Source organism: Trachemys scripta, chromosome 8, assembly GCF_013100865.1.
Source record: "Trachemys scripta elegans isolate TJP31775 chromosome 8, CAS_Tse_1.0, whole genome shotgun sequence".
Classification (NCBI taxonomy): domain Eukaryota; kingdom Metazoa; phylum Chordata; order Testudines; family Emydidae; genus Trachemys; species Trachemys scripta.
The window spans coordinates 40,402,088-40,546,266 of NC_048305.1; the positions used below are offsets into that span (position 1 = coordinate 40,402,088).

Here is a 144,179-nt window from a genome sequence, read left to right on the forward strand (position 1 = left end):
CCCCTCAGACTACTATGAAAGACTAATGAAAGCTGCTAGGTTGTTTGGGGGTCTAGATCCTGAGGCAGAAGCAAACGTGCCAGTGATAAGAGGATTGTTTAAAGACCAGGCTGCGGAGGATATAAGGAGGAGATTAAATGATGTGGAAGGATTTGCAGGGATGCCTCTCTCTCATGTCTACACTACGAAATTAGGTCGAATTAATAGAAGCCGGTTTTATAGAAATTGGTTGTATACAGCCGATTTTGTGTGTCCCCACATAAAATGCTCTAAGTGCTCTAGTTGGCGGACCGCGTCCACAGTACCGAGGCTAGCGTCGACTTCCGGAGCATTGCACTATGGGTAGCTATCCCACAGTTCCCGCAGTCTCCGCCGCCCATTGGAATTCTGGGTTGAGATCCCAATGCCCGAATGATGCAAAACAGTGTCGCGGGAGGTTCTGGGTACATGTCATCAGGCCCCTCCCCCTCTGTCAGAGCAACGGCAGACAATAGATTCGCGCCTTTTTACCTGGGTTACCTGTGCAGACAACATACCACGCCAAGTATGGAGCCCGCTCAGCTCAGCTCACCGTCGCCATATGTCCTCTGGGTGCCGGCAGACGTGGGACTGCATTGCTACACAGCAGGAGCAGCTAACTGCCTTTTGGCGGTAGACGGTGCAGCATGACTGGTAGCCTTCATCGGCGATCTGGGTGCTGGCAGCTGTGGGGCTGGCAGCAGTAGGGCTGCATTGCACCAGCCCCTTGCCTTTTGCCTTTTGGCAGTAGATGGTGTATTACGACTGGTAACCGTCCTATTACAAGTTAGATCATCGCACATTAGCAGAGTCTTCCCTGAGCAGCAGATCGTGCAATAGGCCTGAAGGCCATCATCATCATACACGAAAAATGTGGCTATCAGTCTTAGTACACTAACTGCCAAGCGCCCAGTATTTGCTGCCAAGCACCCAGAAGATGCCGAGAGCTAGCAGTCATGCTGCACCATCGTCTTAAGATGTAAAAAATAGATTTGTTCTGTATTCATTTGCTTCCCCCTCCCTCCGTCAAATCAACGGCCTGCTAAACCCAGGGTTTTCAGTTTAATCTTTGGGGGGGACCATTCTGTGTGACCGTTGTTTGTGTTTCTCCCTGATGCACAGCCACCTTTCTTGATTTTAATTCCCTGTACCTGTACGTCATGTTGTCACTCAGCCCGCCCTCCCTCCTTCCCCTGGTCCGTCAAATACTAGTTTCGCGCCTTTTTTCAGACCAGGCGCCATAGCTAGCACTGGGATCATGGAGCCCGCTCAGATCACCGCGGCAATTATGAGCACTATGAACACCACGCGCATTGTCCTGGAGTATATGCAGAGCCAGGACATGCCAAGGTGAAACCCGGACCAGCTGAGGAGGCAATTGCAGCACGGCGAAGAGAGTGATGAGGAAATTGACATGGACATAGACCTCTCACAAGGCACAGGCCCCAGCAATGTGGAAATCATGGTGTTACTGGGGCAGGTTCATGCCGTGGAACGGCGATTCTGGGCACGGGAAACAAGCACAGACTGGTGGGACCGCATCGTGCTGCGGGTATGGGACGATTCCCAGTGGCTGCAAAACTTTCGCATGCGTAAGGGCACTTTCATGGAACTTTGTGACTTGCTTTCCCCTGCCCTGAAGCGCCAGAATACCAGGATGAGAGCAGCCCTCACAGTTGAGAAGCGAGTGGCGATAGCCCTGTGGAAGCTTGCAATGCCAGACAACTACCGGTCAGTCGGGAATCAATTTGGAGTGGGCAAATCTACTGTGGGGGCTGCTGTGATCCAAGTAGCCAGGGCAATGAAAGACCTGGTGATATCAAGGGTAGTGACTCTGGGCAACGTGCAGGCAATAGTGGATGGTTTTGCTGAAATGGGATTCCCAAACTGTGGTGGGGCCATAGACGGAACCCATATCCCTATCTTGGCACCGGAGCACCAAGCCACCGAGTACATAAACCGCAAGGGGTACTTTTCAATGCTGCTGCAAGCCCTGGTGGATCACAAGGGACGTTTCACCAACATCAACGTGGGATGGCCAGGAAAGGTACATGATGCTCGCGTCTTCAGGCACTCTGGTCTGTTTCGAAAGCTGGAGGAAGGGACTTTCTTCCCGGACCAGAAAGTAACCGTTGGGGATGTTAAAATGCCTATCGTGATCCCTGGGGACCCAGCCTACCCCTTAATGCCATGGCTCATGAAGCCGTACACAGGCAGCCTGGACAGTAGTCAGGACCTGTTCAACTACAGGCTGAGCAAGTGCCGAATGGTGGTGGAATGTGCATTTGGACGTTTAAAAGCGCGCTGGCGCAGCTTACTGACTCGCTCAGACCTCAGCGAAAAGAATATCCCCATTGTTATTGCTGCTTGCTGTGCGCGCCACAATATCTGTGAGAGTAAGGGGGAGACATTTATGGCGGGGTGGGAGGTTGAGGCAACTCGCCTGTCCGCTGATTACGCGCAGCCAGACACCAGGGCGGTTAGAGGAGCACAGCAGGGCGTGGTGCGCATCAGAGAAGCTTTGAAAACGAGTTTTGTGACTGGCCAGGCTACGGTGTGAAACTTTTGTTTGTTTCTCCTTGATGAACCCTCCGCCCCCCCCACCCGGTTCACTCTACTTCCCTGTAAACCAACCACCCTCCCCTCCCCTCCCCACTTCGAGCACCGCTTGCAGAGGCAATAAAGTCATTGTTATTTCACATTCATGCATTCTTTATTAATTCCTCACACAAGTAGGGGGATAATTGCCAAGGTAGCCTGGGATGGGTGGGGGAGGAGGGATGGAAAAGGACACACTGCATTTTAAAACTTTAACACTTATTGAAGGCCAGCCTTCTGATGCTTGGGCAATCATCTGGGGTGGAGTGACTGGGTGGACGGAGGCCCCCCCCCACCGTGTTCTTGGGCGTCTGGTTGAGGAGGCTATGGAACTTGGGGAGGAGGGCTGTTGGTTACACAGGGGCTGTAGTAGCGGTCTCTGCTCCTGCTGCCTTTCCTGCAGCTCAACCATACGCTGGAGCATATCAGTTTGATGCTCCAGCAGACGGAGCATTGACTCTTGCCTTCTGTCTGCAAGCTGACGCCACCTATCATCTTCAGCCCGCCACTTGCTCTTTTCATCCCGCGATTTAGCCCACCACCTCTCCTCTCGTTCATATTGTGCTTTTCTCATGTCTGACATTGACTGCCTCCACGCATTCTGCTGTGCTCTATCAGCGTGGGAGGACATCTGGAGCTCCGTGAACATATCGTCCCGCGTCCTCCGTTTTCTCTTTCTAATGTTCACTAACCTCTGTGAAGGAGAAACATTTGCAGCTGGTGGAGGAGAAGGGAGAGGTGGTTAAAAAAGACACATTTTAGAGAACAATGGGTACACTCTTTCATTACAAGGTCGCATTTTTCCTCTTATAGTGAGGGCCTGCCGGTTTGGTATGAGAGATCACTCACGCAGTGCCAGGCAACAGATTTCGGCTTGCAGGCAGCCATGGTAACATGTGGGAATGGTTTCAAACAGCAGCACCCTCATTTCCCATATCAAGGATGAATTGGGTTGGCCATTTAAAATGGGTTTTCAGTGTAAAAGGAGGGGCTGTGGTTTCCGGGTTAACATGCAGCACAAACCCAACTAAACCACCTCCCCCCCACACACACACCCAATTCTCTGGGATGATCACTTCACCCCTCCCCCCACCGCATGGCTAACAGCGGGGAACATTTCTGTTCAGAAGAGCAGGAACGGGCACCTCTGAATGTCCCCTTAATAAAATCACCCCATTTCAACCAGGTGACCGTGAATGATATCACTCTCCTGAGGATAACAAAGAGAGATAAGGAATGGATGTTGTTTGCATGCCAGCAAACGCCGGGTCCATACGCTGCCATGCTTTGTTATGCAATGATTCCAGACTACGTGCTACTGGCCTGGCGTGGTAAAGTGTCCTACCATGGCGGATGGGATAAGGCAGCCCTTCCCAGAAACTTTTTGCAAAGGCTTTGGGAGTACATCAAGGAGAGCTTTCTGGAGATGTCCCTGGAGGATTTCCACTCCATCCCCATACACGTTAACAGACTTTTCCAGTAGCTGTACTGGCCGTGATTGCCAGGGCAAATTAATCATTAATCATTAAACATGCTTGCTTTTAAACCATGTGTAATATTTACAAAGATACACTCACCAGAGGTCCCCTGTGTGCCCTCAGGGTCTTGGGTGAGTTCGGGGGTTACTGGTTCCAGGTCCAGGGTGACAAACATATCCTGGCTGTTGGGGAAACCGGTTTCTCCGCTTCCTTGCTGCTGTGAGCTACCTACATTACCTCCATCCTCATCTTCCTCGTTCCCCGAACCCTCTTCCCTGTGGGTGTTTCTCCATTGACAGAGTCATAGCACACGGTTGGGGTAGTGGTGGCTGCATCCCCTAGAATGGCATGCAGCTCCGCGTAGAAGCGGCAAGTTTGCGGCTCTGCCCCGGACCTTCCATTTGCTTCTCTGGCTTTGTGGTAGGCTTGCCGTAGCTCCTTAATTTTCACGCGGCACTGCTGTGTGTCCCTGTTATGGCCTCGGTCCTTCATCGCCTTGGAGACCTTTTTTAATACTTTGCCATTTCTTTTACTGCTACGGAGTTCAGCTAGCACTGATTCATCTCCCCATATGGCAAGCAGATCCCGTACCTCCCGTTCGGTCCATGCTGGAGCTCTTTTGCGATCCTGGGACTCCATCACGGTTACCTGTGCTGATGAGCTCTGCATGGTTACCTGTGCTCTCCACGCTGGGCAAACAGGAAATGAAATTCAAATGTTCGCGGGTCTTTTCCTGTCTACCTGGTCAGTGCATCTGAGTTGAGAGTGCTGTCCAGAGCGGTCACAATGAAGCACTGTGGGATAGCTCCCGGAGGCCAATAACGTCGAATTCCGTCCACAGTACCCCAATTCCGACCTGCAAAGGCCGATTTTATCGCTAATCCCCTCGTCAAAGGTGGTTTAAAGGGCCCTTTAAGTCGAAAGAAAGGGCTTCGTCGTGTGAACGTGTCCAGGCTTAAGTCGATTTAATGCTGCTAAAGTCGACCTAAACCCGTAGTGTAGACCAGGCCTCAGATAGTGGCTATTGCCACCAGAGTGTTTAATGGGCGAGAAGTCCAATGAAAGACTGAGACGGTGAAGGAAGAAAAAGGGAATATAAGAATGTTGGCGGCTGTATTGAAGGGAGCAGAACCTGGCGTCGCCAGAGGCCAAGGAAGAGGACAAGGGTTTGTTGGTAGAGCAGGACCCAGTAAAGGGGGGTCCAGAGGACCTTTAATTTGTTATTACTGTCATCAAGAAGGGCACATGAAGAGAGATTGTAGACTGAGAGCCCAGGGACAATCTAAACCTCCTCAAGATGTCAATAAGGGCCAAGGTCCTGTTTGGACACCACCCAATCAACCCTTCCAGGGGGTGATGCAGGATGGGGGACTTTATGACTGACGGGATGAAGGGGGTTCCACGTTGTTATGTTGCCCAGTATTTTCCTTATCCCTTAATGATCCCCTAGTTCCTTTGATGACTGGAGGAAAACAGTATGATTGCTTATTAGATACAGGAGCCACCCTCTCCACACTTACTGATTTGGATCTTCCTAAGAGTGTCAAAATTGAACGTGTTATGGGAATTGAAGGAAATCCTTTTCGTTGTCAGATTTCCAAACCTTTAAACAGACACATAGGGCCCCTGTCTGAGGAACATGCCTTCCTACTTATCTAAGGACCAACCAGTTTATTGGGACATGATTTGCTGTGCAAACTCCTGGCTACTATTCACTGCTCTGACCAAGGCATTCTTCTGAGCCTGCCAAATGACTCTGTCATCCCCTTGATGGCTCTAATGAATCCCGAAACTCCTACAAATTTAGCAATGCTCACCAGGGAGTTGGAAAATGCTGTTCCACCTTGGGTATGGGGAACAAAAAACACTGATGTGGGATTACTAAGGTCAGCTGAGCCAGTTCGGATACGTGTTAGGACAGACATGGACCCCCCTCGCATTCCCCAATTCCCTCTCCCACGAGAGGCAATAGAGGGACTGATTCCCTTAATTGAGTCATTTTTAGAAAAGGACATTTTACTTCCCTGCCACTCACCCTGTAACACACCCATCTTGCCAGTAAAAAAGCCTAAACCTGATGCCCAAGGGAACACTCTTTGGAGATTTGTACAGGACCTCAGAGCTATAAACTTTTTTTATTATGCTCAGAAACACAAGAGACTAATAAGCAGGACTCGATAGAGCTTTTATGTGCCTTAGCACAATGAAAGGACACAAGGTGTCACCCTCAAAGATTCAATATTGCTCACAGGAGGTGAAATGTTTAGGGCACATACTAAAACCAGGGAAGAGAAGCCTTGCTTAGGAAAGAATAAGTGTCATTTTAAATGTACCCAAGATAAAGAGACAGTTAAGGGGGTTCCTCGGCATGACAGGATTCTGTAGGTCCTGGATTCCTGTGTATGGGGAAATGTCAAAACCATTAGTGTAGATGACCACCAATGATGAACCTGACCCAGTGAAATGGACTAAAGATGCTACCAAATCCTTTGAGAGCATCAAGACAGCCCTTGCATCGGCACCTGCCTTGGGACTCCCGGATTATACCTTTTACCTTATTTGTTCATGAAAGGGCGGGGGGTGGTCTCTGGTATTCTTACACAAGCTTTAGTATCACAGCGACAGCCTGTGACCTATTTTTCAGCACTACTGGATCCTGTTGCAAGAGGAGCAGTAGGGTGTCTTAAAGCCCGGCTGCTGCAGCTTTGTTAGTTGAGAAAGCTCAAGAGTTGGTACAAGGACACCACCTAGTGGTAAAAGTTCCACATGCTGTTACTCTCCTTCTAAATTAACGAAATACCCAACATTTCACTAATGAAAGATTGACTAGAGGATCAGTGGATGGTGCAGACCTTGCCTGCACTGAAACTTAGATTCACTCGAAAGGGAACCCCTGGATAAGGTCCCCAACGAGGGAGCAATGCTTGTTGGCCGACTGGCAAGGCCAACCCGAAGTAGATGACTACAGGGCAGCCAAGGCCCTAAATGACTGATATCAGAGTTTTCGATGGATATAGAAGATTGGACTGTATTATTTGGATTAGCATTTATTGCTCTTTTTTCTTTTATTTGTTGGTATTTTAACCTATTGTGAAAATGTTTCCTCTGTTAATTTTGTTGTTTTCCCCTTCCCTTTCTTATGAACATAATAATTTCATTAGATTTAGTCATGTAGTGAGGAATAGAATCCCAGAATGGAGGAATGACTCATGCTGGGTGTGCACCTTGGTGCCTCCCGATGCGGAACGAGGACTTTCTTTCCTTTCTATCCCTTTGACGGCTGCAAATATTACTCATTCAAAGGTATATATTACTCCCCATCGGCTACGACTCATACTTGGCAACATACTTTGCGACAAGAAGGTGTAAGCCCTAACTCCGGGTATTTGTTAACCTTCAAGGCGCAGGGTGAGTGGTGTCTCTTGTTTTTAGGTAGGGTTACCATACGTCCAGTTTTTCCCGGACATGTCCGGCTTTTCGGCAATCAAACCCCCGTCTGGGGGGAATTGCCAAAAAGCCGAACATGTCCGGGAAAATGCTGGCCGGGCACTTCCCCTCCCGCGGCGGCTCTGCTCCTCCCCTGACTCTTCGGCTCTGTTAAAGAGCCAAGCGCTACGGGCTTTGGGCAGCCCCCATGCCTCCGGACCCTGCGCCGCTGGAGCCTGGGAGGGGAAGTGCCTGGCTGGCGGCTGGGGTCCGGAGGCAAGGGGGCTGCCTGAAGCCCATAGCGCTCGGGCAGCTCGGCTCTTAAACAGAGCCGAAGAGTCAGGGGAGGAGCAGAGCAGCCGCGGGAGGGGAAGTGCCCGGCCGGCATTTTCCCGGACATGTTCGGCTTTTTGGCAATTCCCCCCGGCCGGGAGTTTGATTGCCGAAAAGCTGGACATGTCCGGGAAAAACCGGACGTATGGTAACCCTAAGGTTATAGGACTCCAGGGTATTTTAAAAATTATGGCTAATGAAACTGCTGCCATAGTTACAAATCAAGCCACTGAGCTTAAGCAGCTTAGACAGTTAGCTTTACAAAATCGTATGGCTTTAGATATTCTTTTAGCAGCTCAAGGAGGAACTTGTGCCCTCATAGGCCAAGAGTGTTGTGTATTTGTGAATGACACCTATAAAGATACCTTTGACAGAGCAGCCCACTTAAGAGACATCACCCGAGACTGGTCTGATGAAGGTAGCTGGACACATGAATGGTTTGATGGTTTATTTTCCTGGTTCCCTTCCCTAACAGGCTGGCTAAAGGGACTCCTGAAAGGAGGTGTTATGATTTTACTGATGATTGTGTTTATTTTTTGTGTGTGTTTAAACTGTCCATGTGTATAATGTCTAAATGTGCTAGGGCAACTAGCAAACCAAAGGGAATATTTCTCTCTTTACAAGAAAGACGGGTTTTGGCAAAGGCGAGAACCATGCCAGATGCCGATATTCTGACCCCTACATATTTGCTGTACGCTCCTACTGCTGTGAAAAGTATGAACATGAGCCCATTATATGGGTCATGATCAAAGGGGGGAAATTGAAATAAAATTATTCTACTTAACTGCCAGTGGGCAAATTAGTAGAAGGGAGATATGCAGCGTCAGCTATGGATAGTCTTAGCTCAGAAAGTTCCTTTGAGAGGAAATGTAACCAATCTCCAACCCTGCAGACAATGGAACTTTCTGTGTCTGCATCCTGTAGATAACTAACTACTTGGTTTGCAAAATAACGCAAGGGGGGGCCAAGTAGATGAACAATAAGGGGTCATAAGAGGGGCAGATACATGTAGCTTGCTAATTATGTATGGTAATGATAGCAAATGTTGGCCAATCATAGAGCGATAGATGATCATAGTCAACTGCATATAATACTTTGGTGTAAATGTTTTCAGGGATCTAGCTGAGTTATGAGCTCGAACCCAATTGCAATTGAAATAAATGGATCGCCCCTCTCAGGGCTCCTTGCTTGATTAGCTGTGTCCGTCTCTCCTTATTCCTCAGCTGGAACGGACAGGAATTTCTACGACACTGAGAACCTGTTTTCTCACTGTTCATGCACCTGCAGGAAGGCTGGGAACTGACTGAAAAGCAATGAAGCCGCTGCCCTCGTTCTGTCTCCAGCTCTGGTCAGAGATCTGGTTTCCCCTTGGTTTGTCTGGAGGCGTCAGGAAGGGAAGGGATGAAAAATAAGGCCAGGAATGGAGGGAGAGGAAAGAGAATGTGAAATGGGGTAGATTGAACTGTCTCTGTGCACTCAAGGAATTCCAGGGGAAGGAGAGAAGGGCGGGGGCTCAGGGGAGGACTGGGTTGTGTGCAGACAATCTCTGATTTTGCCACTTCCCTCACAAATATTGATGTAATTCTCTCAAACTCCTTCTTTTCTCTGTAATTATCAAGTATGGATGTAAAATCCATGTAGACTCTTGGCTCTCAACTTATTGACCCTTTACGTACTCTCAGATTTTGCCCCATTGTTTCTCTGAATCTCAAATATTACTTTAAAAACTCCTCGAATCTGCGGCATCTGCCCACCTCTTTTATGTGCAGCAAATTGCCCACGTTTAGGTGGGGAATTGACACCCTGAGTCATTTGCCAAATGGGAAGAGGGTTAGCAAGCAGAGCTGTGGAGAGAACTGAGATGCGGCTGCCTCTGGGGTGGGACAGATGACCCTTGTGGTCCCTTCTCACCCCATGGTTCTATGACATTCACATGGCATGGAAGGGGAAGGGAGTCCAAAGTTACCCTGTCTCAGCAACTTCTCCCTCCTCTACAATAGTGCCCCAGCCATCAGCTCCCAGGCACAGTTCCCAGATCCCAGCGCCACTTCCTCCCCAAAGCCAGCAATTCTTCTGCCTCCATCCCCCTCATCTCTTCCTCTGTAAAAGCAGCACTGCCCGTCTGAGTATCAGGCAGGAGGGACTCATTATTTTCCATTGTTTATTGACTATTGCTGCATAATCCCCTCAAACTTTCCCCCTTTCCCCCTAGAATTACTGAATATCCCTCTAAAATCCCTCCAATGTTCTTTTTCTTTTACATTAGCAGCTATTTAATTTTTGCCCCATTTTATCCTCAATTCTAAAATATATTTCTTGAAAATGTTGCCTCATTTTCTCTTTAATTATCCACTCTTAATTTTGTTAGCCCCGTCATTTTCCTGTCTAATCATATGCTATTACCATCAAATCTCCTCAAATGTTGCCCTTTGATCAAATTCTTGAAAAATTGATAGCTATAAAATCCTTGCAAATCTTGCCCCCTTTTCTCTTTAATCACCAAAATGTATACGAAATCCACTCAGGTTTTTAACCTTTACCTCATATCAACTATTGGTATAAAATTACTCATACATATCCATTTTCCTCTAATTTGTGACAGTGGATCTCAAATTGGTCATATTTGCATCCTTTTCTTTTTAACTATTAAACGCAGCTATAAAATTTCAGATTTTTCCATTTCCTGTATAATTATGAAATATTGATTTTTAAAAAATCCTTTGAGATTTCAAGGTGTTTCCCATGTTTTTTAGTTGCAACCCTTCTTTTCTGGAGGGAGTTCACACTGATTAGGCCTCAGCTGGAGTATTATGTCCAGTTCTGGGCGCCACATTTCAGGAAAGATTGGAGAACAAATTTGAGAATGTTCAGAGAAGAGCAACAGAAATGATTAAAGGTCTAAAAAACATGAGTTATAAGGGAAGATTGAAAAAATTGGGTGTGATTAGTATGGAGAAGAGAAGACTGAGAGGGGACATGATAACAGTTTTCAAGTACATAAATCTCTCCCTCTGTGCCTCTCTTTTTCCTCACTAGTTTCTCTTCTGCCCCAAATTGGTGTCTTTGTCTGTGAGCCCGGCTAGCTCAGTTGGTAGAACTGTAGGCTTTTAAGCTGAGTGTCCAGGATTTAAGTCCCTGGTCAGGCAGGGAGTCTATCCCTATAGTACATGTTCCAGGACCTTCAAAAGACATCTCTTCAGAATCCTCCTTGCTATTACTCTTTCTCTTCAGTAGGTGGCCTTTCTGAGGAAGGGTCCTTTAGTGCTTGGCACTGTAGGCACAGTTTCCTGACACCCCACTGGCCTTGCAATCCAGAGGGAAAAGGGCCTTGTGCTCTTATGAAAAGCACCGAGGGGGTTGTCTCTCTTGGATAGCTGCCTTCACTGTTGATGGTGGTGTGAGCTGTGTCTCTGCCTCCATCTTTAAGTGAATTTGCTGACTTGGATTTCCTTTCTGAGGCAGGGTGTATAGAATGTTTGGCACTTTTGCTCCTTGAGTGCTCTCTCTATAGAGAGCATGAAAGAAATCCACCTTCAGTTTTTGGTGCTCACACAGGGCCTGACTTTTCTTGTAGGGAGCAGCTTTTAGGCTTAGGTTCAGACCCCACCCCCAATTCTGGTTACTGCCTCAGCTGTTAGGGCTAGTTCCTGTAGCTGGAGGCATGTGAGAGGTGTGCTACTGTAACCCGAGCATTTCCTGGGTGTGGTGTTCTGTCCCAGCTAGTGGCACCGAGACCACTTAGAGGGAGATTAATGAGTCTGCTCTACAGCGGTAGCTATGAGCCACATGACTTTTAGCTCATGCAGCAGAGACTCATACATTTAGCTTCAGAGGTCCGAGGTTCGCTCCTGCCCGCTGATGTCTGGGGTCTGTTGGTGTTACACTACTGGTGTAGAGGTTTCAGAGTAACAGCCGTGTTAGTCTGTATCCACAAAAAGAAGAACAGGAGTACTTGTGGCACCTTAGTTGAAGAAGCTTGTGTCTGCAGTGCCTGGGGGTACTCCATGCCTTTCCTAGACTGAAGGTATTGTGTGTTGCCAGTTCCTGGGAAGCTCGGGTGAAGCTCAGTGTTTGAGCCTGAATTCTCAGGCCACCAAGAGGAGGAGCTTTCCCCCTTCTGTTTAGATCCCTTCAAACCAGATTCACAACCTCAGCTGGCCATGACCAGGGTGAGCCAGATGAGGGCGCTGGCTATGCCTGGAAAGGACAGTAAATGCCTACCAAGATCCACCCACTCATACAATGATCCCTCCCATAGCCACACACCCATGACCCTCACACCCACTCCTAAAAAGCCTTAATGGGAGAGTTTATTTTACTTTGTACTGCCTTGAGTGCTACAGGATTCAGCTGGCCCTTAAATTGCTGCCCACCTCAACTGCTCCCCTGTGAGAACTGGAGGTTAAATTGAGAGGGAGCCGATGGGACTCTGCGGTGGAGAGGCTGATCTCCACCCAGATTTGCTACAGTTCCAGATCATGGTGCTCAGTGAAAGAATTTTGACTCTATATCCCTTTTGTACAGTTTATTAAAATGAACCAATACAATCACAAATACAGCTCATTAAGGCAAAACTACTATGAACACCACTCAGCAAACTAAGGGTGAAAAAATAGTGTTATCACACAATAGGATCAAATCAATGAGTTAACAATGATATTACATTGGAACCAGGTCACCAGCTTAAGCAAATCATCAGATTAATACAGCAGAAAATCCACCCTTATAAATCCTAAAACAGAGAACTGAAACCAACCAGTGCAATCCAGACTGAGCTAATTGAATATTTCAATACTGAAAACAAATTACTGCTTACTTTTTAGCCACAACCTCAGAGCCAATTAAAGCCGCCTCCTCAGTGCAACACAGACATAGACCTTATTGAGACTGTTATAAGCAAAAGCTTAAAAGGTCTCAATGAATCAATTATATCCAACATCTTAGTTTCTTTGAACCCTTTCACAGATGAGGGACATGCAATTAATGACATAATAGAGCAGCAATTTAGGGATATTTAGATTTGGGGAACTACTCTTTCTAGTATCTTCCTCATGTCTTTCTCTCTCTTACATGCGCATGAGCACACACACACACACACACTCACCCCCAATATACTAGAAAGTCTGTGCTGTTAATGAAGACAAAAAAATAGAAAAAAGAACCTTAATTTTCTAAATTGACAAGGGATTGGAATTCTGCAGCCCTCTCTGTGACATTATTGACATGAACTGTGATCATATAGATCATTGTGGCAACCAAGATTCTACAGTTGCACCAAATCTTGTACAAAGGAGAATAAGTAAGGTATCTATGGAAAGGTTGTAATTTGCTGCTTATGATTATGCTGTTTGTATGTGTGTATCATTTTTGTATTTGAAGTTATCAATATTGGCTATGTACTTGTATCTCAGTGTGTTTGATTCTAAGTAGCATCAGTGAAGGATTTGGTCAGCTTCTTGAGAAAGGACTATTCTGAGTAAGTGCCCAATCAAGAAACACTTTACTGACAATGGACTTTGGGAGACACCAATCCACATCTGAGCTTTCCTGGGAATGTTCAAACTAATATGTAAACAATGGCATCAGCCTGCAAAAAGCTCGAATCATTCATGGACATGTGACTTGCCTAGTGGCTACAAACTCCATCTTGTTGTGATTTTGCACAGAAGAACAAAGAGGTTTCCACCCACAAGATAGAGAATATAAAAGGCCTTGGAAGCATCTCCATTTTGTCTTCTCCATTTTGGCTCAAGAGATGGCCTCTCCACCTCAAAGAGATGCCTGAAATAAACTGGAACAAAAGACTGTAACTATGGGGGAAGGGGGTATTCTGCCAGAAAAATGAATTTGCAATTCAAAATTGAGAAAAACATTTATTGACGTGAGAGTAAATTAAATACAATTTTAGTCAAAAATCTATATTTTGATTTAAAGTGAAAAATATTTTGGCAAAAAATGAATTTTTAATTAAAATTGTTTTGTCAGAAAAAATATTGATTTTACAAATAAAAATATTTTAAAAATTGATTTTCCATTTGAAAAAATCAAATAATATGTTCATCCAAAAAGACTGATCAAAGACAAAAAAAATGGAAAACATTTCAATTTTTCATAAAAAAATCAATTAAATATTCTCCTGCCAAAATACTGATTTTGAAAAAAAATAATTAATATTTCATCAAATTACAGATTAATATTTATTGTGCCCAAAATGCAGTTCAATATTGAGAAAAGCATTTACTTTTCATTTTTAAAAAATCAAATATTTCTAGGTACAAAAATTAATTACTTTGATTGAAAATATAAAAAAAATTATCAAAAACATTCATTTTTCATCTAATAGCAATTAAATATTTTTCTGAAAAAATATAAATGTTGCAATTTAAAATCTTGAAAAAAAAATTTGTTGAAAAACTAATTTTTTTAGGCAAAGTATATATATTTTGAATGAAAAATATTTTTTTGACAAACGAATTTTTCATGAAAAAATTATTAATTTTTTTCTCCCCAAAAACTGAATTTGGAATTAAAAATTGAGGAAAAAATTGATTTTTCAATGAAAAAATTAAATAGAAATCTTAAGCAAAAAAATTTAATCTATTTTGATCAACAAATTTTGATCAATTTGTTAGTATATAGGTCTGTTTCTTAGCCTGGGATAGAATTTTAGGTTTGATTTTTTGATAGTCTTATACTAAAATGTGTAAACAAGGGACAAAGACACTGTGATGTTGCTTCTGCCTAGTCAGCTGGATTTGTTAGAACAATGGGAACAGATAAGAGCAGTTAGAGTGTTACTTGAGAGCACACTTTAAGATTGCTTCAAGCCCTATTGCTAGAATACCACAATCAAAACAATTTCCAAACCTTCCCACACCACATGGATTTTAGCTAGTGGTACAAAGAATCTGCTTTCGCCCTGCTGCACAATCTCTGCCTTTTGGCCAGGTAACATACTGGCCTTTGGGACCACACTCTGCTTAACCAGAAAGATTTGGGTCCCTGTGTCCCTCTGCCCCAAGCATTCCCTACCATTAATTTGGACAACCTTAACATGCTCCATATCCGGTTCTGCAGAGGCTAATCTCACAAAACCAATATGATAGGTTCCAATTGTCTGGGGGGTGTTTGTGTTGAGGACAGCAAAACTAACATGAGCTATTGATTGCCTGTTTCCTCTTAGCACTGGGCATTTATTCCTCATATGATCAGTGGAATTACACTGATATCACCTTTTGAGCTCTTCTGCTTTTACAGGAGACTTCGGATGAGGGTTAGAGGAATGGTTTTGGGGAGGTGAGTACCCAGCCTCCCACCCTCTTTCTAGAGATAAAATGGGATCTTCCTTTTCCACCAGCTTTAAACACCTCTTTCAGTGGTTTGTTTTCAATAGATGCCTGAGTCTGTTCAAAGGCATCAGCTAAAAAAGCCATCTCATCCTCAGTCTTTACATTTTCATCCCATAGACACTGCTTTACTTCGGCCTTACATATGCTCAAGAGATCAAGCATCCCGTCAAAACTTGCCACCTCCTTATCCCTCACCCATTTTCCCAACAAATCTTTCATTTTGTTTACATATTCTCCATTACTCATCCCAATATCCCTTTTAAGATTCCTAAATTTAATTGTATATGTTTTGGGGGTAATCTGAAAACTTTGCAAAACAGTATTTTTAAATCTACAATAGTCTAAAGCATCTTCAATAGGCATTCCATTGAATACATTTCGAGCTTTACTAATTAATTTTGCAGTCAGGGTAGTAATTCTCTTATCATCAGGGACTTCATGTATTACCCACAGCCTTTCAAAGGTAGTCAGATATTCAGCAATATCATCCTCCTCACTGTATGCAGGACATAAGTGTTCCCATTTGTGAATTTTTGGAGTGATGGGAGTCGTTGGGGTTGAGGACCTCTAGTTCTGCTTCTCTAGCAGGTACAGCTGGTGTTTTCTCTCTCTTATCTCGCTCTCTCTTTTTCTTCCATAGCCATAGCCGGCTCTAGGATTTTTGCTGACCAAAGCAAAAAAAATTTTGGCTGCCCCCCCACCAGCCCTGGGCTCTCTCCCCCCCCCGCCCACAACTGCACCCTCCAGCTGCCCCAGCCCTGGGTCACTGGTAACTTGCTCCCAGGGCAGATCATTCAGCAGGAATTTTGGATGTGCACAGAACACAGACAGGATTGGTTCCCATATGGTTACAGAACTGCAATAAAGTGGAACAATTTTCAGCTTGTGTGATTGAAGGATATCTGGATGCATATTATAAGACTGTCCTACATAAATGAGGAAAGGTTGAGGTGCCTTTATTATTCTTTTGTTCCATTCTTTGTTTCTATGGGGAATTTGCCAATGCAATATCACTGTCTTCCTTTTAAACAAATAAAACTAAAACTTAAAAAAAAAAAGCAATAGCTGTTGAAAATAACAATTCCAGTCCTAATAACCACTGGGAAGCATTTCTTGCTCAATTTATTCTACTTTTTCTACAGCAAGTTACAGTGGATCAGTATATTTAATTTGGGAGAAATGAAGTAACAGCTGCCCAAATTGAGCTTGAGCACTCCTGAATTTTGAGGGTGTTCAAATCTGGAAGGCAGGTGCTAGATTCCCTTTCTGAATATTAGCTAAATCTGGAAAAGAAAAGTCAATTTCTGCTTCCATGGCTCAGAAGTGGAAATCCTTCTACATGCCTGGTACTGTATCTAAAGCTGCTCAGGTCCTAGTAGAGCCTCCCCTCCCTTACTTTTCATTTTAAATTCTAGTGGGATCCACGTACCTCCCTTGTTAGGCTTCAGATAGAGAGGTGCACTGTCCATTTAGTCCACCCAATTCTTTCTTTGGGGGAGAGCCCAGGGCTGGGGGGGGAGGGGGAGCCCAGGGCTGGGGCGGCAGGAGGTGCAGGTGGGGGCCAGAGCTGGGGCAGCAGGGGATGTGGGTGTGGGGGGGGCGAGAAGAGCCCAGGGCTGGGATGGCAGGAGATGTGGGTGGTGGGAGAGCCCAAGGCTGGGGCAGCAGGGGGGTGCAAGTGGGGGCCAGAGCTGGGGCAGCAGGGGAGAGTCCAGGGCTGGGGCAACATGGGGGTACAGGGGGAGCCCAGGGCTGGGGTGGGGGCAGTAAAAAACCTAGAGCTGGCTTTGTCCCTACCATTCACAGCAAGCTGCAGCATGAGGGTTCAATTCCACACTCCTTCCCCCTCCCTTTCCTGTTAATTGCGGCCGAGGGAATGCTGGGAAATGTAGTTCTTTCCCTGCTCCAGGGCTGGCTCTGTAGGCAGGAGCTAACCAAGAAACTACAGCTCCCAGGGCCCCCTGTTGGTTCTCAGCTCCCATGCTGGATTCTTTTGCCCCTGCAAATTTGCCGCCCCAAGCAACTGCTTGCTTTGCTGGTGCCTAGAGCTGGCCCTGTCCATAGCCCTTCTGTGTGCAGCTTCCTCTCTGGCTGCCTCTGCCTCCATAGTTTCCCTGGCCGCAGCTGCTTCTTTGAGCCTCATTTCTGCCTGACACATTTGAAACTTGTGGTCTTTTGCCTTCTCTGCCACTTCCAGTCTGGCCAGCTCTAGTTTTGTAGCTGCCTCATCGGTAGTTATTTTCCTGCTTTCTTGTGCTTATTTCCCTCACCTGAAATAAACAAAGAAAAAATAACAAAACTGTGACCTCCTCCTGACTGTTCTTAGCCACTGCACTTAAGACTCACTTAAAATCACAAATATCAGTGATTAAAGTGTGAACTCCACTTTGAGTAACAAGCTGTACATAGACCCTACTCGCTGCACCATGGTGACATTCCCCTGGTGTTATCTGGGCCAGTGATCTTCTAGGTCACTCCAATCCTTGACTCTGGAAGCCAACCTTACCCTGCTCTGCTGTGAGAACCCCCCACTCCCGGGCTGTTCACGCACAGCCTCTAGCATGTAAGCTGCTCCCAGCTATGTGAGTGAGCACTTTTTGCCAGCTGCTGCTTGGATTGTGCAACCAAATGATACTAGCTAATATCTCCGGTCCCAGATACAACCCTAGGGACCTCCATCTTGCAGTGTCCCGTTATGCCTGCTGGACACTGCAAGCTTATATGAGTTTGTCAATTTAACAAAGAAATTGATATGTTTCTTTTCTAGGCTTGTTATCCCAAGGAGAGTCTTTGAAATGCTTCAAACCATGCACTGCTTCAGGCAGAATAAACAAACAAATTTATTAACTACAAAAGATAGATTTTAAGTGATTATAAGTCAAAGCAGAACAAGTCAGATTTGGTCAAATGAAATAAAAGCAAAATACATTCTAAACTGATCTTAACACTTTCAGTGCCCTTACAAACTTAGATGCTTCTCACCACAGGCTGGCTGGTTTCCCTTCAGCCAGGCTCTCCCCTTTGATCCCTTTGATCAGCACTTCAGTCGCTTGGTGGTGGTGTCTGTAGATGGAGGTGGAAGAGAGAGAGCATGGCAAGCGTCTCTCCCTTTTATCATGTTCTTTCTTCCCCCTTGGCTCTGCTCCCCCCCCTTCACAGTCAGGTGAGCATTACCTCATTGTAGTCCCAAACTAACCAAGGGAAGGAGGGTGACTCACTTGAGAGTCCAACAGATCCTTTGTTGTTGCCTAGGCCAGTATCCTTTGTTCCTGTGAGGCTGGGCTGGAGTTGTCCCATACATAACCTGATGAGGTGTGAACTGCCCCTCTGCTCCTGGAGAGTTTTGCCTGGGCTTGTTTTAAGCCATGAGGACACATTTTCAGCCTCATAACTATATACATGAAATTACAACCTATAACAACACTGCTCAGTGCATCATGAGCCTTCCGAAGACACCTGACATGACAAACTTTGTATTGGATACCACACAATCATATTATAAGGATGAACATAGGGGTCCAGGGTGTTCCCCCAAGGTAGAGAGTGTCAAACCAATTTCAAGGCAAAGTCAAGCAACCAGTTGGGAAGGGGGAGGAGGTATAAAACACTAAAAGAGCAAAGAAATGCCCGTCTCTGATTGGAGCACAACCTCACTCCTCACCCCTCCCATGGGATACAAAAGGGGTGGGATAAGACCCCAGACCCAAAATGGAACATGACCCTAAGTTGTAAGGGGTGGGACTGTGGGTGTGCAATGCAGGTATATTTGGGCCTACTAAGAAGGAGGAGGTGGGAATAGGGAAAACGGAAAATGGGAAATGAGAATGGTGAATGAGAATGAGGAACGGGGACACAGGCAAGGGTCTGCAGCGTCAGAGCTGGGAATGGAACACCGGGAAACAGGATCTGCTGGTGTGTAGAGCTATGGACATGTTTGCTTGGAACTAACCCCAATAAACGTTGTATTGCCTGTACTTTGGAGTTCTGGTCTTCTGCTTTCTGTCTGCATGGCAAGAACCAGGCGAGGGGGTGAAGGGAAAGCCCTCTAACACAATTTATAGCAAAATGTTTTGGCAAAAAAAAAAAAAATCAATGTTCATAAAAAAAACAATAGTTTTTGCCAAAAATAGATTTAGCAAGTAAATTAAGGTTAAAATAATTGTCAAAAAAGTATTTTTCACCAAAAATTCAGAAAAAAAATTCTGTGAAAAATTATTTTTTAAGACAAAAACTTGAAAAAATTGATTTTTAATTGGAAAAAAATTAAATAATTTTAGGCAAAATGCATTTTTTAAAATCAAAAACCGAAAACATATTTCGTAAAAAAATAATTTTTCATTAAAAAAGGATTAAACTATTTTCTGCCAAAACAGTGAATTTTCAATTAAAATTTGAGAAAAATGATTTTTCATTGGAAAAAATCAAATAAAATCTTTAGCCAAAAAATCTATAATTTTGATTAATATATTTTGATTAAACCCATTAAAAATGATGATTTTTTTCTGAAAAAATGATTTTTCATTGAAATAAATTATATATTTTAGCCAAAATTCTATTTTTGATCAAAAATGGCAAAGAAATGGCAAAAATATAGATTTTCACCAAAATATTAAAAAAAAGTCTGTGAAAAAATTATTTTGAAGAAAAAAATCTTGAAAAAAAATTGATTTTTCATTAGCAAAAATAAAATATTTTTTTAGGCAAAAATATTGATCGAAACCAAAACTGAAAACTGAAAACCAAAAATTTTTTGGCTAGAAAAGACTTTTTTTTTTTAATCAAAAAACAGATTACAATTTTTCTTCCAAAAGTTGAATTTGGAATTAAAAATTGGTTTAAATCTATTTTAAAAAAATATCCCAAAAGTCTATGTTTTGATCAAAAATGTAAAAAAAAAATTGACCAAAAAAATCAATTTTTCTTCAAAAAAATCTATTAACTTTTTTCTGCAAAAATTGCCTTTTGAATTAAAAGTCTTCTTATTATTGTAAAAGTAAATTATTTTATTATTTTTCATTGGAAAAATCAAATAAAACTTTTAGCCAAAAGATCTATTTTTTAAATTAAAAATGTAAAAAAAATAAATGAGCTACTGAGATGGGACCCAGATCCCCTCAGCACAGGAAGGAGATTGGTTAACATGTGTTGAGTGACCAGCCATCATTAAGAAGAGTCTGAGGCAGAGACTGCTACCCAGGCCCCACTGAAATTTGAGTCTGTGACTCCTGCATTCTGATTCTGCTGTTCTAACCCCCTCAGCTACAGAGCAGGTGCCCTCAGCCCAGGAAGGAGAGAAGGTATGTTGGGCTCAGTGGGTAGTGATCAATGGCTCAATGTCTATTTGGCAGCTGGTATCAAGTGGAGTGCACCAGGGGTCAGTCCTGGGGCTGGTTTTGTTCAACATCTTTATTAAAGATCTGAATGATGAGATGAATTGCACCATCAGCAAATTTGCAGATGACACAAAGCCAGGGGGAGAGGTAGATATGCTGGAGGGTAGGGATAGGGACCAGAGTGATCTAGACAAATTGGAGGATTGGGCCAAATGAAATCTGATTGGGTTCAACAAGGACAAGTGCAGAGTCCTGCATTTAGGAAGGAAAAATCCCATGCACCGCTACAGGCTGGGGACCGACTGGCTAAGCAGCAGTTCTGCAGAAAAGGACCTGGGGATTACAGTGGATGAGAAGCTGGTTATGAGTCAGCAATGTGCCCTTATTCCCAAGAAGGCCAACAGCATATTGGGCTGTATTAGTAAGAGCATTGCTAGCAGATTGAGGGAAGTGATTATTCCCCTCTATTTGTCACTGGTGAGACCACACCTGGAGTATTGTGTCCAGTTTTGGTCACCCCACTACAGAAGGGATGTGGACAGATTGGAGATAGTCCAGCGGAGGGCAAGGAAAATGATTAGGGGGCTGGGGCACATGACTTACGAGGAGAGGCTGAGGGAACTGGGGTTATTAAGTCTTCAGAAGAGACAAGTGAGGGGGGATTTGATAGCAGCATTCAACTACCTGAAGGGGGGTTCCAAAGAGGATGGAGCTAGGCTGTTCTCAGTGGTGGTAGATGACAGAACAAGGAGCAATGGTCTCAAGTTGCAGTGGGGGAGGCCTAGGTTGGATATTAGGAAACACTATTTCACTAGAAGGGTGGTGAAGCACTGGAATGGATTACCTAGGGAGGTGGTGAAATCTCCATCCTTAGAGGTTTTTAAGGCCTGGCTTGACAAAGCCCTGGCTGGGATGATTTAGTTGGTGTTGGTCCTGCATTGAGAAGGGGATTGGACTAGATGACCTCCTGAGGTCTCTTCCAACCCTAATCTTCTATGATTCTAAGGAGATTGCTTGAGGTTGAAGAGCAACAAGCTACCAGTAAGGAGAATCCAAGGCTGGCCTCAGAGAGTTTTGAACCTATGATCCCTGCATTCTGAGACCACTCGCTAATCCCCTGAGGTAGGAGCCAGGCCCTGAGTCCCCTCAGTGCAGGGAAAATGTTGGATAAGGCTGAGGAGTGACACCAGGTGAGATCCACAAAGGGACTCAAGTGCCTAATTGTCACTGTAGCCCTAAAGCCAACATTTAGGCACCAATGAGATACTCAGACCCTGCTCAGCTGCCACCCACCTTTGGAGGCACATAATAACGTGGCACCTAATTTTCTGCCCATGGCATGCAGAATATCACTGAGTCCTGAGGTAGGGTGACCAGATGTCCCGGTTTTATAGGGACAGTCCCAATTTTGGGGGCTTTTTCTTATATAGGCACCTATTATCCCCCCACCTCCTGTCCCAATTTTTCACACTTGCTGTCTGGTCATCGTATCCTGAGGCTGCCATACAGCTCAGTGTCCTGGCTCCTCCCAAAGCCCTAGCAGAAATCTCAAGCAAGACATCAGCTGCCTTTCTCACCTGCAGGCCCCAGATGGGTGTACTTGGAGTGTGCTGCTGGATCAGGCCCCACACAGATAACATTTGGGGTGAGTAGAGTAAGAATTTGGGGGGGGCAGGCTGCTGTGTGCATCAAATAGCTAGGGCAGTCCCCTGGGAGTGGGAGACCCAGGTTAAACTACCTCCTCTGCCTAATCTAGATCAGAGACTTGACCCCAGATCTTCCTCCTCTCAGGTGAGTGCCCCAAGCACTAGTCTATAGGAATATTTTGGGATGGGTCTCTCTCAGACTCTCCTAGCTGCCTACCTATGCTACAATCACACCTTTGTTTGCAGTGGATGTACCCTTACTCTGCTTTTGGCTGCTAGCTCAAAGAGGGCTGCTAGCCCTCTGCTGTTTCATAACTTCTCTCCACACAGATATTTATGGACCGTGATCTAGTCACCTCTTAACCTTCTTTTGGTTACATGAAGGCATCCTGGCACTACCCCAGTGGGATGGCGTACACCTTATGCAATCAGTTGCAATAATTAATAATCACCGTGTGAAATGCATATTGGTCCAGATCTCTGTGGCCAGATGTCACTGCTGCCATTAGGGTGAACTGGCTCCAGCATTCACAGTCAAGGCAGAGGGGTAACAGAGTGGGCATGCCAGAAGCCTATCTTCCCTCTCTCCTGGTGCAGTGGGCTAGGTACATGGGGAGGGGCTGTGTGGGGATTTTGCACTGTGTTGCCAACATGTAACTCTGAAGCGAATGAACCCTGAACTGCTGTCTGTGGGGATAGCCTTTCTCTGATACCTTTCACCAACAGGAGCCTAGAGGATAGCACTAAGAGTTGTCAGGGAGAGGCGAGGGCAGTGTGCAGAGCTCTCTACCCTCCCACCCCAGGTACTGCAGGGATGTTGTGCCCGCCGCTTCTGGGAGTGGCACAGTGTGGCGTGGGACCAGAGCAGGCCGGGAGCCTGTCTTAGCCCTGCTGCGCACCGCTGCCACCCCAGAGACGCTCCAGGTAAGTGGTGCCAGGCCGGACCTGGCACCCCGAATCCCTCCTGCGCCTTGCACCCCAACCCCCTGCCGCACCCCTCCTACACCCCAATCCCCTGCCCTGAGCCCCTTTGTACACCCTGCACCCGTCCTGCGCTCCCACCCCTTGCCCTGAGCTCCTTCCAGCACACCGCACCCCCCCACACACCCTGCACTCCCTCCTGTATCCCAAACCCCTGCCCCAGCCCTACATTCATGGCCCTGCATGCAATTTCCCCACCCAGATGTGGACCTCGGGCCAAAAAGTTTGCCCACCCCCTGGTCTAGCGTCTGCTGAGCCCTGACTGCTCCGCAGCTGAGATTACTCTGTGTGTGTGATTGGAGTGTCTGGCTCAGCTCCAGGACAGAGAGAACCTTGATATATGCTGGAGAGCAGAAAGCTGCATCACAGAGAGAGCTGGAGCCGCCTTGTCCTGCCTTCTCCCACGGTCTGCTCAAAGCTGAGGAAATAACAGCTCGACAACATGTGCAAAGGATTAGCAGCCTTGCCACACACATGTCTGGAGAGGTGAGAACAATGAGTGTTTGTGCAGAAGACAAGATGGTTGTTGATTTACACGCAAGATTGCTTCAATTTCTTAAATTAGATGGGGGCATTTAAACATGCAAATACTTAGCCCGGTGTTGTGTTGGAGGGCAAGGCGTGAGGCAAGGTCCTGCATGCTGCCCTGTCCAATACAAAGGACAGTTACAGCATGTAAGAGAAAAGTAGGTATCAGTATTGTTCCAAAGAGCAGCGGGAGGGTGTCTTTCCCTGTATGTTGCTCTGACTGTTATCTGGGCCGCAGGGGCCAGGTGCAGGGCAGCGGCAGCCCGGACCCCGACCCCGGACACCCGCCGCGCGGGGCGGGGCGGCTGCTCTCCCCGGACAACGCGGGGCCGGGCGGCTGCCTCGGACCGGAGCCGGCCGGCCCCCCCCTGCCCCGTGAGCTCGCGGTGCGGGGCCGGGCGGCTGCCCCGGACTCCGGAGTTCGCGGGGCCGCCAGCTTCCCCGGACCTCGGAGTTCATGGAGCCTGCGGGTGCCGGCTGCCCCGGACACGGCCCTGGGAGCACGCGTAGCCGCGGTGGGGGGAGGGGGGGAGCGGTCCCGGTCCTGGACCTCGCGGGGAGTCTATGGGATCCGGGCTGTACTGCCGTTTGGCTTGATCCTGAGCTGGCTGATGCCCACACTGAGCGAGGAGTGGTGTCAGTGAGAGACCCCACAGGTAACCCTGAAGGCTTGTGCTTCAAGAAACACTACACTTAAAATGCGCTGCTGTAGTGCTGCAGTGAAGATACTACCTATGCAGACAGGAGGACTTCTCCCATCAGCTTAGGTGCCCCTCCTCCCCTAGAAGCGGGTGCTAGGCACTGTCTATAAGGGGGCTAGGTCAGTTTAACTGCCTCACTCAGAGATGTGGATTTTCACACCCCTGAGCTATGGAATTATACCGTCCTCATTCCCTAGTGTAGACCTGAGTATAGTCACAATTCCTTCCTGCTTCCTCCTTGCTGTAGGGGGGAATTCACTTGTGCTGGCCAAGGCTACCAACAAATGACCCTAGTCTCCATACATGTGCAGGGAGCAGACCTATCTCATTGAGCAGAAGGCAACAAAAGTTCAACCCATTCCCTGACCCTACCCACACAACTTCTGTGGGAAGTGGGGGGTCAGCAGGTGTGTGGCTGACTCTGACAGGACAAGGCTGGGCAACTTGTGCAAGGGTACCAGACTAGTGCTCACTCCTTCTTCCTCCCGCTCCCTTGCACAGACCTCTCATACAGCTTGCAATCTAGCCCTGAATACAGAGCGCTAACCCTGCATCTGGAACAACCTGAGAAAGCAACAGTTACACTAGTGAACTGGCCAGCTACAGATTCCCTGGTCAAACACATGAATCTTTACAAAGGGTTTCTGTTCACAATCCCTAACTGCAGATCTGGAGCTGGGCTATTTAGATCGGGGAGGATTGGGTCTATCGTCTAAATAGCTGGAGATACTGAATGAATTGGTGGATCTATATGTGCTAAGTCTACTGTTTCCCCTGTAGATTATAGATTTGTGACCCATTATACAGGACTAGAAGCAGAAGGAGAGAAAGATATATATGCTTTCTGTGAAGCCAGGCGTAGTGCTTAGTGCAATGATCTCATGAGATGAGAATGTGATTTGTGGCTGTTAAGAAATAGCCTTGCTCTAAATGTTTCAAAGTCCTCTCCTGTTTCCTGGATTTCTCTGTGCATTATCCAAATCCACAGTCCCCAGCCCCTCTGACAAGGCACAGTTCTTATTCAGCTATTTCACAATTTTTCTTGTTGTTGTTGTTTTTATTAATAGCCACTTTTTTGAGATTTCTCATTCTATCCTACTTGAGGTACTTCACACTTGCTATGAGAACTTCTAGGGGCCACATTAGAATTTTCCAGGTTGCTCCCTGAGGTCAGAGAGAAAACACTTTTACAGAGAAAGAATGGGGCTGGATTTGCAGGTCCCTGGCTGGAAAATGCCTGTCTTAGCTGTGTCAGCTGGGAATTTCAGAAGCTCCTAAGGGATGTCGGAGCACAAGTCACAGGGACCCCTGCACCAAGAGTCACTTTGTGTTTGGAAAATCCCTCACCCCCCCATTACTAGTTCTTCTAAGAACCTCCAGGGCAAAGCTGTTGCAAATGGCTGACTTGCTCCATTTCCTTCTAAGATGTTTGTGATTAATGAAGAAACAACTGTACTAATAGGTGTTCCACATGTATGTATGCATACATATAAACAAAGATTGTAGCACTAATATTGGCAATATGTAATAGGAAGTCCTTCTCTCTCTTCATATGGCACTGGTCAGACACTCTAGACTCTCTATACTTGTGTGTAATTTCCTCCCCATACTGGGAGGGGTCAGTTACACTGTAACTTTAAAATACCTTTGATGATTTGTGCAAGTATCTATAGTTTAAGAAACTGTGCTCTCAGTGTATTCTGTATGAAGGAGCGCTGACCCTGGGCTCACCATGCTCTGGGACACTCTTTAAAACTAACAGTTAACAAATATACTCTTCTAGGGACTCCTCCACTTACCAAATAATTAACACAAATCTGATGCAAATTTGCTGTCCATTTTGTTTTTGCTAGGAGATTTTGCATGAATGTGGCTGCAGCTTAAATCTATCCATCCCCCTTTACACAAGTGTAAATGACAACATAGGGACAAATTCTCATATACAAACAAGTTCTTTTTTTCACAACTCTGGCAGTGTCAAGGGGCCTTAAACAGGGCTGGCCTTACCATGAGGCAAACTGAGGCAGCCACCTCAGATGCCAGACTGGTGGGGGGAAGGGGGGTGCCACTAGGACTCAGAGTGTAGAAAATTGTGTCTGCTGCTGGTGCATATGTATTCTCTCTGCTCTAGATGCACAGAGATGGTGGAGTGCTGTGCTGGAGGAAGGAGGGCACAAGAGACATAACAGGCAGGCTGGAGAAAAGGTGAGAGGGAATAACAGAAAGCAGCAGGAGCTGCAGGGAGAGAGAGGAGGAGGAGGAGCCTCTTATGTACCTCTCTAGCATCCCCAGGAGTCTGGACTGATTAACACCAGCTTCGCAGGGAGCTTCCTGTTTCCTGCTGCTTCCCTGAACCCACTTGAGGAGAACAGGCAGTCAACTGAAGTAGTAGGAGCCAGTTAGACCCTTAAGATGCTGATATCTTCCCTTACTCAGGCCCTGCTACCAGCCTGCTTATTTGTCCCCTTCAACTGAGTGTTGAGAGCCACTATAGCTGGCACAGAACAGCAGTCATGAGTGAAAGAAGGAAACGCCCCTGTGGGGCAGCGTTCAGAAAAAGCAAGCAGCAAAGGAAGCTTTCCTAGCTAAGCAGGAAGGAGCTCTCCTGAGATACATAGACACAAATGTTCATGGTGAGCCTTCCGGCCCCAGTGAGGATTTGAGTGGTGAGGAGATGCCTGATCTTCCAGTTAGTCAGAGTGCAGGTGACCTGGCAGCTACTGCAGCATCCATATCTCCATCTCAAATGGATGTAGGGTGACCAGACAGCAAATGTGAAAAATCGGGATGGGGGTAGGAGGGGGGGTAATAGGAGCCTATATAAGAAAAAGACCCAAGAATCTGGACTCTCTCTATAAAATCAGGACATCTGGTCACCCTAAATGGATGTAACCATGCACATTCCTGTAGAAAAGTATAGATCAGAGAAGAATGTGGTGGAGGCGCAAGAAACAGCTGCTGATGAGTTTAGTTCCTTAAGTCTAGGTGATCCAGGACTGTGGACCCACTTGAGCAGTAGCCTGAGGAACTTCCTTGTACTGCGTGGGCCACAGCAAGTGAAAAACTTCATGTTGCCCAAAGACAATGAAAACAGAAGTTTCCATCCAACACATTACTGGCATGAAATCCCCAATGGTGACAAAGTGGAGAGACCATGGTTTATGTACTCAAAATCCCAGAGTGCTGCATGCTGTTTTTAGTGCAAACTCTTCCAGTCTAATGTTCCAACCACATTGGGTTCTACAGGAACAAAGGACTGGAAAAATCTGGCTAGAAATCTTGCATGCCATGAGAAGGCAGCAAATCACCAGAGAGCATTCCATACGTGGAAAGAGCTTGAGATGAGACTAAGGTTAAAGGCTATCATAGATGATCAGCATCAAGAGAAGATTGCATCAGAGTCTCTTTACTGGCAAAATGTTCTGAAAAAGCTCATTGCCATTGTGAGAATGCTTGCTACCCAAAACCCAGCACTGCATGGTGGCACTTCAAATCAGCTGTATGTGCCAAATAATAGAAACTTCCTTAAAATTGTGGAGCTGATGGCTGAGTTTGATGCTGTACTCCAGAAGCATCTAAGAAGAGCCACCACCCAAGAAATATACACACACCACTACCTTGGAAAAACAATTCAAAATGAGATCATACAGTTACTGGCAACAAAAGTCAATTGTGGTAGATCTGAAATCAGCAAGATATTACTCTGTTATTCTGGACTGCACACCTGACATCAGCCATACGGAATAAATGACTTTAATGGTATGTTTTGTAACAACAACAGAACCTAGTGAAAATGTCCCTGCAATGGTGACTGTCAGAAAGCATTGTCTAGAATTTATTGACATTGATGATACTACAGGAGCTGGTATGACAAATGTGCTTCTTAAAAAGTTGGAAGATATGGGAATTGCGATAGCTGACATGAGAGGTCAGGGCTACGATAATGGTGCCAACATGAGAGGAAAGAACAGAGGAGTGCAGACCCGGATCCAAGAGTTAAAAACCCTCGAGCTTTTTTTGTCCCATGCAGTTCTCATTCATTGAACTTGGTGGTCAAAGTGATGCAGCATCAGCTTTGTGAGGCTGCTGAATTTTTTAATGTAATTCAAAGCATCTATGTATTTTTCTCTGCATCAACTCATCCATGGCAAATTTTGAAGCAACATCTGGGAACATCCTCTCTGACACTGAAACCACTGAGTGCCTCACAATGGGAAAGTCGAGTGGAGGTGATAAAGCCTATTAAACACCAAATTGGGAAGATAGTTGATGCCATAGTTGCCATTATGGAGGATAATGCTATGGCAGGAACTGTTCGTGGGAGAACAGTGGCAGAGGGAAATGGAATCACCATTTCCACATAACTTCAAATTTCTGTATGGCTTTGTGTTGTGGCATGACATACTGTTTGAAATAAGTGTTGTAAGCAAGAGACTCCAAGATGTTGACCTTGATATATCTTGAGCAATGGAACAACTGGACAAAGAAAAGTCTTGCCTACAGTCTTATCTGTCAGATGAGGGATTTCAAAACGTTCTGAAGAGTGCATAGAAGTTGGCAGAGGAATTTCACACTGAAGCTATTTCCCCACCCATTCAAGAATACAGGAGTCACCGAAGAAGAAGACAGTTTGATTACGAGGCACAGGATAATCCCATAAGAGACTCCAAACAACAATTCAAAGTTGAATTATTTAACCAGGTGTTAGATTACGCAATACAGTCAGTTGAAGAATGTTTCATGCAGATCAAGGTACACAGCAGTCAATTTGGGCTGTTGTATGATATTCCAAAACTCCTCACTATACCTGAAGAAGACCTACACCAGCAATGCAGGGCACTAGAGACCGTGTTGACACATGATAACATGCATGATATTGATGCGAGTGATTTAGGTGATGAACTGAAAGCCCTTTCGAGATACATTTCAGCAGGATCAACTCCAAGGCTGTTCTGGAATATATGTGCACAAATAAGATGACCACCCTCTGTCCAAATGCTTTTGTTGCTCTGTGCATACTTCTAACACTTCCTGTAACAGTTGCCAGTGGAGAACACCGCTTCTCCAAGCTGAAGTTAATAAAAACACATCTACGCTCCACAATGACACAGGAGAGGCTAGGTGGCCTTGCAATCATCTCAATAGAGCATGAGCTGGTCCAGACTGTGGACCTTCAGAAAGCAGTTCAAATCTTTGCAACCAAGAAGGCACGGAAAGCACCACTTTGATTATTCAAACAGATAAAAATGCCAATGTTTACTATGCAGAGAAGAAAAGTTACATTTGCTGTTCAGGCATTTGAAAGTTAAGTGTTACTTAAAATTTTTGAACAAGGCATTTTAAGTTGTTAGTTCTCCTTTATTGGGCTAGGTAAAAGAGCAGTACTCATGAGAGGAGTAGAACAGGAAGAAGGCAGAATTGAGACCTTTCAAAGTTTTGGCCCAAGCGAGGAGGTATGGGGGCATCATTTGAGCTCCTTGCCTCAGGTGCCAAAATGTTGTGGGCCTTAAAGAGTATAAATGTAACTTAGTCCACCTTTCTGCAGTCAGAGCAGGACACAGGGGCCTCAGTGTAAATGAGACTTGGGAGCATGCTGTGTAAGTCAGTGGAGAATTGGGACCTTGGCCTCTGCCTGATGAGGGTGTTCTGGGGACAGTTGAAGGGAAAATGATTTTACCATTTTTGAGTATGAATAGAGTGTAAACAATTCTTGTGACTTCTTTTTGAGCAGTGCCACAACCAGCCCAGCGAGAGGCTAGCAGGTTACAGGTGGCATAGAGACAGCACTCATTCAACATCAGCACCCTACCTTGGGTCAAAGGAAGCATTTGCACTGTCTGAGCTGTGAACCTCTGAAAACTGTGTAATGAGTATGCATAGTAGGATATGGGGAGTGTGGCAGGGTGGACACCCACTCCTGCCCTGAGGGGCTTAAAAAAGACCTAGGAAAGGGCTGTGGCAGGAGAAAGCAGCCACTCGGCTGATTGGGGCAAGCAGGCAGAGCTGCGGCCATGCCCCAAACAGAGCCCAGCTGGCCCCTATAAAATGTTTGAGCCAGGAGTAAAGGCACATAGTCTCCTCTAGCTATAGAGAGAGATGGGCATGGCTGCAGGGAGCTAGAGATAAGGTACTGGGCGTGGAGCAGGGCTGGGGAAAGGCCAAGGGAGCCAGGGAGCTCTGGCTTGGAAACCCCCCAGACTGCGGCCTAGTATAAGGCCAAACAGGTACTGGGGTTGTAGTAGACAGCCCAAGGCTAGACAGAGGCAGCAGGCCCAACCCCCCCCCCCCTTGCCAGTGATGAGTGGCATACACTGCAGTCTGCCCCAGGGAACGGAGGCTAGTTGGTGACTGGCAGTAGCCTTACACTGAGGCAAGGTGGGGCTAGGGGGTGGGGGTTCCCCTGGGCGGGGAGACCCTGAGACTGAGGGGTTACTGCCAGAGGGGCAGCACCCCAGAGAAAGGGACACTGGGGTCCTGGGAGGGACATGGGGGCCAGCGGTAAGGTGGATTACCGGCCTGCAGAGGGCACTCCGGAAGCTGGATGAGCTAATTCCCAACAGAGACCAGCGGGAGGCGCTGCAGGGGTGAGTCCTGGATCACTAGAGGGAGCATTTTCAAAGTGCCTACATGATTTAGAAGCCTAAGTCCCATTTTCAAAGGTGATTCAGGCACTTAAGGGCTCCAACCCAACTGACTTTCAATGGGATGGTAGAGCTTTTGAAATATTCCCCATTTATCAGTATGCTTGCCAAGAATAGGCCTAAGGCAGGGGTTTGTCTACATGGGGACCAATTCACTAATTAAAGTGAATTAGTCAAACTGCATTAAAATCCCTAAGTGGGCCCTCTCATTCAGAATCAAAGTGGCCTGATGAATCATTAATCCTGCCTGCAGTGCCAATTTTGGAGACTCAGAGGTAGTGCTGTGATGCGGAAGGAATCCCAGGGGCTCCTTGGGATCTTATCAGTTCAAAGGGGCTTTAAGGTTTGCTGGGGCTTGGAAAGGGGCTGTGTGCAATTCTGGAGCTGCTAAGGGGTCATGAAGTTAGGCATAGAGGGGTGCAGGGGTTATGATTAGGTTTCTAAATGGAGAAAAAAAATCCAGTCTCCAAAACTCATCCCACAGACCAAGCTCCACCCATTTGAGGCAGATGCCTACATGAGAGAGCATTTGCTTTCCCTTGTGCTTAGGATGGGGCTTCAATGCTCCAGGGCTCACAGTGGGTTTTGCATGCAATTGTGGATCCTCAGACAAGCAAAGATGTAGCTCACACAGCTGGGTGACCTTGTCATGACTCTACACTATTGTGACATTCTGTACCTTGGGGAGCACCCTGTAACCATCATGCCATGAGAAAGATTATGATCTGCTGAAAGCCATTGTTCCATCTAAATAGGTGTATAATTAATGCATATAAAATTATAAAGAATTGTGTTGTATGGTTTTCACTAAAATATGCTGTGGGTTTGGGAAGCACCCAGATTCTAGCTCTCCAGAGACAATGACAAGGGAAGAGATAACCAATGTCCAGGTGGGTGCTGAACAGACATCACCAGCCATTGTACAGCTGAGGAGTTACAATTCAACGACTCACTTACAGGAGACACACTGGGGTATTGCTTCACCTTGGTGGGCACTGCTGAGTCTCAGACATGCCTGGACTTGTGTTCTCCAAGCGCATGGACTAAGAGTATAAAACAGAACGCTGGGGCCTCAGACTATCTGATCATAATGGTCCCTTCTGACCTTGTAATCTAGAACTCTCACTGCCTCTCTCAGTAAGCATGTCAACCAGGCCACAGCAAGGATGGAGGCTTCAGGCAGGGGACTCTTGACCTGACTCCTTCCTCTAGTGCTCACTGACCCCAACTCTTGGGACAATACAACCCAGCTTTGTAGAATTTAACAACAGGCTTCGAGCTGTATCTTCAATGGGGATGTGTGGGGCAGGGTGTTATATGGGGGGAATTCTCCTCAAGGGAAGGATGTGTGTTAGGGGAATGATCCTCCTCAGGGGCAGGGTGTGTAATAGAGGGGTGTATTCTCCTTGGGACAGGGTGCACAGTAGAAGGGTGTATTTGCCTCAGGGGCAGGGTCTGTTATAGAACAGTGAATTCTCCTGAGGACAGGGTGTATTATAGCGCCAGGATTCTCCTCAGGAGGCAGGGTGTATTATATATGAGTGGATTTGCCTCTCTCCCTCTCCTTTTTTATTTTTTAAAACTACCTGGTGGGATTAAGAGCTGCTGTATTTTTTGAAGTTTGCCCTTGGAATATCTGTCTTGTTTTGCTTTAAAGAACTGTCTACACGGCCTAGACTTGGGTTTTGGCTGCTTCTTTATTTTTATTAACTAAAATAAAAAAAAAAATACATGGTGCTTTGAGGGGTCTGAGCTTTCCAGAGTTTGATTTTTCAAATAAAAAATTGCAAAAAATTTGAATGCCAGGAAAAATACTTGGAAGCATTTTTTGACATTTTTGCAAAATTTCTCCAGCAAGTGCAATCTCCACATTAAGTGAATGCACTGCTGCAGAGTGTCAGCCATGTTCCCTGGCAGTTGCAATGGCTATATGCTGTCAATGCACTGGGAGAGCCAAATTACTGGGCATCTGTAATTGCCATTACTGATTCCTACTGGAGTGGAAGGAGGATCTGGCCAACCCTGAGAGCGGGCTTTCACGTGCAATTCCTACAGCTTCCCTCATCCTCTTAGGGCAGAGATGCCACCCAAACAGCCTCTCTCATCTCTGCATCCCTGCTGTGGGCCTTGATGACACCCCACAATGGTAAAAGCAGTGCAAAATTTAAAAAAAGGAAAGAGAAGAATGAATAAGGACAAAAGAAAGGAAATTTGACCACACTGCACAGTATCTGAGAGTTAGGCTGGGGACTCCTGTTCTAGCTAAACCAGCTCTACTCATCCTGCCATGTATCCAGGGCCCCGCTGAGTCTGCCATCAGAAATGCCAGTGAGTGACAATTATTATGGTTAATTATGTGTGATGGGGAAGCTAAACTGAAACCCCACAACTCATCTCCTCTAGATTCATGAATAGCTGTCAGAGTGGGAGGACTATCAGGTACTATTTTCCATAGATGGATTTTTTGGGGAGGGGTCATGGGATGGCATTCCCCCCCTCAATCTACGTGCAATGTTGTAATCAGTTCTGCAGAGGAAACAGGAGATGTGCTGCTCCCAGCTTGTGCCCCCGAGGCAGGGAGTCAGAATTTTGTTTATAAACAGAGTGATTAACAGGTGATTAAGATAAGAAAGGGCTGTTCAGATGTTAAATGATCTGTTCCAAGCCTGGTGAACTGCAAAAAGTAATGACAGGTTTCAGAGTAGCAGCCGTGTTAGTCTGTATCCGCAAAAAGAAGAACAGGAGTACTTGTGGCACCTTAGAGACTAACAAATTTATTAGAGCATAAGCTTTCGTGGACTACAGCCCACTTCTTCAGATGCATATAGAATGGAACATATATTGAGGAGATATATATACACACACACACATACAGAGAGCATAAACAGGTGGGAGTTGTCTTACCAACTCTGAGAGGCCAATTAATTAAGAGAAAAAAAAACTTTTGAAGTGATAATCAAGCTAGCCCAGTACAGACAGTTAAGAAGTGTGAGAATACTTACAAGGGGAGATAGATTCAATGTTTGTAATGGCTCAGCCATTCCCAGTCCTTATTCAAACTGGAGTTGATTGTGTCTAGTTTGCATATCAATTCTAGCTCTAATAAATTTGTTAGTCTCTAAGGTGCCACAAGTACTCCTGTTCTTCTTTTTGCGGATACAGACTAACACGGCTGCTACTCTGAAACCTGTCATTATGCAAGGCACTGCATTTAGCCGTATGGAATGGAAATCCATCAACCTCATGAAAAAACTCGTACAGATACAGACAGACATCATCTTCCTTTCCAAATGCAAGCAGATGGACATCATACCAAAAGGACTAAAGGTAAAAAATCCATTACAATCTACATATCACACAGACTATGCTGAGAGACTGTGTCACACACTCTCAAAGAAACTGCGAAACCACCTGATCAGCATCCTATACAGCAAACAGGGAAAGATTAAGAATGAGCTCTCAGAACTGGATACTCTCATAAGAAACCAACCTTCCACACAAACTTCCTCATGGATAGACTTTACAAAAACTAGACAAGCCATTTACAAGACAAACTTTGCCTCTCTACAAAGGAAAAAGGACACTAAACTATCTAAACTGCTACATGCCACAAGCAGCCACAACAGTAGTTCCCTTAACCCACCCAGCAATATTGTTAATCTTTCCAGCTATACTCTTAGCCCAGCAGAAGAGTCTGTCCTATCTCGGGGCCTCTCCTTTTGCCCCTCCAGACCCATGAATATGATTCAGTTCTGTGGTGACCTAGAATCCTACTTTCGACGTCTCCGACTCAAAGAATATTTCCAACATACCTCTGAACAGCATACTAACCCACAGAATCCCCCCTACCAGCACTACAAAAAAAAAGGATTCTGCGTGGACTCCTCCGGACGGTCGAAACAACAGACTGGATTTCTACATTCCCCATGCAGCAGCAGCCAGAGCTTGTGGGCAGGAAGCTGCTTCAGGCCCTGGGCCTCCCCCCCGAGCTGGGCATCCCAGCCCCAACGTGCTCCCACGTGTGAGGCTGCATCCCAGCCATGGGCTCCCTCTCTGGCTGGGCTGGAGCAGAGAAGTGCTGCATGTGGGGCCCAGGCCTTACCCCTGGGCTCAGGGGGGCCTCCACCCCATTCCCAGCCAGACCTGGTGAGACTGCGGCAGCTCAGGCTGGGTAGCTGCAGGAGGCGCTGCAGTGCGGGCCCTTCCTGGGGTCAGGGTGGGGGGGAAGCTCGGGCTCCCAGGAGCTGCCAACCATGCGCCGAGGAACTTTCCCCTGTGCCAGGACCCTCTCCCCATCCAGCAGCTCTGTGAGCGTGCAGGGGGAGGCAGCCCCAGCTGCACGGAGCACTGGTGGGGTGGAGGGGGTGCTTCTTGCACAGCTGGGATGGAGAGGGGAGACTGAGGCTCTGCCAGAGCTGCAGGGGATGCTGGGAGAAGCGGCCATGGGTCTCCCCCACCTGCAGCTGGCTGCAGAGACACCACTGCTCCTAGCTGTGGGGTTGCAGCAGCACTGGGGGAAGGAGTGGTGGTTGCAATCCACAGGCTGCAGTGAGCTGACATCCCAAGAGGAGATGGGGGTAGTGGGTAGGGTTATCATATGTCCATATTTTCCAGATGTTTTTAAAAAATCCTCTCAGATGGAAAACAACTAAAAAGCCGGACATGTCTGGGAAAATACAGACATATTGTAACCCTAGTGAGGTTCTGTGGCCTGCAACGTGCAGGAGGTCAGACTAGATGATCACAATGCCTTTAGTAAGAGTATCGGAGTAAGACTATACATTACAATTTTAATTGTAACTAGTGTCCCTTAGGTGACTTCCCACAAGAAGTCAGAACATGTTAGTATTAGAGCTGAGTGGGTCTAATATTTAATTTTCTTTCTTGAGATAGACAGTCATAATAATTTCTAAACTAATTCCTATCTGAGAAAAAAAAAAAACCATAGACTTTCAGTTGCCTGAGTAGGCCCTGGAAGCATGGTTAAAGTTGGCCCCCTCCTGAAAAATCTGAAATGATGCCCCTAGTGGCAGACATAGAAGTTGCCCCCCCCATCCCTTTGCCCTGAGTGGAGCCGCTCCCCCCCCCCACATATAGAAGTCAAACTACACCTATGCTATTATCCCATGTCAGATTGCTAAAGAGAAAGCTCAGTGTCTAGTCTCAGACCCTGGGCCCTGCACCAGCCAGTGCTCAGAAAATTTTGCTACTTTAAAATTTGTTATTGCAAGACCAAAAGCAAAGAAGAGGGAATAATTAACCTATTTGCCCTTGATTTGTTAGAAGACTAGCAACGTGCTTCCCACAGTGACCCAAGTGCATTCTCCTCATCATGACTTCTCTGTAGGTTAAGTGACTAGACTTCATTGTAGCAGGGCTCTAGTCTCTGCACTCCAGAACATTCTTCTTCTGCAAATGAGAGGCTCTCAGGGGCAGAATTCAGCTTTTCTGCTCCATTTCTTTTAAAGGTGCTTCCTCACATCAAGTACAGGCTTCTCCCATAGGGCAGCTGAGCTCTCTACTGTGTGGGGTGTCAGAAGCCACAGGATTGTGGGAAAACAAATTCATTTGCCTAACACAGCTGTTCTGTAGTTCTTCTCATGAAGCTTCTGTCCTTCTGTGTCTAAGAGCAATAAGCTGTGCTCATTATCCTGCTCAACTACACCACTGTGATGAGTTGCCCCCCTTCAAGATGCTAACTGATGTGCTGAGATACTCCGAGTCCGCCTGTTCTGCCAGCATGTGCTCCCTTCAATCTGTCTTGCTGAGCCAGGCTATTAAAGCCTCCTCTAGCACACAGACAAATGAGCTGCAGATCAACTCTGGGAAGACTCAGTTTAAGGAACTTGCCCCAGCACTCAATTGTCCATCTCCCTTGGAGTGCAGACCAAAAGGTATGTTGTCTTGCGCTGTAGAGAAATCTATACAAAGTAAACTCATAAATTCACCCCCTTCCTCAATGTGGAGGAAGATATGCACAACTTCTTGCCCTCCCTACCCCCACTTAGAAATTCCAGAAACTGGATTTAATAATAAAATCTGTTTTGTTTATTAACTATAAAAGGCAGATTAAGTGGTTAAAGAGATAGCAAACAGAACAAAGCAGCTTACTAAATAAAACAAAACATGCAGATTAAGCTTGATTCACTAAAGAAACAGGTTACAAAATGTAATTCTCACCCTAAATGTTGAATTTAGGCAGGATGCAGAATTTCTGTAGCTCAGAGTTCCAATTATTTCTTACTAACTGGACCCCTGCGTCAGTCTTGATTTTCCCCTGCGTTTCCCTTCAGGTTCTTTCAGCAGTCCTTCTTAGGTATGCAAAGGAGGAGAGTCCCATTTGCCTTCCTCCCCATCCTTAAAAGATCCCTTCCTTGTGTAAATCTTATTTGTTTCCCCAAACTTGCCTCCCCTTTCCTTTTAGTGGAAAGGGACAAGAATTCCAAGATAATGTTTCATACCAGGTGACAAGACCACCTGACCTAGTATTGTCACAGCTACATCCCAGGATGCCTCCCAGGAAGCAGAGAGAGATTAGTATTTTCACAGTCTGTTTCTTCTCAACAGTCCACCAAATTTGATGGCCTGTTATCTGGTGCATATCTCCTAAATACACACCCAGTTGTAGTGGTTACATAATCCCTATTCCTAACTATAGATACAGAAATGATACATGCATACAAATTGGATAATCACAGCCTTTCCACTGATATCTTACATAAAAGATCTTGCATAACACATTAGTTATGTCAACTATGTAAGCATATTTTCATAAAGAATATGGAGTGTAACATCACACATTCCTCCTGAAATTACTGCCAGAGGATTGATCACTGACCAATGGGAAGGCAGTGTACCTAAGATTCTCTTTTGGCTTTGGTTATACAACCTCCAAGTGTTACAAACACTGATGTTATTCATGGGTGTGTCTAAGTTTTGGGTTTCTGTTCCCAGGTTGCCTGAAAACATTTTAGTGGGTAGTATTGTTAACATAATGCAGATATTAATACTCTGCAAAGTATAGAGGTCTTGGCATTTAGCCACCAATGCCATGAGGCAGTGTGCCTCAGTTTCCCCTTCCCCACAGCAGTCTAAATTGGTTATGCTTTTTCCTTCTGTGCAAAGCTTTAAGCCTGGTTAGAGGTACTAGCTGAGAAGCTGTATTCTCATAGGACTTTGTTACCGCTCCTAGTCTGTACCAAAGATTTTTTCCAAAAATCATCCATGTTACATATTTTTAAAGTATTTATCACCAAAATTTTGTCTTACTACACACTGTGGGTTAAGAGACCCAAAGTTACCATGAGATTCATGACAGGGAGGCACGTCTAAGTATGATTATCATACCATGCCTCCTCTTGAGCAAACTGATCTGGTTAAGCATTTATTATATTCTTCATCCCCTCAGTAAAGGTTTTTACTTTAGGTATGGCTGTGGGGTTTTGGCAAGGAAAGGGTGTATAGGGACCTTATATGTTATTAATCCACCCCCTGTGGATTTGCATTTCCTCTCCAGGGTTGTGAAGAATCTATGGTCCCCCCTCCAGGCTTCAGGGCCAGATTAACTTTGTGGGCCCCCTGGGGAATGATTGTAAAAAAGGGGCTGGGGTAAAAAGCACACTGGGGCAGGAGCTAGGGTTGGTCTCTGGAGCAAGGGAGGGGGTAAACAGGATCTGCCCCTGCCCACAGAGTGGGTACCTACCTACCTGGTTCTAGCCCATTCTCTTGGTCTCTCTGTGCACTGAGCTGCCCCTCCTCCTGCAGCAGCAGGACAGGTTCTCTTCCAGCCCTCTTGGGGGGTGGGGATGGTATTGGGAATGGGAGGAGAGGAGGCTAATATAGTTACTCCTATAACTGGACATTTAGTTTCCGGTCAGCACTGCTAACCGGACACTCAGGTCCCATTTTCTACTGGAGTTTCCAGTCTCAAACTGGATACCTGGCAACAGGGCTGCCAGAAAAGCCGGAGGCGGGGGGGAAGAAAAGAGGGGCAAGCAGTCATTTTTAAAATTAAGAGGGCTAAGCCTTAAGGGGGGGGCAAGTGGTGGGTGGCCTAGGGAGTGGAGGGAAGCCAGTGGGCAGGGCCATGTCTGCTGTACTGCCCAGATAGGTTGGAGACTGTGGGGGGGAGGGGAGAAGAGAGAGAAGAAAGATCAGCTGACACAGTATCCAGGGCCAGTGCAAGGATATTTTGCACCTAGGCAAAACTTCTACCTTGTGCCCCTGCCTCAGAGCATTGCTCATTATAAATTTTCAAAAATGAATACAGTGGGGTCACATCTTATGCAGGGATTAGGTTCTAAGGTCAACGCATAAGAGGAAAATTGCATATAGTGAAAATTACCATAAACTACTGTATACCTAGAACAGGGGTCCTCAACCTACAGCACACATGCCAGAAGTGTTACACTAGCTGATTTTTTTTTTAATGGCAAGCTGTGGGTCCCAGACACTGCTGAGCCTGCTGCTGGCCTGGGGTTCCGTTCACTCAGCTGCCAGCTGGGGGCCCAGCCGGTGACTCCGCTCAGCCTCCTGCCGTTCACCCAGGCCAGCAGGAGACTGAGTGGGGCCAGTGGCCGAGATCCTGGCTAGCAAGGGGCTGGCAGCCGGAACCCCACATCAGTGGGCTGACGGCCGGGACCCCTTGCTAGCCAGGATAAATAAAAAAATAAAAATTTGCTTGCGTGCCACCTCTGGCACATGTGCTGTAGGTTAAGGACCCCTGTTCTTGTGTATACTGTACTTTATGGTAATTTTCACTATGATTTTCCTCTTACATGGGGGTTAGGTTCTAAAGTCAGCATGCAAGTCGTGACTCCACTGTAGTGGAATTTTTGGGGGCACTGCTTTTTGGCACCCCCAAATCTTGGTGCCCTAGGCGGTTGCCTAGTGGTTACACTGGCCCTGACAGTATCCCCAGCCCAGGTGATGTAACAGCCACTGGTAGATTTAGAGTCAGCTGCCTTGTGCTCAGGTTCATTTTTGGGGGCCCTCCTTGGGACCCAGCCAAGAAAAAGAAACTCATCTCCCCCTGCCCCCATTTTCATTCTTCCCCCCCCCCCCTTCATCCTCCAAGTAATAGCAAGTAAATGAAAATAAAGTGAGGTACCTTGATTGTTCTTTTAGTCTAACTTATTTTTCCAAAGGCCTCTTGAAGAAAAAAAAAAAAAAAAGGGGTCTTGACAGACCACTTCTTTCCAAATATTGTAGTAAAAAAACCCATCATTTTCAGGGGTGGGTTCTGGCCAGGAGCTAGGGCAAGGGAGGGGGCTTAGGGTTGGGGCAGGAGATTGGAGTATGGAGCGCTTACATGGGGAAGCTCCTGTTTGGTTCTCAGGATGGGGGTGGGGGATGCAGGGGTTAGGACAGGGGTGTGCGTGCACCCATGTGTGCATGCACAGTAGTCAGGGCAGGGGGCTCAGGGTATGTGGGGGGGGTGCAGAAGGATTTTGTGACCCCTTACTAACAAAAGCTCTGCCAGCTGTCCTGGCAGTAGGACTCTCCTGAAGCAGGATTCTCCGGACCACAGAAATTTCTGCACCAGTATCTCTGTGCAGGGAGAACCTTGCCATTTATTCTGACTGCCATTGCACAGCCAGGCAGTAAACACAAAAAGGCAATCTTTACAAACCCTATGATAAATGGCAACTGCCTGAGGTCCCTCTGTGTAGCAGTATTTCCATTAGTTGCCTGCTGCATGTTCTCATTGAGTAGAGGGCATTTATTCCTCAGGTGCTCAGTAGAATTACAATAGCCCAGATCTCCTGTAAAAGCAGAAGAGCCCAGGAGGTACTGAGGACTAGAGGAGAGAAGTTGGGGAGGTGATTGTCCAATCTCTCATCCACCTGCCTTCTTCCCAGGGGTAAGGCAATGACCTTGCTTCCCACCAAACTAACTCCTCTGCCTGTGATTTACTCCTACTAGGTACTTGGGATTGCTCAAATTCATCTTCAAAAGCTGCAAATCCAGTGACTGTTTCCACTTTATCCCATAAGTGTTTATCATTAGACATGTTCAGGAACAGTTCCTGAACAACCAAATCATATTCCTTCAAAGCTTGTAATACCTTTTCCCCTCTCCCACTTATCCAGTGAACCAAATGAGAGCTATACATAAGCCACATTACTTAATCCAGCTTCTAACTTTAATCAAAAATGGAAGACATGTACAACTTCTCTGCCCCACCTGCAGTTGGAAGTTAATAGAATGTTTTATTATTAAACCTGATTTATGCAACTAAAAAGGTAGATTAAGTAGTTAGAGATAGCACAAAGCAGATTACTGTTTGCTAAACAAATGGAACATGCAGACTAAGCTTGATTCACTAAACAAACAAGTTACAAAAGGTCATTTCTCACCCTAAATGTTGAATTTAGACAGGATGCAGAGTTTCTGTAGCTCAGAGTTCCAGTTATTATTCTTACAGACTGAACCACTGTTGCAGTCTGGACTCTCTCCCACTTTTCCTTCAGGTTAGTTCCTTTGTCCCTTCAGGTTCTTTCAGCAGTCCCCCTTCTTGGGTAGGCAGTGGAGGAGAGAGATTAGGAAGAAACAGAGACTGAAGATACTAACAGCCCATCAAATTTGGGGCCCTGTTTTCTGGTGCACATCTTACCAATACACACCCACTTGTAATTGTTACACATTTCTGTACCTAAAGTTAGAAATATGGACTGATACATACAAATTGGATAATTGCATTCAGTAAATCATAACCTTTCCAATGATATCTTACATGAGCTATCTTGCATGAAACATCTTATTTTATATCACAAGCATGTTTTCATAAAGAATATAGAGTAATGTCACATGCACATCCCCATGTGGCAAGAGAAGCCCAGACAGTGCTGTGTCTAAGCCATCCCCACCATTGCCACAATCTGAGGGCACCTCACAATCCTGTGAGGCAGGAACTGTGTTTCAGAGACAGTGCCTAGCCCAAGGCTAGACAGAGGGTCTGTGGCATAGCCAGGAATTAAAACCAGGTCTCAAGTCCAGAGTGTTGGAATTATTATTTATGATATGGTAAAGTAATGTCGCATGGTACCCTAAATTCCTTTATTAAATCCAAAGGCCAAATCATATACTATTGCTTTAAATGTGTACATCCAATACATTAACATCCAGAAGCATGTGATTAGTTCTACTCCAGATGGACCAGACAATAGTCTGCTCATCTTGGTTTGCCCCAGCATGATTGGGCTGTATCTGATAAAGAAGCTTCACGTTCCTGGCTCTTTATTCTCTTCAGCTAACATGCTGGGGAAAAAAAACAAAACAGAAACAAACCAGTTTGAAGCCGTGTGTCTTTATTAGTTTTCCTCCTCCATGGCCTTCCTTTGTCTCCTCTCCCATCTTTGCTTACCAGATGGACAGTGGGAATGTTTGTGTTTTTTTTTTTTTTTTAAATGTTTTTCCTTTGTCTTGTTTCAGAGTGGTAGCCATGTTAGTCTGTATCAGCAAAAACAATGAGGAGTACTTGTGATACCCAAATAAATTTGTTAGTCTCTAAGGTATAACCCACTTCATCAGATGCAGGGAGTGGAAAATACAGTAGGAAGATTTACACACAGTACATGAAAAGATGGGGTTGCCTTACCAATTCTAATGGGACAATTCAATTAAAGTGGGTTATTATCAACAGGAGGAAGAATCACTTCCAGTCTTTGTTCAGGCCTAATTTGATGGTGTCCAGTTTGCAAATTAATTCTAGTTCTGCAGTTTCTTGTTGGGGTCTGTTTTGTTGTTGAAGAATTGTCACTTTTAGGCCTGTTATTGAGTGCCCAGGGAGGTTGAAGTGTTCTGACTGGTTTTTGAATGTTATAATTCTTGATGTCTGATTTGTGTCCATTTATTCTTTTGCATAGAGACTGTCCAGTTTGCCATGTACATGGCAGAGGGGCATTACTACACACCACAAACAAAAAACAAAAACCACACACCACTGTTGCAGGGATAGGTTGCTGGATTAAATGCTGTTGCCAACTCTGTGCACATATCTATTCAAGGGACATCATAGGACCTAACCACATCAGCCACACCATCAGGGGCTTGTTCACCTGCACATCTACCAATGTGTTATATGCCATCATGTGCCAGCAGTGCCTCTCTGCCATGTACATTGGCCAAACTGGACAGTCTACACAAAAGAATAAATGGACACAAATCAGACATCAAGAATTATAACATTCAAAAACCAGTCAGAGAACACTTCAACCTCCCTGGGCACTCAATAACAGACCTAAAAGTGACAATTCTTGGAATTACTTTGCAAACCGGACATCAAATTAGGCCTGAACAAAGACTGGGAATGGATGGGTCATTACAAGAACTAAAAACTAGTTTCTCCATGCTAATTTTCCCCCTACTGTTACTCTCACCTTCTTGCCAACTGTTTGAAATAGGCCACCCTGATCATCACTACAAAAGTGATTCTTCCTCCTGTTAATAGCACACTTTTATTGAATTGTCTCAGAATTGGTAAGGCACTCTTCCTACTGTATTTTCTACTCCATGCATCTGAAGTGGGGTCTAGCCCATGAAAGCTTATGCCCAAATACATTTGTTAGTCTCTAAGGGTATGTCTACACTACGAAATTAGTTCGAATTTATAGAAGCCGGTTTTATTGAAATCGGTTGTATACAGCCGATTGTGTATGTCCACACAATAAAATGCTCTAGGTGCTCTAGTCGGCAGACCTCGTCCACAGTACGAGGCTAGCGTCGACTTCCGGAGCATTGCACTATGGGTAGCTATCCCACAGCTATCCCACAGTTCCCGCAGTCTCTGCCGCCCCTTGGAATTCTGGGTTGAGATCCCAATGCCCGGATGATGCAAAACAGTGTCGCGGGCGGTTCTGGGTACATGTCGTCAGGCCCCTCCCTCCCCCGTCACAGCAACGGCAGACAATAGATTCGCGCCTTTTTATCTGGGTTACCTGGGTTACCTGTGCAGACAACATGGAGCCCGCTCAGCACAGCTGAGCTCACCATCACCATATGTCCTCTGGGTGCCGGCAGACGTGGGACTGCATTGCTACACAGCAGCAGCTGCTAACTGCCTTTTGGCGGTAGACGGTGCAGTAGACTGGTAGCCTTCATCGGCGATCTGGGTGCTGGCAGCCGTGGGGCTTGCCTTTTGGCAGTAAATGGTGTATTATGACTGTTAGCCGGCCTATTACAAGTCGGGTCATCGCACGTTAGCAGAGTCTTCCCTGAGCAGCAGCTCGTGCAATAGGCCTGAAGACCATCGTCATACACCGCCCAGTATTTGCTGCCAAGCACCCAGAAAGATGCCGAGGGCTATCAGTCACGCTGCACCGTCGTCTTAAGATGTAAAAAATAGATTTTCTCTGTATTCATTTGCTTCCCCCTCCCTCCGTCAACAGGGTTTTCAGTTTAATCTTTGGGGGGGACCAGTCTGTGACAGTTGTTTGTGTCTCTCCCTGATGCACAGCCACCGTTCTTTATTTTAATTCCCTGTGCCTGTACGCCATGTCGTCACTCGGCCCCCCTCCCTCCTTCCCCTAGGCCGTCAGATACTACGTTTGCGCCACAGCTCGAGCCGAGAAGCGGTTCGCGCCTTTTCTTTGAATTCTGGGTTGAGATCCCAATGCCCGGATGATGCAAAACAGTGTCGCGGGCGGTTCTGGGTACATGTCGTCAGGCCCCTCCCCCCTCGTCACAGCAACGGCAGACAATAGATTCGCGCCTTTTTACCTGGGTTACCTGTGCAGACAACATACCACGGCAAGCATGGAGCCCGCTCAGCTCAGCTGAGCTCACCGTCACCATATGTCCTCTGGGTGCCGGCAGACGTGGGACTGCATTGCTACACAGCAGCAGCTGCTAACTGCCTTTTGGCGGTAGACGGTGTAGCATGAGTGATAGCCGTGGGGCTGGCAGCCGTAGTGCTGCATTGCACCAGCCCCTTGCAGGCGATGGTATATTATGACTGGTACCCGTCGTCGTCGTACTGGTATGGCTGTCAATCATGGCCACCTGGGCAGACATGCTACTGTTTCGATGATGACGGTTACCAGTCATAATATACTATTTTCTGCCAATTGCCCAATATTGTCTGCTAAGCACCCAGAAGAGGCCGAGGGCGATGCTGGGTGCTGGCGGACGTGGGGCTGGCAGACGTGGGGCTGCATTGCTACACAGCAGCAGCCCCTTGCCTTTTGGCAGATGATGGCATATTATGATTGGTATCCGTCATCGTCATACTGGTATGGCTGTCACTCATGCTGCAGCGTCGGCTGCCACCTTAAGATGTAAAAAATAGATTTGTTCTGTGTTCATTTGCTTCCCCTTCCTCCGTGAAATCAACGGCCTGCTAAGCCCAGGGTTTCCAGTTTAATCTTTGGGGGGGACCATTCTGTGTGACAGTTGTTTGTGTTTCTCCCTGTTCCTGTACCTGTACGCCATGTCATCACTCGGCCCTCCCTCCCTCCCGCCCTCCTTCTCCTGGTCCATCAGATACTACTTTCGCGCCTTTTTTCTGACCAGGCGCCATAGCTAGCACTGGGATCATGGAGCCCGCTCAGATCACCGCGGCAATTATGAGCACTATGAACACCACGCGCATTGTCCTGGAGTACATGCAGAGCCAGAACATGCCAAGGCGAAACCCGGACCAGGCGAGGAGGCGATTGCAGCGCGGCGACGAGAGTGATGAGGAAATTGACATGGCCATAGACCTCTCACAAGGCACAGGCCCCAGCAATGTGGAAATCATGGTGTTACTGGGGCAGGTTGATACCGTGGAACGCCGATTCTGGGCCCGGGAAACAAGCACAGACTGGTGGGACCGCATCGTGCTGCAGGTATGGGACGATTCCCAGTGGCTGCGAAACTTTCGCATGCGTAAGGGCACTTTCATGGAACTTTGTGACTTGCTTTCCCCTGCCCTGAAACGCCAGGATACCAAGATGAGAGCAGCCCTCACAGTTGAGAAGCGAGTGGCAATAGCCCTGTGGAAGCTTGCAACGCCAGACAGCTACCGGTCAGTCGGGAATCAATTTGGAGTGGGCAAATCTACTGTGGGGGCTGCTGTGATCCAATTTGCCAGGGCAATGAAAGACCTGGTGATAGCAAGGGTAGTGACTCTGGGCAACGTGCAGTCAATAGTGGATGGTTTTGCTGAAATGGGATTCCCAAACTGTGGCGGGGCCATAGACGGAACCCATATCCCTATCTTGTCACCGGAGCACCAAGCCACCGACTACATAAACCGCAAGGGGTACTTTTCAATGCTGCTGCAAGCCCTGGTGGATCACAAGGGACGTTTCACCAACATCAACGTGGGATGGCCGGGAAAGGTACATGATGCTCGCGTCTTCAGGAACTCTGCTCTGTTTCAAAAGCTGGAGGAAGGGACTTTCTTCCCGGACCAGAAAGTGACCATTGGGGATGTTGAAATGCCTATCGTGATCCTTGGGGACCCAGCCTACCCCTTAATGCCATGGCTCATGAAGCCGTACACAGGCAGCCTGGACAGGAGTCAGGACCTGTTCAACTACAGGCTGAGCAAGTGCCGAATGGTGGTGGAATGTGCATTTGAACGTTTAAAAGCGCGCTGGCGCAGCTTACTGACTCGCTCAGACCTCAGCGAAAAGAATATCCCCATTGTTATTGCTGCTTGCTGTGCGCTCCACAATATCTGTGAGAGTAAGGGGGAGACATTTATGGCGGGGTGGGAGGTTGAGGCAACTCGCCTGGCCGCTGATTACGCGCAGCCAGACACCAGGGCGGTTAGAGGAGCACAGCAGGGCGCGGTGCGCATCAGAGAAGCTTTGAAAACGAGTTTTGTGACTGGCCAGGCTACTGTGTGAAACTTCTGTTTGTTTCTCCTTGATGAACCCTCCAACCCCCCCCCCCGACCCGGTTCACTCTACTTCCCTGTAAACCAACCACCCCACCCCACCCTCCCCTCCCCTCCCGCTTGCAGAGGCAATAAAGTCATTGTTTTTTCACATTCATGCATTCTTTATTAGTTCCTTACAGAGGTAGGGGGATAATTGCCAAGGTAGCAGGGATGGGTGGGGGAGGAGGGATGGAAAAGGACACACTGCATTTTAAAACTTTAACTCTTATTGAAGCCCAGCCTTCTGATGCTTGGGCGATCATCTGGGGTGGAGTGACTGGGTGGACGGAGGCCCCCCCACCGTGTTCTTGGGCGTCTGGGTGACGAGGCTATGGAACTTGGGGAGGAGGGCTGTTGGTTACACAGGGGCTGTAGCGGCGGTCTCTGCTCCTGCTGCCTTTCCTGCAACTCAACCATACGCTCGAGCATATCACTTTGATGCTCCAGCAGACGGAGCATTGCCTCTTGCCGTCTGTCTGCAAGCTGACGCCACCTATCGTCTTCAGCCCGCCACCTCTCCTCTCGTTCATGTTGGACTTTTCTCATCTCCGACATTGACTGCCTCCACGCATTCTGCTGTGCTCTATCAGCGTGGGAGGACATCTGCAGCTCCGTGAACATCTCGTCCCTCGTCTTACGTTTTCTCTTTCTAATGTTCACGAGCCTCTGCGAAGGAGAAACATTTGCAGCTGGTGGAGGAGAAGGGAGAGGTGGTTAAAAAAGACACATTTTAGGGAACAATGGGTACACTCTTTCATTACAAGGTCGCATATTTCGGCTTGCAGGCAGCCATCGTAGGCCACAGTGTTTTGGCTTATTTAACCTTCTTAACATGCGGGAAAGGTTGCAAACAGCAGCGCATTTCCCATCTCAAGGATGAATTGGGTTGTCCATTTAAAATGGGGTTTCAATGTAAAAGGAGGGGGCTGCAGTTTCCCGGTTAACATGCGGCACAAACACAAGTAAACCACCCCCCCCCCACACACACACGATTCTCTGGGATGATCACTTCACCCCTCCCCTCCACCGCATGGTTAACAGCGGGGAACATTTCTGTTCAGAAGAGCAGGAACGGGCGCCTCTGAATGTCCCCTTAATAAAATCACCCCATTTCAACCAGGTGACCGTGAATGATATCACTCTCCTGAGGATAACAAAGAGAGACAAGGAATGGATATTGTCTGCATGCCAGCAAACACCGGGACCATACGCTGCCATGCTTTGTTATGCAATGATTCCAGACTACGTGCTACTGGCCTGGCGTGGTAAAGTGTCCTACCATGGCGGACGGGATAAGGCAGCCCTCCCCAGAAACCTTTTGCAAAGGCTTTGGGAGTACATGAAGGAGAGCTTTCTGGAGATGTCCCTGGAGGATTTCCGCTCCATCCCCATACACGTTAACAGACTTTTCCAGTAGATGTACTGGCCGCGATTGCCAGGGCAAATTAATCATTAAACACGCTTGCTTTTAAACCATGTGTAATGTTTACAAATATTTACAAAGGTACACTCACCAGAGGTCTCCTGTGTGCCCTGAGGGTCTTGGGTGAGTTCGGAGGTTACTGGTTCCAGGTCCAGGGTAACAAACAGATCCTGGCTGTTGGGGAAACCGGTTTCTCCGCTTCCTTGCTGCTGTGAGCTACCTACAGTACCTCCATCGTCATCTTCCTCGTTCCCCGAACCGTCTTCCCTGTGTGTTTCTCCAGTGAGAGAGTCATAGCACACGGTTGGGGTAGTGGTGGCTGCACCCCCTAGGATCGAATGCAGCTCCGCGTAGTAGCGGCAAGTTTGCGGCTCTGCCCCGGACCTTCCGTTTGCTTCTCTGGCTTTGTGGTAGGCTTGCCTTAGCTCCTTAATTTTCACGCGGCACTGCTGTGTGTCCCTGTTATGGCCTCGGTCCTTCATGGCCTTGGAGATCTTTTCTAATACTTTTCCATTTCTTTTACTGCTACGGAGTTCAGCTATCACTGCTTCATCTCCCCATATGGCGAGCAGATCTCGTACCTCCCGTTCGGTCCATGCTGGAGCTCTTTTGCGATCCTGGGAGGACTCCATGACGGTTACCTGTGCTGATGAGCTCTGCGTGGTCACCTGTGCTCTCCACGCTGGGCAAACAGGAAATGAAATTCAAACCTTCGCGGGTCTTTTCCTGTCTACCTGGTCAGTGCATCTGAGTTGAGAGCGCTGTCCAGAGCGGTCACAATGAAGCACTGTGGGATAGCTCCCGGAGGCCAATAACATCGAATTCCGTCCACACTACCCCAATTCCGACCCGCAAAGGCCGGTTTTATCGCTAATCCCCTCGTCGGAGGTGGTGTAAAGAAACCGGTTTAAAGGGCCCTTTAAGTCGAAAGAAAGGGCCTCGTTGTGTGGACGTGTCCAGGCTTAATTCGGTTTAACGCTGCTAAAGTCGACCTAAACCCGTAGTGTAGACCAGGCCCAAGGTGCCACAAGTACTCTTTTCTTTGTCTTGTTACTGCAGCTCCTTATTTTATTGGTTAGTCAATTGGTTCAAAAAGTCTCACCACAGGATTCCATTCCATTCCAAAGGACAAAAAAGGAGGGGGGAGGAAGGGTGCCCAGGCCACCCTGGAGTTTGGGTGCACTAGCAGAGTTGGGGCTGCAGCATCATTGGAGGGAACAGTTGGGGCTCACTGGCAGAGCTGTGGGGTTGTTATGCAGGAAGTTTGGCATGCACTGGCAGAGCTGTGAAGTGCACAGGCATTGGTGTATATGGCTGGGGTGCACTGACAGCAGTGGGGTGGAAATAGGTTGGGGTGCATTGTCAGAGCTGAGGATGCAAGGTGGCTGGGGTGCAGTAAGGTTAGGGCATCTTAGGTGGTTGGGTTGCACTGGCAGAGCTGGGCATGAAGGGGTTCAGGTGGGTTGCAGGCACATTGGGGTGTAGTGGTAGAGCTGAAGGGTACAGGCAGGTTGGAGTATAGGGGTGTTGGAATGCACTGGCAGAGCTGGGGGTGCCATGCATCCCTCACAGAGGCCCCCCTGCCTCCATCATCTCTACCTACCCAACCATCTATTCTCATTTATTCCTGTCCCCACAACCCTCTGCCCCTTGCTGCAGTCCCAAATCCTTCTCCCACTATTCCCTCACTCCTCCAACCCCTAATAGCCCTCTTCTCTCAGGAAGCAGCCACATGTCTATTCTCCCCCCATACTTTGATTACATTTCCCCCACCCCTGCCAATAAAACTGCCACCCATGACTCAAACTCTAGCACCCTGCCAGCCATTTAGTCCAAAACTTCTTTTGTCGTAGGTGGGGGTTGAGATTCACTCTGCCTTAGTTATGTTAATGGAAGGGGGAGTTCACAGCCTTCCAGGGGTCTGTGATTATACCAGTCATTAGTGCCTCTCAGAGTGACCAGATAGTAAGTGTGAAAAATCAGGACACTTTTTGGGGAGGGGGGGGCCAGAGGGAAGGGAGGGTATAGTTGCATATACAAGACAAACCCCCTGAAATTGGTATGTCTGGTGGTCCCCCTACTCTCAGTTTAACAGTACAAGGCAGTAGAAGGAAACCATTTGGGGCAGGGGGCTGTAACTCAGGAACCCCTTATTCAAATTACCCCAACTTTGGAACTCTAGTGCTTCTCTGTCCCCTAATAAGACCACATTTCAAAGCAATGTGATTAACCATTAGTTTTAAAAGCACTTACAAGCATTGATCTTTAAACCATAAAATGGTGGGACTAAAAACCCTCTAGCTGTTTCTGTATTAGTGCAGGTGTGGTGTAAAAAATTATTTTTCCTAGATACCTGTTCTCAGATTGGGTCCCCAGATGTTTCAAGGGTACCATGCACTACCTGGGATAAAATGCAACAGATTATTGATGTGATGTGGGTCAACATGGTCTCAGTTTGTTCTCTAGCTCTGGGGAAAATAAACCTAGAAATTTTAAAAATTGCTATTTTGGGGGCTTGTATCTCTGGAATCCCTGGCTCAAGTGGTTCCAAATTTGGAATACTAACGCTGTCTTATATCCTCTTGAATCACCAAATTTCAAAGGAATCAGCCTAGGCATGTCATTTTTAGAGGACTTAAAATGTCCCCTTTAAACGTGTCACAATGCAACTTTAACTTTCCATGTTATGATAATGTTACAAATACTGAAATTCTGGCTACAGAACTGTTAACTACACCACAGGGATGTCATGGGAATGTCCCAGGTGGTTTAATGTTGTGCAGAGTTCTGCCTAGCAGAACATTTAGTAATGTTGTCTTTCCCAAGGGGGCAGGGTAGTATCACTCAGGGTACATCTACACTACAGCGGGGAGTCGATTTAAGATACGCAAATTCAGCTACGTGAATAGCGTAGCTGAATTCGACGTATTACAGCCGACTTACCCCGTTGTGAGGACGGCGGCAAAATCGACTTCTGCCGCTTTTTGTCGGCGGCGCTTACTACCACCTCCGCTGGTGGAGTTAGAGCGCCGATTCGGGGATCGATTGTCGCGTCCCGACGGGACGCGATAAATCGATCCCCGAGAGGTCGATTTCTACCCGCCGATTCAGGCGGGTAGTATAGACCAGGCCTCAGGTACAGGGCATCTGGCACAGCCAAATGTCTGTGTGCTTGTCTCCACTACAGATGCTACAGCTATGGAACTGCAGCCAGAGAGCAAGTGTGAAAAATCAGGTTCTGTGTGTGGGGTAACAGTGCGTGCATGGTAATAGGTACTATGCTAGACAAAATGCATAATAATCAAGATGGTCCCAATCAAATTGGGACATCTGGTCACCCTACTGTAGCATACAGTGTAGATACTTGCTACAGCTGTAGAAGGGGGTTTTCTGTCATTGTATGTAGTAAACCTACCCCTCCAGAGGATTGATCTAAGTTTCAGGTCTAGACTAGGCCAGTGTTAATGGTCTGCAGCCTCTGTCAGGCACACAGAGACATCTTCATACCCACTACAGCTGAGCAGACAGGCATATGCATCTGAAGAAGTGGGCTGTAGTCCACGAAAGCTTATGCTCTAATAAATTTGTTAGTCTCTAAGGTGCCACAAGTACTCCTGTTCTTCTTCTATACCTTGCAGATCAACTGCAGCCCCCAGCACCTGCACACTAAACTCAATAACCCAAATAAAACCAACATCTTACAGCCTACAAGAGACTAGACTATTATGTGCCACAGGCAGAGAATAGGATGGGCTGAAGTGCCCTACTGCCTTAGGCACCCACAATGGCAGGGAAATGATTAAGTGAGATAGATCCAGATAATCCTGGCAAGTGACCCTCCCCCCCCTCCCCACACACACACTGCAGAGGAAAGTGAAAAATCCCCAAGGTCACTGCCAGTCTGACCTAGGGGAAACTTCCTTCCAGACCCCACACACAATGATCAGGTAGACCCTGAGCATGCAAGCAAGAACCAGCCAAACACACTTGAGAGAGAGACTGCTTGGCACCACCTCAGAGCCCTGGCCCTGCCCATCCAATGTCCAATCTCCAGCCATGATCATCCCTGATGCTTCAAAGGAAAGAGATTTAAATTAAAAAACAAAACAAACACACATTGTAGAGGTGCAGACTCACCATTGCGGCACCTCCTGCTGGTCGTCCAGGGAATTAGCTCACTAGCCTCTGGAGCACCATCTGCAGGCCAGTGATCTGCCTTGTCCTCTGCACTGGCCCCTGTGTCCCTTGCTCTGGGTGCTGCCTCCTGGCAATACCCACACATGCTGGGTCTCCCCTCCCAGGGGAACCCCCACCCACTAACCCCACCTCACAGAATCAGGCCACTGCCAGTCACCAACTAGCCCCCACTCTCTGAGGCAGACTGCATTATAGGCCACTCATCGGCAAGGTTGGGTTTGGACCTGCTGCCTTGGCCTAGCCCTGGGCTGCCCTCTACAACCCCCAGTACCCCTTAGCCTTCTCCTAGAAGACAGCCTGGGGTTTCCAGGCTGGAGCTCCCCAGCCTTTCCCCAGCCCTGCTCCACTCAGGTACCCTGTCTCTGCTCCCCTGCAGCCAGGGGCTCCTCTCTCTGAAGAGAGAGAGAGACTGTTTGGCCTCTGGCTCCCAGTTAGGCCACCTGTGGCCTGATTGGGGTGTGGCCCAGCTGCAGCCACTTCCCCAATCAGCCCAGCTTTTAGAGCCGCAGATCTCTGCAGGGCTGCTTTCAAGCCCTGCCAGGCAGGAGTGGGTGCCCACTCCACTACACACATGCACAGCATAGAATACACAGAGGGAAAATAAATCCCTTCCTGACCCCTGCAGGTGGCCAACTGAATCACTGAAGAATGAATGCCACAGGGTACACAATTTTACCACTTTGGCACCTTCTCATGGTGTATCTGGAGATTAGCTTGCCACATAATCTGACACTCCTTCCTGCAGTTGCTCAGCCTGTTGTCCCAATCACTCCGTGACCCCTCTCGTGCTCACAAAGCTGCAGCACTTTCCTCTTCATAGTTTAGTCCTCCAGCTAAGTCACACTGAAGGTCCTCCCTTCTGCGGTATTATCAAAGTCTCCTTCCAGACTGTCCCCAGCAGCCCCTAAAGAGGCTGCCCCAGCACACTGCTCCCACAGTGGCTTGTAGTGGAACCTAGGCTCACCTCTACACAGGGTTCCAATCCAGGGACAAGCAATTTAGCATCTCAGGTTTTTGTTCTCCCAGCCCTCAGTACTCCTCCCCTGAGCTGCTTCCTACATTGCCTATATCTCTATTGCCAGATCCCTGGCTTTATAAAAGCCCTGCCTGTTTTTGCCCAGGTGAGCTTCATTCCCAAGTAAGCCTCATAGCAGCCTAGCTCCCCTCCAGGTGCAGCCCATGGCTAATTGGTCTTACTTGCACATTTTAACCCCACCAGGGCTAGTGTGGGGTGAATGCCCCAACACAATGAGCTTTAGGAACATAAAGCATAACCCAGGAGTGAACCCCAGGCCTATTGAGTTTTGCACCTCCTATCACAAGCAACCTCATCATACAATTGTACTCATAAATTTGCACTTATAATTAAGTTGTTTGCCCTCACAACCCCTATTGGGAGGCTCTGCCACCCCTCTGTCTTCTAATTTCTGGCCTGAATTTGTTCATGGCTAGTTTATATTCATTTGTTCTTGTGCCAACATTGTCTTTTAGTTTAAATAGCTCTTGTCCCTCTCTGGTGTTTATCTGTCTGATGTATTTATAGAGAACAATCAGATCCCTGCTCAGCCTGCATTTTGCTAGACTAAACAAGCCAAGCTCTTCCAGTCTCCACTCATAAAATAGGTCCTCTAGTCCCCTCATCATCTTAGTAGCTCTTCTCTGTGTCTGTTCCAGTTTGAATTCATCTTTCGTGAATATGGGTGACCAGAATTGTACACAGTATTCCAGATGGGGTCTTTACCAGTGCCTGGTACATTAATATTAATACTGCCCTATCTCATGGCCAGGGTGGCATGAGTGACACTGGTAGTGGCATGGGGACCCTTCAAGACAGGTAGGGGCAGAAGCATGGGCCCCCTTTCCCCCTCAGAAGTGACTGTGTGGCCCTTGGGAGCAGCTGGGTGCAAGGAGGGCTCCCCCATACTTACTCCAGCTGCTGGGTATCTCTGTGGGGTTGAAGCCTGGGCCCACTATGCTCCACGCCTCCCCACAGAGTCCCCTGCTGGTGGGGTCCCTGGAGCCCTTCCCCAGAGTGGGGCTGGTGGGGTCCCTGAAGCAGTGGGACTGGGAGATAACACCCAACTGAGAAACATGGGATGTTCTTTCTCAGAGTGATGAGCTCAAGCTCTCTGCAGATACAGGAAGTGTCACTGTGTCAGTCACACACTCAGGACAGTTCCCCCTTTCAGAGCAATGAGCTCAGGCTCTCTGCAAATTCAGGCAGTGTTGCTGCATCAGTTACACTTGGGGCAGTCACCCCCCCCACTCAGAGTGACAGGCTCAAGCTCTCTGCAGACAGGCACATGCAGGGCAGTTCCCCCCTCTCAGAGCTATGAGCTCAGGCTCTCTGCAAATTCAGGCAGGTTGCTGCAACAGTTACACTTGGGGCAGTCACTCCCCCCCCCACTCAGAGTGACAGGCTTAAGCTCTCTGCAGACAGGCACATGAAGGACAGTTCCCTCCACTCAGAGCTATGGGCTTAGGCTCTTGGCAGACTAAGGTAGCTTCACTGCATCAGTTACACACAAATCACCTTTTCCAGCTTTTTATTAATTTGAAACCACGACGGCTAAAAATTTACTTAAAAATACTTTTTCCCTCTTTAAATGAAACCTGAGATTCTGCTGTAACCAAGTGACCATAGCAACCATGGCCCTATGCACAGTCCTGTGGTGTGTATACCATAATCTAGCTCTGGCTTCAGACCAGAGTCTATGGACACTGGGGTGGTGTTCAGTCTAAAAGGGTGTTGTCTTATCAGATGAATTTTTAGGAACCTAGGACATCTGCTGTAAGATATGGGGTTCTAGCTGGCAGTGGGTGAGGATAAGAAAGCACCAAGCAAGCCTGGCTTTTTTAGGATTACCCTGGGCTACCCTGTGCTCTGCTACGTTGTGCTCTGCTGGCCCCTAGTAGCCAAACCCTGTAGCTACAGAGCGGGTTTTCACCTATGTCCCACTGGGGGATGCACAAATGTGAATAAAATGGATCTGGTTTCCATAGCCCATATGAGGCATGGAGGTGTATCCACAGGTCCCGCATGCACAGCTTCATCTTTTCCTAGGTACCGTTCCCCTGTCGACTCCACATGCTGCACTCTCTGTTATTAAAACAGGGGCAGGCTTGGGCCACTCCATAGAGCTTTGTGGGCTGCCCTGCTCCTATGGGCACTTCCTGGGCCCACACTGCAGAGGAGGTGATTGCTAAAGTGCTTCTTCGAGAGTAACTATCAGGAGCCAGAGAACAGCCCACATAACCAAGGTGCAGCTGCCACTTGGGGCACGAGCCTCTCCTGGGTGCTCAGGATGACTATGACAGTATCTCAACACAGGAGATACCCCGGGCAGTGGGATCATGGGGCTGCTCACCCTTCACTGAAGAACATGGCTTTTCCAGGTCACGTTTATAGATTTCTTGGAAGCGCACATGATGGAAACTCTCTTTGCATCTGCTGAGAACCCAGGCTTGCTTGGTGCTTCCCATCCCCACCATTTCCTGAAAAGTCAAGGACAGAAGGGTCACTTTTGGAAATCCTGGGATTTCCTGTGTACATACCAGAGAGAGTGAGAGCAATGTGGGATTGATGACTAGAATGATTAGAAACTAGACTGAGATGACCAGACCCCGCGACCCTGTGAGCCACCTCTCCCTCACTGGAAGGCATTCAAATAGGGCTAAAGAACTTTTAAAATGAACCCAAATAATTTTTCCAGTGATGGCCTATGGGGGAGGAGAGCAGCTGGCTCTGCGAAGCTATTCTAACACAATGGAACTGGCATTAGCGTACATGCCTTGGCCATAGAATGTGACCTCATAGGGTACATTTTGAAGTTCCTCTTTGCTGTAACTCCACTGCCTCTGTGGTCTTGTCTAGGTTAGTTTACACTCCTCCTTAGCCACCTTTCCTGCTACACAGCTTCCAGCAACCCCTCACTGGGACAGCTTTTACTATTCACTGAATGCCAAGACTTGGTACCTCTCACACCTTTCCTTCCAATTTACAGCCAATAGGCAACGCACAGGACTGTTCATGTCATCACTGAACCTGGCCCCTATAGCCAGTTCCAGAAACCTGCATACACAGACATGGACAGGTACTGGTACAATCATACTTACAGCAAGCATGTGTACACACACACACACACACATCCCAAAGACATAGTAAATAGACTTATGGTCCAGTGAGAACTCACTGTCTGTGGGCCAGGAAGTGAGGCCACCAGGGCCAACACATACCTAATGCTCAGTAAGGTGAGGGCTGCACTGTACTGGGCTGGCAGGGTCACACTGACTTCACCACACTTATTAGAATCAACAAACCAAATGGTGAGAGAACAAAGGGACCACACTGTACCTGAGGATGGTGACCTAACACTTAACAGGGAAAAGCAGGATCTTAACAAAATACATAGTGAGACACTGGAAAGTGTTCTCTTTTGTTTAAAGTAGTGTCCACACAAACCAGGACACACAGCTAGTAAATTGCTCTCTGGGACGATTACAAAGTTGAAGCAAACCACAGGGCTCCCTATATTGGGTGTCATTATCTCAGATCCAGATATGGGTGGCGGGTGGCGGGTGGCGCCCTCCCTCCCCCCATCCCCGTTTGGGGAGGCTAGCTCTGTGGCTAGCTTCTGGACGAGGCCCGACTCCCATGGCAGAAGCCCTGACCCCCCCCCCCCCCCCCCCCCCCCTGGGCTGGAGGAGCTCCAGGCCCGCAAAACCCCCGGCTGCCCCCCCTCTGCCACCGGCTGGCCCCAGCTGTGCTGGTCGGCCGACCTGAGCCCAAGGCCAGTCCCAGCTGTGCTGGCCAGCTGACCGACCCCAATCCCGGGCCAGCCCTAGCTGCCCCAGCTGGCCTACCAACCCGAGCCCGGGGCCAGCCGACCTGAGCCCCAGGCCTGTCCTAGCCCCAGGCCGGAGAATGGGAAAGGCAATGCGCCTCACCTCCCGAGACCCTCAGACCCCCAGAAGAAGAACGCTGAGCTTTTTATATGCGCCATGCAGATTCTGGGGCGGCTGAGGAGACAGTATCTGCTACTCAGCTTCCCGGGTTCATCAGTAATCTCTCTGGAGTCCAGGGAGATTACCGATGAACCCAGGAAGCTGAATAGCAGATCCCACCACCTCAACTGCCCTGGAACCTGCATAGCACATAATAATAAGCAAAAACCCACAAAGTGTCCCGCAGCAGCGGCTCTGCCAGGGGAGGATGAGCCTTCCCTGGCCTATTATACCCGCCACCCATGGATCCAGCTAAATAAATGAGTCTTGCTTCTTTCTACACAAACCCTGCATGCAGTGCACTGGGCAACATGGGGCTCATGCATGAGACACTAAACAACTTTGCCCCTGCACTCCCAGTTGTTCTGAGGATAGCCAGGATGGGATGGCACAGGGGATCAGTGTTGGACAACAGCAAAACCTGAGAAATGGAAACTTGGGGTTGGCTAAATTCTGGGGGAGAAAGGAGCACAGTGGTTTCCCTATGGATTTGGTGGAGGGGGGGTCTTCCCCAGGCCAGCCCATCACTGGACAAGCAGAGGCTCAGAGCCCTCGATACCATGTAATATGTAAGGCCAGCTGCATGGAGACCTGCCCTGTGCCCTATGTTGGCCCCTTCCAGAAAGAAGGCAGTGCTCACAAAGAACCCACCCCAGGCTGCAACTGGGCCCCTCTGAGTGGGGGTCACCCAGACAGCACGTGCTTTAAGGGGAGAGCAGTATAGTCTTAAAGTGTCTGGCCAATTCCCAGTGGCCTCCATGCAGTTTGAATCTGTTCCCTGCTGACTTCCACTCCCTGCAGGTCAGGCCACTCCCCATTCCTCTTGTGCAGAACCTTGATTCCATGTAAAACATCCCTGAGAGGTCCAAGGAGGAGCAGGGGAGCAGCCCTCTCCTTCACTGGGCTGACTTCTTCCCCACTGGCAGAAATGCCCCTATTTGGAGTAGCGCAGAATAGTGGCCTGTGACTGCCTCAGCCATTGCTCTCTCATGTTGAATGGACCTTCCCTGAGGATTTTGGGAATCTGTGTGTGCAAGCTATGAATTCTATGTGAGATGGTTAACTCTCTGTGTATATCATTGCCAAGCTGCAACCTGCATTTGCCTTCTCTATTGTTTGTTTGCCTCCATGTTGGACTGGAATTCCAAAGGAGGGTGGCAAAACAATAAAGAAATAGGGTTATTGATGTTCAAGTGCTTGACCATTGAAATGGAATCACTCTAAACAATAGACTGTCTTCCAGTCATGAGAACTGGTTTATCATGGGAGAGGTCATGTAGCAATGAAGTCTCCTGGTAGGACTCTGTAGTCACCTATTGAGACTGACCACGGAGTTATGGAACAGAAGAGATTGGAAGGTTACAGAGGGCAAAAGTTGCTCTCAATTCTGCCATATTTCACAAGCTTAATATGAGGGAAATTGCTGCAGGAGCTGGGTGAGGCAGGGGGCCCCTGCTTTCCTGAATTCACATAGTCCCCCAAGGACTCACCAGGAAAGGATGAGCTAGAGAGCGGATAAACATGTTGTATGGATCTGTGTAGATCTTCGGTGATTCAGTAAAATGCAATAACGTGTTAAACTCTGTGCAAGTGTCTCTGTGTGTTGTATGCTACACCTATCATGTGCTTGTCAGGGTTCCTTCCCCACTCTGAACTCTGGGGTACAGATGTTGGGACCCGCATGAAAGACCCCCTAAGCTTATTTCTACCAGCTTAGGTTAAAAACTTCCCCAAGGAAGTTGGACGGTATTGCTGCCACCACCAAGTGATTTAGACAACGATTCAGGAAAAGGACCACTTGGAGTCCCTGTTTCCTCAAAATATTCCCCCAAGCCCCTTCACCCCCTTTCTTGGGGAGGCTTGAGAATAATATACCAATCAATTGCCTTTAATAAAACTACAGACCAGACCCTTTATTTTTAGGACACTAAAATCAATCAGGTTCTTAAAAGAAGAATTTTATTATAAAGAAACAAGTAAAAGAAGCACCTCTGTAAAATCAGGATGGAAGATCATTTTACAGGGTGATAAAAAGATTTAAAACACAGAGGATTCCCCTCTAGGCTCAACTTCAAAGTTACAAAAACAGGAATAAACCTCCCTCTTAGCATAGGGAAAATTCACAAGCTAAAACAAAAGATAATCTAACACATTTCCTTGCCTTTACTTACAATTTCTATAATTTTAGATGTATCATTTCAAGGTATCTTTTCAAGAGATGGTTTACCTGCTTGGTCTCTCTCTCTTTATCCAGAAGGAACAAACAAAGAGAGCACAAACAAAAACCTCTCCTCCGCCCACAGATTTGAAAGTATCTTCTTTTCCCATTGGTCCTTCTGGTCAGGTGCCAACTAGGTTAATTTGAACTGATTAACCCCTTACAGGTAAAATGAGTCTGTACCTCTGTCTGTGTCAAGGTTCCTTCCCCACTCTGAACTTTAGGGTATAGATGTGGGGACCTGCATGAGAAGCTCTAAGCTTAACTACCAGCTTAGATCTGGTTTTGCTGCCACCACTCCCAAGTGCTAACTCCCTTCCCTGGGTAGCCTTGAGAGACTTCTCCACCAATTTCTTGGTGAACACCGATCCAAACCCTTGGATCTTAAATAAGGAGAAATTAATCATTCCCCCTCCTTTCCTCCCACCAATCCTGGTGAGTCCAGATCCAACCCCCTTGGATCTTAAAACAAGGAAAAATCAATCAGGTTCTTAAAAAGAAGGCTTTTAATTAAAGAAAGAAAGGTAAAAATCATCTTTGTAAAATCAGGATGGAAAATAACTTTACAGGATAATCAGATTCAAAGAGCCCAGAGGAACCCCCTCTAGCCTTAAGTTCAAAGTTACAGCAAACAGAAGTAAATACTCTAGCAAAAGGTACATTTACAAGTTGAGAAAACAAAGATAAACCTAACATGCCTTGCCTGGCTGTTACTTACAAGTTTGAAATATGAGAGACTTGTTCAGAAAGATTTGGAGAGCATGGATTGATGTTTGGTCCCTCTTAGTCCCAAGAGCGAACCACCCCCAAAACAAAGAGCACAAACAAAAGCCTTCCCCCCACCAAGATTTGAAAGTATCTTGTCCCCTTATTGGTCCTTTGGGTCAGGTGTTAGCCAGGTTACCTGAGCTTCTTAACCCTTTACAGGTAAAAGGATTTTGGAGTCTCTGGCCAGGAGGGATTTTATAGTATTGTACACAGGAGGGCTGTTACCCTTCCCTTTATAGTTACGACAGTCTGTACCTCTGATCAGGAGGGATTTTATGTTACTGCACACATAAAGGTTGTTACCCTTCCCTTTATATTTATGACAGTGCCCCGGAGAAAGTTAAACTAACTTAGAAGGCTAACACCCTCAGGGAGTGGTTAAGCTACAGGGGGACTCTGTAACAGTCAACACTGGTTCCACGGACTGAGCAGGAGACTGCGTGGTCTCCGCTCCCAGGAAGGGGTGCTAGACAGAAGGTCTTCACCTCATGAGTGTGTCTAGGGACCTGAAGACTGGGGCTGCCTGGGCTGTGTTCAGACTCCAGAGGCTTAAAACATCTGGGGATCCAGCGGCTAGATTCCCCTTGAGCCATCTATTGGGCTGCCATCATGGAGAGCCTGATCAGACCAGTGACAGCATTATGCTCACTCCCAGCTCCCTCTAGGTTCTACCTCTGATATAGGAGTTTCTAACTGCTTCCAGCTCTTTACTGCTGGCATGCAAGGAAGCCTTGAGTGCCTGCAGTGAATACTCCTAGCACAGTTTCTGTTACATGTTACATGCTACATCACAAGGCTGTTACTTAGGTTGCAAGGCCAAGCTCTCAGGGCTTAGGAAACATCAGTTCTGCTGCTTGTGCAATTCAGTCCCTTGTGCACATGCCTGGTCAGGTGAGATTTCCAGAGCAGATAAAGGAGTTAGGCATCAAGGTCAGTGGGATTTGGGTACCTAACTGCCTCAGCTCCTTTCAGAACCCCAGCTTCAACCTTTGCAATGTGTACTGAGTGGGGGAGATCTTAGGGTGATGTTTATGAAATTTGATGTGCCTGTTTGTCAGTTTGCTATGGTGCTGGGGACTGTGGGCTCACCAGGGGTAATGTCCAGCAGATGCTGATAGGCCTGTGGACAGGAAATGCAGACCAATGCTCTTCAGGGCCCTGCAATCACAGGTAATTAAAGGCCAGAGTAGAAAGCCCACAGCTTTGACATCCAACCCTGTCCCACCATCCCTGGTGAAGATGCATAAACTGGTTTGGACCTGGCTCAGAGTCTCAGGGCAGAGAAAAGAATTTTGAAGGCTGTACTTGAAGCCTGTACTTTCACTAGGGAGCAGAGGGACAAGGAACTGTGAGGAGCCTGAGATAGTGCCTGGCTAGTTAGAATTGCATCACTCATATGTTTTTCACATGGCCTGTTTTCGTACTCATGTAACTAAATTAAGTGGACATGTTTAGTCTGGAGAAGTGAAGACTAAGTGGAGACTGATAATAATTATAAAGAAGACAGTGATCAATTGTTCTCCATGTCCACTGAAGGTAGGACAAGAAGTAATGAGTTTAATTTGCTGGAAGGGAGATTTAGGTTAGATTCTAACTCTAAGGTTAGTTAAGCTCTGGAATAGGCTCCAAGGAAGGTTGTGGAATCCTCATAATTGGAGGTTTTTATGAGCAGGTTGGACAAACACTGGTCAGGGATTGTCTAGGTTTACTTGGTTCTGCTTCCGTACGGAGGGAGGGACTAGATGACCTACCGAGGTCCCTTCCAGCCTGACATTTCTATGCTTTTCCATCATCATCATCTGCTGCATCCCCTCCTGGCCATGTGCCCCATGCAAGCTGTTCCCTTACACCCCAGGGCTGGAGCTCACTCCTGCCCAGAGTGCCAAGCCCTGCACAATATATCTGCCCATTTGCCATCAAGGCTGCTTTTGGACAGAAAATTGGCGGTTTCAGCTAAATGAAATTTTCACTAAAAGTGTCTGCTTTCCACTAAAAAGCTGAATGCCCAACAACTGACTGGGGGTGTGGTCCAGCCAGGGACCCCAGCCACAGGGAGAAGGGTGGCATGAAGCACCTGAACTACAATTCCCAGGAAGCTCTAAGGTGCCATTTCCAAATTGAAAAATGTCAGTTTCAGCCAATAGCTTTTCAGTTTTCAATTTTTTCACTGAAAAGTCAGTTTTCTTGGAAATAGAACCTCATTTCCAACATGACCTGTGGCACGGCTCTTCATGGCAGAGCATCCAAAGCCAAGCAAGGGTGCTGTTTGGTGAAGCATCTCTTGCTGAGCCAGAGCCTGGTGTGTCAGAGCTGCTATACCTCCATACACAAAGGGCAGGCACATGCTTTCAGACAGATTGACCTATGCTTAGAGCCAAGGAACAAATAAATAAGGAACATCAACTGTTGGGTGTCCATGAGAGAGTACCCACAGTCTGTCTTCTGCACGTTCAGTTCACAATGGTTGTCTGTCTCCAGCCCATGAACAGAGACCTTAGAGGCAGACAAGAAACAAGAATAACAACTACATACTATACAGACACCACATAAATGACTGTCTCTCATAGCAGGGCTTGTGCCTCCTTCCCAGGCAAGTACACTCAGTAGAAACATGATGTTAGAATTCTCTCCGAGACCTTTTCCATTCAACTTATCCAGAATACCTTGTCCAGTTCTGGGAGAACATTTCATCCAGTTCTCTGGGATCCAAAACACTCAGTTTGACTCTGGATTTCATCAGTTTATTTGGGATACAGTGAAGCTACACTGAGTTGATCAGACTCAACCATAGGGTGTGGGTATAGGGTGTACCCACATCCAAAGTTGCACAGACAACCTCTTCCTTTATACACATTTACACATTACATTGCATTTGCTATCCATTACATCGCAAATTTTTGGCTTGGCTTGGTTACTTTGCAGGAACCAATCCTCTATACAGCATGCTCTGTCCATGTGCTGTTCATGTGGAACCCGATCTTTACATTCCAGGTTTATCTTGTCCATAGTCCTTAGCATGAAGGTGTTGCTGCTTATCTTAGCTAGCACTGATATCCTGACTCCGGCATACTGTTTGTCAAGCCCACTCAATGTGCAGCAGCAGTCAAAAAATCGAACAGAATGCTGGAAATAATTAAGAAAGGGGTAGATAATGGGATAGAAAATATCATGTTGCCTCTATATAAATCCACGGTACACCCACATCTTGAATACTGTGTGCAGATGTGGTCGCCCCATCTCAAAAAAGATATATTGGAATTGGAAAAGGTTCAGAAAAGGGCAATAAAAATGATTAGGGGTATGGAACGGCTTCCATCTGAGGAGAGATTAATAAGACTGGGACTTTTCAGCTTGGAAAAGAGACAGCTAAGGGGAGATATGATTGAGGTCTATAAAATCATGACTGGTGTAGAGAAAGTAAATAAGGAAGTGTTTTTTACTACTTCTCATAACACAAGAACTGAGGGTCACCAAATGAAATGAATAGGCAGCAGGTTTAAAACAAATAAAAAGGAAGTATTTCTTCACTCAATGCACAGTCAACCTGTGGAACTCCTTGCCAGAGGATGTTGTGAAGGCCAAGACCATAACAGGGCTCAAAAAAGAACTAGATACATTCATGGAGGATACATCCATCAATGGCTATTAGCCAGGATGGGCAGGAATGGTGTCCCTAGCCTCTGTTTGCCAGAACCTGGGAATGAGCGACAGGGGGGATCACTTGTCCTGTTCATTCCCTCTGGGGCACCTGGCACTGGCCACTGTTGGAAGATGGGCTACTGGGCTAGATGGACCTTTGGTCTGACCCAGTAGGGCCATTCTTATGTTCTTATTTGCAATTTAACCTTCCATTCACCTTCTCAGTTATGCCCACAGAGAAATGAGGCAAGTTACCTATGTCAAGCCAGGACTATACATGATCATAGTAATCATTGCCAAGAGACACTTAAATGTACTCTGAAGATTCTCTCTCCACCTTCTCTTCACTCTTGCTTTCTGTCCCTCTGCAGAGCAAAGGAGATCAAGACCAAGTTAGGCACGCTTCTCCAGAAGCCTGACTCGGCTATTGACCTGATCATCCCATACCCAGAGAAGCCGGAGAAGCCAGCCAAGGCCCAAAAGTGAGTACTTCCCCATTTATCAATGCTGCTTTGTCAGACACTGGAGAAATGGGTAATTAGAACTGAGTGGAATGACCAACTAGGGGCAGAGCTTTTCTTGACCTGCTGCTCACAAACAGGGAAGAATTAGTAGGGGAAGCAAAAGTGGATGGGAACCTGGAAGGCAGTGACCATGAGATGGTCGAGTTCAGGATTCTGACACAAGGAAGAAAGGAGAGCAGCAGAATACGGACCCTGGACTTCAGAAAAGCAGACTCTGACTCCCTCAGGGAACAGATGGGCAGGATCCCCTGGGAGAATAACATGAAGGTCAAAGGGGTCCAGGAGAGCTGGCTGTATTTTAAAGAATCCTTATTGCAGTTGCAGGAACAAACCATCCCGATGTGTAGAAAGAATAGTAAATATGGCAGGCGACCAGCTTGGCTAAAGAGTGAAATCCTTGCTGATCTTAAACACAAAATAGAAGCTTACAAGAAGTGGAAGATTGGACAAATGACCCAGAAGGAGTATAAAAATATTGCTCAGGCATGCAGGAGTGAAATCAGGAAGGCCAAATCACACTTGGAGTTGCAGCTAGCAAGATATGTTAAGAGTAACAAGAAGGGATTCTTCAGGTATGCTAGCAACAAGAAGAAAGTCAAGAAAAGTGTGGGTCCCTTACTGAATGAGGGAGGCAACCTAGTGACCGAGGATGTGGAAAAAGCTAATGTACTCAATGCTTTTTTTGCCTCTGTCTTCACGACCAAGGTCAGCTCCCAGACTGCTGCACTGGGCAGCACAATATGGGGAGAAGGTGACCAGCCCTCTGTGGAGAAAGAAGTGGTTCGGGACTATTTAGAAAAACTGGACGTGCCCAAGTCCATGGGGCCGGATGCACTGCATCTGAGGGTGCTAAAGGAGTTGGCGGATGAGATTGCAGAGCCATTAGCCATTATTTTTGAAAACTCATGGTGATCGGGGGAGGTCCCAGATGACTGGAAAAAGGCTAATGTAGTGCCCATCTTTAAAAAAGGGAAGAAGGAGGATCCGGGGAACTACAGGCCAGTCAGCCTCACCTCAGTCCCTGGAAAAATCATGGAGCAGGTCCTCAAGGAATCAATTATGAAACACTTAGAGGAGAGGAAAGTGATCAGGAACAGTCAGCATGGATTCACCAAGGGGAAATCGTGCCTGACTAACCTAATTGCCTTCTATGATGAGATAACTGGGTCTGTGGATGAGGGGAAAGCAGTGGATGTGTTATTCCTTGACTTTAGCAAAGCTTTTGATACGGTCTCCCACAGTATTCTTGCCGCCAAGTTAAAGAAGTATGGGCTGGATGAATGGACTATAAGGTGGATAGAAAGCTGGCTAGATCGTCGGGCTCAATGGGTAGTGATCAATGGCTCCATGTCTAGTTGGCAGCCGGTTTCAAGCGGAGTGCCCCAAGGGTCGGTCCTGGGGCTGGTTTTGTTTAATATCTTTATTAATGATCTGGAGGATAGTGTGGACTGCACTCTCAGCAAATTTGCAGATGACACTAAACTAGGAGGCATGGTAGATACACTAGAGGGTAGGGATCCGATACAGAGGGACCCGGACAAATTAGAGGATTGGGCCAAAAAAAAACCTGATGAGGTTCAACAAGGACAAGTGCAGAGTCCTGCACTTAGGACGGAAGAATCCCATGCACTGCTACAGACTAGGGACTGAATGGCTAGGTAGCAGTTCTGCAGAAAAGGACCTAGGGGTCACAGTGGACGAGAAGCTGGATATGAGTCAACAGTGTGCTCTTGTTGCCAAGAAGGCTAACGGCATTTTGGGCTGTATAAGTAGGGGCATTGCCAGCAGATCGAGGAACGTGATCCTTCCCCTTTATTCGACATTGGTGAGGCCTCATCTGGCATACTGTGTCCAGTTTTGGGCCCCACACTACAAGAAGGATGTGGAAAAATTGGAAAGAGTCCAGCGGAGGGCAACAAAAAGGATTAGGGGTCTGGAGCACATGACTTATGAGGAGAGGCTGAGGGAACTGGGATTGTTTAATCTCCAGAAGAGAAGAATGAGGGGGGATTTGATAGCAGCCTTCAACTACCTGAAGGGGGGTTCCAAAGAAAATGGAGCTTGGCTGTTCTCAATGGTGGCAGATGACAGAACAAGGAGCAATGGTCTCAAGTTGCAGTGGGGGAGGTCTTGGTTAGATATTAGGAAACGCTATTTCACTAGGAGGGTGGTGAAGCACTGGAATGCGTTACCTAGGAAGGTGGTGGAGTCTCCTTCCTTGGAGGTTTTTAAGGCCCGGCTTGACAAAGCCCTGGCTGGGATGATTTAGTTGGGAATTGGTCCTGCGTTGAGCAGGGGATTGGACTAAGCCAGGACTTAAAAACCTCTAAGGATGGAGATTTCACCACCTCCCTAGGTAACCCATTCCAGTGCTTCACCACCCTCCTAGTGAAATAGCGTTTCCTAATATCTAACCAAGACCTCCCCCACTGCAACTTGAGACCATTGCTCCTTGTTCTGTCATCTGCCACCATTGAGAACAGCCAAGCTCCATTTTCTTTGGAACCCCCCTTCAGGTAATTGAAGGCTGCTATCAAATCCCCCCTCACTTTTCTCTTCTACAAACTAAACAATCCCAGTTCCCTCAGCCTCTCCTCATAAGTCATGTGTCCCAGCCCACTGATAATTTTCGTTGCCCTCTGCTGGACTCTCTTCAATTTGTCCACATCTTTTCTGTAGTGGGGGCCCCAAAACTGGATGCAATACTCCAGATGTGGGCTCACCAGTGCCGAATAGAGGAGAATAATCACTTCCCTCGATCTGCTGGCAATGCTCCTACCAATTCAGCCCAATATACCATTAACATTCTTGGCAACAAGGACACACTGCTGACTCATATCCAGCTTCTCATCCACTGTAATCCCCAGGTCCTTTTCTGCAGAACTGCTGCNATGGTGGCAGATGACAGAACAAGGAGCAATGGTCTCAAGTTGCAGTGGGGGAGGTCTTGGTTAGATATTAGGAAACGCTATTTCACTAGGAGGGTGGTGAAGCACTGGAATGCGTTACCTAGGAAGGTGGTGGAGTCTCCTTCCTTGGAGGTTTTTAAGGCCCGGCTTGACAAAGCCCTGGCTGGGATGATTTAGTTGGGAATTGGTCCTGCGTTGAGCAGGGGATTGGACTAAGCCAGGACTTAAAAACCTCTAAGGATGGAGATTTCACCACCTCCCTAGGTAACCCATTCCAGTGCTTCACCACCCTCCTAGTGAAATAGCGTTTCCTAATATCTAACCAAGACCTCCCCCACTGCAACTTGAGACCATTGCTCCTTGTTCTGTCATCTGCCACCATTGAGAACAGCCAAGCTCCATTTTCTTTGGAACCCCCCTTCAGGTAATTGAAGGCTGCTATCAAATCCCCCCTCACTTTTCTCTTCTACAAACTAAACAATCCCAGTTCCCTCAGCCTCTCCTCATAAGTCATGTGTCCCAGCCCACTGATAATTTTCGTTGCCCTCTGCTGGACTCTCTTCAATTTGTCCACATCTTTTCTGTAGTGGGGGCCCCAAAACTGGATGCAATACTCCAGATGTGGGCTCACCAGTGCCGAATAGAGGAGAATAATCACTTCCCTCGATCTGCTGGCAATGCTCCTACCAATTCAGCCCAATATACCATTAACATTCTTGGCAACAAGGACACACTGCTGACTCATATCCAGCTTCTCATCCACTGTAATCCCCAGGTCCTTTTCTGCAGAACTGCTGCTTAGCCTGTCGGTCCCCAGCCTGTAGCGGTGCATGGGATTTTTCTGTCCTAAGTGTAGGACTCTGCACTTGTCCTTGTTGAACCTCATCAGACTTCTTTTGGCCCAGTCCTCCAATTTGTCTAGGTCACTCTGGACCCTATCCCTACCCTCCAGCGTATCTACTTCTCCCCGCAGCTTAGTGTCATCTGCGAACTTTCTGAGGGTGCAATCCATCTCATCATCCAGATCATTAATGAAGATGTTGAACAAAACCAGACCCAGGATCGATCCCTGCAGTACTCCGCTTGATACCGGCTGCCAACTAGACATTGAGCCTTTGATCACTACCCGGTGAGCCTGACAATCTAGCCAGCTTTCTATCCACCTTATAGTCCATTCATCCAGACCATACTTTTTTAACTTGCTGGCAAGAATACTGTGGGAGACCATATCAAAAGCTTTGCTAAAGTCAAGATATATCATGTCCACTGCTTTCTCCATATCCACAGAGCAAGTTATCTCATCATAGAAGGCGATCAGGTTGGTCAGGCATGACTTTCCTGTGGTGAATCCATGTTGACTGTTCCTGATCACCTTCCTCTCCTCAAAGTGCTTCAGAATGGATTCCCTGAGGACCTGCTCCATGGTTTTTCCAGGGACTGAGCTGAGGCTGACCCGTCTGCAGTTCCCCGGGTTCTCCTTCTTCCCTTTTTAAAAGATGGGCACTATATTTGCCTTTTTCCAACCATCTGGGACCTCCCCCAATTGCCACAAGTTTTCAAAGATAATGGCCAGTGGCTCTGCAATCACATCAGCCAATTCTCTCAGCACCCTCAGATGCATTAGATCTGTACCCATGGACTTGTGCATGTCCAGCTTTTCTAAATAGTCCTTAACCTGTTCTTTCACCCCTTCGGGCTGCTCACCTCCTCCCCATACTGTGTTGGCCAGGACAGCAGTGTGGGAGCTGACCTTGTCTGTGAAGACCGAGGCAACAAAAGCTTTGAGTACGTCAGCTTTTTCCACATCATCTGTCACTAGGTTGCTTCCCCTATTCATTAAAGGTTCCACACTTTCCCTGATCTTTTTCTTGTTGCTAACATATCTGTAGAAGCCCTTCTTGTTACCCTTCACATCCCTTGCTAGCTGCAACTCCAGTTGCATTTTGGCCTTCCTGATTACACCCCTGCATGCTCGAGCAATATTTTTATTCTCCTCCCTAGTCATCTGTCCAAGTTTGCACTTCTTGTAAGCTTCCTTTTTGTGTTTAAGCTCACCGAAGATTTCACTGTTAAGCCAAGCTGGTCACCTGCCATATTTGCTATTCTTTCTGCACATTGGGATGGTTTGTTCCTGTGCCCTCAATAAGGCTTCTTTAAAATACAGCCAGCTTTCCTGGACTCCTTCCCCCCTCATATTAGTCTCCCAGGAGATCCTGTCCATCAGTTCCCTAAGGGAGTCAAAGTATGCTTTTCTGAAGTCCAGGGTCCGTATTTTGCTACTCTCATTTCTTCCTTTTGTCAGGATCCTGAACTCAATCATCTCATGGTCACTGCTGCCCAGGTTGCCACCCACTTCTACTTCCCCTACCAATTGTTCCCTGACTGTAAGCAGCAGGTCAAGAGGAGAATGGTCCCTGGTTGGTTCCTCCAGTAGTTGCACCAGGAAGTTGTCCCCAACATTCTTCAAAAACTTCCTGGATTGTCTGTGCACTGCTGTATTGCTCTCCCAGCAGATGTCAGGGTGATTGACATCCGCCATGAGAAACCGGGCCTGTGTTCTGGAAACTTCAGTTAATTGTCCGAAGAAAGCCTCGTCTAGCTCATCATCCTGGTCCGATGGTCTATAGCACATGCCCACCACGACTTCTCGAGTTTCCCGGTCTGGACAACAGATGGATGACTCCGTCCCCCTTAGGAGGGAGTCCCCAACCACCACTACCCGTCTCCTCCTCTTGGGAGTGGTGGTCATGGAACCCCCATCCCTAGGACAATGCACCCCATGCCTTCCGGTTGATGGGGTCTCCTTCTGATCCTTTCCCTCATCCCTTCCAAACCATTGTCCGCCGTAGCACCTGTGCTGAGAGCCTGAAAATGGTTTCTTACCTCTATCTGCATTGGGAGTACATGGGTTCTCCTCTTTATTCTTCTGGAGGTCACAGAGGGGGGGAGGGATAGCTCAGTGGTTTGAGCATTGGCCTGCTAAACCCAGGGTTGTGAGTTCAATCCTTGAGGGGGCCACTTGGGGATCTAGGGCAAAATCAGTACTTGGTCCTGCTAGTGAAGGCAGGGGGCTGGACTCAATGACCTTTCAAGGTCCCTTCCAGTTCTAGGAGATGGGATAGCTCCATTAATTATAATTAACATGCTGCCTATTTTCTTCCCTGTTTTGATTCTGATTCTTCAGCCTGCAGTACCAAACACTGACTTCTATCCAGAAAATCTTCATTTTCTCTGATGCAGTGCAGGGTTGATACTTGGGTCTCTAGTCCTTTAACCTTCTCTTCCAATATGGAGACCAGCTTGCACTTCGTACAGACGAAGTCGCTTCTATCCTTTGGGAGAAAGACAAACATGGAACATCCTGTGCAGGTCACAACAGCTGATTGCTCACTATCCATATTGTCTTCCTCCTAAGAGCCTCTTCAGAAGTTGTATTTCTGTTCACAGAAGCCTGAAAGGCAAATCTCTGTGGGAACTCCCCCCAGGCAAACTCCCTCTGTTGGCTTCTCCTCTGTTCGCTGCTCCACAGAGTTCTACAGAGAGATTTGGATCTCTTGATAAGGTGGGGTCATTGGAACAACATATGTTTCATTATGGCCAAATGCAAGGTCAAACATCCAAGGAACAGAGAATGCAGGTCACATTTACAGGCCTTGGAAAACAGTGACTCTGAAAAGGCCTTATGGGTTCATGGTGGAAACCAAGTGAGCTCCTAGTGCAATGCTGTGGCTTAAGAGGATCAATGTGATCTTTGGATATATGAACAAGGGTCTATTGAGTAGAAGCAGGGAGGCAGTGTTACCTCTGTGTACAGTATTGGCAAGACCATTACTGAATACTGTGTCCAGTTCTGGTGTCCATGTTTGAAATTATGTTGGCAAACTGGAAAGGAGTGAAAAAAGAGCTACAAGAACAATTTGAGGTCTGGAAAACCTGCGTCACTGTGAGAGACTGAAGAACCTTATCCAAGAGAAGATTAAGAGGTGATAACTTTATAAATACCAAGAGTTCTAGCAGCCTGCACACAGTCCAGTGAATGATGGGGGCATATTCAAAGTTGATTTTCCCCAAAACACCAAAAGACAATCTCTGCTCCTTCAATATTCTTATCTTGCCAAATTTCATCTTTTGACTTCCCATATACTCCAGAATTCCTGCTGTTTACAAAAATCACAACTTTTTTTAAAATAGGGATTTTCCCTACTACTCTCATAATTTTGGACCAGAACTTGAAAATTTTAGCCCCAAATATGAATATTTAAGAAAATAAAGTAACTAAAAACAGAAGCTTAAAATAGAAACATTCAGGCTCCTTCACCATAGCTGTCATTGCAGTGTTGCTTTAATAACAGTCTGCAAAGTGCTTTGGGATCCTCCAAGATGTGCATGATGTAAATGTAATGCATTGTTATTGTTATTATCCATTGTTATTTTTATTACCCATTCATAATAGTCTGAGAGAAGGCAATTAAAAGAATGAAAGCTATTATCTACACTCACTCACTGCTGCCAGATGGCAGGGATTTTATTTGAATTTTATACCCACAAAAACCTAATATATAATCATTATTCTTCTTGAATGTAACTTATATCTCCTCCTACTCTCCCATTAGCTGTTCATCCTGCAATACTTCTCTGCGCAGCCCCTGTTGTAGAGCCCTGAAGACTGAGTGGGTCCCATTCAGAGATGCAGTAGAAGGGGCTGTTGGTTTTAGGGTGGTGGCTGGGTGGGAGTCCAGCAAAGTCCAGAACAGTGTACCCTATATGCTGAGGAGTGGCCCAACCTTGGGGGATGGGGGGGGTGTCTGCTGTGTTGTCTTCTTTTTTTTCACAGAGCAGGAGGCTGGGGCTGTCACTGAATTCAGACCATGGGAGCGTGTGACATGCTGCATCTGTCAGATGTTGCAGTCACGAGGCAGGGAGTGCTGTGTGAGCACCATTTGCTGTACACCATGTGCAGCTGCTGAGCTCTGGGAGCCCTGGCAAGGGACTTACTGTTAGGAAACTGTCAGAAGTCCCTGTCTGTTAGGGCATTATATAGCTGTCCATCACTGTAGCATCTGGGTGAACAATTGCACATGCCTGTGTGGGGAGCTTAGGCAAGGTTACTTTCATGCTGAGGAGTGTTAGGTGAACTAGAATGGGGCTGGAGGTGACTGGGAGGCAAAAGAGTTTTTAAAAGACATTAATAATAAAGTGCATAGCTAGGAGCGAGGTGTGTAGGAATAAAGACAAAAGCTAAAAGCTGGGACTCACAAAGGACAAGCTGGGAAACAAGGGAAACAGGTAACTATTAATACAGCATTATCCACCTTGCATTTACCTTTGAGCCTGGCACAAGCTCTAGTGGATGCCAGTGCCTGAAAATCTACAATATGAATCAGCACCAGCCTTATCTCTGAAGAACAGACTGCCATCTGTACCAGAGGCACATCAGATTTAGGAATCAGAACACAACAAACCCATTAGCATCTGATTCTCTAAGGAAAACTGATGGCCTCTTTCAGGGGGAGATAAATCAAGGCTATGTACCCTTGAATCAATCTGGTTAAATTAAAACCTGGCAGACACTGCAGATGTGCCTTCAGAGATTTAATCTGGGTCATGATGTTCTGCTGTTATTGACCATTAGCCTCATTTTAACAAGCTGTTAGGAACAAATTGGGCATTGTGTTTCTGGAGTGCCTGGGGGCTCCAGAGTCAGCATCCTTTACTTACACATTGTTGCATGAGGATAAAGGTACAAAGAAGGGATCTCAACACAAATGGCTCTGTGCTTGGCAGACCTGTCTGGAGCCCCTTTTCTGTGCAGGGAGATAACTGTTTTATTTCCCATCTCTGCATCTACTCCTGCCCGATGCTGGGGTGTGACTGTTTATATAGGTCTTTACCTTGTGATGATGAAAGAATCCCTTACACTGTTGTGTGAGTCCTTGAGGCCTCACCAGATTCTCACTGGGGTAATCACATTGTACTGCCATGAATGTTCATTGCCATGCGTATGGTTTTTGACACTGGCAGACCAGGTGCCCCTAAATCTCAACTGAACACTGACAAATACACAGCTGGAACCAGTCTGGCTCACCTGTGTTTCAGTACTGTTGAACTAGGTAGTACAGTTATAAAAATGTGCTTAGTGTTTAGACTTTATGGAATGCTTGTAAATTGCTGTATGTATTAATCTCACATAACATCTGTATCGCCTGCTATAAGGTAAAATTTAAGTTTACTCTGTAACTGTAAATCACTAGACATGAGAGAGGAATTAACAAGTGTGAAATACTAGTTTGCCAAAGGAGCTGTTATCTTCTGCCCAACAAAAGAAGGCCCACCAACACCAGACGAACCATTGTGGAACATCAGATGCCAAAAGACTGTGTTGATTGCTCCCCACCATTGTCCCCCAACCTATGGAAAGGAGAGATGCAACTGAATTCCTCCCAACAGCTGAACTTGCAGCTCGAAGCAGAAGGGGGAAAGAGATAAGAAGCCCTAATGAGGAGGAACTGTAGCTTTTATGCTGCTTGGCCTCAGAGGGGTAAGGATTACTGAAGCCTGGTCTACACTACAAAGTTAGGTTTGACGCAAGGCAGCTTATGTCAACTTAGTTGTGCATGTCTCTCCCACCAATATAAGTGCCCTGTTAAACCGACATGGGAACACTACCTCTCCGAGCCTAAGAGCCAGCTAAGAGCCACAGTCGATATACTTAGGTTGATGCAGTGCAAGGGTAGACATTACTTATGTCAACCTTAACTGTCCTCCAGCTGCTGTCCCACAGTGTTGCATTGTGACCGAATATATCCTTGTTTTCACACCATACTCACTATTGTGATAATTTTGTACAAGCCATGTTTTGTAAGGTATCATCTGAAAACGTGTGAGAAATTTTGCTTGAATCTGATATAATTCGTTAAATTAGGTAACAGAAAAGTCTTATCTTTATTTTTCTTGTAACCATTTCTGACTTTTATGCCTCATAACTTGTACTCAAAATCTCTCTTTGTAGATAATAAACATGTTTTACTGTTCTATCTAATACAGTGTGTTTAAACTGAAGTGTCTGAATAACTATTTGAGATAATAAGGTGATATATTATTACCTTTAAGGAATAACAGACTTAAAATATTTTGTATTGTCCAGGAGAGGGCTGAGCTTACACTTCTGTCATTAGTCTGGATTGTACAATGACCACTCTGGTCTTCATTGTGAACTCCACTGACCAAGGGTCATGTAGACCAGAAGTCCCCTCCCCTTTAAAGCCTACACATTTATGAATTCCTTTTCCTGATTGCCTGCTTTGGCCAGCACACTTAGCAGCTCTTCATTGTTGAGTGCAACTGGCCAGCTGACCATGCCACGTACACACTCCAGTTACGCTTCTGCCTGGAGTAGACAGGAGATACTGAACCTCCTGGGATTGTGAGGAGAAGAGGCTATGCAGTCACAGCTCTGAACCAGCCAACAGAAATGTTGACATTTATGAGCAAATTGCCTGGGGGATGCAGGAAAAGGGATATGACAGGGACCAACAGCAGTGCTGAGTGAAAACCAAGGAGCTGCGGGGGGCAAACCAGAAGCCCGGGAGGCCAACAATTGATCTGGTGCTAAGCCGCAGACCTGACATTTTAATAAATGAGCTGCATGCCATACTCAGCACTGACCCTTCCAGCCCTCTACACCATGGTGGATACCTCCGAGGACCCTGAATCACAGACCCCTCCATGAACAGCAAGGAGAAGGAGGTGGACAAGGAAGATGAGGAAGGGTATGGGGGACATGCAAGCAGGTGATCCAGCTATGCAGTGAGCCAGAATCTATTTTTGACCCCACCACAGTCTAGCCAGTCCTGCCAGTTGAGCACAGGCGAGCCCAATGCAGGGGAAGGAACCTCGGGTAAGTGTGCAGATAAATTTTCCATTACAGCACCCAAAAAATAGCAGGACACAGCTTCTGACTTTTCATTAATTTACTCATGCTAGAAGAGGTAGCGGTACAACCAAGAGAGATACAGTTGCTATCTGCATTTCCTGTCCCTCTAGAATTGGGGTGGGGAGGGCATGCTGAGCAGTTTGTTCATGTATACAGGGATGTCCCTTGAATTCTGAGAGAGCTCAATGACATTTCCATGGAAATTCTCTGCAATCCTCTCTGGAAGGTTTCTAGGGCTGGCAGCCTTATTTCTTATTTCAAAGTAGGACAGTTTCTCAGTGAGCATCATTGCAGTACAGAGGCTAGCAGCATACAAGCCTGAGCAGCTTCAGGATGCTGTGCTCTTGCTGCCTTTGCTACCCTCAGCAGATAGCACCATTGCTTGTGGGAAATGGTGCCAGTATTCAGTGCCATTGCCCTGGACTACTGGATTCATGTAACTGAGCAATTCCCTCCTCATTTCCCCACCCCCCAGCAGCTATACTCACCATGGCTGGTACTGTGACTGGTGCTGTGTGCATGCAATCCCAAGCAGGAGTTAGTATGTAGTGCTTAAAATGTTAGGGGAGCAAGGAGAGTGAGTTCTGCATCTTAAATTTTGCTTTTCGTAGTGAACAGACTGACAATGGTATCTCTGCATGTTTTATCTGCAGCTGCAGCCTTCAGGGTCTCCCCCTCCTTACCTGTGGAATGCCTGAGCCAGATAAGGAAGAGAAAGAAGAGGACTTAGGATGACATGTTCAATGAGATCCTGAAAGCCAGTGCTACATTGGACCATGAGCACAGGGCCTGGAGGATGAACATTGTGGACAGCCTGGAGAAGGATAAGGTGGAGAGGAAAAAGACCCGGGAGTCCCAACAGGAAAAGCCGCACCAGGACAAAATGAGGCGTCTCGGGCAGCAAACACAGATGCTGCAGATGGAGTGGGCCTTGCCTTTCTCTGCAGCCCATTGAGAACTTAATCAGGACCACCATATGCCCCCCTCAACATTCCACATGGCATCAGGGGTCACTGCACTACCCCTAACACTCCATCCAGAGGGACATCACAGTTTCATGTATATTAACCTCTGAAAACCACCGTTGATATATGTGTAGCTGAAATGGACACGGATGTTCCTTCCTCCTCATCAATTTTGTTCTCTGAATTTGTTAAATTTTATTAAGTTCTCAGTGTATTTGTTTTAAAATTTCAGTTTCATTTTTTGACAGAATTCTTTTACAAAATAAATTTCTATTGTTTAAACAAATATTGGTTATTTTTATTAGTTTGCCACATCTGCTCCTAAGTACTTGGCAGGTCTGAAGCAACCAATTACTTGTTACTGACAATGTGACACAACTGTTAGGATAAGCCCAAACAAACTTAATAAATGTATTGACAATGTTATATTCCTACATATACAGCAATCACCACACAATTCCTACCAGGCAACAAAAGAGCAGGGCCAGGTAAAGCACACTGCAACAAAACACATTACTGTGGCTCTGTGATAACTGAAGGGAGTGGGAGGGGGAAGCTCCCTTATGAACACCCAGCCAGCCAGTTAGCTGTAAAATCCTTCTTGGTGTTTGTTCTCTGCTTGCTTTACCTGTAAAGGATTAACAAGCCCACAGGTAAAAGAAAAGGAGTGGGCACCTGACCAAAAGAGCCAGTGGGAAGGTAGAATTTTTTAAAATTGGGAAAGAAACTTTCCCTTTGTCTGTTGTTCTCTGGAGAAGGAGACATGGAGCAGTAATGCGATGTAAGGCTTGAACTAGGTATGAAAATTCATCTTCCATACCTAGAAGAAATTACTTGAATAGGGAATGTTTAGTTTGACAGAATCAGGTTTATTTTTATTTTGGCTTGTGGATCTCCTCTGTGCTAACCCCTGATGCTTTTGTTTGCTTGAAACCTTTAAGCTGAACTCCCAAGAAAGCTAGTTTGGGTGCTTGATTTTTGGAATATCTCGTTTAAAATCTAGGAAAAGCCTAAGTTCCAGATGTATTTTTTTCCTTGTTGTTTTTAATAAAATTTACCATTTTTAAGAACAGGATTGGATTTTTGGTGTCCTAAGAGGTTTGTGCATATGCTGTTTGATTAGCTGGTGGCAACAGCTAATTTCCTTTGTTTTCTTTCTTGGCTCTTCCCCGGAGGCGGGGGCGGGCAGGGAGTGAAAGGACTTGAGCATACTCCACAGGGAGGAATTCCCAAGTACTCCTTCCTGGGTTCAAAGGAGTTTTTTTGCATTTGGGTGGTGGCAGCGTTTATCAAGCCAAGGTCAGAGAGAAGCTGTAATCTTGGGAGTATAATACAAGCCTGGAGTGGCAAGTATTATTTTTAAAATCCTTGTGGGCCCACACTTCCTGCACTTGAGGTGCCAGAGTGGGGATTCAGCCTCAACAGGCTCACTGTTAAAATGGTCTTTCAAAGCCTCCCTGAGCCATATAGCTCTACTTTGAGCTCTTCTAATAGACCTTGTGTCTGGCTGTTCAAACTCAGCAGACAGCCACTGCACCTCCGCCCCCCACCCTCAAGGAAACTTTGCCCCCTTTGCTTCATAGGTATTATGTAGGACAAAGCAGACAGCTGAGAGATTGGGATATTTTTCTAATTGAGGTCCAGACTTGTGAGTAAACAATGCTTCTTCACTGTCAATGCAGCTCTCATTTTGATGTCCCTGCATGGGAGGCCTGGGACAAGCTTGGTGCACAGATCCAGGAACGTGGCCCTGCTCATCCAAAAGTTCTGCAACCACTGCTCATCATCCCAAAACTGCATTATGATGCAATCCCAGCAGTCAGTGCTTGTTTCTTGGTTCTCGACCATCTGCAGCTGCATTGTAAACACCACCAATAAACTTGAATTGATTCTCACTATGTCCCACAGCAACCTGTCCTCCAAGAAATTGTCATGTTCCCCACTGATTCAGTTCTTCTTGTGGCTCTGCAAATGCTGTAGGATTGTGTGCTCTCTGCTTGCAATGCTCATGACAACACTGAAGAGCTGTACAGGTTCCATGCTTCTGTCAGAGATGGCGGACAGCGAGGAGGGCCATGTGAGTTTGTGGGGTGTGAAAATTGTGGGATACAGATAACATGATGGCATGAGGTCAGTTGCAAACTGGGAAGTTGACCCCATGCTCCCAGTCACTCCTGCGCAACTCATTTTGGCCCCATCATATACTAACAAAACTTCCCAAAAGACATTGTGCTGGATGGTGGCAAGTTGCACGCTGAGATACCTACCCATGGTGCACCTCTCTGTGCATTGACACAAGTGCTCATGGTGAGTACGTGGACTGCCAACATAAGGAGCCAAGTATGCAGATGTACATATATGTATTCACTGTGGCGGCTTTATGCCGACATAACTTGTGTCAACCTAAGTTTGTAGTGTAGATATGGCCTAAACATAAGCAAAAGATCCCCAATGCTTGGCCTCTGTTAGCCCTAAAGGACATATAGAGCTTGCTTTTTATAGAAGCTTCTATGACCTTTTGAAACCTAAGACTGAAATTAATTTGGATGTATTTATGTTTACTCACTTTAATCTTGTAGATAATGCTTATTTCCTTTTCCTAGTTAATATATCTTTAGTTAGTTTAATATAGGATTGGCTACAAGCATTGTCTTTGATGAAAGATATAAGGTACAATTGACCTGAGGTAAGTGACTGGTCTTTTGGGAATTTGAGTAACTTGACTATTGCTGCGACCTTCAGTGTAAGGGACCATTTATCATAAAGGTAAGCCTACCTGAGTGGCAAGATAGACTGGAGTGCCCAAGGGGACTGTGACTGTGTTAAGGCTGGTATAGTACTTCAGGAGTTCACACTTGATAATTGATTGGTGAAATCTAAGTACAGAACTCACAGCCAGTTTGGGGTTTGTGCCCTGCTTTTTAACAGTCTGCCCTGAAGTTGGTACCCATGCTCTTGAGCCACTGCAGGACAGCTTGACACTGGTATTCTTCACTTCCTGGCCTAAACTGCTGTGGAGTATGGCTGCTCTGATGGTTGCATCATAGGGAATCTCTACACAGGCCCCCCAGTGAAGACTACAATGGTGTGAACTGCAGCCCATGCCAAAGTGTTGTGTTGTAACTTTCCTGTGTGGATGCTGCAGGTGCAAACTCTAAGGGCCCTAGTTCACATTAATTTAGGTACTTTACTGGGAGCCAAAAAAATCTTACTGCGTTATAGGTGAAAGCGCGTTATATCAAACTTGCTTTGATCTGCCAGAGCACACAGCCCCGCACCCCCGGAGCGCTGCTTTACCGCGTTATATCCAAATTCATGTTATATCGGGCCACGTTATTTCGGGGTAGAGGTGTATTTATTAGCTTCTTGGTTGTTCCAGGTGCTTACGAACATGAGACACAGTACTTAGGGTTGCCAACCCTCCAGGATTGTCCTGGCATCTCCAGGAATTAAAGATGAATCTTTAATTAAAGATTATGTCATGTGATGAAACCTCCAGGAATACGTCCAACCAAAACTGGCAACCCTAATGGCACTGCTCCTGACACAGTCTACGTCCACTGGAGGTGGAGGTTTGAGTCCCAGCTCGAGGAGACGTACCCACGCTAGCTATGATCAAGCTAATACACTAAAAACAGCAGTGTAGCCATAGTGGTGCAAAGGGTGGAAGGAGCTAGTTATGTACCTAGGGTTTAGGACAGCTGGCTCCTCCCACTGCTCCCACCGCTGTGGCTGCCATGCTATTTTTAGAGCACTAGCTTGATCCTGTCCAGCTCCAGTGTAGATGTACCCACAAACACAAACCAACAGACAGGTTGGAAAAATGGGAATGGCAAAGAACTAAGGGATAACCTGGCCCACTGGAAATCATCCATATCTATCAAATGCAATGCTGTAATGAGTGCATAAATGTAGGTTGATTCACACACACACAGAGGCTGTCAGTTCCTACACACACACACACACATCAAAATCTGAGCACCTTGAACATCGAGGAAGTTGGAATTTCGATCCAGATATTTGCTCCCCCAACCCTCCCCCACTCCAGTTGAAAGATTCTGTTTGGATTCAGGCATTTTGTTCAATTCTCTAGGAAGTTTGGCTGCACATCATGACTTCAGATCTAGGGCTTTGTTCTAGCCCATCTCCCAGCCAATGGATCTGTGATTCAATGTGATGCACAGAGAAGTTCCCTAACACCGCAGTCTCTTTCCCTACCTGCTGGAGGAGCCTAACAGGAAGGTCACTCCAGGAATGCGGAGGAAGCACACTGAGGCCATGGGTAGGACAGTTTATGCTGCCACTCTCGAGCAGCAGAACAGTCCCCACCCCCTGCCATTTCAGTACTTTTCACAGGCAGGATCTCATTAGTCTTTTACTTCCCAGAAGGCTTAAAAACTGAACTGTGGTGTTCATGTTCACTTGAGAAAGAGAGAGAGAGAGAGTGAGTCATCCCCTGTGTCCTGCACTGCAGCAGGGCATGGGAACTGGACAGGCAGGCTGTGGGAGTTCAAGATAGCAGCCCCACACCACAGAGGAGAGAATTGAAAACTGAAATGATTCGTCTCACCCCCCTACACACTCCCCCTTTCTGATTCAGAGGGGGGTTGAGGACATGGGATTCTCTGATAAATCAGATGAATGCATGAGGAACTGAGGAGGGGCCATCCCACTGCTCATACATCAGCCCCAGCTTCCGGTCACAGTGGAAACTTCATCTTTATTCCCAGATGAAAACTATGATAAATGGGAGCTCTGGGTGAGAGTGCACTTTGGTAATTCAGGGAAAACACATTCCAGCATTGTTGTGATTATCCCAAACCCAAACATTAGAAACCCAGGAAATTCAGTGTTAAGGTTAAACATAAAAAAATTCATAGATTCCATGGCCAGAAAGGACCATTGTGATCATCTAGTCTGATCTCCTGTATATCACAGGCCAGAGAACTGCCCCAAATAATTCCTACAGTAGATCTATTAGGAAAACATCCAGTCTTGATTTAAAAAATGTCAGTGATGGAGAATCCCCTACAACCTTTGGCAAATTGTTCCAGTGGTTAATTATCCTCACTGTTAAAAATGTATGCATTATTGCCAGTATGAATTTTTCTACATTCAACTTCCAGCCATTGGATCGTGTTAGACCTTCCTCTGCTAGATTGAAGAGCCCATTATTAAATATTTGTCTCCCAAGTAGGTACTTACAGACTGTGATCAAGTTACCTCTTAACATTGTCTTTGTTAAATTAAATTGAGCTCCTTGAATCTATCACTGTAATACAGGTTTTCTAATCCTTTAGACATTCTTGTAGCTCTTCTTTGAACCCTCTCCAATTTATCAACCAGTGGATACCAGATGTGACACAACATTCCAGGAACATCCACACCAGTGCCAAATACAGAGGTAAAATAACCTCTCTGCTCCTAGTTTAGATTCTCCTGTTTATGCACCCAAAGATTTCATTAGCTCTTTTGGCTATAGCATACACTGGGAGTTCATGTGCAGCTGATTATCAGCCACACATCCCAAATCTATTTCAGAGTCACTGCTTCACAGGATAGAGACCCCCATTCTGTAAGTGTGGCCGACATTCTTTGTTCTTAGATGTATACATTTCCTTTAGTCATGTTAAAACATATATTTGCTTGTGTCCAGCTTACCAAGTGATCCAGATTGCTCTGTATCAGTGACCTGTCATCTTTATTATTTACTACTCCCCCAATTTGTGTGTCATCTGCAAACTTTATCAGTGAGGATTTTATGTTTTCTTCCAGTTCTTTAATATAAATGTTAAACAGTGTAGGGCAGTGGTCCCCAAACTTTTTCAATCGTGCCCCTCCCTTACCTGGTACCCCCCAGGGAGCTGGGGCAAGAGGTGTGGGGTGTGAGTGCAGCAGGATGGCAGAGGGGGAGCCATGCTTAGGGAGCGAGGGAGGTGAGTTGGATTGGGCGAGGGAGGGGAAGCTGTGCTCAGGGCAGGACAGGGGAGCAGTCCCTGAGTGCTCTTCCAGGCTCCAGCAGCAACTGCTCTTCCCGCCCTCTGGTGGCAGAGGCCAGTTACTACAGATAACTGGACTTTTAGTGTCCGGGTGTCTGGGACTGGGGCCAGGGCCGGAGTGAAACTGGGGGCAGAACAGGGCTGGGTAGTGCTCCCTTGCTGACCCTCAGGGGGCTGTCCTGGACCTGCTGTGACCCCCAGACATTCCTCTGTGCTTCTCTAGGGAGGCGCGCCCCACAGGTTGAGGACCGTTGGCAAAACCAATCCCTGCAGGACCCCACTAGAACACACCCATTTGATGATGATTCTCCATTTACCATTATATTTTGAGCCATTTATCAGTTAGCCAGCTTTGTATCCATTTATGTGGGCCAGGTTAATTTTATATCATTCTAATTTTTTAATCAAAATAGCATGCAATGCCAAATCAAATACTTTATAGAAGTCTAAGTATATTACATCAACACTATTACCTTTATCAATGTTAAACAAATGTCAAAGTCTGCAAATCTTGAATTAATGCACCCATAAAGCTTAACGCTTCCCTTTTGTTATACCATTTGATAACAAAGTTGTTATAGATTCATACATTTTTAAGGCCAGAAGGGACCATAAAACCATTTATTTGGACCTCCTGTATAGCACAGGCCAGAAAATTTCACCCAGTTACCTTTGTGTTGAGCCCAGATAACTTGTGTTTGATTAAAGCCTCTTCCAGAGAGCAACAGAGGGTCCTGTGGCACCTTTAAGACTAACAGAGGTATTGGAGCATAAACTTTCAGGGAGGGTGAGGTGCTCTGCTAGCAGTTGAGGTGTGAATCTTGCGTAGTAGATTGGTCCAGGCTGAGGTTGATGGTGGGGTGGAAGCTGTTTCAACCTCAGCCTGGACCAATCTACACGGGAGGTCCACTTCCTAGACACCACAGTACAAATAAGCGATGGCCACATTAACACCACCCTATACCGAAAACCCACCGACTGCTACGCCTAGCTTCATGCCTCCAGCTTCCACCCCGGACACACCACATGATCCATCGTCTACAGCCAAGCGCTGAGGTACAACCGCATCTGCTCCAACCCCTCAGACAGAGACCAACACCTACAAGATCTTCACCAAGCATTCTCAAAACTACGATACCCACACAAGGAAATAAAGAAACAAATCAACAGAGCCAGACGTGTACCCAGAAGCCTCCTACTACAAGACAGGCCCAAAAAAGAAACCAACAGAACTCCACTGGCCATCACCTACAGTCCTCAGCTTAAACCTCTCCAATGCATCATCAGTGATCTACAACCCATCCTGGACAATGATCCCTCACTTTCACAGACCTTGGGAAGCAGGCCTGTCCTCGCCCACAGACAACCCACCAACCTTAAGCATATTCTCACCAGCAACCACATATCGCACCATAACAACTCTAACTCAGGAACCAACCCATGCAACAAACCTCGATGCCAACTCTGCCCACATATCTACACCAGCAACACCATCACAGGACCTAACCAGATCAGCTACAACATCACCGGCTCTTCACCTGCACGTCCACCAATGTTATATATGCCATCATGTGCCAGCAATGCCCCTCTGCTATGTACATTGGCCAAACTGGACAGTCACTACGCAAGAGGATAAATGGATACAAGTCAGATATCAGGAATGGCAATACACAAAAACCTGTAGGAGAACACTTCAACCTCCCTGGCCACACAATAGCAGATGTTAAGGTAGCCATCTTACAGCAAAAAAACTTCAGGACCAGACTCCAAAGAGAAACTGCTGAGCTCCAGTTCATTTGCAAATTTGACACCATCAGATCAGGATTAAACAAAGACTGTGAATGGCTATCCAACTACAGAAGCAGTTTCTCCTCCCTTGGTGTTCACACCTCAACTGCTAGCAGAGCACCTCACCCTCCCTGATTGAACTAACCTCGTTATCTCCATACTGATTTATACCTGCCTCTGGACATTTCCATTACTTGCATCTGATGAAGTGGGCATTCACCCACGAAAGCTTATGCTCCAATACCTCTGTTAGTCTTAAAGGTGCCACAGGACCCTTTGTTGCTTTTTACAGATTCAGACTAACACGGCTACCCCTCTGATACTCTTCCAGAGAGGAATCCAGTCTGGATTTGAAGCCATCAAGAGATGGAGAACCCACCACCTTCCTTGATAGTTTGTTCCAGTGGTTAATCACCCTCACTATTAAAAATGTGTTCCTTACTTCTCATTTGAATTTGTCTGGCTTTAACTTCCAGCCATTGGTTCTTGTTCTGCTTTTCTCCACTCCATTATAGAGTCCATTAGGACCTGGTATTTTCTCCACATTATAATACATATACACTGTAATAAAGTAACCTTGACATCTTTTTTTCGATAAGCTAAACAGATTGCATGTCTCACAATCAGGCATTTTCTGCAGCCAGTGAATCATTTTGTGGCTCCTTTCTGCACTCTCTCCAATTCTTCATCATCCTTTTTAAAATGTGGACACCAGAACTGGATGCAGTATTCCAGTATCACTCATCAATGCCGCATACAAAGAGAAAATCATCTCCCTGCTTCTGCTCACTACTCTCCTGTTTATACATCCAAGGATCGCATTAGCCCTTTTTGTCACAGCATCGTGCTGGGAGCTCATGTTGAGTTACTTGTCTACTATGAAACCTAAATGCTCTTCAGAGTCACTGCTCTTCCCAGACACAATCCCCCATTCTGTAGATATGGCCTGCAGTCCTTAATCCTAGATGTATGACCTTACATTTGGCTGTGTTACAACACATATGAATACATTTGGAGGGGCCCAGCTTACCAAGAGATCCAGATCACCCTGTACGGTTTCCCTATCTCATCATTATTTACCATTCCTCTAATCCTTGTGTCATCCGCAAACATCAGTAGTGATTTTACATTTACTTTCAGATCACTGACAAAAATGTTCAATAGTGCCATGCCTAGAATTGATCCATGTGGAAACCCACTAGAAATTCCCCCACACAATGATGATTCCCATAGAATCATAGAAATGTAGGGCTGGAAGGGACCTCGAGAGGTCATCAAATTCAGCCCCCTTCACTGAAGTAAACCTAGACCATCCTTGACAGGTGTTTGTTCATTCTGTTCATAAAAACTTCTAATGATGGGGATTCCACAGCCTCCCTTGGAGCCTGTTCCAGAGCTTAACTACCCTTAACTACCCTGAGCTAGAAAGATTTTTCTAATATCTAATGTAAATAACCTTCCTGCAGATAAAACCTATTACTTCTTGTCCTACCTTTAGTGGACATGGAGAATAATTGATCACAATCCCCTTTATAACAGCCCTTAACATATTTGAAGACTTTTATCAAGTCCCCCCATAGTCTTCTTTTCTCAAGACTAAACATGCCCAGGTTTTCTAACCTTTCCTCATAGGCCAGGCTTTCTAAACATTTTATCATCTTTGTTCCTGTCCTCTGGACTGTCTCCAATTTGTCCCCATGTGACGGGGCAGCCCCGCCCAGCACTAGCCCAGGCAGCGTCAGACCAGTAGCTCTGGCAGCGGAAGTCCCACCCCGCTCGTACTGGGCATGCTGGGAGTATAAAAGGAGGGAACTCAGCTCAGTCTGGGTTGGCGACTGCAGGGGAAGGACCTAACTGGGAAGCTCCTGTGGAGGACCAGCCACCACTCCTGACGTTGCTGGGAACTGAAGCCTCTCCTGGCCGGCACGACGCCCTGCTGCGGGAGGAGCTCGAGGAGGCGACTGGACCCGGAGACCCACGGAGAACCTAGAGACTTGTGGGAGACCCCAACTCTCATGCTGGTAGGAAGCGACCTGGGGTGTGTGTGACAGACTGGTACCTTGCCTCTGGTAAGCCTCAGCGTGTTTCAGTAGGACCCCGCCCCCCGCTGAGCCCATGGCAAGGTCCTCCAGCACAGTAAGGGGCAATTCTATGGACTCTGGCCACTGGGCCGTGCTATCCCGTAACCAGGAGCAATTCTATGGACTCTGGCCACTAGGCCGTGCTACCCTGCAACCAGGGGTGTGAACCCTCACACCCCATCTTTCCTGAAATGTGGTGCCCAGAACTGGACGCAGTACTCCAGCTGAGTCCTCACCAGTGCCAAGTAGAGCAGGACAATTAGCTACAGAATTTTGCATATTGCAATCCTATTAATACACCCCAGTATCATATTAGCATTTTTTTTGCAACTTTTTTGACTCCTATTCAATTTGTGATCCAGTATCACCCACAGATCTTTTTCAGCACCTAGCCAGTTATTCCCCATTTTGTTGTTATGCATTTTATTTTTATTTCCTAAGTAAAGTACTTTGCAGTTGGCTTTATTGAATTTCACATTGTTGAATTCAGACCAGTTCTCCAATTTATCAAGGTCATTTTGAATTCTAATCCTGTTCTCCAAAGTGCTTGCACTCCTTCCCAGCATTATGCCATCTGCAAATTTTATAAGCATATTCTCCATTCCATTCCTGAAGTCATTAATGAAAATACTGAATAGTAAAGGACCAAAGAGTGATCCCTGTGGAACTCCACTAGATACATTTTCCCAGTTTGACAGTGAAACATTGATAATTGCTCTTTGAATATGGTCTTTCAATCAGCTGTGCACCCACCTGATAGTAATTTCATCTAGACCACAGTTCCCTAGTTTGCTTATGAGACTCTCATGTGAGACTGTGTTAAAAGACTTACTAAGATCAAGATATATCATGTCTACTGCTTCCCCCCTATCCCAATAGGCCAGTAACTCTGCTCCATCCTACCCAGTTCTCACCCCGCTACAGCCCTGTCAGACTGCATACCCCTCTCCTCCTAACTGCCTGGGTGCCATTGAGGGAGGGCATTGGGAGCACAGGCAAGATAGTGCCCAGCACCACACTGCACTCCAGCAACTGGGAGTAGCAACTGCAGAGATAAGTCTTTGGAGGATGGTGCTTGTGCAGTCCAGTCACATGTTGGATTCATAAGGGGATAAAGCATGCTCAGTGCAGATGGAATCTTTGGAGAATTTAGCTGCCAAAACTCTAACCAGTATCTACTAAGTATTTGCAAATGTCATTTTCTAAAAGCTTATAACTACAGCAAAATTGTGCAGATTTTCATGGAGACAACCAAAGCCATCTCCCTGACACCAGGGTGATCCCTAGCTAAATTTCACATCACTGCTCCAAAGCACAAAGGCACTAGAGCTGCTCAAAAAACAGTTGTGACAACTTTAGCATGTTTTCCCTAATATTAATAGAATCATAGAATATCAGGGTTGGAAGGGACCTCAGGAGGTCATCTAGTCCAACCCCCTGCTCAAAGCACGACCAATCCCCAACTAAATCATCCCAGCCAGAGCTTTGTCAAGCCTGACCTTAAAAACCTCTAAGGAAGGAGATTCCACCACCTCCCTAGGTAACCCATTCCAGTGCTTCACCACCTTCCTAGTGAAAAAGTTTTTCCTAATATCCAACCTAAACCTCCCCCACTGCAACTTGAGACAGAACTCCTGGTTCTGTCATTCTCAGAAACTATTGAAATTTCCCAAAAGTATGCAGCCTAAGGCAGACAATTGGCATTGAAAATTTCAGCCCAAATGGTTAAAGTTTAACAAAGCTATAAGCAACAGAAGACAGTCTTATAATGGGAAGTGTTGGGTAACCTTAACCACAGGCAGCACTTCCAGCCCTGCCTGTAAGGTAATGAGCAAGAAGTCAGTGGGTAATATTAGATGATTTATTCCAGTAAACTCGCACACTGGCCCCATTGCATTGTTTGCAGTCCCTGCTCCTGAGCCCCTTCCTCCCGTTTCCCTTCTGTGCTTGCCCGTGTGGCCTGAATATCTGCTGCATTTTCTAATCTGCTGGATTAGGTGAGCCTGATTGCAGTCAGGACCATGGCTGGGCTGAGTCCATTCCAGTGTAAAGAGTACACAACACACAATCTCAGGAAACGCCCCCAGCATAGATTACCTTCTCAGCAGGAATAGGTGCAGGAGAAGAGGCCATGCAGGCTCCGCACCCTTCCCCCAGTGCAGCGGTGGTGCTAGGTCATTTTCATAGACTCAGACTTTAAGGCCTGAAGGGACCATCATGATCATCTAGCCTGACCTCCTGCACATTGCAGGCCACAGAACCTCACCCACTCATGAAATAGAGCCTAACCTCTGGCTGAGCTACTGAAGACCTCAAATTATGATTTAAAGACTTCAAGTTACAGAGAATCCACCATGTACACTAGTTTAAACATGCAAGTGACCCATGACCCATGCTGCAGAGGAAGGTGATAACCCCCAGGGTCTCTGCCAATCTGATCCATGGTAAAATTCCTTCATGACCCCAAATCTTGTGGTCTTTTGGACCCTGAGCACGTCGGCAAGACCCACCAACCAGACACCTGGGAAGGAATTCTCTGAAGTAACTCAGAGCCCTCCCCATCTAGTATCCCATCACCAGCCATTGGATATATTTGCTACGAACAATTGCAGAGGGGCCACTTGCCATTGTAGCCAGTTTCATCATATCATCCCCTCCATAAACTCATCAAGCTCAATCTTTAAGCCAGTTAGGGTTTTCAGCTCCCCCTTCCCCTGCTCTCCTTGGAAGGCTGTTCCAGAACTTCACTCCTCTGATGGTTAGAAAACCATCTAATTTCAAGCCTAAACTTGTTGATGGCCAATTTATATCCATTTATTCTTGTGTCAATGTAACACTGCCAGACCCCGGTCATTGGTGGGCCAAATCAAACCTGGAATCTCTGGAGCTTAGTGCATGAGCTAAGGATTGGTCCTGCTTTGAGCAGGGGGTTGGACTAGATGACCTCTTAAGGTCCCTTCCAAACCCTGATATTCTAGGATTCTCTGAAAAGCCAACTGGCTGTTAGCTAAGGCTGTAAAGCAGATTCATTAATTGCTCTCTAAGTGGTCTCAGTGCCACTAGATGGGACAGAGCACCACACCCATAAGGTTTGTGGGTTACATACTTCCCCTAGCTGAGGAAGTGCGTACAGAGCTTCAGAGTCTTCCCAGTTGGAATCCCGGATGAGCCCCCACTCGGTGCCACTAGATAGGACAGAACACCACCCGCATGAGGTGTGTGGGTTTCATCAACATTAGCGCTTAATTTGACTCTTAACTCTTCTCCTTCCCTGGTGTTTATTCCTCTGACATATTTTTAGAGAAAAATCACATTTTCCCTCAGCCTTCATTTGGTTAGGCTAAACAAGCCAAGCTCTTTGAGTCTCTTCTTGTAAAGCAGGTTTTCTATTCCTCTGATCATCCTCATAGCCCTTCTCTGCACCTGTCCCAGTTTGAATTAATCTTTCTTAAACATGGGAGACCAGAACTTAGACAGTATTTCAGATGAGGTCTCACCAGTGCCTGGTACAACGATACTAACACTTAATTATCTCTACCGGAACTACCTCACCTGATGCATCTTAGGACTGCATTAGCCTTTTTCATAGCTACATCACAATGATGGCTCATAGTCATCCTGTGATCAACCAATACACCTAGTCTTTCTCCTCCTCTGTCACTTCCACTCCAACATCCCCAGCTTATAGCAAAAATTCTTTTTGTTAGTCCCTAACTTTACATTATGAAATTTCATCCCATTTCTATTATTCCAGTTTTCAAGGTCATGCAGATCTTCTTGTATGATATACTCGTCCTTCTCCATATTGGCAATACCTCCCAACTTTGTGTCATCCACAAATTTTATTAGCACACTGCCACCATTTGTGCCAAGGTAAGTAATAAAAATATTAAATAAGATTGGTCCCAAGACAAATCCCTGAGGAACTCCACTAATAACCTCCCTCCAGCCTGACAGTTCTCCTTTCAGTATGGCCCGTTGTAGTCTCCCTTTTAACCAGTTCCTTATCCACGTTTCAATTCTCATATTAATCTCCTTCTCCAATTTAACTAATAATTTCCTATGTGGAATTGTATCAAATGCCATACTGAAATCCAGGTAGATTAGATCTACTGCATTTCCTATAACTGATTTTTTTAGACATCTTCTCTTTTAAAATTTGTTCTAAGATCTTGCATACAACCGAGGTCAAACTAACAGGCCTATAGTTTCTCAGATCATCTTTTCCCTTTCTTAAATATAGGAACTATATTAGCAATTCTCCGGTCAGATGGTACCACTCTCAAGGTTACAGATTCATTAAAAATTCTTGCTATTGGGCTTGTGATTTTTATGTGCCAGTTCCTTTAATACTCTTGGATCGAGATTATCCGAGGCCCCTGATTTAGATGTTTGAGTTTGACTTCCACCTCTGATGTGGTAATTTCTATTTCCATATCCTCATTTCCATTAGCCACCCTGCCAATATGCCTAATCTCCTCGTTAACCATATTAAAACTAAAGCAAAGCATTTGTTTAGATGTTTGGACATACCTAGATTATCTTTGATCTCCTTGTAGGCTTTCTGCTTTCTATTAATCACCTGTCTAAGATGTTTGTTCATCCAGCTTGGTATGCAGCCCTTCCCTATGATTTTTTCCCCTCCTTGCTTGGGATGCAGGCTTCAGAAAGCTTTTGCAACTTTGATGAAGTAATTTCAAGCCTCCTCCACATTCAGATCCTTAAGTTCTTCAGCCCAGTCCACTGCCCCAATTCCCTTAATTTTTTAGTTTGCCCTGTTGAAATCAAGGATCTATTTTTTTTTGTTCCATTTTGTTTAGCTCATGATCACTCAAGGTTATCCCCTACACCAGTTCTTCTATAAAGTCCTCACTACTCACCAACAGCAAATCTAAAATGGCATCACCACTTGTAGGTTCAGTGACTATTTGGTGAAGACATCTGTCAGCTATCACATCCAGGAAAATCTGGGCCCTATTATTTATTATAGACTCATACACTTTAAGATCAGAAGGAACCATCGTCATAATTTAGTCTGGCCTCTTGTACATTGCAGGCCACACCCACCCACTCCTGTAATAGACCCCTAACCTCTGGCTGAGTTACTGAAGTCATCAAATCATGGTTTAAAGACTTCAAGTTACAGAGAATCACCATTTACATTGGTTTAAACCTGCAAGTGACCCATGCCCCATGCTGCAGAGGAAGGTGAGAACCCTCCAGATCTGCCAATCTGATTCAGGGGAAAGTTCCTTCACAACCCCAAATATGGCAATCAGTTAGACCAGTGGTCCCCAAACTGTGGGGTGTGCCTTTCTTGGGGTGTGTGGAAGAACATTTGGGTGGGTGCAGCAGGGCTCAGGCCAGCCCCCACAGGGAGAGAGTCACCTAGTCCCACTCTGCCCCCCAGTTCCACTCTGTCCCCACCCCAGCTCAAGCCCTGTCCTCGGTCCCCAGCTCCTGCCCCAACTGTGGCTCCACTCCTGGCTCTGACCTTGGCCCCAGATCCCAGCTTCACCCTCAGCTCTGCCTGTCTTCCCCCCCACCCCCTCGGTTCCAAGCCTGGCCTCGGGCCTCAGCCCCTGGCTCCTGAATGTGGCCTGGCTCCACTCCTGACCTCGTCTCTGGCTTCAGTCTTGGCCATGGCTCCACTCCCAGCCATGGCCCCAGCCATAGCTCCGGCCCCGACTGTGGCTCTGGCTCCTGACAGCGGCTCCCAGGAGTGTGAGAAAATTACATTAAGGGTGACGGGGGCAGAACTTAAAGTTTGGGGACCACTTAATTAGACCCAGAGCATATGGGCAAGATCTACCATGCAGACACCTGGGAAAAAATTCTCTGTAGTAACTCTGAGCCCTCCCAATTTAGTGTCCTATCACTAACCATTGGAGATATTTGCAGATTGGCTACATACCATTATAGACCATCCCATCATACCATCCCCTCCATAAATTTATCAAGCTCAGTCTTGAATCCAGTTAGGTTTCCACTGGAACCTAGCCCCAATGCTCCCCTTGGAAGGCTGTTCAAGAACTTCACTCCTTCGATGGGTAGAAACCTTCATTTAATTTCAAGCCTTAATTTGTTGCTGGCCAGTTTATATCTATCTATTAGTAGCATTTGTTCTCCAATCGATATCTGGGAAATTAGTCTCCCATAATCACAAAATTCCCAGTAGTGTTTATTTAATTAAAAACATTAAAGAGGTCTCTATTCATATTCAAGTCAGATCCTAGCGGGCGGGGGTGTGGGGGGGGTGTCTGTTGCATATCCCAAGCACTATCCCAGGGGAGTCTCTGGTAGCTTTCTTCCCCAAAGTGCTCTTGACCCACACAGATTCTGTTTTATCCATTCTATCACTTCTAATTTCTTTAGTCTACCACATCATTAATATACAATGCTGCTCCACCATCTTTACCATTTTTTCTGTCTTTCCTGAACAGCACATACCCTTCAATTCCTGTACTCCAGTCATGACTACTATTCCATCATGTTTCTGTTATCCCTATAGTATCTGGTTTCACCCTCAGTAGTTCTAGTTCCCCCATTTTGTTCCCCAGGCTCCTTGCATTGGTTTACAGACATCTTAGTTGCTGGACCCCACTCCCTTGTGAAGTTTCACCCATGCAGAGACTTTTCCCCTCCTCTCTTGGAGAGAGTTTTATCCCTTAAAAGCGTTGCAAGAACAACATCTTTCAATGGAGTGCCTTGGTTTGGTAAAACCCCACTTTCTGTTCCCAACAGGATGGACTCCCCCATCCTGGAGATCTGATCCCCAGTTTTCCCTTAAAACCTGATCCACAGGAGAGAGGTCTGGCATTTTAAATGCAGACTTTTCACCCTCCTCCTGGGAAAGATCCTCCCTACAAAAGGTGGGCGGACTCTCTAGCTCCCCCTCACCTTCTGTCTGGGCTTCCCTCTGGGTCAGACACTCCTGTGTCCCCCAAAAGGAAAGGTGACCCTGGTCTAGCTGTGGGCTCACAGCTACCAGCTATGGCAGACCCTTCACTAGCCAGCAAAATTCCCCCCTTTTCACTCAGGTTGGGCTTGTTTCCAGCTACAGAAATCTTGGGGTCTGTTCCCACCACAGTGGTCCCCAGGACCCCAACTTCCACCTTTGGGACACACACCTCTGTGCACTCCAGGGCAGGCCTTGCCCAGTGCTGACCTTCAACTTCCTGGCAGTCAGCAGCTGGAGTGGCCCCCCGTTACAAAGTGATACATTCCCGTCCCCCGGGGAGATGATTACAGGACAGGAGCTGGCTTTGTCCAGCCCCTCCCTCTGGGACTTGCCTGGAGTCCCGGGGCTACAGGAACTGGTCACAACCATCCCTGCCCCCAAATCTGCATTCTTTACTGCTACAGAGGAATCTAAGAGACACCCTCCTATTCCCCCAGCAGTCCATTTTACTTCAGCCCCACAGGAGCTTTTAGCACAAGATTCCTTCTCACTGCTAACCAATCCTGGGACAGATTCTGCCACATTAAAGAAATCATTCCCCAGTAGAAATGGTGCAAAATTGTGTGCCACCGTTGCAACTGTCAGTTCAGCCTCTAAACCACCAGTTTGCATGTGTACTTTAGCTAAAAGTGCAAGGACTTTGTAACCTCCCACCAGTTCTAATTCTGCCATTTTGCCTGGCAACAAATCCTTCTCCTGGATCAGGTGCCTCCTGACCACAGAAATCTCAGCACCTGTGTCTCTCAATCCAAGAAGCACTTTACCATTGATTTTAACAGCATGCATATGCTCATTGCTTGGTTGTGTGGAAGCAAGCTTTACAAATCCTGTGTGGAAAGAGGCAGCAGCTGGGCTCTGAGAAGTAGCAGTTTTTTGTGTTACTTGCTGCTTGTTCCCACTCAGCAAAGGACACTTATTCCTCAGGTGCTCAGTGGACTTACAATGATAGCACCTCTTGGGCTCCTCTGCTTGTACAGGAAATTTGGGACAAGTAACAGGGGAATGGGGAGGTGAACGCCCAGCCTCCTTTTTCCCCAGGGGTAAAACAGTGATTGTGCTTTCTACCAACCCTGTACCCCTCTGCCAGTGGTTTATGTTTAATTGCAGCGTGTGACTGCTCGAAAGAGTCTGCAAACTCAGCCAATCCATCCACTGTATCCACCTTTTTGTCCCACAAATACTGTTTTACATCATCACTGCACATATTCAGGAATTGTTCCTGAGTAACCAAATCACACATTTCTTCCAAGCTTGTAATGCCTTTTCCCCTCACCCACTTATCTACCAAATCTCTCATTTCATTTACATAAGCCACATTGCTCAATCCAGATCCCCTCTTAAGACTCCTGAATTTAACCCTGTAGGTTTCAGGTGTAACCCGAAACTGTTTCAAAACCAGTTCCTTAAATTTCCCATAGTTTGAGGCATCATCAACAGGCATCTTATTGATTATGTCCAGAGCTCTGCCAGTCAATTTTGCTATCAATGTGGTCATCTTTTGATCTTCAGGGATGGCATGGAGGGTGCACAGTCTCTTAAAGGTGATGAAATATTCAGCAATATCACTGGATTCCTAATACTGTAGACACAGTTGCTCCAATTTGTGGATTTTTTGGGGAAATGGAACCAGCAGGTGGAGGGTTTTGTCTCTTCAACTTCATAACAGCTAGTTCATGCTTCTGGGCCTCCCTAACTCTCTTGTGGGCAGCTTCCTCTGCCTCCATCAGTCTTTTATGTTCATTTTCTTTCTCCTTTGCTTCCACTCTAGCCAGCTCTAGTTTAGTTGCTGCTTCACTGGTAGTCATTTTCCTGCTTTCTTGTGCTGGGCTACACCCCCTCTGCAGTTCACTGAAACTGGGATGCACTCAGCTCAGGGGATTCTTAATCAACAGAGACTTTCCCAGAGCCCAGTGTTCAGGCTTTATTTTGCTTCCTTTTCTGTCCCTACTTCCCTTGCCTGAAATAAGCAAACCAGTAACCACTTTGTCTGTTCTCCAGCCACCACACTTAAAACTCACTTAAAATCACTACCAGTATCTCAAAGCAATCAGCTGTGCACAGATCCTGCTGACTACACCACTGTGACAGGTTGGATCATAGAAACCCCCTGATGTGCCAAGACTACTTCTGCCCTGCTTTCCCTGCCAGTTCGGGACCCCAGCACCCTGTTATGCTGAGCCAGACACGCTCGTCTGCTCCAACAAATTACTTGCCCTAAAGCTGTAGACTTAACTGAAGGCAGCTTACAGAAGTGTTCTTGTCTCTAACACTCAGATGCACCACTTCCAATGGGGTCTAAAGCCAAATAAATCCATTTTACCCTGTATAAAGCTTATACAGGGTAAACTCCTAAATTGTTTGCCCTCTATAACACAGAGAGAGATGCACAGCTGTTTTCCTTCCCACCCACGGTATCAATACATATTGAGTTAATTAATAAGTAAAAAGTGATTTTATTAAATACAGAAAGTAGGATTTAAGTGGTTCCAAGTAGTAATAGAACAAAGTGAACTACCAAGTAAAATAAAATAGAACACACACAAGTCTGTCTAATACAGTAAGGAACTGAGTACAGATAAGATCCTCACTGGTTCCAGAATGCTCCCTTTTACAGACTAATCTCCTTTTAGTCTGGGTCCAGCAATCACTCCCACCCCCTTGCAGTCACTGTCCTTTGTTCCAGTTTCTTTCAGGAATCTTTGGGGGGGTGGAGAGGCCCTCTCTTTAGCCAGCTGAAGACAAAATGGAGGAGTTTCCCACAGTCTTAAATAGACTTTCTCTTGTGGGTGGAGACCCCCTCCTCTCTCCTATGCAAAGTCCAGCTTCAAATGGAGTTTTGGAGTCACCTGGGTAAATCACATGTCCATGCACGACTGAGTTCCTTACCAGCCAACCACATTCCCGGGAAAGCCCAGATGTGGATTGGTGTCTCCAAGTTCATTGTTGGCTTAAGTGTTTCTTGACTGGGCACTTACTGAAAATAGTCTTTTCTCAGGAAGCTGACCAACTGCTTCACTACAGCCTAATTAGAATCAAACAAGTATGCAGCCAATATTCATAACTTTGAATACAAAAATGATACATGCCTACAAATGGGATTAATAGATTCTGTAGATCATAACCTTTATAGAGATCTGTTACATGGTATATGTAGCATACAACACATTCTAGTTATATAACATATTTCCATAAAGCCTTATGGGGGGCACCGATCGTCTCAGCCCTTCTTATAGCACCACCGCCTGAGCCATCTGTTGATCATCATAATCTTGTCTTGCCTTTGTCCTCTAGGGACAGGTAGAATCCCACTGAAGATCACCTAAGCCTCCATTTCTTTATGCGTCTTCCCCAGCCTTCCTTGTTGCACACTGCGCCCTACCAGCCTCTGCAAACTGAAGGGGAAACCCCCCACAAAACCCACACAACACACAGAACCCCCTGTGAAAGGTCAGGAGTAGAAAGGGGCATGAAAGGGCCCTAGGTTCTGCCCAGCTATTTTGTGGCACTGCTACAGACCATGTGGGCCATATCAATTAGTCAGCGCAGCCCTCAGGGTGGCTGCAATCTGCACCATGGGTTTGGAAGCTCCAGGATGTGGGAGGAGCACATGCCCCCATCTCAGTCCTTGCACTGGGCTCTGCCCTGTCAGGGATGACTGACCCTCAGTGTCAGACTCACTCCACCATTTTAATGCTGATAAACAGATTGAGGGTGTTGCTGCTATTTATATCTGAGGAACAGCTCTCCTTGGAGCAGCTCCTATGCTACAAGGTGCATCCAGGTCCAGCTATTCCCTGCACCCTCACAACACCCTGGTTCCCAGCAGCAATCCGTGCCAGGACCAGGCACAGTCCCAGACTGCAACTGGGCAGATGAGCAGGGGGAGAGGGCAATGGATGCACCCAGTTTCTGCAGGCAATTTTCTGCTCTGTGCCATGTATTTCCTGAACAGATTTACCACACACCTGCTGGTTTGGATTTTCCTTTTTGTCAGTGTGTGTGGGGAAAAAGACACCTCTATCTCCCAATACAAACCCCAGCTGGCTCTCAAGGAGACTGTTTGGTTATATTTGTATGCATCTCCAGGAGGAGAGTCATATGGTTAGTGGCTAATGCCTTGTCAGGACTTCTAGGTTCTGTTCCTGTCTCTGTCACTGACTTGCAGTGTGCCCTTGGACAGATCACTTCATTGTTCTATGCTTCGATTTCCCCTCTGTAAAAGGGGGTGATAAGGCTTGTGAAGTGTTCTCAGCTTTCCTACATTTTCATTGATGATGTGCTGTCATAATTTCAGTCTGTGGTTTTCTCTCCCTCTAGGACCTCGCCAGATGAGGCTTTGCAGTGGCGTGAGTCCCTGGAGAAACTCCTGCAAAATGCTTGTAAGTTCCCTGTGTCCCTGCAGTGAGAACGGAGATACCCTGAGTGTGAAATGTTCTCACTGGCATAAAGCAGTGACCCCTCCCTCGTGATTCCCTTTAACACCAGCCTGTTGGGGGCTTGATAGGTCCGGGGTAGGGTACAGGAGAGGACCCTGCCAATGCTTAGGGCTAGCATTTCTGCTGATGCCAAAAGGGAGTGGGACTGTCAACAAGCTGGGAAAGGTCCCCATTCCTCCCTGAATGCCCTGCTCTCAGCCTTGCATGAGCTTTCAGCCAGGGAATAGAGACAACTTAGCAGCAGCTATGTAAAGCTGGACAAACTCCCCAAAGTGGATTGCTTCTGTAACTTTGTGCTGTGTGTGTGATGGGTGTGAGAGGAGGTATTCTGTTGCCAGAGAAGTGTGCTGTGGCACAGCAGAGCTGGGGCTAATGTGTGGGGAAGCAAATGGGCCTTGACACGGACGTTTAATTACAGGTGGCTATTCATGCAGTGATGTCAGCATGTTCAGTACTCCGTGCAGTTCTGGTGGGGCTCACTGAACCCCCCTGCAGTGATGTAAGTGGTGAGGGATCTGGGGATACAAACAGAGTCTGATGGCTCTTATGACCTGCTACTAGAGCAGCAGCAGTAGGGATGGGGAACCTTGGATTTCCCTTTTCCCCCATCTCCAGGCTCACCCACATGGGGTTTCATAGTTCAGAGTCTCAGTGAGTTCTCTTGCCCTGAAGTTGTGCTGGGTTGTCCATGGACAACTCTCCCCATGCCCAGATATCTTGTCCCCAGCAGGCCCCCTTGACCAGGCCTGGCAATTCTTTCCTTGCCCTTTTCTTTGCTGAACAAGGAGCCCATTTCCCTCCCACTCCTCAGTGTCAGATGCAGCCCCAGCACACACCCCTGCTCCCTGCCCGAAAAGGTAACATCACTGGCTCCTTCCCACAGATCCCATCACCCTAAGCAGTCTGGATCCTCTGCCTCTGGGGCAGCAGCTCCTTGGTCTTGTTTGAGCCAATCCCCTTCCCCTCCTGCTTCCCCTCGCGTTCTACTCCCAGGTACAGCTAAGAATAGTGAGCAGAGGCCTCTGTCATACCCCTCTGCTGAGTGAAAGGGGCACTGTGACTGTCCCTCATATCTCCGCGAGAGTGCAGTGTGCTGTGCTCTGCAATCCCACCTCACCTCTGCTGGGCACAGGTGAGTTAATGATTGGATGAGGTAGGTGCATTCTTCCTGATGGTTACTGAGTCAGACATTCCTAGATTCCACAACCAGAAGGGATCACAGTGGTCACTGCCTCTGAACCCCTGGTTACAGCATGTTGTGGCATTGTTTGGACTGGACAACATTATTTTCATGAACAGTTTCTGCTTTCTGCATGAAATTTTAACTTTTTGTCAAAAGAGAAAATGTGGAGGTTTGGGCCAAAATATTTCAATTTTCAGTGTTCAATGAAAATGGGGCGGGGGGGGGGGAATTCAGCAATTTTTTGTCAGCATTTTCCTTTAGGAAGATGGAATTCCAACCATCTGTAAATGACAGCTGAATAGCTGCTCTTTGGAAAAATTGCCTTCTTTAGTAATAAATGGAATGCATTTCTAGAAGCTCATAAGTTCTCAGCCCTCTTGGCTATGCACCATGCAATTCTGCTCTTTCCTGTGTCCATTTGTTCCAGCACCCCCATTCTGTCAGTGCATTCTCTGTCTTTGTTACCTGGGGAGAACAAGTCTGGGACTGGTCACCTAGCAGTTTCTGTGGTAAAGTCTGATGCCCAGATTCAGTGCCATTAACCTCCTGGCTTGTTTCTTTAATTCCCTGGCAGCCGACTGAACTAAATGCCTCTCTCACAAGCTCACTACTTCTGAGAGACTTAAAGGATTTTTTAAGGCTTTAGGCTACTGATTTTAATATATATTTGAAGACCACCTAATCAAAGACTCAAAGTAATAACAAACAATTTTTTTAATACATCAGAAGCAGGAAGCCTGCTAAACAACCAGTGGGGTCACTGGATGATTGAGATGCTAAAGGAGCACTCAAGGATGATAAGGCCATTGTGGAGAAACTAAATGAATTCTTTGCATCGATCATCACAGCTGAGGAAGTGAGGGAGATTCCGAAACCTGAGCCATTCTTCTTAGGTGACAAATCTGAAGAACTATCCCAGATTGAGGTATAATTAGAGGAGGTTTTGGAACAAATTGATAAACTAAACAGTAATAAGTCACTAGGACCAGCTGGCATTCACCAAGAGTTCTGAAGGAATTCAAATATGAAATTGCAGAACTACTAACTGTGGTATGTGCCCTATCATTTAAATCCACTTCTGTACCAGATGACTGGAGGATAGCTAATGTGACACACATTTTTTAAAAAGGCTCCAGAGGTGATGCTAGCAATTACAGGCTGGTAAACCTAACTTCAGTAGCTGTCAGACTGGTTGAAACTATACTAAAGAACAGAATAATAAGACCCATAGATGAACATAATTTGTTGGAAAAGAGTTACATGGTTTTTGTAAAGGGAAATCATGCCTCACCAATCTACTAGATTTACTAATACTTCTTTAGGGGGGTCAACAAGCATGTGGACAAGGGTAATCCAGTGGATATAGCGTATTTAGATTTTCAGAAAGCCTTTGACAAGGTCCCTCACCAAAGGCTCATAAGCAAAGTAAGCTGTCATGGGATAAGAGGGAAGGTCCTCTCATGGATCAGTAACTGGTTAAAAGATAGGAAACAAAAGGTAGGAATAAATGGTCAGTTTTCAGAATGAAGAGAGGTAAATAGTGGTGTCCCCCAGGGATCTGTACTGGGACCAGTACTGTTCAACATATTCATACATGATCTGGAAAGAGGGTTAAACAGTGAGGTAGTAAAATTTGTAGATACAGAATTACTCAAGATAGTTAAGTCCAAAACAGACTGCAAAGAGTTACAAAGGGATCTCACAAATCTGGGCGACAGAATGGTAGACAGAATGGTCTCCCCCAGGCCCAAATAAATCTGTTAGTCTTTAAGGTGCCACCAGACTCCTTGCTGTTTTTGTAGATACAGACTAACATGGCTACCCCCTGATACTTGACAGAATGGTAGATGAAATTCAGTGTTGATAAATGCAAAGTAATGCACATTGAAAAACATAATTAAAACTATACATATAAAAGGATGAAGTCTAAATTAGTTGTTACCACTCAAGAAAGAGATCTTGGAATAATCCTAAATAGTTCTCTGAAAATATCTGCTCAATGTGCAGTGGCAGCAAAAAAGCTAACCGAATGTTGGGAATCATTAGGAAGGGGATAGATAATAAGTCAGAAAATATCATATTGCCTCTATATAAACCATGGTATGTTCACATCTTGAATACTGCATGCAGATATGGTCGCCCCATCTCAAAAAAGATATATTGGAATGGGAAAAGATACAAAAAAGGTAACAAAAATGTTTAGGGGTATGGAACAGCTTCCACATGAGGAGAGAATAAGACTGGGACTTTTCAGCTTGGAAAAGAGATGATTAAGGGAGGATATGATAGAGGTCTATAAAATCATGACCAGTGAGGAGAAAGTAAATAAGGAAGTGTTATTTACTCCTTCTCATAACACAAAAACTAGGGCTCACCCAGTGAAATTAATAGGCAGCAGGTTTAAAACAAAACTAAAGGAAGTATTTCTTCACACAATGCAGTTAACCTGGGGGACTCTTTGCCAGAGGATGTTATGAAATCCAAGACTATAATAGGGTTCAAAAGAGAACTAGATATGTTCATGGAGGATAGGTCCATCGATGGCTATTAGCCAGGATGGGCAGGGATGATGTCCCTAACCTATGTTTGCCAGAAGCTGAGAATGGGCAAGATGGGTAATGGCAAGATTACCTGTTCTGTTCATTTCCTCTGAAGCATCTGGCATGGCCATTGTTAGAAGACAAGATACTGAGCTAGATGGACCATTAGTGTGATTCAATATGGCCGTTCTTGTGTACTGGTTCTTTACTCTTCCATTCTCCCAGTACCCTGGTCAGTGATGCTGGTTTAGATGACAGGCTTTCTATACAAGCTTGTGGAATGCAATAGAAATTCATTAGTGGGTGAGCTTCATGGCCCTGTCTACAGATCCAGAGAAAATGATCCACGCTGGGTGGATCCATTGAAGTCAGTGACAAAGTTCTCCTGGACTAACAAATAGCATAAGGGAATATCTGGGCTGAACTGAAACAGTTTGTCTACACTTGAAACACTACAGTGGCACATTATATCACTTCAGTGTAGAGACTACCTACGCCAATGGGAGGGGTTCTCCCATTGGCATAGGTAATCCACTGCCCTGAGAGGCAGTAGCTAGAACAATGTAAGAATTCTTCCATCGACCTAGCGCTGTCTACATGGGGACTTAGGGTGTGGACTGTTCACATTCTTGAGCGACATCTTAGGGGCGTGAACAATTGTGGCTGAGGGGGAGTGAGCCGATGGGGTGGGGGAGAGGCAGGGCAATGTCGAGGAAGCATGTGTGGAGCTGGGGGCCTGGAAGAGCTCGCAGTAATCTGCAGAAGGAAAGTGTAGGTGGGTGTCAAGGAGACCTGGGCTCCTTGGGGCCTCCTACTGGCACTTTGGAGACCAGCTTTGGACAAGTTAAGCCGATCTAATTTTCTAGAATAGACTAAATCTCAGCCCATTATCTGGCTGCAGGACAGGAAGCTTTCTGAGTTACTGGTCATTCTGTTGCTTAATGAAGCTCTGCTTCTCTTTCTCCAGGCTTGGTGCTGGAATGGGTGAGTTCAGTAGTCTGGGATTTGGGGTTATGTCAGACACATGTGCCCTGGTTTGTAACACTCATCTCTTGCTGTTTCATTCTTTCTCCAGACAATTCCCAGAGTTCACTTTCTTGGGACTGCTCTCTGGCTAACCCTGCCTTGTGCTCACTAATTAGCATGTGCTTTACTGGTGTCAGGGCAGAGGCTGTCTGGGAGCCAGAAGCCCCTGCTAACTGTTCTCAGGGCTCTGTCAGACTTTGCTGGCTGCTGAGCCCTGCAAAAAGCTCTGAAGGTCTGGGACCTGAGGACACTGAGGGTCTGTCTACACAGCAAAGAAAAACCCATGGCTAACCCAAACCAGCCAACTCTGGGCTGCAGGGCTCAGGCTGTGGGGCTATTTCATTGTTATGTAGACTTCCAGGATTGGAAGGGACCCACCTTGCAGGGTCCTAGAGCCCAGGCATCAGCCTGAGCCCAGACACCTACACAGCAATGAAACAGCCCTGCAGCCAGAACCCAAGTCAGCTGTCAGGGGCCAGCCACGGGTGTCTAGTTGCTGTGTAGACAGACCCTCTGTCACTGCACAGCCTCTTTTATTCTTCTTGACTTCACAATGCATTTGCAACTGCTGGAAGCTGCTGACTTTGCAGCCCTCTCGTGAGATGCTTGCCTGTCCTGGCAGGCCTTTCTCCCCAGCCAAGAGGGGAGCTTTGCTGCTGAGATGGCCTGTGGCTCTCAGCACAATACTGCACCTAGGACTCTAACTTGGCCCTGGGGTTCTGCAGGCAGAACCTGTCCAGGGAAGGCAGAGGGGAGCTTTCATCTGGCCACAGTGGCAGTAGCAGAGGTGGCTCTGTACAGATCTCACACTGCTGTTCTGCCATTATTTATGTACCGATTTTGGTGCCTGCTAACAAATCACTTGTACATACCCCCTTCATAGACACACTGACACTCACACACTTGAGCCTCCCCCATCTGTGCTTTCCTTGTTGTTTTGTGCCAAGTGAAGCCCAAATGACTCGGTGCATTCACACTAGCTACCAGAATCCTTGTGTGCTGTGTCTGCCTGGACAGTGGCCCCAGAGAGATCGTGGCTGAGGGGGAGCAAGTGAGTAGGGTGGGAGACAGCAGGGCAAAGCTGAGGAAGCACATGGGGAGCTGGGGGTTTAGAGGCACTCACAGTAATCTGTAGAAGGAGAGCGTAGGTGGGTGTCAAGGAGACCTGGGCTCCTTGGGTCTCCCACAGGCATTCTTCAAGTGCCTGAATAGGGGCTCTGGTTTGGGAAAGATGTAGCCAGTGCCCCCTTGTGGCCTGAAAAGCTTGAACTGTATGAAAGCTGGGAGCCAGGCTGGCAGACCCAGTGCAGGGGGCAGGAATGGAACACAGGGCACATGGGTTGGGGGGAAGCAGGGGAAGGCTGGTTCCCCCAGTCAGTCTTGTCCAGAGCTATGATTTTTACAGTGATGTGGGGTATTTTCCATTTTAAATAATTTAATAGCTATGCAGGATTTTCTGTGCAGTAGCTAAATAGAACAATGGCAGCAATAGGGTCAAGAGGGGGCACAAAACAATCAGAGAAAGCACCAGCCCTTGGCCAGGAGGGAGTGACACCTGCCCATTACAGCCCCTTCCTCTGCCACGCACAGACATTGCACTTTACTTCCTGCAGCTGCAGCCAGGCTTCCAGAGCTGGTTCCCTGTCAGTCCAGATGACCATGGACCCAGCTCCCTTAGCCTCTGGCTGCAGTGGGTTATTGTGGAATTTTGTCCTCACAGTGACACCCTTACTCTGTCCAGGTTCTGAGGGTGCTGCTAGAGATTATCACAATGATCCAGACAGCAAATGAACTGGCAAGGAAAGAGTAAAATAACCCCATGTGTGCAGGTAGACTCAACCATGGACCCGGAACACCTGAGCATATTAAAGGAACTGGCACATGAAATTGCAGACCTAATAGTAAGGATTTTAATGACTCTGTAAATTGGGGATTGTTCCCTATGACTGGAGAATTGCTACTATAGTATCTATTTTTTAAGAAAGGGAAAAAAGTGATCCGGGAATCTATAGACCTGTTAGTTTGACCTCAGTTGTATGCAAGGTCTTAGAACAAATTTTGAAAGAGAAAATAGTTAAAGACAGAGAAGTGAATGGTAATTGGGATAAAATAAAACATGGTTTTACAAAAGGAAGGTTGTGCCAAATCTTTCTTTGAGAAGATAACTGATTTTTTTAGACAAAGGAAATGCAGTAGATCTAATCTACCTGGATTTCAGTACAGCATTTGCACATAGGAAATTATTAGTTAAATTGGAGAAGAGGAGATTAATATGAGAATTGAAAGGTGAATAAGGAATTGGTTAAAAGGGAGACTACAATAGGTCATACTGAAAGGTGAACTGTCAGGCTGGAGGGAGGTTACTAGTGGTGTTCCTCAGGGATCAGTCTTGGGATCAATCTTATTTAACATTATTACTTACCTTGGCACAAATGGTGGAAGCGTGCTAATAAAATTTGTGGATGACACAAAGTTGGGAGGTATTGCCAATCTAGAGGAGGACCAGAATAGCCTACAAGAAGAACTGGATGACCTTAAAAACTGCAGTAATAGAAATGGGATGAAATTTCATAATGCAAAGTGCAAGGTCATGCATTTAGGGATTAACAATAAGAATTTTTGCTATAAACTGTGGATGTTGGATTGGAAGTGACAGAGGAAGAGAAAGACCTAGGTGTATTAGTTGATCACAGGATGACTATGAGCCGTCATTGTGATGCAGCCATGAAAAAGGCTAATGCAGTCCGAGGATGCAGCAGGTGAGGTATTTCCAGTAGAGATAATTAAGTGTTAGTATCGTTGTACAAGGCACTGGTGAGATCTTATCTGGAATAGTGTGTGCAGTTCTGGTCTCCCATGCTTAAGAAAGATGAATTCAAACTAAAACAGGTGCAAAGAAGAGTTACAAAAATGATCAGATAATTATCAGAGGAATGGAAAACCTAATTTGTGAGAGGAGACTCAAAGAGCTTGGCTTGTTTAGACTAAGCAAGCAAAGGCTGACGAGAGATGTGATTGCTTTCTATAAATACATCAGGGAGGGAGAGGAGTTAAGTTCAGTGTTGACACAAGAATAAAGGGTATAAACTACCCATCAACAAGTTTAGGCATGAAATTAGATGACATTTTCTAGCCATCAGAGGAGTGAAGTTTTGGAACAGCCTCAATATGATGGGGGATAATTTAGCTACAAGAAGTCAGGAAAAAGATCTTGGAGTCATCGTGGATAGTTCTCTGAAAATGTCCACGCAGTGTGCAGCGGCGGTCAAAAAAGCAAACAGGATGTTAGGAATCATTAAAAAGGGGATAGAGAATAAGACTGAGAATATATTATTGCCCTTATATAAATCGATGGTACGCCCTCATCTCAAATACTGCGTACAGATGTGATCTCCTCATCTCAAAAAAGATATACTGGCACTAGAAAAGGTTCAGAAAAGGGCAACTAAAACGATTAAGGGTTTGGAATGGGTCCCATATGAGGAGAGATTAAAGAGGCTAGGACTCTTCAGCTTGGAAAAGAGGAGACTAAGGGGGATATGATAGAGGTATATAAAATCATGAGTGATGTGGAGAAAGTGGATAAGGAAAAGTTATTTACTTATTCCCATAATATAAGAACTAGTGGTCATCAAATGAAATTAATAGGCAGCAGGTTTAAAACAAATAAAAGGAAGTTCTTCTTCACGCAGCGCACAGTCAACTTGTGGAACTCCTTACCTGAGGAGGTTGTGAAGGCTAGGACTATAACAGAGTTTAAAAGAGAACTGGATAAATTCATGGTGGTTAAGTCCATTAATGGCTATTAGCCAGGACGGATAAGGAATGGTGTCCCTAACCTCTGTCTGTCAGAGGGTGGAGATGGATGGCAGGAGAGAGATCACTTGATCATTGCCTGTTAGGTTCACTCCCTCTGGGGCACCTGGTGTTGGCCACTGTCGGTAGACAGGATACTGGGCTAGATGGACCCTTGGTCTGACTCGGTACGGCCTTTCTTATGTTCTCCCCAGGGGAATGGTGGAGGCAAAAAAACTAAATGGAGTCAAGACTGAGCTTGATAAGTTTATGAAGGGGGTAGTCTGACAAAACTACCTACAACATGTAGCTGATCTGCAGCATGTAGTAGCAAATGTCTCCAATGGCAAGGGACACTAGATGGGGAGTGCTCTAAGTTACTACAGAGAATTCTTTTCCAGGTGTTTGGCTGGTGGGTCTAACTGATTGCCATATTTGGGGTCAGGAAGGAATTTCCCCCTGGGTCAGATTGGCAGAGACCTGGGGGGTTAGCCCCTTCTTCTGCAGCATGGGGCATGAGTCACTTGTAGGTTTAAACTAGTGTAAATGGTGGATTCTTTGTAACTCGGAGCCTTTAAACCATGATTTGAGAACTTCACTAACTCAGCCAGAAGTTAGGGGTCTATTACAGGAGTGGGTGAGCGAGGTTCTGTGTCCTGCGATGTGCTGGAGGTCATACCTGATGATCACGATGGTCCTTTATGGCCTGGAGGACTATGAGTATATGAGCACCACCCAGCTTTGAAAAGGCTTAAAGAGAAAGGGCCGGACAGGAATTGGCTTCTGGGAGAAAAGGTGCATGCACAAGAGCCTGTTGAAAATTTCCAAAGGACTAGTGTATTCACTGAAAAATACCAGTTTGGGTTAAGGAAGGTGAATGGTGTTTGTTTGTTGTGGACAAAAAACAAACAATGCCCAATCCCTCCAAATATTTCATTGCGACATGTTCAAACTATAACACTTCAGTCCCACAGCACTGCCAGCCAGGAGCACGAGGGGACCCCCCACACCCTACAGCACTGCCAGCTAGACACACGAGGGGAACCCCACCCCACAGCATTGCTAGCCAGGCACACGAGCGGACCCCCATCCTACGGCACTGTCAGCCAGGGGCACGAGAGGACCCCCATCCTATGGCACTGTCAGCTAGGCGCACAAGTGGACCACCTGTGCCCCACATCACTGCCAGCCAGGCACACGAGGGGAACCCCTACGCCACCCATAGCACTGCCAGACAGGGGCACGAGGGGAACCCCCACTCCCACCCCACAGCACTGCCAGCCAGGCTCATGAGAGGAATTTTTGACCCCTTCCCACATATTCTTATGTTCTTTCCACTCCTGTACCATCTCTCCCGCCCTCTCCCTGTGAATCAAGCACAGACTTGCACACACAAATGCACTCAAATGCATTCTGGCATATCCATTCTGCTCCCTGTAGCTCCCCCCAACCCCCGGACTTGGGACATGCAGGAGGGAACTCCAGGAGAGGCCCAGGTTGTTGGTTTGGGCCCTTGCAGAGACAGGAGCCAGATAGGAAATTCAGATCTGGGTTCAGATGTGCCATTTCCCCAGGGCTCAGGGTGTCCCAGAGCAGGAATGCCAAGTCAAGCACCTGAACAATGCTGGGCTTGTTTGCTGAGGACCTAAACATGTCCATAACTGAAAAGAGCTTGTGTGTGAGGTGAGAGAAGATTGTTCACTGTCAAGGCTGCTTCTCCACTTTGAACTTTAGGGTACAAATGTGGGGGCCTGCATGAAGACTTCTAAGCTTAACTACCAGCTTAGATCTGGTCCGCTGCCACCATTCCCAAGTGTCAGAGTAACAGCCGTGTTAGTCTGTATCCGCAAAAAGAAGAACAGGAGTACTTGTGGCACCTTAGAGACTAACAAATTTATTAGAGCATAAGCTTTCGTGGACTACAGCCCACTTCTTCGGATGCATATAGAATGGAACATATAATGAGGAGATATATATACACACACATACAGAGAGCATAAACAGGTGGGAGTTGTCTTACCAACTCTGAGAGGCCAATTAATTAAGAGAAAAAAAACTTTTGAAGTGATAATCAAGCTAGCCGAGTACAGACAGTGTGATAAGAAGTGTGAGAGTACTTACAAGGGGAGATAGAGTCAACGTTTGTAATGGCTCAGCCATTCCCAGTCCTTATTCAAACCGGAGTTGATTGTGTCTAGTTTGCATATCAATTCTAGCTCTGCAGTCTCTCTTTGGAGTCTGTTTTTGAAGTTTTTCTGTTGTAATATAGCCACCCGCAGGTCTGTCACTGAATGACCAGACAGGTTAAAGTGTTCTCCCACTGGTTTTTGAGTATTTTGATTCCTGATGTCAGATTTGTGTCCATTAATTCTTTTGCGTAGAGACTGTCCGGTTTGGCCAATGTACATGGCAGAGGGGCATTGCTGGCACATGATGGCATATATCACATTGGTAGATGTGCAGGTGAACGAGCCCCTGATGGTATGGCTGATGTGATTAGGTCCTATGATGATGTCACTTGAATAGATATGTGGACAGAGTTGGCATCGGGGTTTGTTACAAGGATAGGTTCCTGGGTTAGTGGTTTTGTTCAGTGATGTGTGGTTGCTGGTGAGTATTTGCTTTAGGTTGGGGGTTGTCTGTAAGCGAGGACAGGTCTGTCTCCCAAGATCTGTGAGAGTAAAGGATCATCTTTCAGGATAGGTTGTAGATCACTGATGATGCGCTGGAGAGGTTTTAGTTGGGGGCTGAAGGTGACAGCTAGTGGTGTTCTGTTATTTTCTTTGTTGGGCCTGTCTTTTAGGAGGTGACTTCTGGGTACTCGTCTGGCTCTGTCAATCTGTTTTTTCACTTCAGCAGGTGGGTATTGTAGTTTTAAGAATGCTTGATAGAGATCTTGTAGGTGCTTGTCTCTATCCGAGGGATTGGAGCAAATGCGGTTATATCTTAGAGCTTGGCTGTAGACAATGGATCGTGTGGTGTGTCCTGGATGGAAGCTGGAGGCATGTAGGTAAGTGTAGCGGTCGGTAGGTTTCCGGTATAGGGTGGTATTGATGTGACCATCGCTTATTAGCACAGTAGTGTCCAGGAAATGGACCGCTTGTGTGGATTGATCTAGGCTGAGGTTGATGGTGGGATGGAAATTATTGAAATCATGGTGAAATTCCTCAAGGGCTTCTTTTCCATGGGTCCAGATGATGAAGATGTCATCAATGTAGCGCAAGTAGAGTAGGGGCGTTAGGGGACGAGAGCTAAGGAAGCGTTGTTCTAAGTCAGCCATAAAAATGTTGGCATATTGTGGGGCCATGCGGGTACCCATAGCAGTGCCGCTGACTTGAAGGTATATATTGTCCCCAAATGTGAAATAGTTGTGGGTGAGGACAAAATCACAAAGTTCAGCCACCAGGTTAGCTGTGACATTATCAGGGATACTGTTCCTGATAGCTTGTAGTCCATCTTTGTGTGGAATATTGGTGTAGAGGGCTTCTACGTCCATAGTGGCCAGGATGGTGTTTTCTGGAAGATCACCGATGGATTGTAGTTTCCTCAGGAAGTCAGTGGTGTCTCGAAGATAGCTGGGAGTGCTGGTAGCGTAGGGTCTTAGGACAGAGTCTACATAACCAGACAAGCCTGGGAAGCCTTGAGAAACTCTTCACCAATTCCCTGGTGAATACAGATCCAAACCCCTTGGATCTAAAAACAAGGAAAAATCAATCAGGTTCTTAAAAAGAAGGCTTTTAATTAAAGAAAAAGGTAAAAATCATCTCTGTAAGATCAGTATGCAAAATAACTTTACAGGGTAATCAAACTTAAAGGGCTCAGAGGACCTCCCTCTAGCCTCAGGTTCAAAGTATAGCAAACAAAGATAAACACTCTAGTAAAAGGTACATTTACAAGTTGAGAAAACAAAGGAAAACTAACACACCTTGCCTGGCTATTTACTTACAAGTTTGAAATAGGAGAGACTTGTTTATAAAGATGTGGAGAACCTGGATTGATGTCTGGTCCTTCTCAGTCCCAAGAGTGAACAACTTCCCAAACAAAGAGCACAAACAACAGCCTTCCCCCCACCAAGATTTGAAAGTATCTTGTCCCCTTATTGGTCCTTTGGGTCAGGTGTCAGCCAGGCTACCTGAGCTTCTTAACCCTTTACAGGTAAAAGGATTTTGGAGTCTCTGGTCAGGAGGGATTTTATGGCACTGTACACAGGAGAGCTGTTACCCTTCCCTTTATAGTTATGACATTCACAATGTACAGAGAGCTTGAACTTGAACATCTCTGGGCTCTGTGGTGCTAATTGCATGAAGGAATCACTGTGATCAGACACAGTCTCACAGGTCAGCACAACATGGTCTTTGCTCTGTGCCGTGTCATAACATGGTGATATGTTATGTTATGATATCTCACATTGTCAATGCAAACACCTTGAACAAAGGTTGGGTCTGACAGAGCTGGATGTGCATGGTCTGGGACATCTCCATTTCCCTTCCACTCCCAAACTGCCCCAGCCATGTCAAATTCATTTCTTCCAGCTGATTGTACTGGAAAGTGTGATGTTGAGAGTTTCCCAATTTTCTCTCTGAGCAGATGGGCTTGCCAGCTTCAGGAGCTTCCTTAGATCCGAGTTCAGTGAGGAGAACATTGAGTTCTGGATTGCCTGTGAAGAATACAAGAAAATCAAGTCCCCCGCCAAGATGGCTGAGAAGGCCAAGAAAATTTATGAGGAGTTCATCCAGACGGAGGCACCTAAAGAGGTCAGTCCAGTCAGAGGGCGATTGACGTGGAGAGGGATGGATACATGACACAAGTACTGATAGCACCAAAGCAGGTTGCTCACACTGTGCTCACTTAAAAGTCACAATGGCATCTTGTCTAAACCTGAAGAGCCATAGAAAATGTGCAAAAATTGGAGCAGATTCCAACCACCTGGTCTACAATCCAGAGGCATGGCCAATGGAGCCTGCAGCTCCCAGCATGCAATTCTGCATTGGTGCAGAGAGAAGGGTCACTGCGCCCCATGCCTGATGGCTGCACTTTGGTCACACCAGCTTCCATTCCTCCCTAGAGCTAGTGAACTGGCTTACACTGGTAAGGAACACATGAGAAATGTGCATGGAATTAGGTATGTTGTGACACCAACAACAGCTTTCACTTTATAGTTTACCTGTCTCCAGCAGACCTGTCTTGCTCCATCCACACTGACATCTCACCTGTCTCTCTGACATCTCTCAGGGAAATCTAACACAGCCTAAATAGAGTTCTTCATCTTCCCCCAAGCCCTTCCTTCTCCCCACTGTCACCCCAGACTACATCCCTAGCTTCCCTGTCACTCACATTGGTAATCAGCATGTCACTTTGACCTGGCCCTCACCCAGACCCACCCATCCAAACTGTGTCTAAACCTCACTGCTGTGGCCCCTAGGACACTGGGAAGACCCAGCCTTACCTGCCTATAAAGCTGATCAAAGCTCTCGTCCAAGCCCCTTGCATCTCCTGCCTTGATTATTATGATCTCCTCCTCTTGGACCTCAGGCCTCCAAACTAACACTCACAGCTATTCAAAATGTTGTTGTAGGCCCATCTCCTAACCCACCTACTCCCTCTTTACTTCCCTCCCTTTGTCCTGTCTCCAAGCACAAGGCTTGTCTCCACCTTTCCCCTCCATCTCTTAGCCCCATCCGGGAGATCTCATCATTTCCAGCAGTGCCGGGACAGGTGCAGGAAATCCACTGATCTCCTTCTTGTGGAGAAACCCTATGGCCCAAAGAAAAAGAGTGGGAAAAGGCAGGACAGGCGACCTGGGAAGCTGCAGAGGAGATGTCACAGTTGCCCCTCTGATGTCTTATCTCTATGTATATTCCCACACAAACTATGGCAAGATGATGTTAAAGTTGAGAGTTCCTATTGGTAATTTAAGGGAAACAACATTACAGCAATGTCACAATTATCCCCAAACTAAGTATTAATCCATGGCGAAAAGCTATGGTAATGCATAGTTATGGTTGCTTGGTGATATGTTGTCCCATGGCAGAAAGCTCAGTTGCACAAAACTTAAATGTCTGAAAACCAGGAAATGCACAGTTAAGGAATCCCATGCAGCCTTACCTCTGCCCTCTCTCAGCAATATCCAAATATGACCCATTGACACAGATACCTTTCATCTGCCAATCCCACAGTTGATAAAATGTACGAGTGCTTCATCTCCATTTACAACCCACAGGATTGGTTAGCAGTAGGTTTAGAGACTCTCACCCACAGGATTCCAGCTGACACTCTCGACATACCACCAGGCAACCTTAACCCTGCATCAATGTAGTTTTTTTTTCCCCATTTAATTTCCTTTAAAAAACAAACAAAAAAAAAACAGGAAAAGATATGTGGCTGGTAGGAGTTAGTAGTTATTTAGGCAGTTGTACATATCATGTCCCACAGTTAAGATACTGAACCATCCCCCCAATACACATGCATGTGCATGCACACACACCAGTGGGGTCCCACCAGACCTGCTTTGGCACACATCCCCAGCCATGTCTCTGTACCCAGCCCTCCACACCACAGGCACGGAATGCATCTCCTTGAAGTCCTCACTCCCTGGTATGCAAACGTCTCTATTGCCATTACCACCCCCCACATAATCCAACTCACATTCAGTGCCTGGAGCAAGGGACAGCTATGGTACAGAGCAATGATATTGGGATGCAAGATCATTGGGATGCACTGGCAGAGCTGGGGATGCAGGAGGTTGGGGTGTGTGTGTGGGGGGGGTTAGGATGCACTGGCAGAGCTGTGGAGTGCAGGCAGGTTGTGTGGTGCAGTGGGATTGGGGTGTAGAGGGGTTAGAATACACTGGCAGGTCTGGGGCAGAAGGGTGGATGGGCTGCAGGAACGTTAGGATGTACTGGAAAGGTTGGGGATGCAGAGGTTTTGGGGTGCATTGGAAGAGCCGGGGCACATGGGACTTGGGGTGCACTGGCAGAGCTGCAGAATTGGAATCTATGGGATTTGGGGTGCACCAGCACAGCGGGGAGGTGCAGATGTAGTGGAGTGGACTGACAGAGCTTGGAGTGCAGGGAGTTGGGGTGCAGGGAGTTGGGGTGTGCTGACAGCTGGGGGGCTGCCAGGCCTCCTTCACTTGAGCCCCCAAGCTCTGTCCCCTATCATACCCTACCATCCATCCCCATTTATTCCATTCTCCTCACTGCAGCCCCAAATCCTTTCCCCACTATTTTCCCCACTCCTCCAACCCCCAATAACCCTCCCCTCCCAGGAAGCAGTCACATGTCTATTCTCTCCCCCCCAATAAAACTGCCACCCATGACTCACAAATTGTAGCAACCAGCAGCCATTTAGTCCAAAACTCCTTTGGTCATAGTTGGGGGTTGTGATTCACTCAGCCTTAGTTATGTTAATGTAAGGGGGAGTTCACAGCCATCGATAACAATGAGGCTTGTGATTCATCCAGTCATTAGTACCTCACAGCTTATTAATACAAGGCTGTAGAAGAAAACTGTTTTGGGGACATCTGTAATGGGGGAACCCCTAATTCAAATGATCCCAACTTTGGAGCACTAATGCTCCCCTGTACCTTGTTACTGGCACATGTGCCATGTGAAAATGTGTTCAGAGTTTGGGTCCCCCGAGGTTTACTGGGCACCAAGCATTACCTTGGGTAAAACTCGAGAGGTTGAGATCATGTTGAGCCACCTCACATCAATAGTTGGCTCTCTAGCTCTGGGCAAAACCAAAACCCACCTAGAAACTTTTTAAAATTGTTTTTCTAAGGCGCTTATATCTCCAGATCTCTTAGCTACAATGGCTCCAAACTTGGGTCATTAACCCTTCCCCCAGAGGCAAATTGCAAAAGAATCCAGCTACAGCTAAACATGTAGATTTTAGAGCGGTCAGACTTTAAACAGATGTCATGATGGAACCTTAACTATAGTGCCCCCCCATGCCACTATAACAAAACCAGGAGAATCAGAGTTAAGGGAAATCTTAACACATTAAGGGAAGAATTACACAGCTCTTATCTAGCACGCTCTGTTAGAGGGCTTTCCCTTCTCCCTCCTACTTTCCTGGTTCTTGTCACGCAGACAGCAAGCAGCAAAAGACCAGAAGTCCGAAGTGCAGCCAATGTGATGTTTATTGGGGTTAGTTTCCAAGCAAGCATATTCCAAAGCCCTTCACATCAATCAAGCTTATCTCTGATAGAGTCTGTTCCCCAGTGTTCCATTCCAAGCTCTGATGCTACAGAGCCTTGCCGGTGTGCCTGTTCCCCATTCCCGTTCCCCTTAGCAAGCATGATTCTAATTTCCCTTCTACTTCCTGTTTGACCCCAGTTTATATAGTAATATTCTCAGCTATACCTTAACCAATCATTTTACTGAAATGTAACTAACCAATCCTAACGTATTGTAACATAATACTCTAACCAATTATATCCCACTACCCTAATTAACTTACACCTAGTAAAATTAATTATACAGCAGACAGAAACTATTAGAGAACCAGACAGATTAACAATAGAAAAGTGGGGGCCCCAAAGATAAAACGATACAAAAATGAGGGTTTCACAAGCACAATTATTGATAAGTGATTTCTTGCCAGACCGGATGCTATCAAACTAAGTTTTCTTTAACCATCTTAAGATCTGTTTCTTTATCTGGTGGTGATGGGCACTCTGAGGACAGGATTGTCTTCCTTAACAGCCCAATATCACCTTATTTCAATGTGATTGGTTTGGGATGTGAAGATGTGACTGTATGCTTCCCAGTTTATGGCTGCCCCTGCTGCTTAGCCAAAGGCCTTAGCCTAAGAACAAGGCCTCAGACTATCATAGTGAGAGAAGGCCCATACATAGGCAGACTGATTTTGATTCTTTGTTTTTATACCCTTGTAACTAGCTAAGTGATAAAAATACACCTGAGTTCTTAAAGTATAGGCCTTTACAGGCAGGCCTGAATATCTATATTTTAACACTCTCCATCCCACAGTGCTTTACAAAGCAGGTCAGTAACATTAACCCCATTTTACAGATGGGAAAATGGAGACAGAGAGGGGCAGTAACTTGCCTCAGCAGGTCTAGAACTAGAACCAAAGTATCTTGAGTCATAGTCCAGTGCATTAGCCACCCAGCCACAGTATTGGCCTCTAGGCAGCTTACCAGATTTAACTCTTCCTTGCAGCAATTCCATGAAATGATGGTAGAACCAGGCTGAAGGCATTTTAGATAATGATTTTTAATGTAGGTTTTGTCCAGGAATTTCCTTAGCTTTGAAAAATTATTTACAATCGCATACACAGATTTTAAAGGAGAACCCCAAATGAGAATACTGGAACAATGCAGTATTGGTAAGGAGATGATGATATTCAGCATTGACATTAAACCATTTTTCTGTAGTTTAACTTCTAAGGGCAGATTCCCCGGGACACCAAATCAACACAGAGAAGTCAGAGCACACTAGCCAGTTACATAGGAAGTACAGCTGCTTTGTATCACCAGAGTAGGGCAAAGCAGCTGAAGTACACTGCTGAATGTGCCCCCTAACTTGCAGGTTTAGAGAGCTGTGTCAGTGCGATGGTGCTCTGTGCAGGGGGAGATGGGGAGAGCCCTGCCCTAGTGTTTCTGTGCTGTAAGGCTCCCCTGTGCTCTTGCCTTTCCAGCACGGGTGCCCAAGCTAGCATTCTTGGAACACTTGAAGAGCATGGGTCCAGTTTCCCTCAGACCACTGGGTCATTGTAGCGAATAGGATTGTTACATGCAGATTAGCTGTAGAGGTAAAGTGGTGACTGATAAAGTTACCTCTAATAGCACAATAAGAGTACCAGTTGTAAGAGTTGCCTTTGTCTAATCATAATCATAAGGATGTTGTATATAATTATTATTAACTAAATCTGATTACAAACAGATTTCTCCAGATGCAGCCTGTGCACAAGATTTCAATCAATTTATCAATATGGAAAGTTTAACATGTCTGTATTATTCCATTATTAACAACATTCTGGACAAAGAAAAGACCAACAAAATGGTAAATTTCTTCAAGGACCCAGTATATATTTATTTTAAATCATAAACTGATGAAAGGGTTTTTGTGTGAATTCCCAGAACATTCCTTCACTCCCAGAGAGTCAGTGCTGCAATTCTGGGGAGGGTACATGATATTTTTTATACAGAACTAAGAGGCTGAATCCCTTCTTTAGGTACAGAACAAAGCTCCACCTGAACTATGGAGTCAGGACTAGCACCTCCCAGCACCAATGAACCTGGCTTTGATAATTTACCTTGCTGTTTGTGCATCTGTATCTGGATCACGCAATGTGGTTCCAACTCTCTTGCTTAGGGGACCGAGTCCTTGTCCTGTTCACTTCCTATTGTGTCCCCATCACAGGTGAATATCGACCACTGCACCAAAGCTGTGACCATGAAGAACTTGGTGGAGCCATCAGTGAGCAGCTTCAATGAGGCTCAGAAGCGGATCTTTGCCCTGATGGAGAAGGACTCCCTGCCCAGATTTGTGCGGTCAGAGTTTTATCAAGAGTTAATCAAGTAGCAATGTAGCAAGCCTGTGCACTGCATCCCCTGCTAGGCACTCACTGTGAGCCATGCCTCTTTCCAAATCCCACCTTTAGTCTATAGCTGCTTTGCCTTAAAGATACCAAACTGAGAAAGCACTCAACTGCATTGCTAAACTCCTTCCACATTGTTTTGGACTTTCTCCTATGTGCCACATGTCTCCTTTTCTACAGTCTCTTTCCCTGCTCTCTTCCCAAGATCCCTGTTATGAAAAAGCCCTAGTGATTTTACCCATTGGTCTTAGACTGCATTACTGAGAGTCATCTTGGCAGCTAGTTGACAGCAAGCTTCACCAGAGTAGTTCCATGGAGACGCAAAGGAGGCTTGCAGGAGCCTTGGCACTCATCTGGTACGCAGGGCTGTGGCCTGTAAAGCTTATAGGTCCTAGGTCTTGTCCACACTACAGAGTTTTGTCAACAAAAGTTATGCTGTCATACAGCAACTGCTTTAATTAAACTGCTGTTGCATGTCCAGACTATGCCCTTGTGTTGGCAGAGCGCATCCACACTACCAGCTCTTGCATCAACACACAGAACAGTGCACTGTGGGTAGCTATCCCTCTGTGCAACTGGCCGGAGGGTGCTTTGGGATGGGTTTGCAATGCCTCATGGGGCAGGCACAGCATTACATGATGTAAGTTTCTCGTTCCATGGGCATCCTACTAGATTGCCACCTGCTTTTCAACTAAAGTGTGGGGGATGGGAGAGTGTGTGACAGGGTGTGTGTGTGTGGGGGGGGAGAGTGTATGAGAGAGTGTGGGGGGGAGTGTGTGTGTCACCATGCTGTCTTTGTAAGTCCAAACAATCTTGAGGTGGTGGAGGGGAACGTTCTCCTCCCTCCCTGGCTCTGCACAGCACAGCAGTCTTTTCCCCCCATCTCCTAGTTCCAGGGAGAGCAGGACTCCATGTTAAGGGGCCTGTGATTTCCTCCACGTTCTCCCATAGCCTCCTCAGACCACTGATCCACCCCTACCCTGTACTCCAGGCAGGGGAGCGTGTTGCTCTCCATGCTGAGGAATGTCAAAGCTTCCTGGAGTTTTGAAAGGGGAGGGGTGCATATCTGCAGGGCAGCAGAGTTCAAAACATTGAACAGAGTGGTCACAGCGGGCATTGTGGAATACTGGGGGAGGCCAGTTACATCGACATAACGAACAGCAGTGTTGCTTTGTCGCTTTAACTTTGCCCCAAAATGCTCTCTGCCTGTCATTGAGGTGGGTTTATTTTATTGGCAAAACAGGAGAGTTTTGCCAGAAAAAGTAGCACTGTAGTGGGTACACCTCCACTGTTTTGTTGATAAAAGCTGCCTTTTGCAGACAAAACTGTATACTGTAGACAAGGCCATAGTGTCCAATGCTCTAGCTGGAACTGAGCAGCCTTGATTCAGATAAACTCAGATGAGAATCAGAGAAGCATCCACACTTCAATGTTTACCCAAAACAACCACATGACTGAGCTGCTAGACCATATGTCCTCATCCATCCCTACTCGCAGGTCAGGTTATACTGATCTGATACCCTCGCTGTGACCAGCTGGATGAATTGAACATGTGAAATACTAATGGCATGGAAAGGGTGTTAAAATACTCCTGTCTCCTCCTGCCATGGCCCAAGACCTTGAAGTGACTGCTCTAAGTGTTAGCACTCTGTGCGGTTGTGACAGTCTTTGAAGGAGGAGGTGTTTGACAGCAAGGCCCACTGAGTGAAAGCCACCTCAGTTCTTCTGAAGCATTTGCTTTTTGGGGCCCCTGACACTGAGTCTGAGACCAGCTAGTGACAGGTTTAGCTCTAATTGCACGTTGTGTCCACACACGACATGGTGGCTGCACAGTTAGTAACCATAGCCATGGCAGCACCAGTGTTTTGCCCCGGGTCATGACAGAGACTGCCACGTGGCTGCCTTCTTGGATCCTGGGGCACACTGTTATTTGCAATGTAGATCCTCCACACCCCCAGCAAACTGTGTCCACATGACTGGTTTGGCCTGCCCTCTCTCCTCCCTGCTTTCCAAGCGGGAGCACGGCCCACTTGCTGCTCATTCAGCATATCTGCTGGACACAGAAGCACTATGGGGTTTTCCCAGCATGAACTGATCCAATCACAGACAGGCAGCATGGAAGGCGCGGGCCCACACGAGTGTCACAAGATTGTTTTTGAAAACAGCTGCGTGGACACAGGAAGGTCAGATGAGAATCACAAACTGGTAACAATGACAGTTCTATTCATGCCATACCTAGGTACAGGGTGTATCTGGAGCTCCCAGACTGCGCTCTTCAGCTAGTAACACACTTCCCATTGTCAGTGTGCTGGGGGAGGCTATTGTGAGCAATAGGCCCTTCAACACACCACCTCTGCTGGAACAAACAGTGCTCCTTTTGAGCTGGAGACAGGGAGAAAAATAAAACAAACATCATTATCCAAAACACTGGGACTGCTGACTAGCAACCCAGACTTCTGCCTGCATTAGAGTTAGTGAGCTTGTCATTTCCAGAGCCCCACAATGCCTATGCACAGCCTTACTCAATGCTCCCCAGGAGTTTAGAGGTGTGTTTGACTCATCACTGTGGGTGTCCTGCTGTTGAAGGCATGTCCTAGTTATTCTCCCAAGAGCAGCATGCCAAAGTGAGAGTTCTGCACCAACCCAAAAAAGAAAGTTCATTAGAGGAGGTAAAACTTGTTGAAAGAACATGACTAATAGAAACAGTTTGGGTCAGTTGCTGAGAACAGCCCTGAAGAAAAGGCATCCGTGGAAACTGGAGAAATAAAACCCTGCCTTCTTGAACAGATGGCAAATGGTGCTGAGCTTTGTGCAGTTCATTTCCCTCTGTCCAGGCTCCTCATTCTGTTTAGATGGGGTGTACATATTTGTATTGCTGACACAATTGGCCAGTTTGTGTTCAAGCAGGATGACAGGACTGGTGGGGCTTCTGGAAGGTGACAGACTTTTTTCATTTTGAAAAATATTACAGCTCACAGGCATTAGCCTTTACCCGTGGTTCCAGCCCAACTCAGCAGCCACCAGAAGTTGTGATCATCTGCAAACCTTGTGGGGTGGGGGACTGTGTGAAATAAAGCTGGGATCTCAACTCAGTTTCAAGCTAAGTGTCCATCAGAAGCGTGATTGGCAGAAACTGGCCCCCCGCTGGTGAAAAGGCCAGGGACTGACTGGGCCTTGACATGAATGTCTTTTCTCCTCCGGGGGGTTTCCTAGGAAGCCTGCAATGCCACTGCTTGTGATATGACTGCCTATGGCTAAATACAGGACATCAGTCTCCACAGCTGACGATCCAGCATTTTTATTTTTTAAAATCAGTTATAAAACTCTCAGCAGTCTGTTAAAATGGGCCACCCACGCTCAGAATCCAGAGCTGGCAATCCAGAGCCTGGGAGACAGCGTGCAACATGGAATAAAATAAACGATGGGTTTGCAAACCTTTTATACACTTACAAAAGCTATCAAAAAAACACCATCCCCAAATATTTACACCTCATTTCCATGGTGACAGAATAAAAATACATAGCTAGCTGGGCTGAACATTCCAGGAAACAAACTCTGGTAATGCATTTATTTTTCTTTCTCTCAAGCAAATGGCCTGGGAAAGTTAGAGGCCTCATGACAGGACCACTGCCTGGTATTCTCATTCCCTTCCCCTGTGTGAAGATGTAACCCCTGTGTCAGTCATCCTGCAAGGTGGTAAAGTGGCAGTATCACAATGGGCCCAACCCATTGCAAAGGGACCTCTCACATCTTTCACCTCCCCTTTGAGAAAGTAAAAAGAGCAGAAAATATCAATATAAATAGAGCCTTTTTCTGTCTGGCTTTGAAGGGAAATAGGTTAGGAACAGAACTGGGGCTAAGACCAAAACTGGTTCAGCAGTTACAATATAGGATATAGGATAACCATACCATCGCTGGGCCACATTCACTCCTGGTGTAATTCTACTGATTTTAGTGCAGGTATCTCAGAGAATTAGCTTGGTTCAGTATGTCTCTGCATAATACAAATGGCCAGAAATGCAGGCTCAAATGGGCTCCCAGCAGAAAAACAAGTAAATGACATGCGGGAGTCTAAGATGTTGCTGGAAAGACTGAAATGCCTCACAGGTACATTGGGAATTCAAATTTGTATTTGCAAGTTAACCAAACAAATCGTGTTTTAATTGGCAATATATTTAATCCCCTTCTCTCGCTTTCTCCAGTAAGACCTGCCCTATGGACTGCCATCAATGGGTGACGACTTATTAGTTTAAGTAACCTCTTTAAGATATCTGCACGTTTCCAGTTCTCTAGTTAAAAAGTCATTCTGGTTTGGCTGGTCCTTTGAGTGGTTGCTTAAAATGAACAGCTCTATATACATATATGCACATACACACACACACACACAGATTTTCAGTCAGTTTCTGCTAGGTGTCCAAATTTGTTCATGCAAATTTTACATGCTCAGTTAATTGTTTGCCTAGTTATCACATGTATGTCTGCAAAACAGGTACTTCAGGCCTAACTATCCAATCTGATCACACAAACACGCACGGGCCATCATTCTACACCCAAAATTCAAGGCCATCTTTTGAAAATGTGATCCTAAAAGCCTATTCTTGTAGCTGTCTGATTTGGATTCCAACACATGTAATCTTTCTTCCCTGAATCCTGCTGCAGGATAATTTACACAGGAGAACAAGCTGGGGTGGGTTGGGTATTTATGGTGAAGTCAGACTGCCTTGCACTCATTAAAAGGAAAGGGGGATGCCATAGGTATCAAATGTGCCATAGGAACCACAGGCATCAGATGTACATTGACCACTTCCTGGAAGTTGGAGCTGTGGAAAGTGCTGTGGGTTATTTTGGTAACCACTGGTGAGTACATCCTAACCTGCGCTCTTCTACCAGATACTCAAACTTCTCAGATCTTCCCCAGTCAACCAGATCTCTCCCTTCATAGTGCTCCTTAGAAAATTCCTTTTTGTCTCATGAAAGCACACTCCACTCATGCCCATAAAGACCAGATATTGGCTCTATTGGGACATCACAGCAATGTGCTGGGTGGCCCTGTGCTGAGATGTAGTTTGTAGCCTAAAAACTGCTTTGGTTTGTCATGTGCTATCACAACAACTTCTGGTGGCACTTGGGCAGCAGGAAGCCTTGGGACTGGGTTTGAGTTCTTTTGAAATGTAGTCTATCAGAAACCCCTCCTGGCCTCCACTTCTGCTACAGAAAGGATAAACCTCCTCTCCTAGATACTTAATTTTGAACTAGGTCCAATTTAGCCTAATTCTCTATTAGCTATAGAAGGGCCTGTGCAATGTGACCTCAGAAGCATTTGGGATTTCTAAAAGCTGTGTTTGTGTAGACTGTTACTTTGTTTATTCACTCCGGCATATAAACAGTCTGAAAGGTGACAAATGACACCATCTGATGAGGAAGCGGATAATTCTGAAACCCAAGCAACATCTGCTATGGGACCGATACCATCTGTAATGTGTCTATTATCAAGTATTTTATATATTCTCTGTTACTCGTACTTTTATTATGTTACACATATATCAGCACGATATATACAGCATTATCTATCTGTATTCTTATATACACATTATATATATATACTCATCATGTTAACTTCACTTGAGTCCTTAGTGAGTCAGTGAATCAAAACATACAATTTAAATGCATGTTAGCTAACAGCAAGATTGTTCACTTTTCACACTTGCCCATTGTTTCTCGCAGCCATGAGCACTGAGTAGAAGTAGAATGGTTTCAGGTATTTTATTGAGCTAAAACTCAACCTTTCATTGGTATTTTCTTATCTCTTTCTTTGCACTGTGTTGATAGATTACTCCTTTATTGGAGCAGCAGCTATTATCTTTAGAAAAGAAGCAAGTGGATTTGTGCTATTCTAGGGAAAGGCAAGTGGCCAGGGACCCTCTCCTGGCAAGGCAACTCCAGGCTGAATTTCTAGGTCTCTAGTCTCAGTGCATTGCTTTCATGTGAGTTCAGTGGTTTCAGCATCCTGGCAAAGCACTCATTGAATGGAAAGCCCCTCTCTTGGCATATCATGCTGTCCCAATTGCCTCCTGGCCATGGGGTTGAGGTCACTTGCCATGGATCTCTGGTAGGCCCTGTGATTTGAAGCCTCCCTCTCACTGAGACCCATTCTCATTGTGCACCGTTTAAAGCCTGTATCTATTCCATCATGCCTGTGCTGTTAACTGACCTGAGCGGGCTGTGGAAATACCCTGTGCATCTGGTACAGAACCTGGAAAATCTTCAGGACCATAATCTCTTTAAATCTGCCCTTTGTGCCCTGAAGAGGTTAACATCATGTACTGTCAAACCAAACCACATCCCACTACAAGAGGTGAACAACTGTATGGGTCAACTCCCATGACAGGGCCTGTCTTGTAGGGTGCTGAATGGTTCCCCCAAGCGGCTCTTATCCATCCAAACCTGTGGCCTCAGTGCAGGATGTGTGTTCCCACCCCAGGCATTGCCATGTCAGGGCAGTGCAGGCTAGGTCAACTGGGTCTGTTCTGTAACATGCATGTAACCTTCAATATAACCAGAATATAAAAATATTATCACTGACATGGCTCTGTGGCTTGTTTATTTACTTCATTGCTTTATGATCAAGGTCAGATATCAGGCTTAGCTTCAGCAATGCATTTCCAGGACTTTGCTTTCATTCACCTTTCTAATAAAAGCCGGCACAGAGCAAAGCGAAGTTCCAGACCTCTGCTAGAATAGAGAGAGAGATTTCCTGGGGATTAAAAAATGAACCAGCAACTACTGGAGATTGGCCTGCCCCAGATTCCTGGTGTGAGCCCCTTCAGCCCCAGCACACTTCAACTGGTAACCATAGGCCATCACTTGGTAACCAAAGAATGGGACCAACCTTTCCCATTGTGATGGGTTTGGTCAGTGAGACCCCCTTTGGACTGTCACCTGATGTGCTGGATTTACCTCTGAGCCTGTTTTCCCTGATGGCTTAGGACTCCAGAACCCTGCCTTATTGAGCCAGACATGCTAGCCTGCTGCAACACAGATCCAGGTCTGAACCATGCCGCCAAAGCTGCAGGCTTTAACTGGAAACCACTCAGCAGGTTACCTATCTCCAGCACCCAGACACCCAGTTCCCAGTGGGATCTAAACCCCAAATAAATCCATTTTAGTCTGTATAAAGCTAATACAGGGATATAGAGATATGCACAGCTGTTTGCTCACCCAGGTATTACTCTGGGTTAATTAATAAACAAAAGTATAAAAAGTAGGGTTTAATTGGTTTCAAGAAATAACAGACAGAGCAAAGTAAGTTACCAAGCAAAATAAAACAAAACATGTAAGAAAGTGAATACAGGTAAATCTCATCCTCTAAGATGTTCCAATAAGCTTCTTTCACAGACTAGACTCCTTCCTAGTCTGGGCCCAATCCTTTCCCCTGGTACAGTCCTTGTTAGTTCCAGCTCAGGTAGTAACTAGGGGATTTCTCATGACTGGCTGCCACCTGTGTTTTGTTCCACCCCCTTTTATAGCTTTGGCACAAAGTGGGAATTTTTTGTCTCTCTGGATCCCCACCCCTCCTTCTAAATGGAAAAGCACCAGGTTTAAGATGGATTCCAGTTCACATGTCACTGTAAGACCACCTTCTTCATTATTTAGTAGCTAGAAGACATGTACATAGGAAGGCTTGCAGGTAAACAAACCCATTCACAGTTCATTGATTCTGAAGCACCCTTAATGGCTTCCACTTAACATGTTTACATCAGTAATACAAGTTTATAACTTATTCTCCTAACTCCAGACATAGAAATAATACATGCAAACAAATAGGATGAACTCACTCAGTAGATCATAAGCTTTGTAATGATACCTTACAAGAGACCTTTAGCATGAAGCATATTCCAGTTACATCATATTCACACTTATAAACATATTTCCATAAAATATATGGAGTGTAAAAATCACACCCATACTGTGCATTTGGCTGCTGCCCCTGCCTGTAGTATTAAAACCCCCCTCCACGCCACAGCACTCCTCTGGAAGAGAAGCACCACTCCTCTCCTCTGCCCCAAATCAGGTCAAAGTGAAAATAAAAAAGTTTATTTTTATTTTCCTGAGCTGCAAGAAAACTCATCATTAGCCCAGCTCCGGTGCCCAGCCCTTTGACACAAATTACCACACATGGAGTGAAGGGGTTGTTCAGCTGAAAGGATAGAATTAGCACTTTCACAGGGTTTCAACAAGTAATGATGAGAACATCCCTCAAGTCCCTTTTCACAGCAATTCAGAGTTTGCTGACATCTGGCTCTTGTATGAATGCCAGGTGGGGGGAGGGGGGAGCTGAAATCAAAGGAAAGACCCAGCTGAGGAGTGAAGGTGAGGCATACATGGCAGCTCTGCCAGTTGCAGTATATCATGGGGATCAGTCTCTAGTCTGTGAATATGGAATGTTTCAGCAGAGGGCAGCATGACACAGATTCTCTCCAGTGCCTGAGACCCTGATAGCACAACAGCCATTCAGGAGCTAAGCCAGGACACGGCAGCTCCAAGCAATAATGCCCTGACATATAAGGGGCAGCCCAGATACAAGCGGGACATTGTCCCTGCTGCTAAGTGCTCTAGCCTATAGAGGATCCATTGCTGCCAGGAAGGAGCCCTCTTGCAGGGCATGAGGAGAATGTTTCTTAAGGCCAGAGACAGCAAGTGGTATTTCAGCTCCAGGAGACCTCCCAGGGCATGCTGACAGCTAGGGGCAGAGCCAGGGCAATAATATATGGACACAACGCATCTGTGTAAGGATGCCCATGGAACACTGAGTAAACCCTGCATTCAAAGGTGGTGTGCCAGCTCTTTGGCCTGCCCTGAGCAAAGCTGGGTGCTAGTGTGCTTGAATCTTGCCTACTTGTCCTGGTGGGGAGCTAGTTTTGAAGTGTCTGGAGGAGAGCAGGCTCCCAGGTGTGATGCCTGGTCAAGGATTCCCAAACTAGGAACACTGTGCTATCATTGGCCAGAGGTCCTGGGTCAGGGACACACCCATGCCTGCTGGATGGATACCCCTGGGACCGGTATGACATGCTCCCTAGCACAAATGCTGAGGGAATGGTTGTCAGAGGGAGAGTCTGGGAGGCAACAACACTGTGGACCCCCTGTGACATACCAGGGCACAATCCAGACCAGTGAGTAGCTGTGTCACCCCTGCCCTGTAACCTGAGCTGCCTTTTATAATGCCTTGCTGCAGTAGCCTCCAGCCTGGACTGCTCACAAACAGCCTTCACATGTAAGTCACTCCCAGCCATGTCTGTGTGTGTTGCTGCCAGCCAGCCACACGTTAGCTCTGACCAGCCTTGGTTATGCTGCAGGGTGACCCCCAACACAACCCCAGTCGTGGAACTTTCCCCAGAAATATATGTCCTGTACTGCCCAGCCCTCTCCTGCACAGTACAAATATACTGAGTCCACTATTCCTTTAAGGGAATAATATGCACATAACTTGTTACCCCAAATGGAGTTACGCAGACCCTTCAACTTGAACACACTGGATTAGATAAAACAGTAAAACCAATTTATTCACTACAAAGCGAGATAGTTTAAATGAGTACAAGTTATGAGGTATAAGAGTCAAAAATGGTTACAAGAAAAATAGAGGTGCTTACTGGTGCCTAACAACCTATATTAGATTCAAAACAAAAGTTCTTTCACCACATGCTTTCAGCAGTTTTACTGACCAAACTCTTTAGGTGAGGACCCCTTCCCCAGAGTCCAATGGCTGCTTCCTTTGTGAATGTGATGGGCAGGGAGGAGAGGTGTCTTGGGGTGTCTGTCCCTTCTTTCTATAGTCCTGTCCCCACTTTGAGAATGAGAAGCATTTCCAGCTGGGAACAAGGCGACAAGCAGTCTGTGTGGAAGGAAACTCCATGCGGTTTCTTCACTGAGATGTAGATTTTTGCCCTGCCCCCTTTCCTGCTAAAGAATGGCCCTTGTCAGGTAACTGTCCATCAGCCTTGTTTACACATGGCTTAGGCATCAGCTTGCCCTTTTCTCTGAAGAACTGGTTTGGCCACTCCCCTGACTTCTCTGGAAACATACTTTTAGTCATGATTTTATCTTGTGTTTATAACTTCACATATAATGCTGCAATTTGCATTTTTAAATAATACCTCACAAGGCATATCTTGTACAAGCATTACTATGAAGGGCATATGGTGTGAACACAGGGTTATATTCTGTCACAGCCCCCAGCCCACCAGAGCGCAGGAAGGGCAGCAGATGGCTCAGGCACACGGAACAGGTCTCCGATTGCACTGCGAGCAAGGGGAGGGAGATCTGGTCAGGATGGAGCTGTGCAGACAGAGGCGGCATGTTCTTGAAGAGAAGATATAGGCACCCACGTCACTCCTGCAGGAAAGGCTGGCAGCTTCACTGTGAGACACTTGTCGGGCAGCTTGACCAGACCCAGCTGCTGTCAAACACCAAACACCACCTGGCCGATCAGAGTACCCCAAGTGACGGGTAGCTTGGAATTATGAGCTAGAACCAGGAACCAGTCATCAGCCCCGCAGGGAGCTCTGCAGTTCAGGGGGAGTCAGTGCTGGTCATCTACAGCCAGTTTCTAACCACTTTGCACTGTTCATCCCAGTAGGGAATCCAGGAACTGGAGCTGGGTGAAGTGGGTATTTGCACTCAGTGATGTTCATCTGATGCTGTTTGTCTCTGCAGCCCCATGAGCTGCAGTGGCATGCTATAAGTTACATAAAACACTACAGTGAAGGACTTTCAGCTTGCAAGGGAAACACTAAAAGGTCAGCCCAGACACCAGCTCCTGCATCCCACTGATCACAGAAATGGGACATGGGATAAATGTGAACCACTGCAGTGAAAGCAGCGCAGCAAAGCACAGATACTTGAGCCCACACTAAAAAATGGGAATGCACCTATTTTGGAACATCACCCAGATCAGCATCAACCACTAACCAGCCCCTTCACGCTGCCAGCGTGCCGGAGGGGGTGGGGGCTGCGTTCCACAGCAAAGACCACCAGAAAAGTAGAGGGGTCTCTGGCAGACCATAGTGTAGGACAGTGGAGCCCAGGGATGGACTGGCCGGTGGGATGCTGGGAAATCACCAGACAAAGCAATAATCCTCTCCCTGGAGGGTAAATAAGCTGCCTTCATCTTGCAGCCAGGCTAGTGATAGCTTGGGTCTAGCTGATGAACTTGAACACTTTGGGTCAGAAATATCATGAGGCCCATGGAAACCAGAATGTGGCCAATTATTCTGAATAGACACCTTGGTCCAGGATGCATTTGCACCTCCCTGCCCCAAGTCCAGTTTGATGCCACTTGAGATGCTGAGTATTTATGCTTCACTATCTCCTGATGGGTCATCACAGAAATCACAGCTGTTTCACACAATTTAGAATGAAATACTGTTTGGCTGAAAACCCTCCAGGAAAATACACTATTTCCCATTCTTGCTTTGTCCCATTTCAGATATACTTGCCATCCAGTCAGGGAACAAACTGAGCTGCATTTCCCCTTTAGTAACTGCAGGGGTCTGTGAAGGAGCAGAGAAACTGCTGCCTGGCACAGCAGGGATTAAAGAAAGCCTGTGGGGTCAGCTAGCCCCACCCCATTATACCTGAAGCCAATGCCAGGCCTGGAGGTGGGAGAAAAGAAGGGAGCCTGGCTCAGTTAGGGGCTGACTGGTGAAGAGGCAGGAGCTCTGTTTGCTTGCCTGAAGGCACAGACCAGCAACCCTTCCAGCCAATGCAGCCACTGAAGGCAAGTAAGTCTTCCCCTGCCAATGGAAGCCTGTGGGTATGCCCCAACTCTGGGTAACTGACCCAATGGGGCCTCACCCCAAACTAAAAGGACTTTCATAGGGAGCAGCCCAGGAAAAGAGGTCCTGAATCCCCCACCCCACCGCTTCCTCACAGCTGGGAAAAAGATCCATCTCCCCTGTTTAGGGGTTTGAGCAACACAGGACCCTGTGCCAGGACCTGAGGGAAAAGGAGGGGTCAGGTCCACCTACAACCCCCTAATCAATGATCTAGCCCAGGGGACAGCAACCTATGGCATGCGTGCCAAAGGCGGCATGCAAGCTGATTTTCAGTGGCACTCTGCTGCTGGCCCAGGGTCCCGGCTCCTGGCCCCTCTCAGCTCGCTGCCGGTCTGGGGTCCAGGGCTGCCATCCCCGCTCAGCCCTCTGCTGGTCTGGGGTTCTAGCCACTGGCCCCCTGCCAGCTGGAGTCCTGGCCGCTGGCCCTGCTCAGCCCGCTGCCAGTCTGGTATACCAGCCGCCCGCTCGGGGCTCTATTCCTGGCCTCAGCCCAGCACTCTGCAGCTGCCCCCAGCTGTGGCTCACTGGGGCAGTGAGGGGTGCAGACAGGGACAAGAGGGGGCGCAGCTCAGCACCCCTACCTTAAAAATTGTTCCAGCACCACTGGGATATTTTTAAGTCCTGACTTACTGTTTATATCAGGCCACGTGGAACAGCACGTTGCGTTTGATGTTGTGCGTGCCCCTGTCACCATTTCCCCCCCCCCCCACTGTGAGTTGAGGGGTACATTTGACAAAATGTCAGCTCCTATGAAAGCAAAGTTAGATGTCCGTTCATTTCAGCCTTCTTGGACAGAAGGATTTGGATTTATTCAAAAGAAGGACCATGCTGTTTGTGCTTTCTGTTGTGAAAGTGTTGTTTGTGGCACATCAAGTGTTCAACGACATTTTGAAACGAAGCATGAGAAAGCCTTTGATGAAGCAGACAAGACTGAATTGATCAAAAAGGCAGTAGCAGGATAAGAGAAGCAAAGCAGTGTTTTTAAATGCCTAAGTGTAAGTAAAAATCAATCTATAGGAGGAAGTTACAAGATTGCACAGTGCATTGCAAAAAATGGAAAGCCGTTTACAAATGGGGAATATATAAAAAGTTTTTCTCAGCAGTTTGGAAGTTTTGTTCAATGATTTGCCAAATAAAGATAGGATCAAATCTAGAAAAAAAAAAAAAAAAGAACTTCCTGTCTCTGCCCAGGGCCGGTGCAAGGAAGTTTCGCGCCCTAGGCAAAACTTCCATTTTGCCCCCCCACCAGCCCTGCAGCAGCTCCCCGCGCCCCCTGCGGCAGCCCCCCCTGCCCTGAGGCGACCCTCCCCCGTGTGGCAGCTCCCCACCCCAGCTCACCTCTGCTCCGCCTCCTCCCCGAGTACACCGCCCCCGCTCTAATTCTCCTCCCCTCCCAGGCTTGTGGCACCAAACAGGTGATTGGCGCTGCAAGCCTGGGAGGCAGGAGAAGTGGAGCGACGACCACGTGCTCGGGGAGGGGGCGTAGGAACGCTGTAAAAAAAAAAAAATAAATAAAATTGGGGGCACTGCTTTTTGGCACCCCCAAATCTTGGCACCCTAGGCAACCGCCTAGTTTGCCTTAATGGTAGCACCGGCCCTCTCTCTGCCAGAACAGTTGAAAGACTCATAAGTGAAATGGCATAAAACATTAACAAAAAGCAGACAATTGCATTAAAAGACACAGCAGTGTTCAGCATTGCAATTGATGAGAGCGTGGATATAAATAACGTTCCAGTTTGGCAGTTGTTGCAAGATATTGTGCATCCGATGAAATCCAAGAGGAACTTTGTTGCCTAAAACCCCTGCATGTCACAACAAAGGGGGAAGATATAGTGGAAAGTTTTGTAAACCATTTTGAAGAATGAGGAGTTGACATCAGAAAAATATTGTGTGACAACAGATGGTGCTCCTGCCATGGTTGGAAAACAGAAGGGATTTGTAAAGTTACTTGAAGATCAAATTGGCCCCCCAACAGCCAAATTTCACTGTATCATCCATCAAGAAAACCTGTGTGCTAAATTTCTAATTCAGAACTTAATGTGATGAATACAGTGGTGTGAATTGTGAATTTCCTATCTGCTTTGACTCAGACAGTTTCAAGCACTGCTAGAAGAGATGGACAGTGCTTATAACGACATTCCACTTCACAGCAACATTCGGTGGCTAAGTCGTGGCAAGGTTTTGGGGTGCTATGTAAACTGTTTTGATGCAATCAAGGCCTTTTTGTTGGAAAAAGGACAAAACTACCCCAAACTGGATAATGACAAATGGCTGGGTAAGCTCATAAGAATGGCTGTACTGGGTCAGACCAAAGGTCCATATAGCCCAATATCCTGTCTACTGACAGTGGCCAATGCCAGGTGCCCCAGAGGGAGTGAACCTAACAGGTAATGATCATGTTTCTAACTGACATCACTGCTTACTTAAACGAACTCAACCTCTGTCTCAGGGTGCAGGGCAAACGTTTCTGAATCTTTATGAAGCCTGGAAGGCATTTGTTGTAAAACTAGCAGTTTTTTTCTTGGATAGTTGAACTTTGACTTTCTGCTACTTCCAACACACAAAAGAGCTATCGACACGTTGTACTGTCAGTACCTATGAGATTGGAATGTACATGCAAGAACTGGAATCAGCATTTTCTGACAGATTTCAAAATTTCCAGCGATTTGGCCCAATGTTTTCTTTTCTAATTAAACCTGAAAACTTCAAAGAAAACAATTTGGATTTGTCTGTATTTCAGTGGATGGGTGTTGAAGATTTCAAAATGCAGCTCATTCAGTTAAAAAGCTCAGAATTGTGGGTATCAAAGTTTGGAGATCTGCAGAGTGCACTTGAAGCTACCAAGAGAGATCATGGGGCCTCTATTCTGACCTGCTGGAACTCCCTGCCAGTGCAATGTAACTGTTTGAAGAAAATTGCGTTTGCAATGCTTTCAGCATTTGGATCCACATACGTGTGTGAACAGGTATTTTCACACATGAAATCTGTCCTCTGTCCCTCTCAGAGCCGGTTAACAACTGATCACTCAGAAGCCTGCGTGCAGCTTAAAGTATCCAAATATATGCCATACATTGGAAAACTCAGCAAGGAAAAGCAAGGGCAAGGATCACACTAAATTGATAAGATCTGCATTTTAATTTAATTTTAAATGAAGCTTCTTAAACATTTTAAAAACCTTATTTACTTTACATACAATAGTTTAGTTATATAATAGAATTATAGAGAGAGACCTTCTAAAAACGTTAAAATGTATTACTGGCACGCGAAACCTTAAATTACAGTGAATAAATGAAGACTTGGCACACCACTTCTGAAAGGTTGCCGACCCCTGATCTAGCCACTAGACTGCCCAGCCACTGAAGGGCCCTGTGATCGGGCCCATATCAGATTTTGGTGGGGAGGGGGAAGCTTCAACCATGATACCAGCGGCTACTTACACACACATGGAAACTTTAGGGGTTTTTTTGAGATGATAACTTAGAAATTAGCCTACAGGAGAACTGTATCTAATTCCTCTATAAAGAAAGAAAATGTTGTATACAAACACCAATTAAAACCATATTTTAAATTTATATGCAAGTTTAGAACAATCAGGAGATAATACAGCAAGATATTCACAGTCCCAAGCCTTGAGGTATCATAAGAATGGTCATACTGGGTCAGACCAATGGTCCAGCTAGACCAGTATCCCATCTTCCAAAAGTGGCCAATGCCAGGTGCTTCAACGGGAATAAATAGAACAGGGAATCATCAAGTGATCCATACCCTGTCATCCAGTCCCAGCTTCTGGCAGTTAGAGTCTAGAGACATCCAGAGTATGGGGTTGCATCCCTGACCATCTTGGATAATAGCCATTGATGGACCTATCCTCCATGAACTTATCTAATTCTTTTTAGAACCCCGTTATAATTTTGTCCTTCACAACATCCCCCGACTAAGTGTTCCGCAGGTTGATTGTGCATTTACTTCACTATGTATGATTTAAACCTGCTGGCTATTAATTTCATTGGGTTATCCCTGGTTCTTGTGTTATGTGAAAGCATAACTAACACTTCCTTATTCACCTTCTCCACATCAGTCAAGATTTTAATAGACCTTTGCCATATATCCCCTTAGTTGTCTCTTTTCCAAGCTGAAAAGTCCCAGTCTTTTTAGTCTCTCCTCATATGGAAGCTGTTCCATATACCTAAGCATTTTTGTTGCACTTCTCTGAGTCTTTTTCAATTCCAATACATTGAGATGCTCTAACCAGATCTGCACACAGTTACCGTGGATTTATACGGCATTATGACATTTTCTGTCTTATCTATCCCTTTCCGAATGGTTCCTAACATTGTTAGCTTTTTACTGCCACTACACATTGAGCAGATGTTTTCAGAGAACTATCCACAATGACTCCATGATCTCTTTCTTGAGTGGTAACAGCTAATTTTGACCCCATCATTTTGTATGTATAGTTGGGATTATATTTTTCAGTGTGCATTACTTTGCATTTACTTTCCTATATCAGTTTTGGAGCCTTAATACAAGAAGTAACAACTTTAACAGGTAAATAAAATTCATGCAGAATATTTGCTCAATATCATTGTCCTTATAACATCACACCAGTCACCCTCAAATACCCACTGTGACAAAGTTCCTTCTCTATCTTGGTGGGTCCTGTGCTTATTGCCTCAGAGATTCACCATGTGGGTTGGGAGAACAGCCCAGAGACCTTCCCCTCTGGAAGAACCTACAGTCCAGATCAATTGGGAGGTTTGGGGGGAACCTGGGCCCACCCTCTACTCCAGGTTCCAGCCCAGGGCCCTGTGGACTGCAGCTGTCTATAGTGCCTCCTGTAACTGCTGCATGACAGCTACAACTCCCTGGGCTACTTCCCCATGGCCTTCTCCAAACACCTTCCTTATTCTCACCACAAGACCTTCCTCCTGGTGTCTGATAACGCTTGGGCTCCTCAGTCCTCCAGCAGCACACCCTCTCACTCTTTGCGCCTCTTGCTCCTAGCTCCTCACACTCACACCACAAACTGAAGTGAGCTCCTTTTAAAACCCAGGTGCCCTGATTAGCCTGCGTTAATTGATTCTAGCAGCTTTTTCTTAATTGGCTCCAGGTGTTCTAATTAGCCTGCCTGCCTTAACTGGTTCTAGCAGGTTCCTGATTACTCTAGTGCAGCCCCTGCTCTGGTCACTCAGGGAACAGAAAACTACTCATCTAGTGACCAGTATATTTGCCCTCTACCAGACTCCTGTACCCCACTGGTCTGGGTCTGTCACACCACATACTTTTTTATTTTCATTTATATTGCCTTCTTCAAAATTATAAGCAAGCAAACAGATACACTCTTACTTTGTATATCTGTTTCTCATGGATTTAATTCGATGGATTTAAAAACTGGCTAACTGATGGATCTAAAAATGTAATTGTAAACAGGGAACCATCTTCAACCAGAGTGTGTTTCTAGTTGCGTCCTGCAAAGATCAGTTCTTGGCCGTACATTATTTTACATTTTTATTAGTGACATGGAGGAAAACATAAAATCATCACTGATAAACTTTGCAGGTGACACAAGAATTGGGGGAGTGCTAAATAATGAAGAAAATAGGTCACCGATACAGAGCTGTCTGGATCTCTTGATAAACTGGATGCAAGCAAACAATATATATTTTAATAAAGCTAAATGAAATGTATACATCCAGGAACAAAGAATGTAGGCCACACTTATATAATGGGGGACTCTGTCATGGAAATCAGTGACTCTGAAAAAGACACTAATCTGGGGGGAGAGGTAGATACGCTGGAGGGTAGGAGTAGGGATAGGGCCAGAGTGACCTAGGCAAATTGGAGGATTGGGCCAAAAGAAATCTGATGAGGTTCAACAAGGACAAGTGCAGAGTCCTGCACTTAGGACAGAAGAATCCCATGCACCGTTACAGGCTGGGGACCAACTGGCTAAGTGGCAGTTCTGCAGAAAAGGACCTGGGGATTACAGTGGATGAGAAGCTGGATATGAGTCAGCAGTGTGCCCTTGTTGCCAAGAAGACTAATGGCATATTGGGCTGCATCAGTAGGAGCATTGCCAGCAGATTGAGGAAAGTGATTATTTCCCTCTATTTGGCACTGGTGAGCCCACATCTGGAGTATTGTGTCCAGTTTTGGGCCCCCCACTGCAGAAAGGATGTGGACAAATTGGAGACAGTCCAGCGGAGGACAATGAAAATGATTAAGGGGGCTGTGGCACATGACTTACGAGGAGAGGCTGAGGGAACTGGGCTTATTTAGTCTGCAAAAGAGAAGAGTGAGGGGGGATTTGATAGCAGCTTTCAACTGCCTGAAGGGGGGGTTCCAAAGAGGATGGAGCTAGGATGGAGTTCTCAGTGGTGACAGATGACAGAACAAGGAGCAATGGTCTCAAGTTGCAGTGGGGGAGGTCTAGGTTGGAAATTAGGAAAAACTATTTCACTAGGAGGGTGGTGAAGACCTGGAATGGGTTATCTCGGGAGGTGGTGGAATCTCCATCCTTAAAGGGTTTTAAAGCCTGGCTTGACAAAGCCCTGGCTGGGATGATTTAGTTGGGGTTGGCCCTGCTTTGAGCCAGGGGTTGGACTAGATGACCTCCTTAGGGCAAGGGGCCTGCACCTCTCAGACATGCCTACCAGAGCTCCATAGGCTGTGCTTGGTGCTCACGCCCACCTGAGCTCCATAGACTGGGTTTGGCACTCGCCCCTGCGGGATCTCTGCTTAAAGGCAGGGTGAATAAACTGCTCCAGCTCTGACTGGTTGCAGGTCAGAACCTTGACTGTTTTTTGCCCCGCCCTGCTTAACGGCTGAGTGAATAGACTGCTACTGCTTTGCCTGGTTACAGGCCAGAGCCCAGACTGTTTATGGGCTGCTTGAAGGATGGCCTTAAGAATCACTAATTCCCCCCTTTTTTCCTTTGCTTGGAAAAGTCTATAACAGACCAAACTGTGGGTACGTCCAGACTACCCGCTGTATCGGCGGGTAGCGATCGATTTAACAGGGATCGATATATTGCGTCTCGTTAAGATGCGATATATCGATCCCCGAACGTGCTCCCCGTCGATTCCGGAACTCCACTGTAGCGAGCAGTGGTAGTGGAGTCGACGGGGGAGCTGTGGCCGTCGATCCTGCGCCGTGTGGACCCCAGGTAAATCGATCTAAGATACTTCAACTTCAGCTATGCTATTCATGTAGCTGAAGTTGCGTATCTTAGATCGATCTCCCCCCCCCAGTGTAGACCAGCCCACGAGGAGGCGTGGCCTCCCTTAGAGGCGGAAGCGGAGAGATGGACACGCTAACTTACAATCTATAAGTTCCAACACAGGGAACAAATATTTAATAAAGGGCTTTTCAGTGTAGCTGAGAAAGGTCTAACATGATTCAACGGCTGGAAGATGAAGTTAGACATCAGTTTGGAAATAAGACGTACATTTTTAACAGTGAGAATAATTAACAACTGGAATAAGTTAGCAAGAGTTGTGGTGGATTCTCCAATTTTTAAATCAAGAGTGGATGTTTTTCTGAAAGCTCTGCTCTAGAAATTATTCTGGGGCATTTCTCTGGCCTGTGCTACACAGGAAGTCAGACTCTGGCCTGTGCTACACACACAATACTTTACAAAGCAAGCAATTAGTGGATGCTGCTTTTGCCTCTAGTGACTGGATGTCAGAGATGCTGGGAGAAGTCAAAGTCTGTCTGTCATGATATTGTTTGGTATATTTTGTAGCCAGTGAATTTAATCACTGGCATACACATGTATGCCATTTTGGATTGGTGTTTAATGCAAACTATTTTATTTAGAATTTATTTATTCTTAGTAAAGTATTTATACATTTCATTGCAAGATGTATCAGGAATTTTAGGTACTAGGAAGAAACACAGTTAGCAACATGTTTGACAGGTATAGAACTGACTGAGACCACAGACAAGCATGTCCATCCATTCACCCAACAAACAGGTCAGTGTGTGCTTCAGAAATACAATAAGAACACAATACCTAGTGGTGTTAAGAGAGACTTTCTTTCTGTGTGACCATTGCTGTCTGGCTTCCCAGACTCTGCCTCCTGTGAACACTCAACACGAGTGCCACCCCCAAAGCAGGCAGAGCAGAGGGAACCCAGAGCTGGCCTCACAGTGGGATCAGGTGAGGGATGAGGATGTAACATACAGGGAAGGGGAGACACAGGTCACATGCTCAAAACAAATGTGACCAGCTGTGCAAGAGAAATTCCCTGAACCCCCAGCCAACAAGGACAGTGCAGAGGCTGCTTGGTGCCACTGCACCAAAGTGCCAAATCTGCTGCAAGGGGCTCCGTTGGAAGCCAACGAAAGTCCCATGCCCTGCTCTTGGCTGAAGGCCAATTCCAGCCATACAGTCTAAAGGAGAAATCGAGACATCCCTGCCCCACACATGCTGGACAGATTGCTGCTTTTCAGTAGCCCTGGGGGGTCTGTCTACACCCACGCCAGCTGACTCAGGCTCCTGGGGGTCAGGCTGCAGCTCTCACCTCTCAGGATCCTAGAACCCTGGCTCCAGTCCGAGCCTGAATATCGACTTTGTAGTTAAACAGCCTGGCTCAGCTAGCACAGGCCTGCAGCGGGTGTCTAAATGCAGTGTAGACAGACTCTGACATGACACCTCATAGAGATATTAACAAGCAGTACTGACAACATTAGATACACTAACTCAGATCAAAGAATAGAAAAAGGAGCATTTTCCAGTATTCCCTGTGTGCCTCCCCGCCAGCAGCAGATCTCCCCCTCAATGTCTCTGGGCATAGGCCCTGTAGGGGGCTGGGCAATCCAGGACAGCACAGACCCTATTCAAGGGGCTCTCTCTGGGTGTTACACCCAGTGTGCAGATTTAGGGGACTGGGAGGGGAAGATTTCACAAAACTTTTAGCAATGCTTTTGGGTGGTTTGTTCCATGCAGTTGCTGTAGCATCATTCCACAGGGAAGATGGGAAGGGAAACAGGCTGGGTGGCTCCAGTGTCCAGGCTGGCTCAGGGGCCCAAAGTAAACCTGCAGCAGCAGAGAGTTGGTCTGCTTCTCAGAGGCATGGCAGGGGGTGGGTTTGTTAGACCGACAACATATAACCTGATGGTCACTGTAGAAGGGCTCGGCTGAGGCTCGTCCCTCCGCAGAGCTGTGGGGTATCCCACCGCCTCGCACTAGGTCGCTCTGGGCCCAAGCCCTAGGTCAGGGCGGGGCAGCAAACACACAGTCAGGAGCTCAGGCCAGGGTCGGCTGCTCCCGGGCTACTTCTGGACTCCCCCTCGTAAGGTACCTGGGTTTGGCTGGTGTCCTCGGCAATTTCCAGCACCATCGGTTCCTCCGGGTAACTAGCGAAGGGTAGGCTCGGCTGCTCCTCAGGGTAGCTGGCAAAGGGTAGGCACGGCTCCTCCTCGGGGTAGCTGGTGAGGGGTAGGCGCGGCTCCTCCTCGGAGTAGCTGGTGAGGGGTAGGCTCGGCTGGCCTGGCCAGTCCTTGGGTCGGCTGCGGCCTGCCGGCATTCCCCAACCCGGAGCTAGGCCACAGGCATCTGACTCTCCGGCGGCTGGTTTTCCACTGAGCTTTGCAGCAGGGCTTTTCTACTTCCTGTCCTGCTCCGTGACCTCTGGGGGGCGGGCACAGGACCCACTGGCTCCGCCCACGTTGGTGCTAGGGGAGGCTTGTCCCGCTGCGGGGCTGTGGAGTATCCCACCACCTTGCTACAGTCACCCTTTAACATAAACTTGGAACTGTTCCTGAATTGACTTGCCAATGATGTAACATTTCCCCATGCCCAGCTGTAAGCAGGTATGAGCAGACCCTGGTTATTGGTGGGCGCGATCAAACTGGGGATCTCTGGAGCTTAGTGCATGAGCCTCTACCACATGAGCTAAAAGCCAACTAGCTCTTAGCTAAGGCTGTAGAGCAGGCTCATTTAACTCTCTTGCTAAGTGGTCTGAGTGCCACTAGATGGGACAGAACACCACACCATGAAGGAGAAACCCTGGATAATCTGGAGACTCTGAAAATGAGGTGAGATAATAAACCAAGGTTCAGCAATGATGAATATTTCTCCACACACACACACGCTGCCTCAGAAAGGAGCACTGCCAGGGTACAAGCAAACCACAGCCTACATGGTCCTAAGGCCCACGCAATGGCACAGCATGGGCATTGTGCCACGGTTTTTCTGTGTCCAACAGGCCTTCTCCTGAGCTGGCTCCGCCTGCCTGGATGAGTCAGGGAGATGCAGTGTTTCTTGTCTATCTCTTTGCTTACCTGAGAGGTGACACAGGGACTGCAGCCATGAGCCTCATGTTGCAGGCATCTAAACATGTCGGGAGTTGGCAACTGCAGGAGAGAGCAGATACACATGCACAAGGACATGTCCAGGGAGTGTGGTTGTCCCCTCAGACCCCCTTGCTGGGTATACAGGTCACAGGTCAACCACACAGACATAGGGCCTTGGTAATAAAGCACTGCTGAGCAAGGCCTGCACCGAAGTGCTTTGGGAGCCACATACGTATGCTGGCGACACATGGAAAGAACACAATGCACATCTGATGCTCTAACCCTTAACGTTGCCATTTACTTTGAGTGTCAGGAAACCTGTCTTCAGGGGCTCACATACTGATGTAGATGACACGTTTTGATGCTCAAACTAATGGTGGCTGGAGTTAGATAGTGGATATAGGTGACGACCTCAAGCAGCTCTTGGCAACAGTGTTTCATGCCAAGGAGTGCTTTGCTGTCATGCATCCCCAGAGAGTCCCAGGAGACCTGCCTGCTCCCTGCTCAGAGCTAAGTGTACTGAGAGACCAGAGGGGAGAAGCAGGCTAAGGCAGGAGACGTAGCTCTTTTGTGGTTCTGAGTCCCACAAGTAGTTGCAGGTGGACTGACCAAATCGAGGTAGAAGTGAGATTTGAGGAAGAAGCGGTAAGAATCCTTCTCCATGAGGATGAAGATTTTTTTCTGAGCCTCGTCGAAGCACGACAGGGTGGGCTTGAGAACATTGTGGCTGGTCACTTCCCATGTGCAGGAATCCAAGTTCACCTGTAGAAGGGAGGGAGAGATTAGTACAGGCTGGTCTGGAAGCAGCCAGGCAAGGAATGGAGAGCCAGGGTTTGCTCCAGATATTTCCCAGCTAGTCTGTTAAGTGGACCAAGAGAGGGCTGGGTCTCACTGCAGAATCCACTCAGTCAGCACTCAGTGGAAGTAAAGGGGGGCTGCTTGGACCTCAGTGGGATCTCTGGCTACAAATAGGATTATTTGCATGAGTGGATCCCTAAGTCTGGGGTCAGGAAGGGGCACTTTCCCTTCTCTGGGACAGTGAACAAGGATCATCCACTAGGGGTGGGGTGGCATGTCCCTGGGATAGATTCTTTCAGTTGCATGGAACGCGCATGGGGAACCTCCTTTCGTCTGGTCCTCTACTCCTTGTTTTGGCATTTGGAGTGCATAAGGATGGGGACTGAGCCCCTCTGAGAAGAGATCATTTAAAGCAGTGAAAGTGGCATATTTCAGCTGCACTTTTGACTGGCATTTTGTCCACACAGCGAAGCCCCTCTCCCACCTCTCTGAAGAGCCGGAGCCACATTCTCAGAAGTGCTGTTGTAGGGCCAGCTGCCCACTCTGCTTAGCCCTGAGGTTGAGGGTTCTCCAGAGGGTGCTGCACCTACTTCTCTAGTAGCCTGCACAGAGATGAACTCATTGTAAATCTTCCTGGCCTTGGGGCTAAGGTTGGCTGGCGATTTGGTTTTCTTGTACTCCTTGCAGCTCACCCAGAACTCAATATTCTCCTTGCTGTACTCAGACTTGAGGAAAGCCTGGAAAGCAGCCAGCCCACCTGCAGATGGGATGAAAGCAATAGGAAGCAGGTGAGTCCCCTCGGCCTCTAGCTTCTCTTAGCTGTGTTAGGGTGATCCCAAGTAGCCAATGGGCTGCTGCACAGAAATCCAGAGACAGCAGCTCCTCACTGTAGAGGCTGCATGTTCGGCTTGGCCTTCCTCATGGGATTTCCAGAGCTGGCAAATGGCTGGCGAGGGGAGGCCTCAAGGGGCAGCCAAACAGCATGGCTCCTCAGGCACCAGCTTCCAAGCAGTGATCTTCCCTGGGGCAGCTGACAGGAGCATACAGATAGACCCTATCCCAGCTGACCCCAGGCAGGCCATTAATGCACAGTGTGTGATTCCAGGCCTGGGAACCTCTCTGGCCTGGTGGCACAAAGCCCAGGGGCTGCAGCACAGGGTAAGAGGGGCTCCTACTTGAGCAGCTGGAGATGTGTCCCTCACTGCCTGACCTTCATGTCACCCATGACAAGCTTTACTCTGAGAAAAAACTTCAGGAAGGCCTGGAACTACACAAGTCCTGGCCGCATGCCCACAAAAGGCCAACAGGGGTGAGTTCTTTGGAACTGGCCCCAGGAAAACAACCAGAGCTGAGTGCTGAGACAAACTTCTGAGGCCAGGAAATGAGATTGTCCAAATTCACTCTGGTTTAACACAGCTGACTTCAGTGGAATTGTGTCAGGGATGACTTTGGCTCAACATTTGCCTTCTTTCAGGGTGAATAGGAATAGGACAGAAATGTGAGACATGCTGGGGTCAGCAGCAGAGCTGACACTGACCACGGTCTGGGACCAAGGCAGAGCCACTCCCACCAGGTTTGGGAAATTGTGGGTCCCTTGAGTTCCCCACACAGCCTGAGGATGGGAATTCATCTGCTCCCAACTTCCTCAGAGCATGTGCTGCTTTACCAATAAGGGATAGTTCAGTGAGAATACCATGGGCTGTTCTCATAGCCACCAACAGTCCTTGAGTCTGCCTTCTGCCATGTCTACATGCAGTGGAACCTGTCTCCACTCCAGCTCCACTGCCCTCTGTGCCTGTAACCTCTCCCAATGCAGGGGCGGCTCAAGGCACCAGCGCACCAAGCGCGTGCCTGAGGCAGCAAGTTGCGGGGGCCGGCCTGTCAGTCACTGTGAGGGCGGCAGTCAGGCTGCCTTCGGCAGTATGCCTGTGGGAGGTCCACTGGTCCCGCAGTTTTGGCAGCAATTCGGCGGCAGGTACGCCGAAGGTGCAGGACCGGTGGACCTCCCACAGGCATGCCGCCGAAGGCTGCCTGACTGCCATGCTTGGGGCGGCAAAATACATAGAGCCGCCCCTGCCCCAATGGCAGTGTCTGACAGGAGCTAGCTGGATGTGTGTTGCTGGAGGAAGTGAGTGAAAGCATTGAACTCTGAGCCTGCAGTTGTACCATGTGGCACCAACCTGGGATCACTCATCATGCCAAATAGTCAACAGTACAGAATATGATCTCTCCCCAGATCCCTCCAGCACAGCAGCCCCATCTACTTACTGTTATGATGTATCAGGTTCTCCAAACAGTCAGTCCATTTCTGGACTTCCTTGTGGCTAACCCTAGGAGGGGACAAAGGGATAGATGGAGTGTGGAGTTAACCTAGGACTTTCGCTTAGCCCTCCAGTACATCACCACCAACACTTCTCTGTCCCTAAATGCACTGACCCGCTCCATATCACTGGGATGAACGCCCCTCCCGTGGCTATTACTGATCTTCTGAGACAGATGGGTTCAGGTAGAGATCTATGGAGAGTCTAGTTCACATGCACAACACATCACACATCACTAGAAGGGGCTGGGGAAATTTCCCCAGAGATGGTCGATATGGACTTGGGTAGAGTTTGGGGTTGTTTGCCTCTCTCAGGAGCACTGAGTAGAGATTGGCCTTTAGGGTTAAGTCAGTGAATCCAAATGGGTGATTTCCTGAGACTGTAGGGGGTACTGTTAATTTGGCTAAAGGCATAAAGAACATAGAATTGACACACCACAATAGGCCAATGGTTCACAGAGCCCGGCATGCTGCATCCTTTGTCCAGGGATGTACCATAACCTCCTAGCCCTGCATGCTGCCCCCTCTGTACCAGGACATGTGTGCTGCCCCCTCTGTCCTGGGACATATCATATCCACCTAGCTCTGTGTGCTGCCCCCTTCTGTCCTGGGATGTATCATAACCACTTAGCCCTGTGTGCAGCCCCCTGCATCCTGGGACTAGGGTTGCCAATTTTGGTTGGATGTATTCCTGGAGATGTAATCACATGACATAATCTTTAATTAAAGATTAATCTTTAATTCCTGGAGACTCCAGGCCAATCCTGGAGGGTTGGCAACCCTACCTGGGATGTACCATCTCCACCTAGTCCTTTGTGCTGCTTCCTTCTGTCCTGGGACATACCATATCCACCTAGCCCAGTGTTCTGCCCACTGCTGTCCTGCAGCAACACCACCAGGAAAGTTAGTGAACTACTGTAATGAAGGAGCAAACTCTCCCTGCCAGCATCAGGCCCTGCCATTCCTGCCTCCGGCTTTTCTCTTACCTCTGGGGTGGAGCCATTTTCTCCTTCTTGCTGTGGGAAGAGCTGTGCTCACATGAACCAGGCTTCTGCAGTAAGAAATCCAGATGATGCTTCATATCTTTTGCACAGGAAGAAAGAAACCAAGAAACCATTGATAAAGGCTATTATTATTAAGAGCCAAAAGGCAGAGTCTTCATGCAAAATGAAACAACTTATGGGCAAGGTTCTGTGGCCTGCAATGCACAAGTGGTCAAACTATTTGATCATGATGGTCCCCTTATGACCTTAAAGTCTATTAGTCTATGAGTTTAGAACTCCTCAGTATTACGGGCCCATTTCAGCGCTGCATGTCCAACCCTGATGCACCACTTGTCAGTGTTCACTTCTTCTGTTTTGGACAAATGGCATTAACATAGGAATTGAAGCAAGTGGGATCTTACATTCAGTGAACTGGACTTTCAACAGTATAACAAATATGATTATTGCAGCTTATAATAAGTTGCTTGATTAGCTGCCTGTTAGGAGATCACTGCAATAGAAGAGGTTTTATTTGTTATTATTTCGTTTGAAATATAAAATGTAGTTATACTCAGAAAAGTATCACAATTATGTAACAAAGGCCCTTTCATCAGCTCTGTGCATATTCAAGGCCACTCTATCTGTTTATTGACAAACCAGGTCTGACACAGTTACTTTTGTGAAAGTAGAATGAATTATATTGTAAAAGTAGAATGGATTAAAGAAATGCTGTATGTTCCTTTAAGCAGGAATGAGGAATGTTGAGATAAAGTTGACAGGAAGAGAAACATTAAGGTATTGAACAATGGGTCCACTTAAGCTGATGGTGGGACATTAACAGGAGATCTGTAAGAGTTAATAAGGAAATAAGATGTGTGTTTAGCCCCAGGTAAACTTATCAGTTCTGCTCCCTTTGTCATCTGGTTAAGTTCGCACCCTTTTTATCTGTATAAATAAGGTAGTTTGGGCCTTGCATGGCACTCACATTATCTGGGTATATTAGCAGAGCGCTTTTGCTAATAAACAGAGTGGTCAGACAAATTGTGAGTCCTGAGTCTGACTTTGACACTTTACTTACATGGCTTCCCAGAAT

At 46.6% G+C, this 144,179-nt stretch overlaps 2 protein-coding genes across 2 annotated transcripts in view; one reads left to right on the forward strand and one right to left on the reverse strand.

Annotated features, from left to right (window-relative positions):
- The first annotated feature begins 23,428 nt into the window (after positions 1–23,428).
- Positions 23,429–119,347, forward strand: RGS5 (regulator of G protein signaling 5). The gene is made up of 5 exons (XM_034778858.1): positions 23,429–23,648; positions 64,521–64,631; positions 97,627–97,688; positions 110,877–111,043; positions 116,678–119,347. Exons 1-5 carry the CDS (start codon positions 23,605–23,607, stop codon positions 116,837–116,839), a joined length of 546 nt encoding a protein of 181 aa, XP_034634749.1. The 5' UTR covers positions 23,429–23,604; the 3' UTR covers positions 116,840–119,347.
- Positions 119,348–139,495: 20,148 nt separating this feature from the next.
- RGS4 (regulator of G protein signaling 4) overlaps positions 139,496–144,179 on the reverse strand; it is a 7,130-nt gene continuing 2,446 nt past the window's right edge. The window contains exons 2-5 of the mRNA XM_034778974.1: positions 143,090–143,195; positions 142,052–142,113; positions 140,374–140,540; positions 139,496–139,747 (exon numbers count right to left, since the gene is read on the reverse strand). Of these exons, the coding sequence (XP_034634865.1) occupies positions 139,496–139,747; positions 140,374–140,540; positions 142,052–142,113; positions 143,090–143,195 (587 nt within the window). The remainder of the gene's footprint in view (positions 139,748–140,373; positions 140,541–142,051; positions 142,114–143,089; positions 143,196–144,179) is intronic.

What these genes read in the sequence shown, in the direction of transcription:
- RGS5 (XM_034778858.1), top strand. Translation starts at nt 23,605, where the DNA reads ATGTGCAAAGGATTAGCAGCCTTGCCACACACATGTCTGGAGAG. An exon ending in CCACACACATGTCTGGAGAG is followed by an intron (nt 23,649 to 64,520) that starts GTGAGAACAATG and finishes GTCCCTCTGCAG; the next exon opens with AGCAAAGGAGATCAAGACCA. An exon ending in AGACGGAGGCACCTAAAGAG is followed by an intron (nt 111,044 to 116,677) that starts GTCAGTCCAGTC and finishes TCCCCATCACAG; the next exon opens with GTGAATATCGACCACTGCAC.